Source organism: Lethenteron reissneri, chromosome 71 (assembly GCF_015708825.2).
Source record: "Lethenteron reissneri isolate LAM-NWPU_2019-01 chromosome 71, ASM1570882v1, whole genome shotgun sequence".
Lineage (NCBI taxonomy): Eukaryota > Metazoa > Chordata > Hyperoartia > Petromyzontiformes > Petromyzontidae > Lethenteron > Lethenteron reissneri.
The window spans coordinates 1379804-1523982 of NC_083849.1; the positions used below are offsets into that span (position 1 = coordinate 1379804).

The 144179-nt window shown below is 52.4% G+C and overlaps 1 protein-coding gene and 1 long non-coding RNA gene across 3 annotated transcripts; both read right to left on the reverse strand.

Moving 5' to 3' along the window:
* Positions 1–8349: 8349 nt before the first annotated feature.
* Positions 8350–117868, reverse strand: LOC133361110 (serine/threonine-protein kinase N2-like). Of its 2 annotated transcripts, none has more exons than XM_061579944.1 (23): positions 117825–117868; positions 50092–50217; positions 48038–48212; positions 45923–46077; positions 44096–44225; positions 39535–39686; positions 38336–38561; positions 37366–37569; positions 36566–36675; positions 34490–34633; positions 32976–33051; positions 31227–31440; positions 29858–29984; positions 28961–29118; positions 26946–27012; positions 24445–24536; positions 20839–21015; positions 18803–18865; positions 18508–18584; positions 16618–16760; positions 12548–12655; positions 11444–11524; positions 8350–8557 (listed from the first exon to the last, which is right to left on the reverse strand). In XM_061579944.1, the coding sequence occupies exons 1-23, from the start codon at positions 117843–117845 to the stop codon at positions 8354–8356; spliced, it is 3030 nt and encodes a 1009-aa protein (XP_061435928.1). In that variant the 5' UTR covers positions 117846–117868; the 3' UTR covers positions 8350–8353. The 2 variants fall into 2 exon arrangements, with proteins under 2 accessions (XP_061435928.1, XP_061435926.1); XM_061579942.1 differs by having other exon boundaries at positions 36566–36678.
* Positions 117869–124278: 6410 nt separating this feature from the next.
* Positions 124279–126777, reverse strand: LOC133361148 (uncharacterized). The gene is made up of 2 exons (XR_009757331.1): positions 126165–126777; positions 124279–126047 (listed from the first exon to the last, which is right to left on the reverse strand). It is a non-coding gene; the product is annotated as an uncharacterized LOC133361148 (long non-coding RNA).
* Positions 126778–144179: the final 17402 nt, after the last annotated feature.

The following is a 144179-nucleotide window of genomic DNA, read 5'->3' on the forward strand; positions in this document are numbered from 1 at the left end:
CACGGTGTAGAAGGGAGTGAGATGGAACAGATGGAGATTAGTCCACACACGGGGGTAGAAGGGAGTGAGATGGAGCAGATGGAGATTAGTCCATACACGCGGTGTAGAAGGGAGTGAGATGGAACAGATGGAGATTAGTCCACCCACGTGGTAGAAGGGAGTGAGATGGAACAGATGGAGATTAGTCCACACACGGGTAGAAGGGAGTGAGATGGAACAGATGGTGATTAGTCCGCACACACGGGTAGAAGGGAGTGAGATGGAACAGATGGAGATTAGTCCACACACGGGGGTAGAAGGGAGTGAGATGGAACAGATGGAGATTAGTCCACACACGGGGGTAGAAGGGAGTGAGATGGAACAGATGGAGATTAGTCCACACACGGGGTAGAAGGGAGTGAGATGGAACAGATGGAGATTAGTCCACACACGGGGGTAGAAGGAAGTGAGATGGAACAGATGGAGATTAGTCCACACACGGTGTAGAAGGGAGTGAGATGGAACAGATGGAGATTAGTCCACACACGGGGTAGAAGGGAGTGAGATGGAACAGATGGAGATTAGTCCACACACGGTGTAGATGGAAGTGAGATGGAACAGATGGAGATTAGTCCATACACGGTGTAGAAGGGAGTGAGATGGAACAGATGGAGATTAGTCCACACACGGTGTAGAAGGGAGTGAGATGGAACAGATGGAGATTAGTCCACACACGGTGTAGAAGGGAGTGAGATGGAACAGATGGAGATTAGTCCACACACGGTGTAGAAGGGAGTGAGATGGAACAGATGGAGATTAGTCCACACACACGGTGTAGAAGAGAGTGAGATGGAACAGATGGAGATTAGTCCACACATGGTGTAGAAGGGAGTGAGATGGTACAGACGGATGATTGACAAATTCGCTTCGTTATAACTGCTTGTTCTTGTGTGTAGTTTGTTGTTGTGTAGTTGTCCTTCCCTCCCCGCACCTCCGATTAACCACGGGTGGTTAGTACGGTGTGAAGGAAGTTCAACACACATGCATATGAGTCTGTGGGTCTCTGTGGGTCTGAGTCTCTGGATCTCTGTGGGTCTATGAGTCTCTGAATCTCTGTGGGTCTCTGTGGGTCTGAGTCTCTGGATCTCTGTGGGTCTGAGTCTCTGGATCTCTGTGGGTCTATGAGTCTCTGGATCTCTGAGTCTCTGGATCTCTGTGGGTCTATGAGTCTCTGGATCTCTGAGTCTCTGGATCTCTGTGGGTCTCTGTGGGTCTGAGTCTCTGGATCTCTGTGGGTCTATGAGTCTCTGGATCTCTGAGTCTCTGGATCTCTGTGGGTCTCTGTGGGTCTGAGTCTCTGGATCTCTGTGGGTCTATGAGTCTCTGTAGGTCTCTGTGGGTCTGAGTCTCTGTGGGTCTCTATTATGAGTCTCTGGGTCTCTGTGGGTCTGAGTCGCTGGATCTCTGTGGGTCTCTGTGGGTCTCTATGGGTCTCTATGGGTCTGAGTCTCTGTGGGTCTCTGTGGTTGTGAGTCTCTGGATCTCTGTAGTTCTCTATGGGTCTGAGTCTGGTTCTGTGGGTCTCTGTGGGTCTCTGAGTCTCTATGAATCTCTGGATCGCTGTGGGTCTCTATGAGTCTCTGAATCTGTGGGTCTCTATGGGTCTGAGTCTCTGTGGTTCTCTATGGGTCTCTGTGGGTCTGAGTCTCTGGATCTGTGGGTCTCTGTGGGTCTGGGTCTCTGTGGGTCTGAGTCTCTGTGGGTCTCTATTATGAGTCTCTGGGTCTCTGTGGGTCTGAGGCGCTGGATCTCTGTGGGTCTCTGTGGGTCTGAGTCTCTGGTTCTGTGGGTCTCTATGGGTCTATGAGTCTCTGTGGGTCTCTGTGGTTGTGAGTCTCTGGATCTCTGTAGGTCTCTATGGGTCTGAGTCTGGTTCTTTGGGTCTCTGAGTCTCTATGAATCTCTGGATCGCTGTGGGTCTCTATGAGTCTCTGAATCTGTGGGTCTCTATGGGTCTGAGTCTCTGTGGTTCTCTATGGGTCTCTGTGGGTCTGAGTCTCTGGATCTGTGGGTCTCTGTGGGTCTGGGTCTCTGTGGGTCTCTATGGGTCTCTGGATCTCTGTGGGTCTGAGTCTGGTTCTATGGGTCTCTGAGTCTCTGGATCTCTGTGGGTCTCTATGGGTCTCTGTGGGTCTGAGTCTCTGGATCTGGGTCTCTATGGGTCTCTGTCTCCGTGGATCTCTGTGGGTCTCTGTGGGTCTGAGTCTCTGGATCTGTGGGTCTCTGTGGGTCTGGGTCTCTGTGGGTCTCTATGGGTCTCTGGATCTCTGGATCTCTCTGGGTCTGAGTCTGGGTCTCTATGGGTCTGAGTCTGGGTCTCTATGGGTCTCTGAATCTGTGGGTCTGAGTCTCTGTGGTTCTCTATGGGTCTCTGTGGGTCTGAGTCTCTGTAGGTCTCTATGGTTCTGTGAGTCTCTGTGGGTCTCTATGGTTCTGTGAGTTTCTGGATCTCTGTGGGTCTCTGTGGGTCTGAGTCTCTGTGGGTCTCTGTGGGTCTGAGTCTCTGGATCTCTGTGGGTCTGAGTCTGGTTCTATGGGTCTCTGTGGGTCTATGAGTCTCTGGATATCTATGAGTCTATGGGTCTATGAGTCTCTGTGGGTCTGAGTCTGGTTCTGTGGGTCTCTGTCTCTATGGGTCTCTGTCTCTGTGGGTCTCCGTGGATCTCTGTGGGTCTCTGTGGGTCTGAGTCTCTGGATCTCTGTGGGTCTGAGTCTGGATCTCTATGGGTCTCTTCCTTCCGATATTAAGAAGCCACTGGGGGAGCGGCACGCACTTTTAAATCATCGGTAGGCTACGTACGGTGCGAAGGAAGTTCAACACACACACAGACACACGAATACACACACTCAGAGACACACACGCACACACTCACAGAGACAGACAACCCCATTCTTCATCGCAAACGCCCTAAAGCGCAGCCACCGCCGCTACAAAAATCGAGATAAGATGATGACGCCGATGATGTTGAAGATGTCGATGAAGACGATGGTGAGGATGAAGATGTCGATGTTGAAGATGTTGATCAAGACGATGATGATGAAGACGACAATGATGATGATGAAGACGACAATGATGATGATGAAGATGTCAATGTTGATGAAGACGACGACGACGACGATGTTGATGACTTAGAAAACTACGAAGATGGGGGGGGAGGGAAACAACGCACCACTGGAACACGCTCCGTTTGAGCACACGGGAAGTGTTTATTGCTTTGATATACATTAAAATGTCGTTCCTTTTCACGAGGGGGGGGGGGAGCGAGGTCACTAGTGGGGGTGGTTGGGGAGGGCTCGAACACCGGTACACCCACCCCCCCCACACACACACACCCACAACCCCCCCACATTATTTACAAGACTCACCGCTCACGGCAGCCACAACAACAACAACCTAATTACAGCAGCAGTGAACCACCCCCCTCCGCCCCCCACAATCTCCTCAATTAAAAAATAGCAACGCGTTCACAACAACAAACAGAAGCGCGTCCGAGCGTCACAGATATTTTTTTTTGTTAAAAACGTTTCAGAATATATCACGGGGGGAGGAGGTTTTTCATCTCATTTTTTTTGCTATTTTTGCATCGTCCGTACGACAACCCTTTAAACATCCACCCCCCCACCCGACCCACCTGCCCACCCACTAATACCAACCCCCACCCACCACCCACCCCGACCCTACCCACCCACTAAAACCAACCCTGCCCACCCACCACCCTTACCCCTCCACTATCACAAATCCTAAAATGACATCGTTACAAAAATCGACAAGCCCGCCCACCCCCTCCACCAATTCACCCCGACCCAGAGACACACACCAATTTGATGGCATTTTGCTGCTGCTGATGGTGGTGGTGGTGGTGTTGTTGTTGTCTTGCAGCAGCAGCAACAACAGCAGCAGAACTTCGTGTGGTGAGATCACCCAAATCATCTCTGGGATTAAACCTCCACCACCACCACCGCCCACCACCAAACTGATTTGTCCCCCACCCCCCGCATCTGGGCGAGTGGTTGTTCGGATTTCTCTTGCGTGGTTTTTAAGCGTCAAGTTTTAAAAAGTTCAAGTTTTTGAACTTAAAGTCTAAACTTGAAGTCTAAAGTCTAAACTTGAAGTCTAAAGTCTAAACTTGAAGTCTAAAGTCGAAACTTGAAGTCTAAACTTGAAGTCTAAAGTCTAAACTTGAAGTCTAAAGTCTAAACTTGAAGTCTCAAGTCTAAACTTGAAGTCTCAAGTCTAAACTTGAAGTTTCAAGTCTAATCTTGAAGTCTAAAGTCTAAACTTGAAGTCTAAACTTGAAGTCTAAAGTCTAAACTTGAAGTCTAAAGTTTAAACTTGAAGTTTTAAGTTTAAACTTGAAGTCTAAAGTTTAAACTTGAAGTTTAAACTTGAAGTTTAAAGTTTAAACTTGAAGTTTAAAGTTTAAACTTGAAGTCTAAACTTGGAAGTCTCAAGTCTAAACCTGAAGCTTAAAGTTTAATCTTTTTAAAGTTTTAAAACCTCGCGAGCAGTGATCGGTTTCTGACGGAGATGTTCGTTGCGCGACAGCCACCACCACCACCCCCCCCACCACCCCCACCACCACCACCACCCCCACCACCCCCACCAACCCCCGGGGGGTTTGCATCACAGCAGCAGCAGCATCATCATCATCACGGAGTTCGCGAGCGACACGTACAAAGTTACTGGCTCGTCCAGAGAGGGTGGCGAGCGCGAGGCGACGGGGGGAAGGGGGGTGGATAATCGATAACACTGGTCAACAACAAAAAAAACCATGTTTTTCTGGCCTGGACTTTTGCGGCTGTTCTAGACTAATTTCAGGGTGCCGATTCCAAAACTGATCTCAGATTTGCTCCATCACATCTCATTTTTATGCTATCGGCATACCCCATTTTCATTGATTTTACCCGAAATTAACTCCGTCACTTATGATTGCAAGTTGTTGCGAGTCGGTGACTGCTTTAGTGTTAAAATACGGTGCTGTATTTTTAGGATAGTGTGTTTATAATATCATTTCATGTAGATATCCACATTTATTTAAGATTTTTCTTCCGCAGTTTTTATTGAAAATGCAATATTTGATATCTCAAAAAACCTGATGTGATAGACAAAAACTGATTTGGAATCGGCACCCCAAAATTACCTTAAAACCGTTGGAATACCTTATGCCAGAAAAAAAAAGTGTGTTGACCAGTGTTAGTCTCCATGTTTGTTTGTGACAGGACGCAAAGCGACGTTTGAATCCTCGCACGACACGAAACCTCGCCACTCACCCACCCACCTCGTTCACCTCACCACCTCGTTCAACCTCCCACCTCGTTCACCTCACACTCACCACCACCGCACCACACGAAGCCTCGCCACCCACCCACCTCGTTCACCCTCACCTCACCACTCTCCACCACTCACCTCACCACTCTCCACCACTCACCTCACCACACTCCACCACTCACCACACCACACTCCACCACTCACCTCACCACTCTCCACCACTCACCTCACCACTCTCCACCACTCACCTCACCACTCTCCACCACTCACCACACCACACTCCACCACTCACCTCACTACTCTCCACCACTCACTCCACCACTCACCTCACCACTCTCCACCACTCACCTCACCACACTCCACCACTCACCTCACCACTCTCCACCACTCACCACACCACACTCCACCACTCACCTCACCACTCTCCTCACCACTCTCGTCCACAACCTCACCACTCTCCACCACTCACCTCACCTCTCCACCACTCACCTCACCACTCTCCACCTCACCACTCTCCACCACTCACCTCACCTCTCCACCACTCTCCACCACTCACCTCTCCACCACTCACCTCATCACTCTCCACCACTCACCTCACCTCTCTCCACCTCACCACTCTCCACCACTCACCTCACCTCACCACTCACCTCTCCACCACTCTCCACCACTCACCTCTCCACCACTCACCTCACCACTCTCCACCACTCACCTCACCTCTCTCCACCTCACCACTCTCCACCACTCACCTCACCTCATCACTCACCTCTCCACCACTCACCTCACCACTCTCCACCACTCACCTCACCACTCTCCACCTCACCACTCTCCACCACTCACCTCACCACTCACCTCTCCACCACTCACCTCTCCACCACTCACCTCACCACTCTCCACCACTCACCGCGCGACTCAACGAACGAGCGCCGTGCTAGGTAACTCCGTGACGACACCAAAGGGGGTCCCCCCCCCCACTCCCTTCCCCCCTTCCTCCCCCCCCTCTCCCTCTCTCTCCCATAGTAAGGCAACTTGTGGGGGGCTGGGGAGGGGGGGCACGTCCGCTAAGTGCCGCAGGTCGACGCGGCCGGTCTGGGGGGGCCTCGGCGGGGCGGCGGTCTCTTCGTCGGCTCCTCCTTGTTGGTTGTTGTGGTTGTTGCGGTTGTTGGTTGTGGCGGTTGTTGTTGTTGTTGCTTCTGCTGGCTCTCCCGTGGTCTTGGAGGAGGCGGAGTGGACGCGCGTTTGTGAACCCCCCGCCCCCCACACACCGCTCGGTGGAAATCCTCGAGGGGAACGCCACGAGGTCAAGGCTGAGGGTGGTGGACAGTGAGGGTGGTGAGGGTGGTGGTGGTGAGGGTGGTGGTGGTGGGTGTTGGTGGTGGTGAGTGTGGTGGTGAGGGTGGTGGTGGTAGTGAGGGTGGTGGTGGTAATGAGGGTGGTGGTGGTGGTGAGGGTGGTGGTGGGTGGTAGTGAGGGTAGTGGTGGTGGTAGTGGTGGTGGTAGTGAGGGTGGTGCGAGGTGGTGGTGGGTGAACACCCACAACCCCCACCTACCACCACCACCCACACCACCACCCTCACCACCACCACCCTCACCACCACCACCACCCACACCACCACCACCCACACCACCACCCACACCACCACCCACGCCACCACCACCCTCACCACCACCCACACCACCACCCTCACCACCACCACCCCGCGTTGCACCCAGGAGATGGTCTCCCTATTTGCTTCACTGCCCCCGCTGCCCGCCACCTTCCGCTCTTCGCAACAAAAAAACTGAAATGTCGGGGAGGGGGGCAACTCGCTGCACGCCGATCTCCACATGATCCACCAATCCCCTTGACCACGGTCCTAGTGGTTGCCACCATCCACCGCCACCGCTACCATCATCGCCAGCGTCATCATCGTAGTTTCCATCGCCGCCACCATCATCACCATCGTCGTCATTGTTACCACCACGCGCCGCCATCATCACCATCATCGCTACCACCATCATCGCTACATCATCGCCACCATCACCATCACCGCCACCATCATCATCATTGCTACCATCATCATCGCCACCATCACCATCATCGCTACCATCATCATCGCCAGCGTCGTCATCGCCGCCGCCACCATCATCACCATCGTCGTCATTGTTACCACCACGCGCCGCCACCATCACCATCATCGCTACCATCATCATCACTACCATCATCACGCTACCATCATCATCACTACCATCATCGCCAGCGTCGTCATCATCGTAGTTGCCACCGCCACCATCATCATCACCACCGTCGTCGTCATTGTTTGCACCATCCACTGCCACCACCACCATCACCAGCGTCACCACCATCATCACCGTCGTCGCCACCATCACCAGCGTCGCCACCATCACCATCATCACCATCGTCGCCACCATCATCGCCATCGTCGGGGGCGGTGGAGAACGTCACTCTCCTCGCCCCCCTCTCGCTCTCTTCTTGTCACGTAACTCAGTTGGGGGGGGGAGTGGGATAGGTTCAGTCACAGCCGGGCGGTCGGCTTGAGGAGTTTCTCAGTTGCTGCAGAAATGTGTGGTGCCACCCTCTCTGGCTCCTCACCACCGCTGTGGCTTCACCATCGCTGGCTCACCATCGCTGTGGCTCACCACCGCTGTGGCCTCACCATCGCTGTGGCCTCACCATCGCTGTGGCTTCACCATCGCTGTGGCTTCACCATCGCTGTGGCTTCACCATCGCTGGCTCACCATCGCTGTGGCTCACCACCGCTGTGGTTCACCATCGCTGTGGTTCACCATCGCTGTGGTCTCACCATCGCTGTGGCTCACCACCACTGTGGCTCACCACGGCTGTGGCTCACCACCGTTGGCCTCACCATCGCTGGCTCACCATCGCTGTGGCTCTCACCACCGCTGGCCTCACCTAGTGGTGACCATTAACACCCACCCGGTTCACTCGCCCACCCGCTAACTCGCCCGCCGTTTCGCCCAGCGGCCCACCCGCCGTTTCGCCCAGCGGCCCACCCACCCGCCCGCCCGCCCGCCGGCCCGCCCGGCTCAGCACCAGTCGGCGATGTAGTCGAACTCGGTGAAGAGCGCCTGCTCGTCGCGCGCCAGCACCCGGGGCTCGCGCGGCGGCGTCAGCACGGGCTCTTCGGAGGTGAACTCCTCGTCGAAGTTGCTCACGTCCTCCGGGGCGTGCACCACCGGCACGAAGGGCGGCCGCACCTTCTTGGAGAGGAGCGCCGACCAGTCCATCGTCTGTGCTCGCGCCGCGTCGTTGTTGTTGTCGTTGAGCGTGGTGTTGTTGTGTGATGAGCGTTGTGTGTTGTGTGTGTGTTGTGCGTGTGTTGTGCGTGTGTTGTGCGTGTGTTGTGTGTGTGTGTTGAGCGTGTGTTGTGCGTGTGTTGTGTGTGCGTTGTGCGTGCGTTGTGCGTGCGTTGTGCGTGCGTTGTGCGTGCGTTGTGCGTGTGTTGTGCGTGCGTTGTGCGTGCGTTGTGCGTGTGTTGTGCGTGTGTTGTGTGTGTGTTGTGTGTGCGTGTGTTGTGTGTGGGAGCACAAGGAACAGAGCGTCAGTGCAGTGGTTAGCGCACTACGCTACACACACGCACACACACGCACGCACGTACGCACGCACACGCACGTACGCACGCACTCACGCACGCACACGTACACACGCACGCGCACACGTATGCACACGCACACAAAGACAAAGCTCCCCCGTACAGCCTCAACACAGCCTGCCGGGGCAAAGTGCAATTATTGAGCAGCACTTACCACACACACACACACAAGACAAAGATCCCCCATACATCCTGCCGGGGCAAGTGCTGTTAGCGAGCACCTATGAAGGCCGGCACGGCACACGAGGCGGTGGACGGCCAACACCAACCCCACCACCACCCAGATCCCCCGTGTACCCTTAACAGACTGTAGGGGCAAGTGCTGTTAGCGAGCACCTATGAAGGCCGGCACGGCGCACAGAGGGGGTGGGCAGCCAACACCACGCCCGGCCGCCTTTGTCTCCCTAGCGGCGATGTCTACTACACACAGCACCAGGTAACTCATTTGAGGCCGAATCGACCACCACACACACACCCACACGCGCAGACTGGTAACGGTGGGGGCTGTGGGTCGGGGGTTCAGCCAAAAGAGACCGCGATTTTCCCCTCGGTGCCAGTCAGGATGTAACACCGTGAGGAGGGAGAGAGGAGGTGGAGGAGGAGGCCTTTGAGGAGACGGAGAGAGAGAGAAGAGAAGAGGCAAGAGGTGGCTGCGCTGAGTGGTACTCGGACGGGTTCAATATTTCACGAGTTTGGCTTTGTTCAAGTGCCAAGGGGGGGGGGGGGTGGGTTTGCCGCTGATGCCGCTGATGCCGCTGATGCACGAGAAGGAGGGAGAGGAGTGAGCGACGTGAATTATTCACGACCAGTGACAGAGCTAAGGGGGTCCCCCCGGGGGTAGGGCCGTGGGGCGCGGGGGGGGGGAGATACAAAGGCAGGGCACGTCTTGAGCTCGGTGCATTAGCAAGGGGAGTCTGGTCGAATTATCATAAGGGGGGCGTGCGTGTGTGTGCGCGTGTGTGTGTGTGTGCATGTGTGTGTGGGAGGGTGTGTGTGTGTGTGGGAGGGTGCGTGCGTGTGTGCGTGTGTGGGAGGGTGCGTGCGTGTGTGCGTGTGTGTGTGGGGGGTGTGTGTGCGTGCGTGTGTGCGTATATGCGTGTGTGTGTGCGTATATGCGTGTGTGTGTGCGTGTGTGTGTGTGTGGGGAGCAGTAGTGTAGCGGTTCGCGCTACGCTGCACTACAAACTTGGCGACCCGGGTTAGATTCCCGCTCACAACCAACACCAGTGACGATAATCTAAACCGGTCCTGGGCCTCCCCTAGGTCGACTCGGCCTCAAATTAGTACCTGGTGCTGTGTGTAGTAAACATCGCCGCTAGGGAGACAAAGGCGGTCGGGCGTGGTGCTGGCCACCCACCCCCCTCGTGTACCGTTCCGGCCTTCATAGGTGCTCGCTAACAGCACTTGCCCCTACAGTCTGTTAAGGCTATACTACAGAGGAGCCTTCGACACTTCACGTGGCCTCAAAGTGCGTGCGTGTGTGCGCGTGTGTGTGTGCGCGTATGTGTGTGCGTGTGTGCGCGTGTGCGTATGTGTGTGTGTGTATGCGTGTGTGTGTGCGCTTGTGTGTGTGCGTGTGGAGCTACTAGAGTGAGGGAGAGTGGATTTTTCGCGTCGAGAATGGACAGTGCGTGACGGGTCTGCGGGCAGCGTTTGACCGCTGGTGGGAAAACGTCGACGCGGCGGGTAACGGCGGCAGTCTGGCGACTGGGAGCCACTTGGTTGAGCGAGCATTTGTGACGGCTAAGTGGGGGGCCATCTACCCCCCCCCCCCCCACATGCAATTAGATAGATTAGTTTTAGTTTAGCGTGGGGAGGGGGGTGGGCAGGGTGGGGATGGGCAGGGAGGGGGGTGGGCAGGGTGGGAGGGGGATATCTTACAAGGCATTGGTAGGAAGATTGGGGGGGGGGGTGAAACTGCTACTGCTGCTACTGCTGCTACTACTGCTGCTGCTACTACTGCTGCTATTACTGCTGCTACTACTGCTGTTGCTGCTGCTACTACTGCTGCTACTACTGCTGCTACTGCTGCTGCTGCTGCTGCTACTACTGCTGTTGCTGCTACTACTACTGCTGCTACTGCTGCTGCTACTACTGCTGCTGCTGCTGCTGCTACTACTGCTGCTACTGCTGCTGCTACTACTACTACTGCTGCTACTACTGCTGCTGCTGCTACTACTACTCCTGCTACTGCTGCTACTACTACTGCTGCTGCTGATGATGCTGCTGCTACTGCTGCTACTACTACTGCTGATGCTGCTACTGCTGCTGCTGCTACTCCTGCTACTGCTGCTACTGCTGCTGCTGCTAGCTACTGCTGCTGCTACTACTACTGCTGCTGCTACTACTGCTACTGCTGCTACTGCTGCTGCTACTACTACTGCTGCTACTACTGCTGCTGCTGCTACTGCTGCTGCTACTACTGCTGCTGCTACTACTACTGCTGTTACTACTGCTGCTACTGTTGTAGTAGTAGCAGGAGGATTAGGACGATGTGGAGGGGGTGAGGAGGTGCGTTGCGTACCCTGAAGAACGCCTGCTTCTTCACCTCGTCGGCGTCGCGGTCACTCGAGCCCAGCCGCCTCTCTGGACTCTTCCTCAGCAACTGTGACCCACAGACACACACACACACACAGACACACACACAGACACACACACACACAGAGACACACACACAGACACAGACACACACACAGACACAGACACACACAGACACACACACACAGACACACACACACAGACACACACACACACAGACACACACACAGAGACACAGACGCACGCAGATGAAGATGTCATCAAGGCCACAGAGCTGGTGATGCCCAGCGCACACTGCAGTGCCCAAAGCTCCCCCCTTCCCTTCTGCCAGATGCCCGCCTGTTGCCTCACAGGGGGGGTCTCACACACACACAGACACACACAGACACACACACACAGACACATACACACACACACTCAGGTGTGGCCAGCACCACGCACGCACGGCCGCCTTTGTCTCCCCCTGCTGCTACTCGCAAACAAACAGCACTTGCCCCGACAGCCTGTTAGAGGCTACACGGGGGATCTTTGTCTCATAGCTGCTACTCGCAAACTAACAGCACTTGCCCCGACAGCCTGTTAGAGGCTACACGGGGGATCTGTGTCTGTGTTTCACAGCTGCTACTTGCCAACTAACAGCACTTGCCCCTACAGCCTGTTACAGGCTACACGGGGGATCTTTGTCTTTGTGTAATAGCTGCTACTCGCTAACAGCACTTGCCCCGACAGCCTGTCAGAGGCTACACGGGGGATCTTTGTCTCATAGCTGCTACTCGCAAACTAACAGCACTTGCCCCTACAGCCTCTTACAGGCTACACGGGGGATCTTTGTCTTTGTGTAATAGCTGCTACTCGCTAACAGCACTTGCCCCGACAGCCTGTTAGAGGCTACACGGGGGATCTTTGTCTTTCTGTCAGAGCTGCTACTCGCTAACAGCACTTGCCCCGACAGCCTCTTACAGGCTACACGGGGGATCTTTGTTAGTCTCTCACAGCTGCTACTAACAGCACTTGCCCCGACAGCCTGTCAGAGGCTACCCTGCGCGTTGGGAGGTGTAGCAGCTTTGTCTTTGCGTGGAACTCCACTCACCCTGCGCATAATGGCAATAGATTCGGTGGAGAGGAAGCGTGGGTAGCGGACCTCGTCGTTGACGATGCTGTCAAACACCTCCTCCTCGTCATCACCGGGGAAGGGCGACTGCGGGAAACAGGGGGGGAGGAAGTAATACAGTGATACCTCGGTTCACGAACGCTTCTGCTCACGAACAACTCGGTTCACGAACAGAAAAGTTCATTAAAAAATATGCTCCGGTTTACGAACTCCGCTTCTGTTCACGAACAACTCGGTTCACGAACAGAAAAGTTCATAAAAATATGCTCCGGTTCACCAACTCCGCTTCGGTTCACGAACAGGAGCCGCGGGCATTTTAATGCTGTTTCCAGGCTGTCACGTGGTCGTGACTTCCTGTAGGAAGATCGCGGAGAGAAGAAGAGACACGGAAAGAAGTACTGTGAGTCCTGTGAGCGTGTGCAGCAGTTTGTCGCTTGCGCACAATCGCTTCCACGCCGTCGCCCACCCTTTTAGCCCCGCCCACCTCCCTCCCGATACGTTCCATTCATTGGCTACCACATTCTGATGAGCTCCCCCCTCTCCTCCCCCCTCAACTCGCTTTTAAGGGATTACATCTTGAATCATTGCCTCACTTGATGCAGCTAATCTGGCTGTGACGGTCCCACCTGATGACGGAGACTTGTGTTGCCTCCGAAACGTCGTGATTTTTATTTTATTTTTTATTAATTTTGATGTTTTACCTACGTGACTTTACCGAAAAAACCTAAGAATATGAATCATTGCAGTCACGAAAGCTTCAAATCTAGAAGTACTGTGAGTACTGTGAAGACACTTTCAGTGACTCTTTGCTTTTTGGTGTGCTTTTTAGCACATACAGTACTGTACTGTACAATACTGTACTTACTGTATTGTACAGTTCACCCGTTTGAGTGCTAACTGAAGTCATCTCAAGCAAGGTTAGTGTTCTCTCTTTATACATTACTATACTGCACAGTACTAATGTGTATTGTCATTTGTTTCAAATTTTTGTGCTTCAAAAACCAAAAAAAAAGGTCAGAACGGATTAACCGGATTTACATTGAACCCTGTGGGAAATGTGCCTCGGCTCACGACCAATTCGGTTCGCGACCAGAGTCAGTTCACGAATTAAGCTCGTGAACCGAGGTATCACTGTACATCTATGTACAGGTAGTCCTCTACTTGACGATGGAGATACGTTACGATGACCCCATCGTCGTAAGTCGAAAATATCGTGGCCCAGCCTACCCCAGGAGTTCACATCTTCTTGGTTCTTTCGGTAAAGTCACCACGTAGAAGGGAAATAATAAAATAATAAAAATAAAACATAATAAAATAATTCTCACGACGTTTCGGCCACAACGCAAGCAGCCGTCCTCAGGTGAAGAAGTGTGTGTGTCTGTTCGAAATGTTTAGCGTACTTCCCGACATGCAATAAACTTGAAAATTGGCATGTGGGTAGTTTCCAGATTGTACCAATACCTCACCCTCACCCCGTCACTCACCCTCACCTCGTCCCTCACCCTCACCTCGTCCCTCACCCTCACCTCGTCACTCACCCTCCTCACCCTCACCTCGTCCCTCACCCTCACCCCGTCCCTCACCCTCACCCCGTCCCTCACCCTCACCCCGTCCCTCACCCCGTCCCTCACCCTCACCCCGTCCCTCACCCTCACCCCGTCACTCACCCTCACCCCGTCACTCACCCTCACCCTCACCCCGTCCCTCACCCTCACCCCGTCCCTCACCCTCACCCCGTCACTCACCCTCACCCCGTCACTCACCCTCACCACGTCCCTCACCCTCACCTCGTCACTCACCCTCACCTCGTCACTCACCCTCACCTCGTCCCTCACCCTCCTCACCCTCACCTCGTCCCTCACCCTCACCTCGTCCCTCACCCTCACCCCGTCCCTCACCCTCACCACGCCCCTCACCCTCACCTCGTCCCTCACCCTCACCACGTCCCTCACCCTCACCTCGTCCCTCACCCTCCTCACCCTCCCCTCGTCCCTCACCCTCCCCTCGTCCCTCACCCTCCTCACCCTCACCTCGTCCCTCACCCTCACCTCGTCCCTCACCCTCACCTCGTCCCTCACCTCGTCACTCACCCTCACCTCGTCCCTCACCCTCACCTCGTCCCTCACATCGTCCCTCACCCTCACCACGTCACTCACCCTCACCTCGTGTGTCTCACTCACCCTCACCCTCCCCCCGTCCCTCACCCTCACCCCGTCCCTCACCCTCACCCCGTCACTCACCCTCACCCCGTGTGTCTCACTCACCCTCACCACGTCCCTCACCCTCACCTCGTCACTCACCCTCACCTCGTCACTCACCCTCACCTCGTCCCTCACCCTCCTCACCCTCACCTCGTCCCTCACCCTCACCTCGTCCCTCACCCTCACCCCGTCCCTCACCCTCACCACGCCCCTCACCCTCACCTCGTCCCTCACCCTCACCACGTCCCTCACCCTCACCTCGTCCCTCACCCTCCTCACCCTCACCTCGTCCCTCACCCTCACCTCGTCCCTCACCCTCCTCACCCTCACCTCGTCCCTCACCCTCACCTCGTCCCTCACCCTCACCTCGTCCCTCACCTCGTCACTCACCCTCACATCGTCCCTCACCCTCACCTCGTCCCTCACATCGTCCCTCACCCTCACCACGTCACTCACCCTCACCTCGTCCCTCACCCTCACCTCGTCCCTCACCCTCACCTCGTCCCTCACCCTCACCTCGTCCCTCACCCTCACCTCGTCCCTCACCCCGTCCCTCACCCTCACCACGCCCCTCACCCTCACCACGCCCCTCACCCTCACCTCGTCCCTCACCCTCACCTCGCCCCTCACCCTCACCGCGTCCCTCACCCTCACCGCGTCCCTCACCCTCACCGCGTCCCTCACCCTCACCTCGCCCCTCACCCTCACCGCGTCCCTCACCCTCACCGCGTCCCTCACCCTCACCTCGCCCCTCACCCTCACCTCGCCCCTCACCCTCACCACGTCCCTCACCCTCACCATGTCCCTCACCTCACCTCGTCCCTCACCACGTCCCTCACCCTCACCACGTCCCTCACCCTCACCGCGTCCCTCACCCTCACCGCGTCCCTCACCCTCACCTCGCCCCTCACCCTCACCTCGCCCCTCACCCTCACCACGTCCCTCACCCTCACCATGTCCCTCACCCTCACCTCGTCCCTCACCCTCACCGCACCCCGCACCCTCGCCTCCCCGCGCCCCGCACCCTCGCCTCCCTCACCCTCCTCACCCTCACCGCGCCCCGCACCCTCGCCTCCCTCACCCTGCCTCACCTGAGTAATAAACTATTTTACTGTAGCCAGGTAATGGCCCACTGAGCTCTTCATCACAAGCGACCTGAACATCACTAATGAGAGCGGCTCAACAAAGCGGCTTGCCTCGTGGACAATCGCAGCAGCAGCCAGACGCTCTGAACGCGTGGCCACGGCGATGCTGAATGTGGTGCAGGGGAAAAACCGGAGGAGCCGGAGAAAAATCCACGCGACCACGGGGAGAGAGACACCGCAAACTCCAAATATACAGCAGCAGGCGTCAGGGTCGGGGTCGAACACGCGACCTCCTGTAGACCAGGTGAGGTAGTTAACATCTCCTAGCCACCGTGATGATGATGAGAGAGACACACAAACTCCAAATATACAGCAGCAGCAGGCGTCGTCAGGGCAAAAATCGAACCCACGACCTCCTGCACACCAGGCGAGGTAGTTAACATCTCTTAGCCACCGTGATGATGATGAGAGAGACGCACACAAACTCCAAATATACAGCAGCAGGCGTCAGGGTTGGGATCGAACCCACGACCTCCTGTATACCAGGCGAGGTAGTTAACATCTAGCCACCGTGATGATGATGAGAGAGAGACACGCAAACTCCAAATACACAGCAGAAGTCGGGGTTGGGATGGAACCCACGACCTCCTGCACACCAGGCGAGGTAGTCAACACCTCTGAGCCACTGCGGCCCCCCATAATCCCGGCCCCCCCGGTAAACCCCCCACTGCCCCCCCCCTACCCCAGCCCCCCCCCATCTCACCTCCCCGACGAGCATCTCGTAGACGAGCACCCCGAGGCCCCACCAGTCGACGGCACGCGTGTACGCCGTCTCCGTCAGCACCTCGGGCGCCAGGAACTCCGGCGTGCCGCAGAAGGTGCCGGTACGGTCGCCAAAACCCATCCCTGGGGCGGGGGGGGAGTGGTGGGAGAGGTGGTGGAGTGAGTGAGTGGTGGGAGTGGTGGTGGAGGGAGTGAGTGAGTGAGTGAGTGGAGGGAGTGTGGTGGTGGGAGTGAGTGGTGGGAGTGGTGGTGGAGTGAGTGAGTGAGTGGTGGTGGAGTGAGTGAGTGGTGGGAGTGAGTGGTGGGAGTGAGTGGTGGGAGTGGTGGTGGAATGAGTAAGTAGTGGGAGTGGTGGAGGGAGTGAGTGGTGTGAGTGGTGGTGGTGGGAATGGTGGTGGAATGAGTGAGTGGTGGGAGTGGTGGAGTGAGTGAGTGTTGGGAGTGGTGGGGAGTGGTGAGAGTGAGTGAGTGGTGGTGGAGGGAGTGAGTGAGTGGAGGGAGTGGTGGTGGAGTGAGTGGAGTGAGTGAGTGGAGTGAGTGGAGGGAGTGGTGGTGGAGTGAGTGGAGTGAGTGAGTGGAGGGAGTGGTGGTGGAGTGAGTGGAGTGAGTGGTGGGAGTGAGTGAGTGGTGGTGGAGTGAGTGAGTGGTGGGAGTGGTGGTGTGAGTGAGTGGTGGGAGTGAGTGAGTGGTGGTGGAGTGAGTGAGTGGAGTGAGTGAGTGGTGTGAGGGAGTGAGTGGAGTGAGTGAGTGGAGTGAGTGAGTGGAGGGAGTGGTGGTGGAGTGAGTGAGTGTTGCATTTACTCTCCAACACACCGGCTAGTGCTGTGCAATTGGCACGTTCTGTTTGCGTGGTGGTGGACATTACAAGTTGTCTGTGTGTGGGTGGTGGTGGACATTACAAGTTGTCTGTGTGTGGGTGGTGGTGGCGGGTCTAACGACACATTCTATATTCACTAGAGGCCCTTGACGACCGTCATTTGTTCCATGGAACCGCTCGTTAAAGCGAGTGTCGGTAACACGCGTTTAAAGGCTTAATCCGTTCGAAAAGTTACCCCGTTTTCACACAAAAAAACGTTCTTGGTGATATTTAAACGATGGATATTAACGCGTAAAGATGCCAACAGCATTGTAAACGCATGATATTAAAATAAACACGGGTTAAGCGATGCGTTGAATTCCTACAACAGCCCCGTCGTGAACAGGGGAATGGTCGGTAAGCGATGAGTCGTTTAGCAGGCGTGGTCATTAAGAGGGGTTCTACTATACACTATACACTACATTCTATACACTACACTATACACTACACTATACACTATACTATACACTACATTATACACTACATTATTATACACTACACTATACACTACACTATATACTACACTATATACTACACTATACCACTACACTATATACTACACTATACACTACATTATTATACACTACACTATACACTACTATAAAATACACACTACACTACTATACAATACACATTGGGCTCCAATGTGTATTGTATATATGTATCTAAACCAACAAAAACCCCTCTCATAGACCCTATCACCTCCTCACCACAACTCCTCACCACAACTCCTCACCACAACTCCTCACCGCAACTCCTCACCGCAACTCCTCACCGCAACTCTCACCGCAACTCCTCACCGCAACCTCCTCACCACAACTCCTCACCAGCAACTCCTCACCGCAACTCCTCACCACAACTCCTCACCACAACTCCTCACCACAACTCCTCACCGCAACTCCTCACCGCAACTCCTCACCGCAACTCCTCACCACAACTCCTCACCACAACTCCTCACCACAACTCCTCACCGCAACTCCTCACACCCACGGATTCCCCGTTGGGACTGCTCACCTTCCTTGCAGAGGCCAAAATCTGCGATCTTCAAGTAGCCCTCCGTGTCCAGCAGCAGGTTGTCCAGCTTCAGGTCTCTGCAGCAGCAGACGGAGGATGGAAGGGGGGTACGGGGGGGGGGGAGGCATGAGGGATGTGATAGGGAACCAGTCTCTGTGTGAGTCTACGGGTCTCTGTGTGAGTGTGCGAGTCTACGGGTCTCTGTGTGAGTCTGTGGGTCTCTGTGTGAGTCTGTGGGTCTCTGTGTGAGTCTATGACCCCCATCACCCCCCCCCCCCCCCAGGCGTCTCCTCACCTGTACACGATCTTGTTCTCGTGCAGGAACTGCAGGCCCAGCACCACACACGCCGCGTAGAACCTGCAACGGCATTCCCCGAAAACCACTCCGGTCAAACCTCCGATACGACCCTCTGGTTCTGCCGCGTGGAAGCCTGCCCGGGATGTGCCGTGTCACGGCGTACGTAGCGCCGGGCCGTGCCACGTCACGGCATACGTAGGTACCAACGTCACGAACATCATCACCAACATCACCAGAATCACCAACGTCGTCACCAACAACATCGTCAGCAACATCGTCAACAACATCGTCATCATCATCATCATCACAGATTAGCGCGGTTTGGCTACGAATTGTTCGGAAGAATTCTAGATTTGAAGCTTTCGTGACTGCAAGTATTCATATTCTTAGGTTTTTTCGGTAAAGTCACGTACGTAAAAAATTAAAATTAATAAAATATAATTGTTATTTTTTACCTACGTGACTTTACCGAAAAAACCTAAGAATATGTTCGGAAGAAGTTCAACATACGTACATCCAACATCGTCGCCAATATCACGAACATCGTCAACATCATCATCACCTCCGATTAGTGCGGTTGGCTACGTGTACGATGTGTACACACCCACACCACCAGCAGCAAGCAACCACGACCACAGCCAACACCGCCACCATCACGTAACTAGACTGAAAACTCGTTTCAATATTGAAAACTCGTTTCTGCAGTGCTGCGTGTTGTTGTTGTGTTTAGTCTGTTGTCCTTACCCCCCTGCAGAAACGAGTTTTCAATCTTCAAATGGGTTTTCAGTTTAGTACATGATGGTGGTGATGTTGGTGGTGATGTTGGTGGTGATGTTGGTGGTGATGTTGGTGGTGATGTTGGTGGTGATGTTGGTGGTGATGTTGGTGGTGATGTTGGTGGTGATGTTGGTGGTGATGTTGGTGGTGATGATGGTGGTGATGATGGTGATGTTGGTGGTGATGTTGATGGTGATGTTGGTGGTGATGTTGGTGGTGATGTTGGTAGTGACGTTGTTGACGATGTTGGTGATGTTGGTGGTGATGTTGGTGGTGATGTTGGTGGTGATGTTGGTGATGATGTTGGTGATGTTGGTAGTGATGTTGGTGATGATGTTGTTGCCGATGTTCGTGACGTTGGTAGTGATGTTGGTGATGATGTTGGTGGTGATGTTGGTGGTGATGTTGGTGGTGATGTTGTTGACGTTGGTGGTGATGTTGGTGGTGATGTTGATGTTGGTGGTGATGTTGGTAGTGACGTTGGTAGTGACGTTGGTGGTGATGTTGGTGGTGGTGATGTTGGTGGTGGTGATGTTGGTGGTGGTGATGTTGGTGGTGATGGTGGTGGTGACGTTGGTGGTGACGTTGGTAGTGATGTTGGTGGTGGTGATGTTGGTGGTGATGTTGGTGATGATGTTGGTGATGATGTTGTTGGTGATGTTGGTGGTGATGTTGGTAGTGATGTTGGTGGTGGTGATGTTGGTGATGTTGGTGGTGATGTTGGTGGTGATGTTGTTGACGATGTTGGTGATGTTGGTGGTGATGTTGGTGATGATGTTGGTGGTGATGTTGGTGGTGATGTTGATGATGATGTTGGTGATGATGTTGGTGGTGATGTTGGTGGTGATGTTGATGATGATGTTGGTGGTGATGTTGGTGGTGATGTTGTTGACGATGTTGGTGATGTTGGTGGTGATGTTGGTGGTGATGTTGGTGGTGGTGATGTTGGTGGTGGTGATGTTGGTGGTGGTGATGTTGGTGGTGGTGATGTTGGTGGTGGTGATGTTGGTGGTGGTGATGTTGGTGGTGATGTTGGTGGTGATGTTGTTGACGATGTTCGTGACGTTGGTGGTGATGTTGGTGGTGATGTTGTTGACAACGCAGCCAAACCACGATAATCGGAGGCAGCGTAAGCCCCGCACGCCTCTCTCCTCGCTCATGCCGGTTCCCCTCTCAGCGTCAGACCCCCCACCACCCACCTCTCCCCCCACCTCCCCCCACCTCCCCCCCACCTTCCCCCCACCACAGCAACGTACACGGTGCGCGGCTCCGAGAAGACGTCGGCGTGGATGTGCATCATCAGGTCCCCGCCGGGGGCGTACTCCATGACAAAGCAGACGTGGTCGCGCGTCTGAAAGCAGGCGAAGAGGTTCACCAGGAAGGGGTGGCGCACGCTGTTCACCGTCTCAAAGATCCGCTTCTCGCACATGAGGCTGCGTCGGGGGTTACACGCACGGGCGCATTGTCATCATCGGCAGCAGTAGCGTCATCATCGGCAGCATCATCGTCATCATCATTAGCATGATCGTCATCATCATCAGCATCATCGTCATCATCGGCAGCAGCATCATCGTCATCATCATCATCAGCAGGAGCATCATCGTCATCATCATCAGCAGCAGTAGCTTCTCGCACATGAGGCTGCGTCGGGGTTTACACGCACGGGCGCGCGGGCGCATCATCATCATCGGCAGCAGCGTCATCATCAGCATCATCGTCACAGCATCATCGTCGTCATCGCAGCATAGCAGTTCGTCATCATCATCAGCATCATCGTCGTCATCATCAGCAATCATCGTCATCATCATTAGCATCATTGACAGCAGTAGCAGCGTCGTCATCATCATCAGCACCGTCGTCGTCGTCATCATCATCAGCATCGTCATCATCGGCAGCAGTAGCATCGTCGTCATCTTCATCAGCAGCAGCGTCATCATCGTCATCATCATCATCAGCAGCAGCAGTAGCAGCGTCATCATCATCAGCAGCATCGGCATCATTGGCAGCAGCAGCATCGGGCATCATCATCAGCAGCATTGGCATCATCGGCAGCAGCATCGGCATCATCACTAGCATCGTCATCATCATCAGCAGCAGCATCGTCATCATCGGCAGCAGCAGCATCGTCATCATCGGCAGCAGCAGCATCGGCATCATCAGCAGCAGCATCGGCATCATCGCCAGCAGCGTTGTCGTCATCATCAGCAACATCGTCATCAGCAGCAGCATCGTCATCATCCACAGCAGCTGTAGCATCGTCATCGTTATTATCGACATCATCGTCATCATCAGCATCATCATCGTCATCATCATCATCAGCATCATCATCGACATCATCGTCATCATCAGCATCATCATCAGCATCATCATCATCAGCAGCCTCTTGATGTTATCACCGCGACCGCCCCAACGCTGTTCACCGTCTCGTAGATCCGCTGCTCACACCTCAGGCTGCGTCGGGGCAAACACAAAGACAAAGACCCCCCGTATAGCCTCAACAGACTGTAGGGGCAAGTGCTGTTAGCGAGTAGCAGCAGCACCTACGAAGGCTGCCGGCGCTGTGGCACACGAGGGGGTGGGTGGCCATACAAAGACAAAGACCCCCCGTACAGCCTCAACAGACTGTAGGGGCAAGTGCTGTTAGTGAGTAGCAGCACCTACGAAGGCTGCCGGCGCTGTGGCACACGAGGGGAGGGGGGGGGTGGCCAGCCCGGTCACCTTTGTCTCCCCCCAGTGGCGATGTTTACACACCAAACAGACCTAGGGGAGGCCCAGGACTGGTTCAATGTAGTATAGCGGTGTAGTGTATAGGGTAGTTTATAGTAGTGTATAGTAGTGTATAGTGTAGTGTATAGTAGTGTAGTGTATAGTAGTGTAGTGTATAGGGTAGTTTATAGTAGTATATAGTGTATAGTAGTGTATAGTGTAGTGTATAGTAGTGTAGTGTATAGTAGTGTATAGTAGTGTAGTGTATAGTGTAGTGTACAGTGTAGGGTATAGTAGTGTAGTGCATAGTGTAGTGTATAGTGTAGGGTATAGTGTAGGGTATAGTGGTATAGTGTAGGCTATAGTGTAGTTTAAAGTGGTGCAGTGTATAGTAGTGTAGTGTATAGTGTAGGGTATAGTGTAGGGTATAGTGTGTAGTGATGTAGTGTATAGTGTAGTGTATAGTAGTGCAGTGTATAGTGTAGTTTAAAGTGGTGTAGTGTATAGTGGTGCAGTGTATAGTGTCGTGTGCAGTGTATAGTAGTGTATAGTAGTGTAGAATATAGTGTAGTGTATAGTGTACTAGAAAGTGACACTCCCCCCGCTTCCCCAACAATAAACCACCACCACCTCCACCACCACCACCTCCACCACCACCACCTCCACCACCTCCACCACCACCACCACCTCCACCACCACCACCTCCACCACCACCACCACCACCAACCAACCAAATAGACAGCACAACAACAACAACAACCGCTGCCACCGCAGACAATCGCCGCTTGACAAACGTCACGGGCAGCGGCCGTAAATCGCCAGTCGGTAAGCACCCGCACCGGCACACGGCACCCGGCACCCGGCACACGGCACCCGGCACCCGGCACACGGCACACGGCGCCGCTGCCGCCGCGTTTCCTCGCAACGTAAACAAGCCGCTCCAAACAAGGGCCGGCCACGCGGCGCTGGGAGAGTGGTGGGAGGGAGGAGGGGTGAGGAGGAGGGGTGAGGAGGGGTGAGGAGGTGGGGAGGGTGAGGAGGGGGGTGAGGAGTGAGGAGGAGGGGTGAGGAGGGGGGGTGAGGAGGAGGAGGTGGGGAGGGTGAGGAGGGGTGAGGAGGAGGGGTGAGGAGGTGGGGAGGGTGAGGAGGTGGGGAGGGTGAGGAGGAGGGGTGAGGAGGGGGGGTGAGGATGGTGGGGAGGATGAAGAGGGGTGAGGAGGATAGTGAGGGTGAGGAGGAGGGGTGAGGAGGAGGGGTGAGGAGGAGGAGGTGGGGAGGATGAGGAGGCGTGGAGGGTGGCGAGGGTGAGGAGGGGGAGGTGGTTGGGTAAAGAGAGCGATTTGTGTCCATATTGGGATGTAGGGACAGCAACAAACAGTGAGTGGGTGAATGAACGAGTGGGCGAGTGAGCGTATGTGTGAGTGAGTGTATGAGTGGGTGATTGTATGAGCGAGTGAGCGTATGAGTGGGTGGGTGTATGAGTGAGTGAGTGTATGAGTGAGTGATTGTATGAGTGAGTGATTGTACAAGTGAGTGTATAAGTAAGTGAATGTATGAGTGAGTGTATGAGTGAGTGAATGAGTGAGTGAATGAGTGAGTGTATGAGTAAGTGAATGTATGAGTGAGTGTTCCAGTGAGCGTATGAGTAAGTGTGTGAGTGAGTGAGTGTATGAGTGAGTGAGTGTATGAGTGAGTGAGTGTACGAGTGGGTGTATTAGTGAGTGAGTGTATGAGTGAGTGAGTGAATGTATGAGTGAGTGTATGAGTGAGTGTATGAGTGAGTGAGTGTATGAGTGAGTGTGAGTGGATGTATGAGTGGGTGAGTGTATGAGTGAGTGTATGAGTGAGTGAGTGTATGAGTGAGTGTATGAGTGAGTGTATGAGTGAGTGTATGAGTGGGTGGGTGTATGAGTGAGTGGGTGAGTGGGCGAGGGAGTGGGTGAAGGAGTGGGTGAGTGAGTGGGCGAGGGAGTGGGTGAAGGAGTGGGTGGGTGAGTGGGTGAATGGGTGGGTGGGTGAGTGGGCGAGGGAGCGAGTTCAAGTTGATGTTGTGTGACCAGGGTAGAAATTCGAGAGACCGGGGTACAGGCATCTCATTCACAAGAGTGACCCGGATGTCGATGACGATGATGTTGTTGTTGTTGTTCCATCGTTACCTTTCCACCTCATCGCGAGCGACGATGTCGCCTTTCTTCAACGCCTTGATGGCGAACATCTCCCCAGTGTGGCGGTATTCGGCTAGGAGCACCTGGGCACACGCACAGACGCACACACACAGATGCACGCAGACGCACCCACACAGACGCACGCACAGATGCACACACAGAGACGCACGCAAATGCACATGCACAGAGACGCACGCAAATGCACATGCACAGACGCACATGCACAGACGCACACGCACAGACACACACGCAGATGCACGCACACAGACGCACCCACACAGACGCACGCATAGATGCACGCGCACAGACGCACACGCACAGACACACGCACAGATACGCACATGCACGCACACAAACGCACACGTACAGAGACGCGCACAGACGCACGCACACAAACGCACGCACACAGACGCACGCACAGAGAGGCACACGCACAGAAGCACGCACAGAGACGCACACACACAGACGCACACACACGCACACAGATGCACGCACAGAGACGCACACACACAGAAGCACGCACAGAGGCACACGCACAGAGAGGCACACGCACAGAGACGCACACGCACAAAGACGCACACGCACAGACGCACACGCAGACGCACACGCACAGACGCATGCAGACGCACACACACACACGCACACACACAGACAGAGACAGACTTGAACAAACGGTCGGAGTTAACCCCGCGCGTGGCCTTTAAAAGCCTTTGCCATTCCGATGACTCAACTAAACTAGGAAACTATTTTTTATTTTACCAGGTAAGGTCAGGACCCACTCTTTTTTTCAGAAGCGATGTGGCTATCACAAATGATAGCCCAAACAAGTGTGGCGTATCACGTGGTAAAGTAGAGCATCCAAACACTCTATAAACGCGTGGTGGTGATGCTGATTCTAAATGTGGAGGGAATAAAGCGGAGGTCGGGATCGAACCCACGACCTCCTGTACACCAGGCGAGGTAGTTAACATCTCATAGCCACCGTGATGATGATGATGATGATAGAGACACGCAAACCCCAAATATACAGCAGCAGGCATCGTCAGGGTCGGGATTGAACCGACGACCTCCTGCATTCCAGGCGAGGTAGTTAACATCTCCTAGCCACCGTGATGATGATGATGAGAGAGACACAGACTCCAAATATACAGCAGCAGGCATCGTCAGGGTCGGGATCGAACCCACGACCTCCTGCACACCAGGCGAGGTAGTTAACATCTCCTAGCCACCGTGATGATGATGATAGAGACATGCAAACTCCAAATATACAGCAGCAGCAGGCGTCGTCAGGGTCGGGATCGAACCCACGACCGCATGCGTACCAGGTGAGGTAGTTAACATCTCCTAGCCACCGTGATGATGATGATGAGAGAGACACAGACTCCAAATATACAGCAGCAGCAGGCATCGTCAGGGTCGGGATTGAACCGACGACCTCCTGCATTCCAGGCGAGGTAGTTAACATCTCCTAGCCACCGTGATGATGATGATGATGATAGAGACACGCAAACCCCAAATATACAGCAGCAGGCATCGTCAGGGTCAGGATCGAACCCATTAACCTCCTGCATACCAGGCGAGGTAGTTAACATCTCCTAGCTACCTTGATGATGATGATGAGAGAGACACAGACTCCAAATATACAGCAGCAGGCGTCGTCAGGGTCTGGATTGAACCCACGACCTCCTGTAGACCTGGCGAGGTTGTTAACATGTCCTAGCCACCGTGATGATGATGATAGAGACATGCAAACTCCAAATATACAGCAGCAGCAGGCATCGTCAGGGTCGGGATCGAATCCACGACCTCCTGCGTACCAGGCGAGGTAGTCAACATCTCATAGCCACCGTGATGATGATGATGAGAGAGACACAGACTCCAAATATACAGCAGCAGGCATCGTCAGGGTCGGGATCGAACCCACGACCTCCTGCACACCAGGCGAGGTAGTTAACATCTCCTAGCCACCGTGATGATGATGATAGAGACATGCAAACTCCAAATATACAGCAGCAGCAGGCGTCGTCAGGGTCGGGATCGAACCCACGACCGCATGCGTACCAGGTGAGGTAGTTAACATCTCCTAGCCACCGTGATGATGATGATGATGATGAGAGAGACACGCAGACTCCAAATATACAGCAGCAGCAGGCGTCGTCAGGGTCTGGATCGAACCCACGGCCTCCTGTATACCAGGCGAGGTAGTTAACATCTCATAGCCACTGTGATGATGATGATGATAGAGACATGCAAACTCCAAATCTACAGCAGCAGCAGCAGGCGTCGTCAGGGTCGGGATCGAACCCACAACCTCCTGTAGACCAGGCGAGGTAGTTAACATCTCCTAGCCACCGTGATGATGATGATAGAGACACGCAGACTCCAAATATACAGCAGCAGCAGGCGTCGTCAGGGTCTGGATCGAACCCACGACCTCCCCTGCATACCAGGGAGGGAGGGGGGTGAGTGGGTGGGGGGGGGGGGTTCCTCACCTTGCCAAAGTGGCCCCGACCCAGCACAGAAGTACACCTGAAGTTCTCCATGCTCAAACTCGGATGGCTGGGGGGAGGGGGGGCGGGGGGGGAGGGGGGGAGCAGAGGTGGGGGGGGGAGACGCGGGTGTGGAGAAGTGGGCGGGTGAGGCGAGCTGTTAAGAAGTTTGAATAATAATATTAATAGGGGGTTTTTCCCATTTTTTCTGTCAACAAAACTGATTTTTTTACGAGGATTCACGTCACTGCATTAACCAGAATACTTGCAGTCAAAATGCAAACAAAAACATATTTTCAAATATTATATTTTGGTACTGGCAAACGAGTGAGTGGAGTGCGTGAGCGAGTGAGTGGGTGAGCAAGTGGGTGAGTGAGTGAGTGGGTGAGCGAGCGAGTGGGAGAGTGTGTGGGTGAGTGCTTGAGTGCGTAGGCGAGTGGGCAAGTGGGTGAGTGGGAGTTGAGTTGGGTGAGTGTGTGGGCGAGTAGTTGAGTGGGTGATTGAGTGGGTGAGTGTGTGGGCGAGTAGTTGAGTGGGTGAGTGGTTGAGTGGATGAGTGAATGCGCAGGTGGGCGAGTGGTTGAGTGAGCGAGTGGGAGTGTAGGTGAGTGGCTGAGTGTGTGTTTGAGTGAGTAGTTGAGTGGGCGAGTGGTTGAGTGGGCGAGTGGTTGAGTGGGTCTTTGAGTGCGCAGGTGAGTGGGCGAGTGGTTGAGTGGATGAGTGAGTGCGCAGGTGAGTGGGCGAGTGGTTGAGTGAGCGAGCGAGTGGGAGTGTAGGTGAGTGGTTGAGTGGGCGAGTGGGCGAGTGGTTGAGTGGGTGAGTGAGTGCGCAGGTGAGTGGACGAGTGGTTGAGTCAGCGAGTGGGAGTCTAGGTGAGTGGTTCAGTGGGTGTTTGAGTGAGTAGTTGAGTGGGCGAGTGGGCGAGTGGTTGAGTGGGCGAGCGAGTGTGTGTGGGTGTAATTAGCTCAACGGGAGAATTGATCTTGATTCCGCTCCTTCCAAGGTCCACTATGGCTGTGTAATGGGCTGGTTGAGTGGGTGTTTGAGTGAGTAGTTGAGTGGGCGAGTGGTTGAGTGGATGAGTGAGTGCGCAGGTGAGTGGGCGAGTGGTTGAGTGGGCGAGCGAGTGTGTGTGGGTGTAATTAGCTCAACGGGAGAATTGATCTTGATTCCGCTTCTTACAAGGCCCGCGCTGGCTGTGTAATGGGCTGGTTGAGTGGGTGTTTGAGTGAGTAGTTGAGTGGGCGAGTGGGCGAGTGGTTAAGTGGGTGAGTGGGAGTGTAGGTGAGTGGGTGAGTGGTTGAGTGAGCGAGCGAGTGGGAGTGTAGGTGAGTGGTTGAGTGGGCGAGTAGTTGAGTGAGCGAGTGGGAGTCTAGGTGAGTGGCTGAGTGGGTGTTTGAGTGAGTAGTTGAGTGGGTGAGTAGTTGAGTGGTTGAGTGGGTGTTTGAGCTGAGTAGTTGAGTAGGCGAGTGGTTGAGTGGATGAGTGAGTGCGCAGGTGAGTGGGCGAGTGGTTGAGTTGTTGAGCGAGTGTGTGTGGGTGTAGTTAGCTCAACGGGAGAATTGATCTTGATTCCGCTTCTTACAAGGCCCGCGCTGGCTGTGTAATGGGCTGGTTGAGTGGGTGTTTGAGTGAGTAGTTGAGTGGGCGAGTGGGCGAGTGGTTAAGTGGGTGAGTGGGAGTGTAGGTGAGTGGGTGAGTGGTTGAGTGAGCGAGCGAGTGGGAGTGTAGGTGAGTGGTTGAGTGGGCGAGTAGTTGAGTGAGCGAGTGGGAGTCTAGGTGAGTGGCTGAGTGGGTGTTTGAGTGAGTAGTTGAGTGGGTGAGTAGTTGAGTGGTTGAGTGGGTGTTTGAGCTGAGTAGTTGAGTAGGCGAGTGGTTGAGTGGATGAGTGAGTGCGCAGGTGAGTGGGCGAGTGGTTGAGTTGTTGAGCGAGTGTGTGTGGGTGTAGTTAGCTCAACGGGAGAATTGATCTTGATTACGCTTCTTACAAGGCCCGCGCTGGCTGTGTCGCCGCTCACCTGGCTACGGGGGGCAGCGTCGGCTGCTGGGGTGCCGGTAGGGCCGGCCGCGGCTGTGCCGTGGCCGGCGGTGTGGCCGGAACGAGGGTGGTGGCCGACGGGAGAGAGATGAGGACGCTCTGCCTGTCGTTGAGGAAGTCGAAGGACGAGATGGCTTCCTGCGCGATGAGCCAGGATGTGCGGGGGGGGGGGGGTAAGGAGGGAGGGAGGAGAGGGAGGACAGGGAGGGAGGAGAGGGAGGAGAGGGAGGACAGGGAGAGAGGCGAGAGGGAGGGAGGCAGACAGTGGGTACACCCACAGTGAGTCAATCGGCCGGCCATGTTGCGGACAGAGGCGGGAGGGGTGGGATAAAGGCGCCCACCTCTTTCATCCAACAGACCTCTGGCCTAACCAACGCAGGCATCGACTGTGAAGGAGTAGAAACATAACGCTGCCAAAGCCTGTTCCTTCCCCACGCGTCCTGCCACCCACACCCTGCCCAAAGCCCCCCCCCCCCCCCCCACCAACGCCCATCCCTGCCCCCCACCAACGCACACCCCTGCCCCCCACCAACACCCACCCCCTGCCCCCCCACCCTTTATAAACCCACGTGGACGGCAATGGTGGCAGCACCCGCCATGTTTCTTGCTATCGTTGTCATTCCACCCACGCGCAACCTCCGATCGGCACCGTCTGGCTACGTACGGCGCCAAAGAAGTTGGACGTACACACGTACACACACGTACACACACGCGCACACACACACACACACGTACACACGCACACATACACACACACACACACAGTGACACACACACGCGCACACACACACGCACACACCTACACACACACCTACACACACACGCGCACACACACGTACACACACACACACGTATACACACACGATCCAACCCTTACCTGGACATCTGGGGTCATGTTGTTGTTGTTGGGTCCGGGGGTCACCGGCCCCTCGCCAAGGGCCATCTCCTGGTCGGCTCCTGAGGCAGAGTCCCCCTCAAAGTTCAGCTTCTGCACCGAGCGATCCCTGCAGGAAGCCGACCACCAGCCATGTGAAGAAGCAGCAGCGTTAGCAGACACAGAGATCTCCACCCCCCCACCACCACCACCACCGTGTAGTCTCAGAGTGTTGGGGCAAGTGCTCGCTCGCTCGCTCACTCACTCACGCACTCGCTCACTCACTCACGCACTCGCTCACTCACTCACTCAGGCACTCAGGCACTCACTCACGCACTCAGGCACTCACTCGCGCACGCACTCACTCGCTCACACACGCACTCGCTCACGCGCTCACGCACTCAGGCACTCACTCACTCACGCACTCACGCACTCACTCACTCACGCACTCACTCACGCACTCACTCACTCACGCACTCACGCACGCACTCACTCACTCACGCACGCACTCGCTCACGCACTCACTCACTCGCTCACACACTCACTCACGCACTCACTCACTCACGCACTCGCTCACTTGCTCACTCACTCACATACTCACTCACGCACGTGCAGAGATCACCCGTGTAACCTTAACAGAGTGTTGGGGCAAGTGCTGTTAGTAGCGAGTAGCAGCGCCTATGAAGGCCGGCACGGCACACAAGGGGCTGAGTGGCCAATACACCAATATCACTATCATCGCCACCACCACCACCATCGCAGTTACTCACCACCACTACCACGACTACCGCTATCATCACCACCACCGCCGTCGCCGCTACCGCCCATCACCACTCCCATCCATCACCGCCACCAACGCCCCCCACCACCCACCACCACCACCACCACCGCCACCATCCATCACCACCACCAACGCCACCCACCACCACCACCCACCACCACCACCCACCACCACCACCCACCACCACCATCCATCACCACCACCACCCATCACCACCACCACCCATCACCACCACCACCCATCACCACCACCAACGCCACCAACGCCACCCACCACCACCACCACCCATCACCACCACCTGCCATCACCACCACCACCCATCACCACCACCAACACCACCAACGCCACCCACCACCACCACCACCACCACCACCGCCACCACCACCGCCACCACCACCACCACCACCATCCATCACCACCGCCACCCATCACCACCGCCACCCATCACCACCACCATCCATCCCATCACCACCACCCACCACCACCACCCATCACCACCACCAACGCCACCCACCACCACCACCCACCGCCCATCATCGCCACCCACCGCCACCCATCACCACCGCCACCACCACCCACACGCCGCCTCACCCGGTGAGCGGCGACTGCGGCCCGGCCGTCTTGGTGTGCTCCCGCGTCCCGGCGGGCGTGGGGGAGCTGGGGGGCAGGGGCCCCCCCCCTCCGCCCGACGGCGGGGGGCTGAAGGACGAGGGGGTGTTGCAGGGAGGCACCGAGCGCTTCATGAGGCGGCTCCAAGTGGGGATGTTGATGTTCATCTGGGGGGCTCTCAGGAACGTCTTGCCCACTATCACACGGCGGTGGGGGGGGCGGTGGTGGGTGGAGGGGGTGGTGGGGGGGTGGTGGGTGGGGGGGTGGTGGGTGGGGTGGGTGGGTGGGGCGGGTGGGTGGGGGGGGTGGTGGGTGGGGTGGTGGGTGGGGTGGTGGGTGGGGGGGTGGTGGGTGGAGGGGGGATGGTGGGTGGGGCGGTGGTGGGTGGTATGGTGGTGGGTGGGGGGGTGGTGGGTGGGTGGTGGGTGGGGGGGGCGGTGGGTGGGGGGGTGGTGGGTGGGGGGGTGGTGGGTGGGGGGGTGGTGGGTGGGTGGGGCGGTGGGTGGGGGGGTGGTGGGTGGGGTGGGCGGTGGGGATGGTGGGTGGGTGGGGCGGCGGTGGGTGGGGGGGGGGTGGTGTGTGGGTGGGGCGATGGTGGGGTGGGGGTACGGGAGCAGTGTAAGTCACGGGGGCCATGGACAAGTGAAGAGACGTGAGTGGCTGGCGTCAACCTTTCTTGCCTGCTGGTGCTTACTCAGCCACCTTGTTGAATTGTGTTTCAAGCGAGTCACCACATTTTACTGTTGCAATACAGTATTGTAATTAATGAATACACACGGTATATAGTTTATACAGTACGCTACTGCCAATCGCTCCGATTTGCTAAATTATCACCATTCTTCAAGACTCCTGGGTAGGCTGGGCCATGTTCGACTTACGATATTGTCGACTTAAGATGGGGTCGTCTTAACGCATCTCCATCATAAGTAGAGGACTACCTGTATTATAATTATCACCAGAGCATGTTTGTTTGCATGCTTGCTTTGCCACAAGCACTACGTGTGGTTACAATGCAGACTTGAGATGATGCCTTGCACAAAAAGGTATCGCACATTTGGGCGTTTGAACATCCTGACACAATTTTGATTTAAAGCTTCTTTCGTGACTGCAGGGATTCATCTTCTTGGTTCTTTCGGTAAAGTCACGTAGAAGGGGAATAATAAAATAATAAAAATAAAACATAATAAAATATAATAAAAAATAAATAACCATTTATAATAAAATAATAAAAATAAAACATTATAAAAAATATAAATAACCATTTATTTCCCTTCTACGTGACTTTACCGAAAGAACCAAGAATATCTGAACATATCTTAACATCTTAACAAAAGCTTAACATCTGAACATCTTAAAACACGATTTAAAGCTTTCGTGACTGCAGGGATTCATCTTCTTGGTTCTTTTGGTAAAGTCACGTAGAAGGGAAATAATAAAATAATAAAAATAAAACATAATAAAATACAATTCTCACGACGTTTTGGCCACAACGCAAGCAGCCGTCCTCAGGTGAGAATTATTTTATTATGTTTTATTTTTATTATTTTATTATTTCCCTTCTACGTGACTTTACCGAAAAAACCAAGAAGATGAATCCTGACACAACTCATGTTATATTGCCAAAAAGGGGATTGACCTCAGGCATGAACACGTAATTGTTACACCCCACACCACCCACCCCAACTCCCATCCGGTGAGACTCACCGCTCACCGCTCACCCTGTAGACTCACCTTGCTGCTTGAGGAAGATCCGTCTCTGTCGCTGGAGCTTGGGTTTCCTCTCGATGACCGGGTTAAAGAAGGTCACCTGCAGACAGCATGCACGCGGTGAGTGGGTCTTACAGGTGGCACACACACACAGAGCAAGCAGTGTGAGTGGGTCTTACAGGCAGCACACACACACACAGCGCACACATAGCGCACACACACAGCAGACACACACAGCGCACAGCACACACAGCGCACACTGTGTGAGTGGGTCTTACAGGTGGCACACACACACACAGAGCACACGCGGTGTGAGTGGGTCTTACAGGCAGCGCACACACACACAGAGCACGCGGTGTGAGTGGGTCTTACAGGCAGCACACACACACACAGAGCACGCGGTGTGAGTGGGTCTTACAGGCAGCACACACACACAGAGCACATGGTGTGAGTGGGTCTTACAGGTGGCACACACACACACAGAGCAAGCAGTGTGAGTGGGTCTTACAGGTGGCACACACACACAGAGCAAGCAGTGTAAGTGGGTCTTACAGGCAGCACACACACACAGAGCACATGGTGTGAGTGGGTGTTACAGGTGGCACACACACACACAGAGCAAGCAGTGTGAGTGGGTCTTACAGGTGGCACACACACACACAGAGCAAGCAGTGTGAGTGGGTCTTACAGGCAGCACACACACACAGAGCACATGGTGTGAGTGGGTCTTACAGGTGGCACACACACACACAGAGCAAGCAGTGTGAGTGCGTCTTACAGGTGGCACACACACACACACAGAGCAAGCAGTGTGAGTGGGTCTTACAGGCAGCACACACACACACAGAGCACGCGGTGTGAGTGGGTCTTACAGGCAGCGCACACACACACAGAGCACGCGGTGTGAGTGGGTCTTACAGGTGGCACACACACACACAGCACACACACACACAGCACACACACACAGAGCACGCGGTGTGAGTGGGTCTTACAGACTGCACACACATACACACACAGCGCACACTGTGAGTGAGTAATACAGGCAGCACACACACACAGCACACACACGGTGTGAGTGGGTCTTACAGACAGCACACACACACACACAGCACACACACACGGTGTGAGTGGGTCTTACAGGCAGTACACACACACAGCACATACACACACACAGCACATACACACACAGCACACACACACACAGCACACACACACCACACACACAGCACACACACAGCACACACACACACAGCGCACCTCTGCAAACAGCACACACAGCACACACAGCACACCGCACACACAGCATACACACACAGCGCACCTCTTCAAACAGCACACACACACAGCGTACCTCTGCAAACAGCACACACACACCACACACACAGCACACACACACACACACACAACACACCTCTGCAAACAGCACACACACACACAGTACACAACACACACAGCGCACCTCTGCAAACAGCACACACACACACAGCGCACCTCTGCAAACAGCACACACACACACAGCACACACACACACAGCGCACCTCTGCAAACAGCATGCCCTGCGGCTCCAGGTAGAGGCACATGCCGTGCCGCTGGTTGTCCAGGAAGTCCTCCAGCCGCAGGAACTTGACGGCGCAGAGGGAGCGCCAGTCGCGCCAGTACACCGAGATCTCCAGCTCACGCGACTACAATGGTGTAGGTGGTGGTGGTGTAGGTGGGTGGTGGTGGTGGTGGTAGTGGTGGTGGTGATGGTGTGGTGGTAGTGGTGGTGGTGGTGATGATGGTGTGGTGGTAGTGGTGGTGGTGACGGTGTGGTGGTAGTGGTGATGGTGTGGTGGTAGTGGTGATGGTGTGGTGGTAGTGGTGGTGGTGTAGGTGGGTGGTGGTGGTGTAGGTGGGTGGTGGTGGTGTAGGTGGGTGGTGGTGGTGTGTGGTGGTGATGGTGTAGGTGGGTGGTGATGGTGGTGTAGGTGGTAGTGGTGGTGATGTAGGTGGGTGGTGGTGGTGGGTGGTGGTGGTGTAGGTGGTAGTGGTGGTGGTGTAGGTGGGTGGTGGTGGTGATGGTGGTGGTGTAGGTGGGTGGTGGTGTCGGTGGTAGTGGTGATAGTGTAGGTGGGTGGTGGGTGGTGGTGTAGGTGGTAATGGTGTAAGTGGGTGGTGGTGGTGGCAATGGTGTGGGTGGGTGGTGGTGATGGTGTAGGTGGGTGGTGGTGATGGTGTAGGTGGGTGGTGGCGATGGTGTAGGTGGGTGGTGGTGATGGTGTAGGTGGGTGGTGGCGATGGTGTAGGTGGGTGGTCGTGATAATAGTGTAGGTGGGTGGGGGTGGTGGTGATTGTGTAGGTGGTAGTGGTGGCGGTAGGATATGGTGGTGATGGTGGTGAAGGTTACAACATGAGGTGCGGTGTCGGTGATGGTGGTATCGGTGCGGTGGTGGCGATGGTGGTGGCGATGGTGGTGGCGATGGTGGTGGCGACGGTGGTTGTTTGAGATGTGCGGGTGGTGGAGGTTGACGATGCAGGGTGGGAGGAGAGGTCAGAGGAGGGATGGACGCAGGTTCACGGTTAGCGCACCGTGGAAGACGGGAGCGCGTCATCACGATTGACTCACGTATTTAACCCCTTGGGGCTCTCACGTCATCTAAGGCATCCTTAAATTTCGATTTAAACCTTTCGTGACTGCAGCGATTCATCTTCTTGGTTCTTTCGGTAAAGTCATCACGTAGAAGGGAAGTAATAAAATAATAAAAATAAAACACAATAAAATAATTCTCACGACGTTTCGGCCACAACGCAAGCAGCCGTCCTCAGGTGGAGAACAGGGCTGTCAAGTAGACAGAGTCTGTCTACCTGTTCTCCACCTGAAGACGGCTGTCTACTTGACAGACCTGTTCTCCACCTGAAGACGGCTGTCTACTTGACAGACCTGTTCTCCACCTGAAGACGGCTGTCTACTTGACAGACATTTTCTCCACCTGAAGACGGCTGCTTGCGTTGTGGCCGAAACGTCGTGAGAATTATTGTATTATGTTTTATTTTTATTATTTTATTATTTCCCTTCTACGTGATTTTACCAAAAGAACCAAGAAGATAAGGTATCCTTTTCGGGGGGGGGGGGGAGTGGTGGTGCAGCGGTTAGCGCTACGCCGCGCTGCGAACCGGACGACCCGAGTTCGATTCCCGCTTACGGCCACCACCGCCAGTGACGATTATCTCAACCGGTCCTGGGCCTCCCCTAGGTCGACTCAGCCTCAAGCGAGTACCCGGTGCGGTGTGTAGTCAACATTGCCACTGGGGAGACAAAGTCATTCTAGATTTGAAGCTTTCGTGACTGCAAGGATTCATATTCTTAGTTCTTTCGGTAAAGTCACGTAGGTAAAAAATTTTATTAAAATTATTGAAAATAAAATAAAAATCACGACAAAGTCGGGCTGGCGAGCGTGGTGCTGGCCACCCACCCCCTCTTTGTGTGCCACAGTGCCGGTAGCCTTCATAGGTGCTGCTCGCTAACAGCACTTGCCCCTACAGCCTACACGGGGGAGCTTTGTCTGTGGTGGTGGAGGTGGTGGTGGTGGTGGCGGTGGCGGTGGCGGTGGCGGTGCCGAGTCCCCTCCCCGTACCCTGTCCAGCTCGATGGTGAACTTGAGGTCCCAGCACTGGTTGCCGATGGGTTTCCACGTCGTCTGTCCCACCACGGAGTTGTCCAGCTTCAGCACGGCCAGGATCTCGTCTGCTGGGACGTGGGTCGGGGGGGTTGGGGGGTGGAGTTGGGGTGGGGGGGGGCAGAGTGAGTTCATTTCAATCGGTCTTCTATTTGCGCAAGACGAATGTTACAAGTGCCACCGTCACATTCACCGCTCGATGTAAGGGCGTGAGTGAGTGCGCGTGCGTGCGTGAGTGAGTGAATGCGTGAGTGAGTGTGTGAGTGAGTGCGTGAGTGAGCGAGTCTGTGAGTGAGTGTGTCTGTGAGTGAGTGAGTGCGCGAGTGAGTGTGTGAGTGAGTGAGTGCGTGAGCGAGTGCGTGACTGCGTGAGTGCGTGAGTGCGTGAGTGAGCGAGTGCGTGCGTGAGTACGCGCGTGCGTGCCTGCGTGCGTGCCTGCGTGCGTGCCTGCGTGAGCGAGAGAGTGCGTGAGTGAATGAGTGTGCGAGTGCGTGCGTGCGAGCGAGCGCGTGCGTGCGTGCGAGCGCGTGCGTGCGTGTGTGCGTGCGCGAGCGAGTGCGTGAGTGCGTGAGCGAGTGCGTGTGAGCGAGTGCGTGCGTGAGTGCGTGAGTGCGTGTGAGCGAGTGCGTGTGAGCGAGTGCGTGAGTGCGTGAGCGAGTGCGTGTGAGCGAGTGAGTGCGTGCGAGCGCGCGTGAGTGGGTGAGTGAGCGAGTGAGTGGGTGAGTGAGCGAGCGTGCGTGCGCGCGAGAGAGACGCACTGGCGACGTCGTCGGGCTTGATGGTGGCGGTGGAGCGCACGGACACGGAGCGCCCGTACACGCTCTTGTTGCTGCGGCTGATGAAGGAGCCCGTCTTGTTGTCGCCGGGGCTACCGGCGGGCAGCGTGGCCGCCGTCGCCTTCGAGCGGTTGGGGACGCTCTCCAGCAGGTCCTGGCAGCCCATGAGGCGCACTTCCAGCGTGCCTGGAGCGGGGCGGGGGCGGGGTGGAGGCAGATGCCGTTGTGCAGTAGTCCGTTGGGAAAATGTAACCCTAGGATGTGTGTGTGGGGTCTTTGCGTGGTGCTGCTGGTGGTGGTGATGGCCGCTTACCCCGCCCCCCAGCGGAGGAGGACGGTGGTGGTGACGATGGTGATGGTGGTGGTGACGGTGGTGATAGTGGTGGTGACAGTGGTGATGGTGGTGACGGTGGTGGTGACGGTGGTGGTGGTGACGGCGGTGACGTTGGTGGTGGAGGTGGTGCTGACGGTGACGGTGGTGACGGTGGCCGCGCGGTGAGAGAGAGAGAGAGCGGTGTGGTTGTTGGTGACGGTGGTGGTGTACTGGCGGTGGTGATGGTGGTGACGGTGGTGACGGTGAGAGAGCGAGCGAGAAGACAGCTCTGCTGACCCGTGAGCGCGGCAGGCTTGGTGATGGTGGTGTACTGGCGGTGGTGGTGACGGTGATGGTGGTGTACTGGCGGTGGTGGTGACGGTGATGGTGGTGTACTGGCGGTGGTGGTGATGGTGGTGGTGATGGTGGTGACGGTGAGAGAGCGAGCGAGAAGACAGCTCTGCTGACCCGTGAGCGCGGCAGGCTTGGTGATGGTGGTGTACTGGCGGTGGTGGTGACGGTGATGGTGGTGTACTGGCGGTGGTGGTGACGGTGATGGTGGTGTACTGGCGGTGGTGGTGATGGTGGTGGTGATGGTGGTGACGGTGAGAGAGTGAGCGAGAAGACAGCTCTGCTGACCCGTGAGCGCGGCAGGCTTGGTGATGGTGGTGTACTGGCTGGCCTGGTAGGCGGGCCCCAAGCCCGACTGATTGCGTGGCGTGTGGTGCGGCGAGGCGACGGTGAGCAGCTCCTCCTTGATCAGAGCCCTCTTGGGGTGTCCCGGCGGGAGCTCCTCCACGCGGCGTTCCAGGGACAACCGCAGGAGGTCCATCTTCTGGCTCGACTCCTGCAGCTCAACCTGAGCCTGTCGGCAACAACCACGAAGATCGTCACGCCGTGACACGCGAGGGGGTTTGGGTTTGGGCAGAGACACGCGCGCGACCCGGCCGCCTTTGTCTCCCCAGTGGCGATGTTTACAAACCACGTCCAGAGTTCGTTTCAACCTGCATGGACCTACCTAGCAGAGGGGCCCAGGACCGGTTGAGATGATCGTCAGCGATGTTTGCCGCGAGCGGGAATCGAACTCGGGCCGCCGGGATTGGAGCGCGGCGTGATAACCGCGACGCGGCCGCTCGCACGCACAGGCACTCACACACTCTCACACACACTCACACTCACTCACACACTCACCCACTCGCACGCACACACGCTCACACGCACACGCACTCACCCACTCGCGCACACACACACTCACCCTATCGCACGCACACTCACGCTCACCTCCTCGCACACACTCACTCGCACACACACACACACTCACCCCCTTGCACGCACGCTCACACTCTCGCACACACACACACTCACCCTATCGCACGCACACTCTCGCACACACACTCACCCTCTCACTCGCACACCCTCTCACTCGCACGCTCACCCTCTCACTCGCACGCTCACCCTCTCGCACACACACACTCTCGCACGCACACACACACTCACCCCCTCGCACACACTCACTCGCACGCACACACACTCACCCCCTCGCACACACTCACTCGCACGCACACACACACTCACCCCGTTGCACACACTCACTCGCACGCACACACACACTCACCCCGTCGCACACACTCACTCGCACGCACACACACACTCACCCCCTCGCACACACTCACTCACATGCACTCGCACACACGCTCACCCTCTCGCACGCACACTCACCCTCATGAATGCACTCGCACTCTCACCCTCTCGCACGCACACTCGCGCGCACACTCACCACCACCACCACAAGCAGCCTATCCCCCCCCCTCACCCCCCACCCCCCGCCCCCCCCCCACCTCAGACAGCGCCTTCTTGTTGTCCTTGGCGCGAGCCCCCAACTGGCGCACGACGTTCTTGGCCCCCTCGGCCACGGCCGACTCGATGCGCAGGTGGTGCCGCAGCTCCTCCATGCGAAGCTCCAGCGGGCTGAACGACGCCTCCGTCTTGGCTGGGGGGGGAGGGGGTGGAGGGGTGGGGAGGGGGGGGGAGGTTAGAACAAGCGGTGGAACCATCACCGTCATCATCATCGTCGTCGTCATCACCATCATCATCGCCGTGGAAACAAGAGGAGGAAGCATCACCACCACCATCATCACCATCATCATCACCATCATCGCCGTGGGAACAAGAGGAGGAAGCATCACCACCACCATCATCATCACCATCATCATCATCACCATCGTCGCCGTGGGAACAAGCGGAGGAAGCATCACCACCATCATCATCATCACCATCATCATCACCATCGTCGCCGTGGGAACAAGCGGAGGAAGCATCACCATCATCATCACCATCACCACAATCATCACCATCATCATCACCATCACCACCATCATCACCATCACCACCATCATCATCATCACTATCATTGCCGTGGGAACAAGCGGAGGAAGCATCACCATCATCATCACCATCACCACCATCATCACCATCATCATCATCACCATCATCATCACCATCACCACCATCACCACCATTATCACCACCATCACCATCGTCGCCGTGGGAACTAGCGGCGGCACCTCCCGTGTAACAGGCGAGGGAGATAACATCTCATAGCCACCGTGGCGTCACCGTCGCCCACAACTTCCTTCAGGCGGGCAAACCGCGGGGTGACGCGACAAGCCACCACCAACAGAGGGAACTTCGCACGCTGCCAGTGAAAGTAAACTTGAGTCCGTGTGTGAAAAACGACGGCGATGAGATGTTAACTTCCTCGCCTGGTCTACAGGAGGTCGTGGGTTCGATCCCGATCTTGACGCCTGCTGCTGCTGTATATTAAGAGTTTGCGTCTCTCTGTCTCTCATCATCATCACGGTGGCTAGGAGATGTTTACTACCTCGCCTGGTATACAGGAGGTCGTGGGTTCGATCGCGACCCTGACGCCTGCTGCTGTATATTTGGAGTTTGCGTGTCTCTCTCTCATCATCATCATCATGGTGGCTAGGAGATGTTAACTTCCTCACCTAGTATACAGGAGGATGTGGGTTCGATCCCGACCCTGCTGTATATTTGGAGTCTGCGTCTCTCTCATCATCATCATCATCATGGTGGCTAGATGTTAACTACCTCGCCTGGTATACAGGAGGTCGTGGGTTCGATCCCGACCCTGACGATGCCTGCTGCTGCTGTAGATTTGGATTTGTTATTAGATTTAGATAAGCCCCTCCACCCTCCCCTGAACCAGTATATAAGATCTTGTCTCTTGGATTTCCCTTCACTTGATACAATCAATTTGGCTGTGACGGTCCCACCTGAAGACGGAGACTTGTGTTGCCTCCGAAACGTCGTGATTTAATTGAGTTATTTTCATTTACTATTATTTTATTAATATTATTTTTTACCTACGTGACTTTACCGAAAAGATTATAAATCCTTGCCAGTCACGAAAACTTCAAATCTAGAAATAGTTTAGTTTTTATTTGTATATTTGTTTCAAGTGATGCCTTTACCTTGACTGTACTTGGCACTCCAATCCTGTTGTTTTTTTTATCTCGTCTTCGCCGTTGCAACGTTACGTTCTGACCCTGTGCCCCTATCGGTTTAGAGCATTTTGCTGCGATGAATATCCACGTGATGACGATGACGACGATGATGTTTGATAAGCAAACTTTATTGTTGAGCTGCCATCGTTCGCGATAACCACGTCGCTTCTGAATAAGAGTTGACACGGCAGCCCAGTGGGGCCTTACTAGCTAAAGTAAAACATTATTGAGTTCGGTACAAACCACCCACCCCACCCGCTGGAGCTAAGCACTTTTAAATCTCGATTTAAAGCTTTCGTGACTGCAGGGATTCATCTTCTTGGTTCTTTCGGTAAAGTCACGTAGAAGGGAAATAATAAAAATAATAAAAATAAAACATAATAGAATAATTCTCACGACGTTTCGGCCACAACGCAAGCAGCCGTCTTCTACGTGACTTTACCGAAAGAACCAAGAAGATGAACCAAGAAGACACTTAAATCATCATCTCTATTGACAAACTCATTCTGTTTATAACTGCTTGTTGTCCTAATGCTAATAGGGGGTTTCCCCCTTTTTTTCTGGCAACAAAACCGAAACCTTTTTACAAGGATTCACGTTACTGCATTGACCACAATACTTGCAGTCAAAATGCAAACAAAAAACACACTTTTTGGTTCTTTCGGTAAAGTCACGTAGAATGGAAATAATAAAATAATAAAAATAAGACATAATAAAATAATTCTCACGACGTTTCGGCCACAACGCAAGCAGCCGTCCTCAGGTGGAGAACAGGGCTGTCGAGAAGTCTGAGATTCAGACTCTGTCGTCTCCATTGACAAACTAATTTCTGAAGAACTTCTGTTTGTTCGTACCTCCCGATGACGATTCAGCACGCTTGGCTACGTACGGCCGCGCTAGAAGTTCGACAAACACACACGCACGTACGTACGTACCCACACCTCCGCACACCGCCGCCCATCGCCGTGAGAGATTTCCCCGCACGCGAAGATTTGGAAAGCGCCATGAGGCGGTGGGTGGGTGGCTGGGTGAAGTGAAACTTGCCGTCGGTTCGTGTCGTTACGAGGAAGTTGGGGGGGGGGGGGGGCGGCACAACAATTTGCGGTCGTCACGCCACGCAGGTGAGCACGCAACGCCCAGGTGCGCCCGCCCGCCCGCCAGCGTGAGTGAGATGTTAACTACCTCGCCCGGTACGCAGGAGGTCGTGGATTCGATCATGAACCCTGATGCCTGCTGCTGCATATTTGGAGGTTGTGTCTCTCATCATCATCACAGTGGCTATGAGATGTTAACTACCTCGCCCGGTATGCAGGAGGTCGTGGGTTCAATCACGACCCTGACGCCTGCTGCTGTAGATTTGGAGTTTGTGTCTCTCTCATCATCATCATCATGACGGTGGATAAAAGATGTTGACTACCTCGCTTGGTACACAGGAGGTCGTGGGTTCGATCTCGAACTTGACGATGCCTGCTCCTGTGTATTTGGAGTTTGCGTGTCTCTCCTTCTATCATCATCACCATCACGGTGGCTAGGAGATGTTGACTACCTCGCCTGGTATACAGGAGGTCGTGGGTTCGATCACGACCCTGACGCCTGCTGCTGCTGTATATTTGGAGTTTGCGTCTCTCTCTCATCATCATCACGGTGGCTATGAGATGTTAACTACCTCGCCTGGTATGCAGGAGGTCGTGGGTTCGATCACGACCCTGACGCCTGCTGCTGTATATTTGGAGTTTGCGTGTCTCTCCCTCTCTCATCATCATCATCATCACGGTGGCTCGGAGATGTTAACTATCTCGCCTGGTATGCAGGAGGTCGTGGGTTCGATCACGACCCTGACGCCTGCTGCTGTATATTTGGAGTTTGCGTGTCTCTCTCATCATCATCACTTTGGCTATGAGATGTTAACTACTTCGCCAGGCATACAGGAGGTCGTGGGTTAGATCCCGACCCTGACGCCTGCTGCTGCTGTATATTGGCAGTTTTCGGTGTCTCCCTCTCCGCGTTTGCGTGGATTTTTCCATGGGTCCTCCGGCATTTCCCCGCACGTTCAGAATCAACGTCACCACGCGTTCACAGTATTTGTCCGCTGCTGTAAATTTCCACGCGGTGACGACGCCGACGACGACAAGCCACTATCGTTCGCGACGGCCAGGGTCTGAAAAATCCACGCAGCAGCTCAAGCGGAGCCTTGCACGAAATAAAAACGTAGTTCAATAATGTAGGGGTGTTACGGGAGGGCAAACAAACACACCAGGTTATGCCCGCACGCGGAAGGATGCTTACATCCACGTCCGCATCGTTTAGCCTGGGGGGCTGAAACGGCGCTGTGATCCCCCACGGCCCCACCCCTCGGGGGGGGGGGGGAGTTGCTATATAAGGCGGTGAGCCGGTGGGCTCGGGGTTCAGTGTTTAGCTTAACCCAGCGAAGAGAGAAGACCAGCTAGATAGGCCTTGGGACTCTCCCCTGGATCGCTGTCCTTCTAGGGACTGACCAGGGCAAGCCAGTGGCGTGGCCCCGAGAGCCCAGAGCCGATGCTCTCGCAAGAGCCGGTCTGGTGACTCAGGGTGCCGTGATCCCAACTTGGCCAGAGCTGGATCAGCTAGCCTCCCCTAGCTCCGTAATGGAGGACCTGGGAGTAGGCTAGCCGGTTAGAGTCACTGGGGTCTCCCTGGTAGACGGGTGAAGGTGCCGTTACCCCTTCGAGTGTCGTATACCTTGGCCTGTGCCGAGTGTGAAGTTATCATAAATAAGGGTGCCTCCGACAACGTCGTCCACGTCTCATTGAAACTACTACAATAGTACAGAGGGGGAGGCGGGGGGGGGGCAAGTAGGGGGAGGGGGGGGGTGGCAGCGTGCGGCAGGCCTCACCGATGCGTTCCCTGGCGTCCAGAGTGAGCTCGCTGGCCTGCGTCGACTTGAGGATCTGCATGCGGATGATTTCGATCTTGGTTTTACTGTCCTGCAGCATTTGCTGTGCTGTGGCCAACATCTTGCGGTCCTGTGGAAAGGGCGAGGTGGGGGGTGGGTGGGTTATCATATTCGTAATCGTTGCCGTTGTGATTGTTACGTCGAACTCAGGGTTTTTTTTTTTTAGGGTCGCGGCTGCTGATGTGGGGGGAGAGGTGGGGGGAGAGGTGGGGGGCGAGGTGGGGGGCGAGGGTGGGGGTCGAGGTGGGGGGCAAGGTGGGGGCAAGGTGGGGGGCGAGGTGGGGGGAGAGGTGGGGGGAGGGGTGAGCGGGCGAGGTGGGGGGAGAGGTGAGGAAAGAGGTGGGGGGAGAGGTGGGGGTCGAGGTGGGGGGTCAAGGTGGGGGGAGAGGTGGGGGTGAGATGGGGGGCGAGGTGGGGGTCTAGGTGGGGGTCAAGGTGGGGGTCAAGGTGGGCGGGAGAGGTGGGGGGAGAGTTGGGGGGCGAGGTGGGGGGCGAGGTGGGGGGGGGAGCTGCTGCTCTCCCAGTTGGGGCTCACCATCAGACCCCCTGTACACCAGGCGAGGTAGTTAACATCTCCTAGCCACCCTGGCACCCCAAAGCCAATGCAATTGATTTGCATTTCCTTTGCGCCGATGGGCTTTTGGCGTCGTTCTCTGGGTGTGACTAGGCCACAGAGGAGGCTGTGGTAGCAGCTCTGGTGGGAGGCCAATCAGGACAACGCAAGCACAAGAGAATGGAGGGCAGCACAAGTACGTACGTTAAACTTTGTCCGCGCACCGTACCTTGGGCGACCGGACCGTGCGCTTAATCGGCGACGCGGCGCAACTGTGGCCCGTCCGCAAAGACCCGACGCTTCGTGCGGAGCGACGGGGCCAGGGGCAGTGGTCGCAACTGGGTACCCGATACCCGTACCCTACCCGATACCCGGCTACCCGTACCCGGCTACCTGTTTGCGACCCTGGTGCGGCCGGGTACGGGTAGGGGTAGGCCGTGAGTCACTGGTGAGTCACCGTTTGTCACTCATTTCCCAACGTCTTGTCTCTTCTCACAATTCAAGTTCCTAGAATCAACCCACCCGTGCCTGCAACATGGCTTCATCCCAGAGGTCGCAATCAGGTACCCGATACCCGTACACTACCTGTATCCGGCCGGGTACGGGTAGGGTACGGGTAGGGTACGGGTATCAGGTAGGGTACGGGTATCAGGTAGGGTACGGGTATCAGGTAGGGTACGGGTATCAGGTAGGGTACGGGTACGGGTAGGGTACGGGTAGGGTACGGGTACGGGTAGGGTACGGGTAGGGTACGGGTAGGGTACGGGTAGGGTAGGGTAGGGTACCCGTTTGCGACCCTGGTTCTCTAACCCCCTCCCTCTCTCGCCCCCGCCCCCTCTCTCTATTTAAGGCCTCATCACTGAGACGTTCTCTCTCTGTGTGCCTATGTGTTGCTCTCTCTCTGTGTATCTTGGTGATATCTGTCTGCTTATATGTATGTCTATAGTTTTCTGGTTAGATTTTTGTTGCTATTTCATTTATACCTGATGACGATTGCTTGTGTTGCAATCGAAACGTCGTAATATGCTATTATTTAATTTATTATTTTATCTTTATACGTGACTTTACCGAAAGAACCAAAGATGAATTCCCGCAGTCATGAAAGCTCCAAAATTAAGATTGAATCAAAACCCGTTTGCGACCTCTGAACAGGGGGTAGCGTCCACACAGCTACACTGTGGGGGGGGGGGGGTCAGGGGTGGGGGGGGACCCACCTTGGAGGGCCCGTTGGAGTACATCTGGATCATGTTCTCAGCACCTTGCTTGACCTTCAGCTCGATGTTGAGCTGCTTTTCGAGAGCTCCGATGCGAGTGTTGGGAGCGCTGGGCCCGGCCTCGCGACGCCCCGCGTCCGGGGACATCGGCTCGTCTGCGGAGGGGCAGAGACGACACGCGACGGTGACGATGATGACGACGATGAGGACGATGACGAAGACGACGACGAAGATGACGATGATGACGATGACGACGATGACGAAGATGACGATGACGACGATGACGACGACGAAGACGACGATGATGACGAAGACGACGAAGATGACGACGATGACGACGATGACGAAGACGACGATGATGATGATGACGACGAAGATGACGATGACGACGATGACGACGACGATGACGAAGATGACGATGACGACGAAGACGACGATGACGACGAAGATGACGATGACGACGATGACGACGACGATGACGAAGATGACGAAGACGACGATGACGACGAAGATGACGATGATGATGAAGATGACGATGACGAAGATGACGAAGATGACGATGACGACGATGATGATGACGAAGATGACGATGACGACGATGACGACGACGATGACGACGAAGATGACGATGACGACGATGACGACGAAGATGACGATGACGACGATGACGACGATGATGACGAAGATGACGATGACGACGAAGATGACGATGACGACGAAGATGACGATGACGAAGATGACGAAGATGACGACGAAGATGACGATGACGACGAAGATGACGATGACGACGATGACGACGACGATGACGAAGATGACGACGAAGATGACGATGACGACGAAGATGACGATGACGACGACGACGACGACGAAGATGACGATGACGACGAAGATGACGATGACGACGAAGATGACGATGACGACGACGATGACGAAGATGACGATGAAGATGACGATGACGACGAAGACGACGATGACGACGAAGATGACGATGATGACGAAGATGACGATGACGAAGATGACGAAGATGACGATGACGACGATGACGACGAAGATGACGATGACGATGAAGATGACGATGACGATGACGACGATGACGACGATGACGACGAAGATGACGATGATGATGAAGATGACGATGACGAAGATGACGAAGATGATGACGACGATGACGACGAAGATGACGATGACGACGACGATGACGAAGATGACGATGAAGATGACGATGACGACGAAGACGACGATGACGACGAAGATGACGATGACGACGAAGATGACGATGACGACGATGACGACGACGATGACGAAGATGACGATGAAGATGACGATGACGACGAAGACGACGATGACGACGAAGATGACGATGATGATGAAGATGACGATGACGAAGATGACGAAGATGACGATGACGACGATGACGACGACGATGACGACGAAGATGACGATGACGACGATGACGACGATGACGACGAAGATGACGATGACGACGATGACGACGACGATGACGACGAAGATGACAATTAAGATGACGACGACGATAATTACGACGATGATGATAATGACGACGACAACGATGACAATGATGATGATGAAGATCACAATGACAACAAAGATGACGATGATGACCACCACCACCCCTGCTGGACGCCCATCAACCGGAGCTCCGCAGCTCATCGCATTCCCTCCAGCGCCGGCTCCCACCACCACTCCACCACTCACTCCCTCCACCACCACCACTCCACCACCACCACTCCACCACTCACTCCACCACCACCTCCACCACCACCACTCCACCACCACCACTCACTCCCACCACCACCACCACTCACTCACTCCCTCCACCACCACCACTCCACCACCACCACTCCACCACTCACTCCACCATCACCACCACTCACTCCCACCACCACCACCACTCACTCACTCCCTCCACCACCACCACTCCACCACCACCTCCACCACCACTCACTCCCACCACCACCACCACTCACTCACTCCCTCCACCACCACCACTCCACCACCACCACCACTCACTCACTCACTCCCTCCACCACCACCACTCACTCACTCCCTCCACCACCACCACTCCACCACCACCACTCCACCACTCACTCCCACCTGTGACGTCGTCGGGGTCTTTGACGACGATGTGCGCGTCGAGGTCCTGCAGCTCCTGGTGGAGCTGCTCGATCTTCTTGCTGGACACCTTGAGGAGGTTCTCCACGTTGGCCAGGTGCTTCTTGTCGGTCGTCACCTTCCTCAAGTTCTCGCCTCCCTCCTTGATCTTCAGCTCCTAGATACACATGGAGACGGAGAGAGAGCGGGGGGGGGGGGCGAGGGAGGGGTGGTAAATGTGGATGATGATTCTAGATTTGAAGCTTTCGTGACTGCAAGGATTCATATTCTTAGGTTTTTTCGGTAAAGTCACGTAGGTAAAAAATGTAAATTAATAAAAGTAAAATAAAATAAAATAAAAATCACGACGTTTCGGAGGCAACACAAGCTTCCGTCTTCAGGTGGAACCGTAATTTTCTCATTCACTTGATACAGCTGTCGTGGCTGTGACGGTTCCACCTGAAGACGGAAGCTTGTGTTGCCTCCGAAACGTCGTGATTTTTATTTTATTTTACTTTTATTAATTTAAATTTTAATTTTTTACCTACGTGACTTTACCGAAAAAACCTAAGAATGTGGATGATGATGATGATGGTGGCGGTGATGTCGCTGTTGATGTCGCTGTGAGCACAATTCAAGGTACGAGAGAAAGAGGGAGGGCGATGATGACGACGATGGTGGCGTCGTTGCCATCACCGAGCACAGATCATGGTACTAAGAGAGAGAGAGAGAGAGAAAGGGGGGGTAGTGCATTTCGATGTTGATTTTAATGTCGGTGATGTCGCTGTTGATGTCGCTGTGAGCACAATTCAAGGTACGAGAGAAAGAGGGAGGGCGATGATGACGACGATGGTGGCGTCGTTGCCATCACCGAGCACAGATCGTGGTACTAAGAGAGAGAGAGACAGGAACATATTGAAGCGTCAACACGAATAGAAACGTGGAAAAAACGGTGAATAAATCAGCGCAATAACGCAACAAATAAAATACGAATTCTAACCCTACAGCAAAAAAAGATGACTTCGCTTAAGGGGCGGGTCCCCGATTGGAAGAGGTCTGTATGGATATGTAATGTGAGGATATGTCCGGGTTGCTGATGGATGACACCTCGTTACGATGATTGGCTCTGCCGGTCCTGGTCACATAGCCAATGGGGAGAGGTCTAGGGGCGTGGCCCTGACGTCATGGGAAGGTGACAGCTGTAAGTAGTGAGGATTGGTTCTGCTGGCTTTAGCCACAGCCAATGGGGGGACGAGTCAGGGGCGTGGTCCTGGGAGCCTACGATGGAGTCTAGAAGATTCCATAGAGGGTAACTAGGATTGGTGGAAAGGTACCACGTGACCCGGGTATTAAAAGGGGTGGAGACGGACAACACGTGGTCAGATCTGGAACGAATGGAGGGTGAGGCCACGCTGGAGCGGAGTCCAGGTTGCCACGTGGTCCAGGCTGCCACGTGGTCCAGGCTGCCACGTGGTCCAGGCTGCCACGTGGTCCAGGCTGCCACGTGGTCCAGGCTGCCACGTGGTCTATGGCTGCCACGTGGTCCAGGCTGCCACGTGGTCCAGGCTGCCACGTGGTCCAGGCTGCCACGTGGTCTAGGGCTGCCACGTGGTCTAGGGCTGCCACGTGGTCCAGGCTGCCACGTGGTCCAGGCTGCCACGTGGTCCAGGCTGCCACGTGGTCTAGGGCTGCCACGTGGTCTAGGGCTGCCACGTGGTCCAGGCTGCCACGTGGTCCAGGCTGCCACGTGGTCTAGGGCTGCCACGTGGTCCAGGCTGCCACGTGGTCTAGGGCTGCCACGTGGTCCAGGGCTGCCACGTGGTCCAGGCTGCCACGTGGTCTAGGGCTGCCACGTGGCCCAGGCTGCCACGTGGCCGAGCGTGTCTTTCTCTCTCTCACGCTGTCTGTCAGCAGCGTGAAGGAATAGTAAGATGGGAGTGTTGTGAACGAAAGACAAATAAAGACCGGATTCCAGACGTCGCTTCCACGACCTTTATTACAGATATATAGCGATCTGTAGGGTTCTTTATAGGGTAGGGATCTGTAGGGGAACCCACCTTGTGTATCTCCTTCTGGATCTGGTCCTTGAGCTCCTGGAGTTTCTGCTGGACGCTGGTGTCCGACAGATCCATGCTCTGACTGAGGCCCAGCCGCTGGGTGACCATGAGGCTGGTGGGGTCTCCCTGCACGCAGCACACGTGTAGTGACATAGGTTCGAATTAGGTGCGCACACACACACACAGCTTGGAGGCAACACTATTTATTAAACGGTAAGTAATATAACACCGTACACGAGGTGGTGACCACCTTCCTCAACTCACTAACACTCTGGAACACGACACGGAGTGGACCAGGCAGGCGACGGGCTGCCTGGCCCAGGACGACGACCCGGGACTTGAGGACCGATGATGTCGTGCTCACTTCGGATGTTCAACACACGCACCGACGTTCAACCACCCCTCTACGATTAGCGCGTCCGGCTAAGCTGCGGTGCGAAAGAAGTTCAACGTACGTACATGCGTACACGCAAAACAAACTATTTAGGAAGATTTGCCGCGTAGCCTTTAACGCAGGGGTGGGAAACGTCCGTGTCAGGCCCACAAAATCATTTGGTGTGGCCCTGGCAAGGCAACCGCAGACGGGACTCGAAATTCAATAAATCTCGGAGCAAACCTGGAAAAGCAGTTGCGAGTAGCAGCATCATCATCATCAACACCAGCAGCTCACATCATCACACGCCTCGCCAAAGAGAAGCAGTTCCAGCCCATCGCGTTAGGGGCGAGTTAATTAAATGTTTGACCAAATATAACAAGGGGCTGATTTTTAAGTTCATAGTTTCGTACGGCCCGCGAATGATGTTATATAAATATCCAAGTGGCCCTTGGCAGAAAAGAGTTTCCCCACCTCCGCTTTAACGGGACCGCGGGGCCCAAAGTGCCTTTAGCAAGCAGCGCTTATGAAGGCCGGCACGGCGCATGAGAAGGTGCCATGGGTTGGCTGACCGAGATGACCGGTAGATGCACCACCAGCTGTACCCCCCTGCTGTGCCAGGCTAGGTGCAGGAGGTCTCGGGACAGACCCTGCAGGTGCCATGGGTTGGCTGACTGAGATGACCGGTAGATGCACCACCAGCTATACCCCCTGCTGTGCCAGGCTAGGTGCAGGAGGTCTCGGGACAGACCCAGCAGGTGCCATGGGTTGGCTGACTGAGATGACCGGTAGATGTACCACCAGCTGTACCCCCCTGCTGTGCCAGGCTAGGTGCAGGAGGTCTCGGGACAGACCCAGCAGATACCATGGGTTGGCTGACTGAGATGACCGGTAGATGCACCACCAGCTGTACCCCCTGCTGTGCCAGGCTAGGTGCAGGAGGTCTCGGGACAGACCCAGCAGGTGCCATGGGTTGGCTGACTGAGATGACCGGTAGATGCACCACCAGCTGTACCCCCCTGCTGTGCCAGGCTAGGTGCAGGAGGACTCAGGACAGACCCAGCAGGTGCCATGGGTTGGCTGACCGAGATGACCGGTAGATGCACCACCAGCTGTACCCCCCTACTGTGCCAGGCTAGGTGCAGGAGGTCTCGGGACAGACCGAGCAGGTGCCATGGGTTGGTTGACCGAGATGACTGGTAGATGCACCACCAGCTGTACCCCCCTACTGTGCCAGGCTAGGTGCATGAGGTCTCGGGACAGACCCAGCAGATACCATAGGTTGGCTGACTGAGATGACCGGTAGATGCACCACCAGCTGTACCCCCTGCTGCGCCAGGCTAGGTGCAGGAGGTCTCGGGACAGACCCAGCAGGTGCCATGGGTTGGCTGACTGAGATGACCGGTATATACACCACCAGCTGTACCCCCTGCTGTGCCAGGCTAGGTGCAGGAGGTCTCGGGACAGACCCAGCAGGTGCCATGGGTTGGCTGACTGAGATGACCGGTAGATGCACCACCAGCTATACCCCCTGCTGTGCCAGGCTAGGTGCAGGAGGTCTCGGGACAGACCCAGCAGATACCATGGGGTGGCTGACTGAGATGACCGGTAGATGCACCACCAGCTGTACTCTCTACTGTGCCAGGCTAGGTGCAGGAGGTCTCGGGACAGACCCAGCAGGTGCCATGGGTTGGCTGACTGAGATGACCGGTAGATGCACCACCAGCTGTACCCCCCTGCTGTGCCAGGCTAGGTGCAGGAGGTCTCGGGACAGACCCAGCAGATACCATGGGGTGGCCGACTGAGATGACCGGTAGATGCACCACCAGCTGTACCCCCTGCTGTGCCAGGCTAGGTGCAGGAGGTCTCGGGACAGACCCAGCAGGTGCCATGGGTTGGCTGACCGAGATGACCGGTAGATGCACCACCAGCTGTACCCCCTACTGTACCAGGCTAGGTGCAGGAGGTCTCGGGACAGACCCAGCAGGTGCCATTGGTTGGCTGACTGAGATGACCGGTAGATGCACCACCAGCTGTAACCCCTACTGTGCCAGGCTAGGTGCAGGAGGTCTCGGGACAGACCCAGCAGGTGCCATTGGTTGGCTGACTGAGATGACCGGTAGATGCACCACCAGCTGTACCCCCTACTGTACCAGGCTAGGTGCAGGAGGTCTCGGGACAGACCCAGCAGGTGCCATTGGTTGGCTGACTGAGATGACCGGTAGATGCACCACCAGCTGTACCCCCTGCTGTGCCAGGCTAGGTGCAGGAGGTCTCGGGACAGACCCAGCAGGTGCCATGGGTTGGCTGATTGAGATGACCGGTAGATGCACCACCAGCTGTACTCTCTACTGTGCCAACTTGCTGCATTTTCGCCGCCTGGCGCAACACTCGTTGCTATGAGCTCCCGACTACACACAAAAAAAGACAAAGATCCCCCGTGTAGCCTCTACAGACTGTAGGGGCAAGTGCTGTTAGCGAGCACCTATGAAGGCACACGAGGGGGTGGGTGGCCAGCTACACGCCCGGCTGCCTTTGTCTCCCTAGTGGTCATGTATACTACACACACCGCACCGGATACTCATTTGAGGCCGAGTCTACCTAGGGCAGGCCCAGCACTGGCTCAGATAATCGTCAGCGGTTCATTTGCGCAGCGCCCTACTAACTGCTACACTACCACACACACAAAGATCCCCCATATAGCCTTAACAGACTGTAGGGGCAAGTGCTATCAGTGAGCACCACACGTGTACACACACGTGTACACACGTGTGTGTACACGTGTGTGTACACGTGTACACACACGTGTACACACACACGTGTACACACACACACGTGTACACACACACACGTGTACACACACACACGTGTACACACACACGTGTACACACACACACACACACGTGTACACACACGCGTGTACACACACACACACACACACGTACACACACAAACCCGTGTAACCACACACACAAACCCGTGTACACACACACACAAACCCGTGTACACACAGACACACAAACCCGTGTACACACAGACACACAAACCCGTGAACACACAGACACACACGTGTACACACACACACACGTGTACACACACACACACGCAAGCGGACTCGTACGCACGCCCGCGAGGTGTGTTGCCAGGCAATCCTCGCGGTGCTCACGGCGTTCCGTTAAAGCCTCCTCGGTAACCCAACACCGCCCGCAACTCCCCCCCCCCCCCCGCGTCATTTCGTTGCCCCCCGATCCGGTTGCAGCAGAATTCAGAGCGAGAGTTTCCCGGCTGAGCCGCGGGACGGAAAAATTAACCCGTAAAAAAATAACCCGTAAAAACAAAGTTTTTCACTATAAATCCTTTATATGCGTGGCATCGGGGCGGCTAGAGTCCTCTCGTCCTCTGGCTTTAGATGGCTGCCACCTATGGGTCAGATGATTGTGTGCCAACATTAACCAATTGGTAAATAAATATTTTTTAAAAATTCCCTAAACAGTGTAAAATTTTTGAAAAAATTTTCACGAAAATTCATTGTCACGCACGACGAGTCTGTGTGCAAAATGTCAGCTCGATTGGATCACGGGAAGTGGGTTAAAAAACGACTGAAAGACTTGCAGAGTCCTAAGCAAGCAAGCGAAGTTAATATAAAGGATTTAAAAACTAAATGTTTCACTATAAATCCTTTATATGCGTGGCATCGGTTTTATTTTATTATTCATTTCTGTTTTTCTTGAGTAAGAGTTTCATTTTTATCACGTTGGTATTTTAAATAAATTATGAAAAATGTTTTTTCATAAAAAGTGGAAAATTTAGGAAAATTTTTTTTCACGAAAATTAATTGTCACGCACGACGAGTCTGTGTGCAAAATGTCAGCTCGATTGGATCACGGAAAGTGGGTTAAAAAACGACCGAAAGATTTGCACGGTCGTAAGCGCGCAAGCAAGCAAGTGAACTTAATATAAAGGATTTAAAAACCAAAAGCTTTATATTGTGACCAGGTAAGGGCCCACCGAGCGATGTACAGGTGACCCCGGCTGTCACGTAGAAATGTACAGCTGCCAAAGAGTCTAAAAAGGCACGTTTCTACATGCGGAGGGGGAAAAAAATATCAGAAAACCGGAAGAAAAATCCACGCGACCATGGGGAGAGAGACATGCAAACTTCAATATACAGCAGGCGTCGTCAGGGTAGGGATCAAACTCTTTATCCTCCTGTATACCAGGCGAGGGAGTTAACATCTCCTAGCCATCGTGATGATAATGAGAGACACGCAAACTCCAAATATACAGCAGCAGGCATCGTCAAGTTCGAACCCACGACCTCCTGTACACCAGGCGGGGTAGTTAACATCTCCTAGCCACCGTGATGAGAGAGAGAGAGACACGCAGACTCCAAATATACAACAGCAGGCATCGTCAGGTTTGAGATCGAACCCACGACCTCCTGTCCACCAGGCGGGGTAGTTAACATCTCCTAGCCACCGTGATGAGAGAGAGAGAGACACGCAAACTCCAAATATACAGCAGCAGGCATCGTCAAGTTCGAACCCACGACCTCCTGTACACCAGGCGGGGTAGTTAACATCTCCTAGCCACCGTGATGAGAGAGAGAGAGACACGCAGACTCCAAATATACAACAGCAGGCATCGTCAGGTTTGAGATCGAACCCACGACCTCCTGTCCACCAGGCGGGGTAGTTAACATCTCCTAGCCACCGTGATGAGAGAGAGAGAGACACGCAAACTCCAAATATACAGCAGCAGGCATCGTCAAGTTCGAACCCACGACCTCCTGTACACCAGGCGGGGTAGTTAACATCTCCTAGCCACCGTGATGATGAGAGAGAGAGACACGCAAACTCCAAATATACAACAGCAGACATCGTCAGGTTCGAGATCGAACCCACGACCTCCTGTCCACCAGGCGGGGTAGTTAACATCTCCTAGCCACCGTGATGAGAGAGAGAGAGAGACACGCAAACTCCAAATATACAACAGCAGACATCGTCAGGTTCGAGATCGAACCCACGACCTCCTGTACACAAGGCGAGGTAGTCAACATCTCCTAGCCACCGTGATGATGATGATGAGATAGAGAGACGCAAACTCCAAATATACAGCAGCAGGCATCGTCAGGTTCGAGATCGAACCCACGACCTCCTGTACACCAGGCGAGGGAGTTAACATCTCCTAGCCACCGTGATGATGATGAGAGAGACACGCAAACTCCCAATATACAGAAGCAGGCATCGTCAGGGTCGAGATCGAACCCACGACCTCCTGTCCACCAGGCGGGGTAGTTAACATCTCCTAGCCACCGTGATGATGAGAGAGAGAGAGAGACACGCAAACTCCAAATATACAGCAGCAGACATCGTCAGGTTCGAGATCGAACCCACGACCTCCTGTCCACCAGGCGGGGTAGTTAACATCTCCTAGCCACCGTGATGATGATGAGATAGAGACACGCAAACTCCAAATATACAGCAGCAGGCATCGTCAGGTTCGAGATCGAACCCACGACCTCCTGTACACAAGGCGAGGTAGTCAACATCTCCTAGCCACCGTGATGATGATGATGAGAGACACGCAAACTCCAAATATACAGCAGCAGCAGGCATCATCAGGGTCGAGATCGAACCCACGACCTCCTGTCCACCAGGCGGGGTAGGGGAGGCGGGATACAGGGCAGGGAGCCACATGGAGTGTCAGCTTTCCTGTAGCTATGTTGGTGGAAAACTGGGGCGTCTCCACGACAACCAAACTTTGTCTCCACCGGCACATCCAGCTGAGCCAAGTGCCGCAGTGGCAAGGAGATGTTATCCGCCTCGCCTGGTCTACAATAGGTCGTGGGTTTTATTCCGACCCCGACGCCTACTGCTGCTGTATATTTGGAGTCTGCGTGTCTCTCTTAGCATCATCACAGTGGCTAGGAGATGTTAACCGCCTCGCCTGGTCTACAGGAGGTCATGGGTTCGATTCCGACTCCGACGCCTGCTGCTGCTGCTGTATATTTGGAGTCTGCGTGTCTCTCTTAGCATCATCACAGTGGCTCGGAGATGTTAACTACCTCGCCTGATCTACAGGAGGTCGTGGGTTTTATTCCGACCCCGACGTCTGCTGCTGTATATTTGGAGTCTGCGTCTCTCTCTCTCTCTCTCATCATCATGATGATGATGAAAGAGAGAGAGAATGACCAGGGTCAACGGCGGCGTGGTGTATTCCGCAAATATACCCGACTGTGAGGGTGGGCACAAGCCGGCGTGAGTAGGTGAAATGTTGAGTTTTATAAGGGCACCACGTGGTGACCAGCCCCTCCCCACCCCACCCAACCCCACCCTCCCCACCCAGCCCCTCCCCACCCTCCCCACCCAGCCCCTCCCCACTCTCCACCCAGCCCCACCCCTCCCATTTTTGGATGCACGACGGACGGACGGACACAATAATCCCCTGTGGGCTGGTGGAACCAGGTGGTTCCTACCAGTATAATTGGATACAGCTTTGGCGACAGCCAACACGAGGTGGTGGATGGGTGGGTGGTTGAATGGGGATGATCGGTGGGGGTGTAGGGGTGAGGCCGCAGTAAATAGGTCGGTCTATTTATATATCTAGAAAAATAAGAAACCCACGAACACGCTCCGGCCGCGAGGAATGTGGACCTGACAAGATTCGGAGACGCCGCTCGGCTGCGCGCCGATATCAACACGGCCGCCATTCGCCGCGACGTCACCACCACGGCGCCCGTGCCAGGCCAGGTGCACATTGAGGCCATCACCCGAGGCTTGCCGTAACGTAAAGGACCGTGGCCAATTACAGCCAACGTCAGTTGACCGTGGACAATTAGACCCAAGCCGAAACATAACATGTAAAAAAAGAATGTTGACATTTTTTTTCAATGATAGAATATAGTATTGTCATCAGTATGACATAAGCATACCAAGTTTGCAATCGATACCACATTGGGAAGTGGGTTAACCCATTTCAGTTTAACACGTAGCAGGCTTTCACGACCAATATCATCCACAATGCAGGTGTTTTTTTGGGTCAGGTCGCGTTCATATATTAAAGTGTCGTTAACCCCGCCACCACCTGGCACAGCCAGCTAGTAAGGTTTGTCACGTAAACGGAACGTGCCCAGCTCAGTTTGTAAATGTTGTGGCTTGGCTCTCCAACACACCGGTTAGTGCTGTACTAGTAACGAATTGGTCACATTCTGTTTACGTGACAAACCTTCACTGATTGGCAGTGCCGAGTGGTGGCGGGTTTAACGAAACTTGCGCGACCTAACCCAAGAAGATAAACATTATGGATAACCCATTTCACTTTCACTTTCCAGCTGTGACAGCTTTTCAGCATTCCCCGTGTGATGGCTTCAAAGTGCACCTGGCCTGGCACAGCGGAGAGCGCACAGATGGCACATCTGCCAGTCATCTCGGTCGGTTAACCTATACCACCTGGGTTTGTGCCCGTGACCTCCTCCTGCCAGCAGTGAAAACCTTTCCACACTTCCCGTGTGATGCCCTCAAAGTGCACCTGGCCTGGGACAGCGGAGAGCGCACAGGTGGTGCATCTGCCAGTCATCTCGGTCGGTTAACCTATACCACCTGGGTCTGTGCCCGTGACCTCTTCCTGCTAGCAGCAAGAGCCTTTCCTCACTTTCCGTGTGATGCCCTCAAAGTGCACCTGGGTCGCTACGCCACCTCTCATTGCAAATTCTCTAAGCACCAGAGGTCGCAAACGGGTTTTGATTCCTTACCCGTACCCGTACCCGGCCGCACCAGGGTCGCAAACGGGTAGCCGCACCCGGCCGGGTACGGATACCCGTTCCCTACCCGTACCCTACCCGTATCCTACCCGAAATGAGTGACCAACGGTTACTCACCAGTGACTCACGGCCTACCCGTACCCGGCCGCACCAGGGTCGCGAACGGGTACGGGTATCGGGTACCCGATTGCGACCTCTGGGATGAAGCCATGTTGCAGGCGTGGGTGGGTTGATTCAAGGAACTTGAATTGTGAGAAGAGACAAGACGTTGGAAATGAGTGACAAACGGTGACTCACCAGTGACTCACGGCCTACCCGTACCCGTACCCAGCCGCACCAGGGTCGCAAACAGCTACCCGTACCCGGCTGGGTACGGGTAGGGTACGGGTATCGGGTACCCGGTTGCGACCTCTGCTAAGCACGCACCTCTCCCCCCCCCCCCCGGTCTCGCTCTCCCTTCACAGCGCCTTCCCTTTGCTGCTCACTTCCTTCCCGGTTTTTTGTCGTTGTTCCGTTTTTCTCCTTTTGGCGTCGCCGTTCGGCGTCGCGCCCCGAAACTCACAGGGGGCGGAAAAATCAAAAGGCTGATTTGGGAACGTCTCGGGTTGCTGATGGTGCCGAATTCCCACCGGCCAAGTCTCACCAGGGGGTGTTCGACAGCGGAGTGCAGCGGTGCCTCGGTTAACGGTGTCAATTGGTTTCGGCGAAAATCCTCGTAGATTGAAGTTGCCGTTGATCGAGTGTAGGAAACGCACGTCAGGGGGCTCAATTGGTTCCAATGCGATGGGGAAGTTGACCTTTTTAAAATCCTTTATATTAAATTCGCTTGCGTGCTTGCTTCGGACCGTGCAAATATTTCGGTCGTTTTTTAACCCACTTCCCGTGATCCAATCGAGCTGACATTTTGCACACAGACTCGTTGTGCTTGACAATTAATTTTCGTGAAAATTTTTCCAAAATGTTACACTGTTTAGGGAATTTTTAAAAAATATTTAATTACCAATTGCTTAATGGTGGCAGACAATCATCTGACCCATAGGTGGCAGCCATCTCAAGCCAGAGGACGAGAGGACTCTAGCCGCCATGCATATAAAGGATTTAGAGTGAAAAACTTTGTTTTTACGGGTTAATTTTTTACACGCTTTTAATTCACTCACTCTGTCTGTTGTTGTATCCTGAAATCTTGTAACTCAATTTTAAACGACTGAGAGGCAGAGGTCGCAACCGGGTACCCGATACCCGTACCCTACCCGATACCCGGCCGGGTACGGGTACGGGTACCCGTTTGCGACCCTTGTGAGGCCGGGTATGGGTACGGGTAGGCCGTGAGTCACTGGTGAGTAACCGCTTGTCACTCATTTCCCAACGTCTTGTCTCTTCTCACAATTCAAGTTCCTAGAATCAACCCACCCGCGCCTGCAACATGGCTTCATCCCAGAGGTCGCAATCAGGTACCCGATACCCGTACCCTACCCAATACCCGCCGGGTACGGGTAGCCGGGTATTGGGTAGGATACGGGTACCCGTTTTCGACCCTGGTGTGGCCGGGTATGGGTAAGGAATCAAAACCCGTTTGCGACCTCTGCTGAGATGACTGGCAGATGCACCACCTGTGCTCCCCCACCTGTGCCAGACTAGGTGCAGCAGGTCACAGGGCAAACCCAGGTGTGCCATGGGTTAACCGACTGAGACGACTGGCAGATGAATCACCTGTACCCCCCCCCAACCCCCATTGTACCACCTCACTGTTTGTTTTCGCTTGCACACACAGTACATGCACAACAACCACACCACCCGCCATTCACCACCAAGTGGCAGTGACGTCCCCAAGGTGCCTGTGCCAGGCCAGGTGCACTTTGAGGGCACGTGAAGTGTCGAAGGCTCGCTGGCAGGAGGTCACGGGACAGACCCAGGTGCCACGGGTCGACCGACTCAGATGACCGACAGATGCATCAGCTGTGCACCCCCTACTGTGGCAACTCGCTGCATTTTAGCCGCCCGGCGCTCCGCTCCTCATTGTGAGCATCACTCCTCTGTTGGAGGGCAATTGGCTTCAACTGACCAGTAGCATCCTTCACGAGCCTCCTCTGCAGTACAAAGATCCCCCGTATAGCCTTAACAGACTGTAGGGGCAAGTGATGTTAGCGAGCAACAATGAAGGCCGGAACGGTACACGAGGGGGGTGGGTGGCCAGCACCACGCCCGACCGCCTTTGTCTCCCCAATGGCGATGTTTACACACCGCACCAGGTACTCATTTGAGGTTGAATCTACTTAGGGGAGACCCAGGACCGGTTCAAATAATCGTGAGCGGGAATTTAACTCTGGTCGCTGGTTCATAGCGCAGCGCACTAACCGCTACACTACCACGCACACACGTGCACACACACGCACACACGCACACACGTGCACGCACACGTGGGCACACACACGCCAACTCCACCGCAGTCCACTGCCCTTAACGTCACTCGCCCCTTCACAAGCGGAGCAAACGATCTCACGGCAGGGTTCAAAGAGAAGCAACCTGCCTCCAATTTAACGTCTTAATTGAAACCGAGAACGTCTACTGCCCGTGGAGTACATTTAAGGTGAAGGGTGAAAGGGGTGGCAGGAGCTGGGAACAATATACAAGGACAAAGATCCCCCGTGTAGCCTCTACAGACCGTCGGGGCAAGTGCTGTTAGCGAGTAGCGGCACCTGGGAAGGCCGGCACTGTGGCACACGAGGGGGCGGGTGGGTGGCCAGCACCACGCCTGATCACCTTTGTCCCACCCAGCGGCGATGTTTAGACACCACTGCTCATTTGAGGCTGAGTCGACCTAGGGGAGGAGGCCCAGGACCGGTTCAGATAATCGTTAACACTGGTGTTGGTGGCCGTGAGCGGGAATCTAACTTGGGTTGCCGGGTTCGTAGCGCAGCACGCTAAGCGCTGCACTACCGCTCCCCACACACACACACGTGTACGTACGTACACACACACACACACACGTGTACATACACACACACACACGTGTACGTACATACACACGTGTACACACACACACGTGTACATATACACACACACAACAGAGATAGATAAAAACAAGGCATGGAACGCACAGCGAGGCCTTAAATTCCAGAGGCCCGGTGGGTTCAATAATCACGGCATCTGGATCAAGGTGGTGCTCAGAGATGGAAGGACAGACAGACGGGCAAGCTGGACAGTTGCACGGACAAATGAACGGGCATGCAGATGTATGAACTTATAGACAGATGCACAACCGGATGGGCAAAACATTAACATGCGGGCAGACAGAAGGACAGAGACACCAATGGATGGACGGAGAAATGGATCAGTGGATGTAAAGACAGATGCCAGATTGATGGGACGACTTGACAGTGTCTCACAATGTCCCTAATGACAACACAACTCATCTTCTTGGTTCTTTCGGTAAAGTCACGTAGAAGGGAAGTAATAACATAATAAAAATAAAACATAATAAAATAATTCTCCCCGACAGACCTGGTCTTCACCTGAGGACGGCTGCTTGCGTTGTGGCCGAAACGTCGTGAGAATTGTATGTTATTATGTTTTATTTTTATTATTTTATTACTTCCCTTCTACGTGACTTTACCGAAAGAACCAAGAAGATGAATCCCTGCAGTCACGAAAGCTTTAAATCGAGACAAAACAACTCTTAAGATGTGTTCATAACGAATCACCTTTAGAAGAAATATTGAAGGACGGATTTTTTTTTAAAAGGCAATGTCCGGCATCTACCGCTCCCGTTGGCAAGATACATCGCTTCCCAACTGACCCAACGCTTGTATCAAAGCCGCACAGAGGGATACAAATTTATGAAAATAATGTACAGGGATAATGCACTTACAAACATTCGACTCACGAACTTTCAGAGATATGAACAAACCCCTTTAAACTCCTTCAACAGATTCGAGCAGCGACTCTCTGTCTCTCTCTCCGTGTCCACCTCTAAACCCACCTGCAGTTTTGCCGCACTGCTAAAAGCGCCTCTCGCACGCAACAACTCGATCACACTTCCTGGAGAATTGTCGCCCCGAGCCAAAACAGCGCCCCCCCCCCTCCCTTCACGCTACCTGCCTGCCCCCCACTCTCACACCTCCCTGCCCCCCACTCTCACACCTCCCCACTCCCCCCCCCCACACACAGCATCGTCAGTGCCTCCACGCAGTGTACAGTGCATCATCGTCATCATCATTCTTCTTCTAAATAAAGGCAGGCGCCTCGTTACGTAATACACATGGGGAGGCGGGTGGGGAGGGATGATTTTGGGGGGAGGTTTAGAGGTGGGAGGGAGAGAGAGAGGGGGAGGGTGGAAGGGGGTTAGAGGGAGGGATGGAGGGAGGGGGAGAGGAGGGGGGAGAGGAGGGGGGGAAGGAGGGAGGGATGGAGAAAGAGAGGAGAGGAGGGGGGCGGGAAGGAGGGAGCGAGGGAGGGGGAGAAGGAAGGGGTGGGGAGGGAGGGGAGGAGAGGGAGGGGTGGGGAGGGTGGGAAGGGAGGAGAGGGGTGGGCAGGGGAGGGAGGGGTGGGGAGGGAGGGGTGGGTGGGGAGGGAGGGGAGAGGTGGGGAGGGAGGGGAGGGGAGGGAGGGAGGGGAGGGGTGGGGAGGGAGGGAGGGAGGGAGGGGAGGGGTGGGGAGGGAGGGAGGGGTGGGGAGGTGAGGGAGGGGAGGGGAGGGAGGAGAGGGGTGGGAGGGGAGGGGTGGGGAGGGAGGGAGGGAGCGGTGGGGAGGGAGGAGAGGGGTAGGGAGGAGAGGGGTGGGGATGGAGGGAGGGGAGGGGAGGGAGGAGAGGGGTGGGGAGGGAGGGGTGGGGATGGAGGGAGGGAGCGGGGGGGAGGGATGGAGGGAGGGGTGGGAAGGGTCTCCCCCCACGCTTGTCGGGTGGTTATTTTTGGCAACGCTTCGTCAGCAGACTCCCCCCTCCCGCCCCCGAACGACCAAACACGTCACGGGCGATTCGACAATTCAGCCATCCTCATCATCGCCGTCATCCTCATCATCATCATCGTCGCCGTCATCGTCGTCGTCATCGTCATCCCCCACGATTGACCGACCGCGATGTCGATCGCCGTCAAAAAAAGTGTGTGGGGGGGGGGGTGACCACTTTGTGAATTGCATGCAATTGGCCGCAGGCCTCGAGCAGCGCCAATAACTTCACTACAGATGCTGGCAGTGGACTAAAGTGGCCTTGTGAGAGACACCCACACCCAGAGACTCAACACAGAACCTCACAGATGCTGACAGAGTGGTATAGTGGCCTTCTGAGAGACACCCAGACCCAGAGATTCAACAGAGCATCTCACATATGCTGGTAGGGTGCTGTAGTGGCCTTCTGAGAGACACACAGACCCAGAGATTCAACACAGAACCTCACAGATGCTGACAGAGTGATGTAGTGGCCTTCTGAGAGACCCAGAGATTCAACACAGAACCTCACAGATGCTGACAGAGTGATGTAGTGGCCTTCTGAGAGACACGCAGACCCAGAGACTCAACACAGAACCTCACAGATACTGGTAGGGTACTGTAGCACCTTATGAGAGACATCCAGACCCAGGGATTGAACACAGAACCTCACAGATGCTGACAGAGTGATGTAGTGGCCTTCTGAGAGACACACAGACCCAGAGACTCAACAGAGTATCTCATAGATGATGGGTAGAGGACTGTAGTAGCCTTCTGAGAGACACGCAGACCCAGGGATTCAACACAGCATCTCACAGATGCTGTCAGAACGCTGTAGTAGCCATAGTTGCCTTCTGAGAGACACGCAGAGCCAGGAGATCCAACACAGAACCTCACAGATGCTGGTAGAGGACTGTAGTGGCCTTCTGAGAGACACAGACCCAGAGACTCAACACAGCATCTCACAGATGCTGTCAAGCGCTGTAGTAGCCATAGTTGCCTTCTGAGAGACACCCAGACCCAGGAGATCCAACACAGAACCTCACAGACGCTGGTAGAGGACTGTAGCACCTTATGAGAGACACCCAGACCCAAGGATTGAACACAGAACCTCCCAGACGCTGGTAGCGTACTGTAGCACTTTATGAGAGACACACAGACCCAGGGATTGAACACAGAACCCTCCATGACGCTGGCTTGCAGAGCGCGCGGTGTAAATGATTACCATTGGGCAATTCAACAAATCAGTGGCTCGCCTCGTCTCGTGTCTATTAATAGTTCCCCAGATTCCGCACACGCCAATTTTGGATCCAAAGCATTTAATGTAGCTGCCCCAAAGCGTTTGGAGCCTCCTAATAAGTTTAAGTCTCTTGGCATTTAACTATTTCGCCCCTGACGCCTGCTGCTGTATATTTGGAGTCTGCGTGTCTCTCTTAGCATCATCGCGGTGGCTAGGAGATGTTAACTACCTCGCCTGGTCTACAGGAGGGCATGGGTTCGATCCCAACCCTGATGCCTGCTGTATATTTTGAGTTTGCGTGTCTCTCTTAGCATCATCACGGTGGCTACGAGATGTTAACTACCTCACCTGGTATACAGGAGGTTGTGGGTTCGATCCCGACCCTGACTTCTGCTGTATATTTGGTGTTTGTGTGTCTCTCTCATCATTATCACGGTGGCTAGGAGATGTTAACTACCTCACCTGGTATACAGGAGGTTGTGGGTTCGATCCCGACCCTGACTTCTGCTGTATATTTGGTGTTTGCGTGTCTCTCTCTACATCATCACGGTGGCTAGGATATGTTAACTACCTCACCTGGTATACAGGAGGTTGTGGGTTCGATGCCGACCCTGACTTCTGCTGTATATTTGGTGTTTGTGTGTCTCTCTCATCATCATCACGGTGGCTAGGAGATGTTAACTACCTCACCTGGTATACAGGAGGTTGTGGGTTCGATCCCGACCCTGACTTCTGCTGTACATTTGGTGTTTGCGTGTCTCTCTCTACATCATCACGGTGGCTAGAAGATGTTAACTACCTCGGTTGGCATACAGCAGGTTCATGGGTTCGATCCCAACCCTGACGCCTGCTGCTGTATATTTGGAGTTTGCGTCTCTCTCTCATCATCATCACAGTGGCTAGGAGATGTTACACTGCTTGCTGTTGCTGTTCTGTTTAGTTTGTTATCATTCCCCACCACCACCCCCGCACCTTCGATTCAACACGGTTGGCTACGTGCGGCGAGGAAGAGGTTCTGCAAGATACAAAAATAAAGGACAAACACTCAAATAGAAAGCTTGGACAACGTAGAAAAACAGTGACTTCCGGCAAAGATTCTACTACAATCTTGATTTGAAGCTTTCGTGACTTGCAGGAAACCGTAACTCTTTGGTTCTTCGGGTAAAGTCACGTAGGTAGAACAATAACAGATCACGACGTTTCGATCGCAACACAAGCAATCGTCATCAGGTGGGACAGCCACAGCAAGAAAACAAACTGCTACAAACCCGTGCTCAACTGAACTCGGCTTAATCTATTTTCATTTCAGCAGGTGTAAAGTCCCCACTGAGCTGCTTTTTCAGAAGCTACCAACCGGGCAATCGCAAATGATAGCTCAAGGAAGCGGCTTATCATCACCATCGTTGTGTGGAAGTTTACAGAAGCAGCCACATGCTCGAAAACGCGTCACGTTGGTTGTAAATATGGAGGGGGAAAAACCGGAGGACCCGGAGAAAAATATCCACGCGACCACGAGGAGAGAGACACACAGACGCCAGATATACAGCGGGCATTGTCAGGTTCGGGATCGCACCCACGACCTACTGCATACCAGGCGAGGTAGTCAACATCTCATAGCCATCGTGATGATGATGATGAGAGACACGCAAACTCCAAATATACAGCAAGCGTCGTCAGGGTCGGGATCGAACCCACGATCTCCTGCATACCAGGCGAGGTAGTCAACATCTCATAGCCACCGTGATGATGATGATGAGAGACACGCAAACTCCAAATATACAGCAGCAGGCGTCATGGTCGTGATCGAACCCACGACCTCCTGTATACCAGGCGAGGTAGTTAACATCTCCTAGCCACCGTGATGATGATGAGAGAGACACGCAAACTCCAAATATACAGCAGCAGGCATCGTCAGGGTCGGGATCGAACCCACGATCTCCTGCACACCAGGCGAGGTAGTCAACATCTCATAGCCACTGCTGGCACCTCAACAATCGCAGTCAACTCCCAACAATGACACCCCTTCCAATGGTGCTGTTTGTCGCTGGCCAGCTTAACTATTTGGCCCCGTGCTCAGCAGCATGTAAATAAATAAATGAAAGTGCGTGCCCGCTTCAGATGGTACAGCAGCATCCCCTAAGGGGGGGGTATTGCAAGCTCGAACAGAGAACTACAATGTGTAATATATTTATTTTTATAAACCACAGCCTGAATCATCTGTACTTGACCCAGCTGGTTTGGCAAGCTGTTCCAAGTGTAAATATTTTCTTTCTTTAAGATAAAGGTGCAGCCCTGCAATTATTTGTTCACGCCACCGCGAACGGAAAGGGATCTCCCCACCCCACCCCACCCAACCCCAACACCAGAGACAGCGCTGGAGAGAGAAAGAGAGATCCCCCGTCTGGTGGACAGGGTAGCTTGGCCTACTCTTCCACACTGCCCATCGGCTTTATAATTCTTCTTTCGTACGCCGGCTCCTGATGTAGTGGATGCAGAGCAGAGGTCGCAAACGGGTTTTGATTCATCTTCTTGGTTCTTTCGGTAAAGTCACGGAGAAGGGAAGTAATAAAATAATAAAAATAAAACATAATAAAATAACTCTGTCTTATCGACAGACATGTTCTTCACCTGAGGACGGCTGCTTGCGTTGTGGCCGAAACGTCGTGAGAATTATTTTAATATGTTTTATTTTTATTATTTTACTACTTCCCTTCTACGTGACTTTACCGAAAGAACCAAGAAGATGAATCCCTGCAGTCACGAAAGCTTTAAATCGGGTTTTGATTCCTTACCCGTACCCGTCGCACCAGGGTCGCAAATGGGTACCCGGCCGGGTACGGGTACCCGTTCCCTACCCGTACCCGTACCCTACCCGAAATGAGTGACAAACGGTTACTCAACAGTGACTCATGGCCTACACGTACCCGTACCCGGCCGCACCAGGGTCGCAAACGGCTACCCGTACCCGGCTGGGTACCCGTACCCGGCTGGGTACGGGTAGCCGGGGTATCGGGTAGGGTACGGGTATCGGGTAGGGTACGGGTATCGGGTACCCGGTTGCGACCTCTGATGCAGAGAAACGACTACAAAGTCACATAGCGGTAGTCAAGACCGGACAGCCTGCGTCAGGAGCAGTAGCGAAGTAGTGGTGCATCATCATCATCAGCGCTGTGATGTCTCCCTCTCCGACCAACACCACCTAGCCAGTGAACTGGTACACGTACACCAGGCCCTCAAGATGAATTGGTACTCGGACCGCATTATTCGCAAAGCTCTTTCTCCAACCATGGAGAAACAATCTCCTGAAAAGCCAATCAAAACCATCACTGGACCATACATAGCAGACGTTACCAAAAAGATTTCCAAAAATGTTAAACGAACACAAGATCCAGGTCCGATTCAATACAGCACACAAAACGAGTAACTCATTGGCGCGTTGTTAACGTGACAAACATTGCTGGCCGTGTCGGGTGGTGGAGGGTTACGACACGACATTTATACTTACAGTGATCCAACCCCCAAAAAAATCTTTATTAATGACAAACAACGTCTTAAAAAAAACAACTGCGATTGCTACTGGGACTACGCCTCTCCCCAAATAAACTTAACGCTTCCGATTTAAAGCTTTCGTGACTGCAGGGATTCATCTTCTTGATTCTTTCGGTAAAGTCACGTAGAAGGGAAATAATAAAATAATAAAAATAGAACATAATAAAACAATTCTCACGTCGTGAGAATTATCATAATAAAATAATTCTCACGACGTAATAATTCTCACGACGTGAGAATTATTTTATGTTCTATTTTTATTATTTTATTATTTTCCTTCTACGTGACTTTACCGAAAGAATCAAGAAGAAATAAACTGAACGCTGTGCACCGCTCTGCCCCTCTCTCTCGCGAGCCCGTTCCCTTGATTCGAACGTGGAAGGGGGGAAACACGCCGCACGCCCACCAACGTGCACACGTCAGCGGACACGGGGAAGCGATGGGGGGTGGGGTGGGTGGTCACGGGACAATATCACGCCGGCCGTGGGCTCCCCTCAATTATAGGGAATACATTTGGTGACAAACAACCAACAACAGCAACGCAGGGGAGGGGGAGGGAGAGAGGGAGGGAGGGAGGGTGCGAGGGAGGGGAAGGAGGGAGAGAGGGAGGGGAGGGAGAGAGAAGAGGGGAGGGAGGGAGAGAGGGAGGGGAGAAGAGGGGAGGGAGGGAGGGAGGGTGGGAGGGAGGGGAGGGAGGGGTACACCTAAGTCTCCTCAGAGGTGTGAATTGGATCAACGGGAGAGAGATTTTGCTGACGGGGAAAAAAACCCGCCTCACTCCTCAAGGCCTCACATCCCCCACCACCACCCAAAGACAAAGATCCCCCGTGTAGCCTTAACATACCGCTGGGGGCAAGTGCTGTGAGCGAGTAGCAGCACCTATGAAGGCCGGCACGGCACACGAAGGGTTGGGTGGCCGGCACCACGCCCGGCCGCCTTTGTCTCCCCAGCTGAGATGTTTACTACACACACAGCACCAGGTTACTCATTTGAGGCTGAGTTGACCGAGGGGAGAAGGCCCAGGACCGGTTTAGAGAATCGTCACTGATGGTGTTTGGTGGCCGTGAACGAGAATCGAACTCGGTTGGCAGCCGGGTTCGTAGCGCAGCGCCGCGCTGCTAACCGTTGCACCCACACAGCCACCCACCGACCCACTCAGTCACCCACCCACCGACCCACTCAGCCACCCACCCACCGACCCACTCAGTCACCCACCCACCGACCCACTCAGCCACCCACCCACCGACCCACTCAGCCACCCACCCACCGACCCACTCAGTCACCCACCCACCGACCCACTCAGTCACCCACCCACCGACCCATTCAGCCACCCACCCACTCAGAAACCCACCCACCGACCCATTCAGCCACCCACCCACCGACCCATTCAGCCACCCACCCACCGACCCACTCAGCCACCCACCCACCGACCCACTCAGCCACCCACCCACCGACCCATTCAGCCACCCACCCACCGACCCACTCAGTCACCCACCCACCGACCCACTCAGCCACTCACCCACCCACCGACCCGCTCAGCCACCCACCCACCCGCTCAGCCACCCACCCACCGACCCACTCAGCCACCCACCGACCCACTCAGCCACCCACCCACCGACCCGCTCAGTCACCCACCCACCGACCCACTCAGTCACCCACCGACCCACTCAGCCACCCACCGACCCACTCAGCCACCCACCCACCGACCCGCTCAGCCACCCACCCACCGACCCACTCAGCCACCCACCGACCCACTCAGCCACCCACCCACCGACCCGCTCAGTCACCCACCCACCAACCCACTCAGTCACCCACCCACCGACCCATTCAGCCACCCACCGACCCACTCAGTCACCCACCCACCAACCCACTCAGTCACCCACCCACCGACCCACTCAGCCACCCACCCACCGACCCATTCAGCCACCCACCCACCAACCCACCCACCCACCCACCAACCCACTCAGCCACCCACCGACCCACTCAGCCACCCACCCACCAACCCACTCAGCCACCCACCCACCAACCCACTCACTCACCCACCGACCCACTCAGCCACTCAGCCACCCACCGACCCACTCAGTCACCCACCCACCGACCCACTCAGTCACCCACCCACCGACCCACTCAGTCACCCACCCACCGACCCACTCGGTCACCCACCCACCGACCCACTCAGCCACCCACCGACTCATTCAGCCACCCACCCACTCGGCCACCCACACACCCACCGACCGACTCACCCACCACCTCACCCACCCACCCACCACCTCACCCACCCACCACCTCCTCCCCCACCTGTGGATTAACAAGACGAAGGGCACAATAGCCACGATTGTGGTGGCACCCAAAGCCGGCACCACGCGTGGTGGAGGAGGTGGTGGAGGTGGTGGAGGTGGTGGAGGTGGTGGAGGTGGTGGTGGTTGGGGTGGGGGTTTGGTGGCAGTGTCGAGGTATGACCAGGCTGGGCAGCGAATACCAATCCCGAACTCAAGATGCTGATGAATATGTAAACAAGGTGATTAAAATAAACACAGGGTATCGTCTCATCTTCCTGCCATCTCTGTCACGTGTCTTCCTCTCTCTCTCTCACCTCCACGACCTCTCTCTCACCTCCACTACATCTCTGCTTCTTGTCTGCATCTCTCTCTCATCTCCACTGCGTCTCTATAGCTTGCCTGCATCTCTCTCTCATCTCCACTGCGTCTGTAAAACCTCATGTCTACACCTCGTCTGCTGTCGACTTACCAGGAGCCCATGCATCGAAAAGAGTTTGGGAGGGGGTCCCTAAACCCGACTTCTGCCTGGGCTCCCCAATGGACCCGCACCACCACCACCGCAACGACTGAATGTTCGTAACTTAAACTTCTTTCGCACCGTACGTAACCCACCGTGCTAAACGGAGGTGCGGGGTAGATGTAGGGTATGGAGAGGGGGTAGTGAGGGGGGGGGCAGCTGATGGAGGGGGGCGTTTGTCCCCCACGACGGGACGTGAGGTCTCACGCGCCCAGCTGAAACCGGGATTACATTTTGTAGAGTGGAAAAGCAGCTTAAGTGTGGATTAGTGCTGATCGCAAAGGTCCAGTGTGGGGGGGGGGGGGGTATACCCCTCCAATCCCACCGATTCGCAGCCGCGAGAACCATCTCCTGTTGTTACATCGTTTTCATAGCTTCATTTTGGCGATTTGGAAAACATGCGTAAGCCGTGTTTCTTGCGGAAGCGCGGAGTTGGCCTGATAACTTGAATCTAAATTGTCTTAAATTTCGATTTAAAGCTTTCGTGACTGCAGGGATTCATCTTCTTGGTTCTTTCGTTAAAGTCACGGAGAAGGGAAATAATAAAATGATAAAAATAAAACATAATAAAATAATTCTCACGTTTCGGCCACAACGCAAGCAGCCGTCCTCAGGTGAAGAACAGGTCTGTCGAGAAGACAGAGTCTGAATGACACACCCCAGACTTGGAGCGTCTATTTAAGCTGGGATGGAGGGGGAAGAGCGCCATGACAAAATAATTTGCATATCAAGAGGAATTTAGCATATTTATGGGAAATGCAGATATGCGATGGTTGTTATTGTTTGACTTGCATCACACTGGGATTTTTGCACACAGCCTTGTAATACGGTGGGTTTTTTCTGGAAGATTTGCTGGTTTATCCCAGGATGTTTCTGTTGCGTGTAGTCGCTATAAGATGTTCTCTGTTCATGTTTTTGTTTGTTGCGGTTGCACCCGACTCAAGAGCCGAATGGCTCACAGGGCTATCTTCATATATATATAAAATATATATATAAAAGTTGTGAATGTGTGTGTCTGTTCAAAATGTTTAGCGTACTTCCCGACATGCAAAAAACTTGAAATTTTCCATGTGGGTACTTTCCAGACTGTACACCATGCACAAATTATGAAAATGCACTTTAGTTTTTTTAGGGGGGGGGCTCAATAATGCATATATTATTTGCACGGCAAGTGAGCTGTGACGTCACATCTGTCACGTGACCCGCGCATGTGGAAGCGTCACGCATTGTAGTGTAGCGGGTAGCGTGCCGCGCTACGAACCCGGCGACCTGAGTTCGATTCCCGCTCACGGCCACCACCAGTGACGATTATTTCAACCGGTCCTGGGCCTCCACTAGGTCGACTCAGCCTCAAACGAGTAACTGCTGTAGTGTGTGAACATCGCCACTGGGGAAATCCCGGCCGAAGCCGGGGTAGTACAGCGAGTAGCTAATAAATTAAACTTGCATCTCCTAGCCACACCGGCTCGCCGCTAGTCGAACCTTACACCAAACAAGCCTCCCCACCACCCCCCGACTCCCCAAGGACTCATCCCAGCTTTCACCGCAGTCGCCCAGCTCACCGCCAAGCAGAGGTCGCAACCGGGTACCCCCCGATACCCGTACCCTACCCGTACCCGGCTACCCGTACCCACCACACAGAGACCCACAGACTCACCACACAGAGATCCATAGAGTCACCACACAGAGACCCATAGACTCACCACACAGAGACCCACAGACTCGCCACACAGAGACCTACAGACTCGCCACACAGAGACCCACAGACTCACCACACAAAGACCCACAGACTCACCACACAGAGACCCACGGACTCGCCACACAGAGACCCACAGACTCGCCACACAGAGACCCACAGACTCGCCACACAGAGACCCACAGACTCGCCACACAGAGACCCACAGACTCGCCACACAGAGACCCACAGACTCGCCACACAGACCCACAGACTCACCACACAGAGACCCACAGACTCGCTACACAGAGACCCACAGACTCACCACACAGAGACCCACAGACTCGCCACACAGAGACCCACAGACTCGCCACACAGAGACCCATAGACTCACCACACAGAGACCCAGAGACTCATCACACCCCGTTTGCGACCCTGGTGCGGCCGGGTACGGGTAGGCCGTGAGTCACTGATGAGTCACCGTTTGTCACTCATTTCCCAACGTTTTGTCTCTTCTCACAATTCAAGTTCCTAGAATCAACCCACCCGCGCCTGCAACATGGCTTACCCGATACCCGTACCCTACCCGATACCCGGCCGGGTACGGGTAGCCGGGTATCGGGTAGGGTACGGGTACCCGTTTTCGACCCTGGTGCGGCCGGGTACGGGTAAGGAATCAAAACCCGTTTGCGACCTCTGCCACCAAGTCAGTCACCATCCGTGCCGCCGTTCGATTCGATGTAACGCTTCTGACGCTAACCACGGCGGGTTAAACGTCGGTGAGCGTGCCCCCCCCCCCCCCCCCCGGGGTTAATCTCGCTCGTCGATTCATCCTGCGATGTCGAAGGCTCCATTGTGAAAGAAGGTCCCCGTCCCCACCCCCCCTTCTGACTCTGTCCGTCTCATCCGGCAACGCACCGTGTCCAACCATCACGCTGCCATTAACCCATTAAGCTCACCACTCACCAACTCACTCACCCACTGGTACAATTACCCGACTCACCACTCACCAACTCACTCACCCACTGGTTCAATTACCCGACTAACCTCACCACTCACCAACTCACTGGTCCAATCACCCAACTAGACACTCACGAAATCACTCACCCACTGGGCTCCAATCACCCAACTAAGCTCACCACTCACCGACACTAAAAGTTGAACCACCTCACCGTCGCTAGGAGGCGGGCACTCCTACGGGGCAATTGCAGGGTTGCACCTCTACCCTGGTCACCTTTGCTGCAAGCCGCTTCACTGCCCATCAATTGGCGTCTCTTTCTCTCTCTCTGGCCACTCTTTTCCTCTTCAACGGCCGTAGAACAAACAACGCGTTGAGTGTGCGGCGCGCAGAAATGTATTTTTTTTCTCGCAAACTCTCTCGGTCTTTCACTCTCTCTCGATGGATACATCTGTGCTCTCCCGCTCTCTCTCTCTTTTTTGTTACGATCAGAGGAAACAAGAAGATGCTCGGTGTAGTCGGCACTTTGCTTTGTTCATCAATTCGTTTTTTTTTGTTTGTTTTTAATCTTTGCTTCATGTACCCCCCCCCCTCTCTCTGCCCCCCCCCTCTCTCTCTACCCCCTCTTGCTCTCTCTCTCTGTATATCTCTCGCTAGCACGGTTGGCTACGTACGGTGCTAAGTTCAACATATATCATACATCTCTCTCTATAGCTCTCTCTCTAGCACGGTGCGAACTTTCGATTTAAAGCTTTCGTGACTGCAGGGATTCATCTTCTTGGTTCTTTCGGTAAAGTCATAATTATGTTTTATTTGTATTATTTTATTACTTCCCTTCTACGTGACTTTACCGAAAGAACCAAGAACACAGTGCGAACGTCAACAAACATTCTAGATTTGAAGCTTTCGTGACTGCAAGGATTCACACTCAGTTTTTTTTCGGTAAAGTCACGTAGGTAAATTTTTTTTATAAAACAAATGAAATAATTTAGTTGTTTTCATTTATGTAATTTTTTACCTACGTGACTTTACCGAAAAAAACCAAGGAGTGTATAAACAAACACCATACATATATCTCGCTCTCTACCCCTCTCTCTCTCTAGCACGGTCAGCTACGTACATTACTAAGCTCAACAAACATCATACATCTCTCTCGCTAGTGCTCTCTCTGTCCATCTCTCGCTCTCCCTCCCTCTCAACACTGCAATAACCAGGCTTTAAAGATCACGTCCGGGAGTGAAATTATACGGCTGGCCGACAAACCCTAACGCAGGCACAACGGATCCATCGCCCCTCGGTCATGGCGGGCGGACGTGCAAACACCGCCGATTAACAGGAAGGCAACACCTACACGCAACTGTGCCATCATCACGATGATCATTGTGTGATGATGGGCATCGTTATTATCATGCAGTCCCCCCTTCCCAAATGACCATAACCTCCCTCTCGTGGGGAGTCGGTATTCCTTGGGCATCCTATCCTGCGAGTTTGCTTGTGACATAGCAAGAACGGGCGTTTGAATGACACACAGCGGAGATCTCACACACACGGTGTAACAAGCGTACGCTGTGTGTGAAACACAACGAGTGTGCGAGGTCTACATTTCACACAGCGTCACCACCATGACCACCATCATCATCATCATCACAGCAGAGATCACACACACAATGTAACACGTGTACGCTGTGTGTGTAACACATCAAGTGTGTGCAGTCTAAGTTTCAGTGTCACCATCATCATCATCACAGCAGAAATCACACACACAGTGTAACACGTGTACGCTGTGTGTGTAACACATCAGGTGTGTGCGGTCTAAGTTTCAATGTCATCATCATCATCACAGTAGAGATCACACAGACAACGTAACACGTATACGCTGTGTGTGTAACACATCAAGTGTGTGCGGTCTAAGTTTCAATGTCATCATCATCATCACAGCAGAGATCACACAGACAACGTAACACGTATACGCTGTGTGTGTAACACATCAAGTGTGTGCGGTCTAAGTTTCAGCGTCACCACCATCATCATCATCATCACAGCAGAGATCACACAGACAACGTAACACGTATACGAGGTTGGTGGGTGGCCAGCACCCCCATGCCGCACTTCTTTCGCACCGTACGTAGTCAACCGTGCAAATCGGCGGTGCCACTTTGTCACCCCGAGCGGTGACACGTTTGCCGCACGCCGCCACCGGGGAACTCATTTGAGGCCGGGTCGACCTAGGGGGGGGCCCAGGACCGGTTCAGATAACCGTCACCGGTGGTGTTGGTGGCCGTGAACGGGAATCGGGTGGCACCGGGTTCGTAGCGCAGCACCACGCTGCTAACCGTTGCACCCACTCAGCCACCCGAATCGATACTCTGAGCGCAGCGGCGCGCTAACCGCTCCCGCCACCGCTCCCCACACTGTGCAGATAACAGCGCGCACGCGTAAGGGCACGCGCATGAACACACACTTCAGGGTCTAGGATCGTTGAACTCCGACCTGGTTAACCGCGAGCGGTTTCCACCACTCTCCCCCCACCCCCGTAATCGGTTACAGATTTTAGGAAAAGGTCGCGAACCGGTAGACTACGGCTAGCGGCGGCGGTGACGCCAGCGACGGACACGAAACCGAAGGGGCGGCCGCACGGCCAACGTACAAACCGCACGGCGGTCTAAAGTCACCACACGGTACACCACCACCACCACCCACCCCACCACCACCACCACCACCACCCACCCCACCACCACCACCACCACCACCCACCCCACCACCACCACCACCACCCACCACCACCACCCACCCCACCCCACCACCACCACCCACCCCACCACCACCACCACCACCCACCCCACCACCACCACCACCCACCCCACCACGACCCATCCCCCCCCCACCCGCCCCGCCAATCTTGGTTAGAAAAGATGAAATCATATTTAAAAAAACAAAAAAACACGCTTTAATGAAATGTACCGTACTAGTAATGGCAGAACTCCACGACTCCAGGAATTACAGCCAATGTCAGTTGAGCGTGGACAATTAGACCCAAGCCGAAACATAACATCTAAAAAAGAATGTTAAAAAATATAGATTTTTATTTTTTATGATAGAATATAGTGTTGTCATCAGTATGACATAAGTATACCAAGTTTGCAGTCGATACCACATTGGGAAGTGGGTTAGAATTGAGTTACAAGATTTGAGAATACAACAACAACGACAACAACAACAACGGCAACAACAGACAGAGTGAGTTAAAAGAAAGCGTGGGAGAAAAACAGAGAACCCGTAGGAAAACCGACGCCGATCGCGGTTGGAGAGAACAAACCAACCCCACGCAGAAAGGGCGGCAGAGTCGGGAATCAAACCCCGGGGGGCAGAGGTCGCAACGGGTTTTGATTCCTTACCCGTACCCGGCCGCACCAGGGTCGTAAACGGGTACCCGTACCCGGCCGGGTACGGATACCCGTTCCCTACCCGTACCCTACCCAAAATGAGTGACCAACGGTTACTCACCAGTGACTCACGGCCTACCCGTACCCGTACCCGGCCGCACCAGGGTCGCAAACGGCTACCCGTACCTGGCCGGGTACGGGTAGCCGGGTATCCGGTTGCGACCTCTGCCGTAGGGCGTCCGTACTTCCTGCGAGGCCACAGAGTGTTATGACTGCGCCACCCCGCCACCATACTAAATAAGGGTGTGCTTCTGTGCGTACGCTGTGTGTACGCGCGCTGTATATACACGCACACACACAGACCCGCAGGGGTGAGTGTGTGTGTGTGTGTGCGGCTGTCACCGGCCATCGGCAGCTGGGAGAGCTTCAACGCAGAGGTCGCAAACGGGTTTTGATTCCTTACCCGTACCCGGCCGCACCAGGGTCGCAATCAGGTACCCGTACCCTACCCGATACCCGGCTACCCGATACCCGGCCGGATATCGGGTAGGGTACGGGTACCCGATTGCGACCTCCACCATCATCATCACTACCGTCCACCGACACCTATCGTGGTCACCACCACCACCACCACCATTACACTTCAACCACTATCACCACTATCACCACCACCACAACCACGACAGGATGCACTCAACTCGCCGCAACGCAGCGGATTTCAAAGCGAGCGGGCCTCAACATGCAGCAAGCGGCCGCCCCCCCCCCCCCCCCCCCCGAGCTTCGGTTCGAGATGAAACGGCGGAGACCCGACGGTTACGCAACGCGTCACGCATTCACAACTCTGCAACTCGCGCAAAGGGAGCGTTTTGCAACAGCGTGGTTGCATGCGGCCCTGCCGCTCGCAGTCGGCGATGGACCCCCCCCCACCGCCACCGCGTCGGTGATCTTTCCAGACGGGCTGCTTCTTGCGGCCGTCTGGAACGCTCTTCCTGTTAGGAAGCCAATGCACAGCTGTGCACTTTAAAATCATCGTCTAGATTCACAAACGAATTGCTTTAGGAGAAGTTTTTTGCGTTTAGTTTGTAGTGCTTCCCCCACGCCGCACCTCCGATTAGTTCCGATGGCTAAGTATGGTGCGAAAGAAGTTCAACATACATATATACATACGTATGTGTATGGGTCTCTGTGGTTCTATCAGAGTCTCTGGATCTCTGTGGGTCTCTGTGGGTCTCTGTGGTTCTATGAGAGTCTCTGGATCTCCGTGTGTCTCTGTGGTTCTATGAGAGTCTCTGGATCTCCGTGGGTCTCTGTGGGTCTCTATGGTTCTATGAGTCTCTGGATCTCCGTGGGTCTCTGTGGTTCTATGAGAGTCTCTGGATCTCCGTGGGTCTCTGTGGGTCTCTATGGTTCTATGAGTCTCTGGATCTCCGTGGGTCTCTGTGGTTCTATGAGAGTCTCTGGATCTCCGTGGGTCTCTGTGGGTCTCTATGGTTCTATGAGTCTCTGGATCTCCGTGGGTCTCTGTGGGTCTCTATGGTTCTATGAGTCTCTGGATCTCCGTGGGTCTCTGTGGGTCTCTATGGTTCTATGAGAGTCTCTGGATCTCCGTGGGTCTCTGTGGGTCTCTATGGTTCTATGAGAGTCTCTGGATCTCTGTGGGTCTCTATGGTTCTATGAGAATCTCTGGATCTCCGTGGGTCTCTGTGGTTCTATGAGTCTCTGGATCTCCGTGTGTCTCTGTGGGTCTCTATGGTTCTATGAGAGTCTCTGGATCTCCGTGGGTCTCTGTGGGTCTCTATGGTTCTATGAGAGTCTCTGGATCTCCGTGTGTCTTTGTGGGTCTCTATGGTTCTATGAGAGTCTCTGGATCTCCGTGCGTCTCTGTGGGTCTCTATGGTTCTATGAGTCTCTGGATCTCCGTGTGTCTCTGTGGGTCTCTATGGTTCTATGAGAGTCTCTGGATCTCCGTGGGTCTCTGTGGGTCTCTATGGTTCTATGAGTCTCTGGATCTCCGTGGGTCTCTGTGGGTCTCTATGGTTCTATGAGAGTCTCTGGATCTCCGTGTGTCTCTGTGGGTCTCTATGGTTCTATGAGTCTCTGGATCTCCGTGGGTCTCTGTGGGTCTCTATGGTTCTATGAGAGTCTCTGGATCTCCGTGTGTCTCTGTGGGTCTCTATGGTTCTATGAGAGTCTCTGGATCTCCGTGTGTCTCTGTGGGTCTCTATGGTTCTAGGAGTCTCTGGATCTCCGTGGGTCTCTGTGGGTCTCTATGGTTCTATGAGAGTCTCTGGATCTCCGTGTGTCTCTGTGGGTCTCTATGGTTCTATGAGAGTCTCTGGATCTCCGTGTGTCTCTGTGGGTCTCTATGGTTCTATGAGTCTCTGGATCTCTGTGGGTCTCTATGGCTTCTTCCTTGCTGTACTTTTAAACCATCATCTAGATCAGTGGTGGGGAACCTTCTATCTGCCAAGGGCCACTTGGATATTTGTAAAAACATCATTCGCGGGCCGTACAAAATTATCAACTTAAAAATTAGCCCGTTGTTATATTTGGTCAAACATTTCATTAACTATTATGGATATTGCAAACATGATGCCTTGAATAAAGGTGTCAGTTTTGTACCAGTTTAAAAGGGTAAAAACCTACTACTATATTTTGCCACTGGTAAAAGAGATCTCATAGTGTAAATGCTTACCCCGAGCTTTCAATACTCTGATAGTGCGCTGTCTTTGAGTTGTACGCCTTCTGGTGTCATCTGGTCCAACACCAATGGAGACTAGGCTCTAAAGAAAGCCGGCTCGGCTGTGGACCAATCAACTTCAAGGACAGTGCATATCATTATCATCATCAGAGTTGTTTATTTTTGTTTGCTTTTTTGACTACTTGTGTTGTGGTTATTGCAAACATGATGCCTTGAATAAAGGTGTCAGTTTTGTACCAGTTTAAAAGGGTAAAAACCTATCACTATATTACGGACAGGAGAGGTCCTACGGGATGCCGTTATAGGATTAATATCAGCGTTGCGTTCGTGACCGTTGCCAATTACGTAACGTAATCAGATGACAATGGGGGGGGGGGCGTAGCGTTTGCTACGGGTTTTTCTTTTTTGACAATCGCTAGTTGAGCGTTAACCGCACTGCATACAACCGGCATCGCAACTTTCTCATTCCGTCTCGCACGCGAACGTAAGCCGCGATCGGATTCCGCAAGCCCTTTTTCTCACGGCCCACTTCAAAACCGTACACATCCCGAAGCGGAAGATCGGCGCTGGATACCAAGTCACATTTGTAAATTAGATCCCGACACCACCCGGCTATCGGTAGTACCTATTTTTATTGAGGCGCTGCTGTGCGGTGGCTTGGTGTTGTTGTTGTTGTTGTTGTTTTGCTGCCTTGCCCAAGCTTGCATTTAGTAGCAATGTATGTACTTATACAATTTGCACGAGAATAATTTACGCCACGGTGATTAGGAGATGTTAACTACCTCGCCTGGTATACAGGAGGTCCAGGGTTCAATCCCGACCCTGACGCCGATTGTATATTTTGAGTTTGCGTGTCTCTCTCTCATCATCATCACGGTGGCTATGAGATGTTAACTACCTCGCCTGGTATACAGGAGGTCCAGGGTTCAATCTCAACCCTGACGCCGATTGTATATTTTGAGTTTGTGTGTGTCGCTCTCTCTCATCATCATCACGGTGGCTATGAGATGTTGACTACCTCGCCTGGTATACAGGAGGTCGTGGGTTCAATCCCGACACTGATGCCTGCTGCTGCTGTATATTTGGAGTCTGCGTGTCTCTCTCATCATCATCATCACGGTGGCTGGGAGATGTTAACTACCTCGCCTGGTCTATAGGAGGTCGTGAGTTCAATCCCGACACTGACGCCTGCTGCTGTATATTTGAAGTCTGCGTGTCTCTCTCATCATCATCATCACGGTGGCTGGGAGATGTTAACTACCTCGCCTGGTATACAGGAGGTCATAGGTTCTAACTCGACCCTGATGTCTACATATTTGAAGTTTTCGTGTCTCTCTCCCCATGGTCGCGTGGATTTTTCTCCGGATCCTCCAGTATTTTCGCTCCACATTTAGAATCAACATCGCCATGCGTTTAGAGTGTTCGGCTGCTGCCAGCGGAGTGTCTTCCCAGAGCGGTTCACGGCCTTGCGCCCATTGACGGCGGGAAATTTTCACCGACAAATCGGTTAAAATAAAAAAAACGACCGCTTCTATTGATTAAAAATGACAAGCAAACTCAATGTTCGCTCTCTCCCACACACGGCGCTGACAGCTGACAGGGCACAGCAAAGAGATGGGCGCGGTAACAAAGGGTGATCGCTACATCTCATCATATTCACCATCACCAACAAGGCTGTCATCGTCGAAATATCACCATTGTGGATGTCATCATCATCAGAATAATCACCCATCATCGTCGTCACGTTTCACCGTCACCAACATCATTATTGCCACGGCCAAAACATAATCACGTCACTTCTCACAATGTCATCATCATCATTATCAACGTCATCACAATAAACATCTTCGCCATCGTCATCATTATCATCGTTAGGATCTAGATCGATAGCGTCTTCATCATCATCATAATCATCGTGACCGCCACAATCATTCGTTGGGCATGCAACTTCTCTGACCACACATCTACCAACGATCCCCCGTAGACCCTGAACAGGCTGTCGGGCAGAGGTCGCAAACGGGTTTTGATTCCATACCCGTACCCGGCCGCACCAGGGTTCCCTACCCGTACCCTACCCGAAATGAGTGACAAACGGTGACTCACCAGTGACTCACGGCCTACCCGTACCCGGCCGGGTACGGGTAGCCGGGTATCGGGTAGGGTACGGGTATCGGGTACCCGGTTGCGACCTCTGCTGTCGGAGCAAGTGCTGTTGGTGTGGCTGGAAGCACGCCTTTGTCTCGCCAGTAGAAATGTTTACACATTCAACAAAGTACTCGTTTAAGGCTGAGCCAACCTACGGGAGGTCCTGTAACGGTCAGTGAATCTTTCGCTCAAATTGGCGGCGAGTAGAAACTGAACTTGGGCGCGTATCGCGGTGTGCTAACCACTGCGCCACCGCTCCCTGCCACCACCACCACAATCACCACCACAACCAAAGATAAAGATCCCCCATATAGCCTTAAAATACTGTTGGGGCAAGAGCTGTTAACGAGTAGCACCTATGAAGGCCGGCACAGTGACACACGAAGGGGTGGGTGGCCAGCACCACACCCGGCCGCCTTTATCTCCCCAGTGGCGATGTTTACTACACACACCGCACCAGGCAACTCATTTGAGGCCGAGTCGACCTAGGCGAGGCCCAGGACCGGTTCAGATAATCGTCACCGGTGTTGGCCGAACTCGGGTCGCCGGGTTCACAAGCGCAGTGCGCCCACCGCTGCACCACCGCTCCCCACAACCACCACAACCGCCACAACCGCCACAACCCCCACAACCGCCACAACCGCCACAACCGCCACAACCCCCACAACCGCCACAACCGCCACAACCCCCACAACCGCCACAACCCCACAACCGCCACGACCCCCACAATCGCCACAACCGCCACAACCGCCACAACCCCCACAACCGCCACAACCTCCACAACCCCCACAACCGCCACAACCGCCACAACCCCACAACCGCCACAACCCCCACAACCGCCACAACCGCCACAACCCCCACAACCGCCACAACCCCCACAACCGCCACAACCCCCACAATCACCACAACCGCCACAACCGCAGTCGTCGGTGAAGACGACTCAGTCCGCGTGTCTGTCCACTCACCTCACCAAGCTCCACCTTAAACCATCCCCTCTTCCGTCTCAGCATCGCAAGCACCAACCTCCAAGACTCCACTCATTGACGAGCATGAGGTTACAGGAGGATCACCACCACCACCAACCACCGGCTACCACCACCGCAGCTACATGAGAATGAAACTAACAACCGGGCTAACACGAAGAGAGGTGACACCGGTCTGAACACGTGAGTCCCAGGCCAATAATAACACCCCTGTCACCCCTACCACCCACCCACACTAATGGTGAGAACCTGTGATTGCGTGGGCAGAGACGTTTATTGGCTTGAGGGGTGGAGAAGCGTGGGGGGGGGGGGTGGCGGATGAAGGAGGGAGGGACAGAGGGAGACTGAGAGATGCAAAGGAGTTTGCTTGAATTGAACCGACGCTGCACAAAAGATGCACTTTGCAGGAATCTGCGTGGCCGATTGGATGTGCAATTCTATTAAAAAATAATCATTATTTTTAGGTCAAATAAAAGTTAGATCGAGTTCCGTCTACGTACTTACAGCACGGCAGAGCTAGTGAGCGGCGGTCATTCCACATTCCTATGGCGGGGCGAGTCGTTTCACAGGAACAACAACAACAACTACAGCTGTCCACATCTCCTACAAACAAGGTGGTCGTCACTTTATCGACCCACGGGGCTTGAAAGAATGATGGGTCAACCAACACTCGAGCAAGATTCGAACGGAGAGAGATTGCCAGCTGCCACCAACTCTACTCCTGTTGACACGGAGAGACAACGACATGGGGGGGAAGGAGGCAGCATCGTTGCTTCCAGTTAGGGAGGTACAGCTCAAGCTAAAACTCTAAAACTGTTTGTATTTTACAAGGTAAGATCAATTCAGCTGCTACGTAGTTATTTTGACACGATTTATTTCAACTCACTCTGTCTGTTGTTGTTGTCGTTGTTGTTGTATCCTCAAATCTTATAACTCAATTACAACCCACTTCCCAATGTGGTATCGACTGCAAACTTACTAATAGGGTTTTTCCCCTTTTTTTGGCAACAAAACTGACACCTTTTGCAAGGAATCATGCTTACATTAACCACAATACTTGCAGTCAAATGCAAACAATACTCTGATAATTTATGCATTGTCTTTGAAACTGAAAATAAAAATTACGACGTTTCGGAATTGCCTCCGAAACGTCGTGATTTTTATTTTATTTTTATTTTACTTTTATTAATTTGAATTTTTTACCTACGTGACTTTACCGCAAACACCTAAGAATATAACGTTAAACTGAGCAGCTTCGTGACTATTTTTCATAAGCGGCCTCCTCACAAATGAGAGCTCTACGAAGCCGGCTTATTATCACGTGGAAATTTATAGCTGCCAGCCAAACACTCTAAACGTGTGGTGATGGCGATTCGAAATGTGGAGGCCGAACAACCGAAGGACCCGAAGAAAATCCACGCGACCACGCGGGAGAGGGAACACCGCAAACTCCAAATATACAACAGCAGGTGTCACAGAGGTCGCAAACGGGTTTTGATTCCTTACCCGTACCCGTACCCGGCCGCACCAGGGTCGCAAACGGGTACCCGTACCCTACCCGATACCCGGCTACCCGTACCCGGCCGGGTATCGGGTAGGGTACGGGTACAGGTACCCGATTGCGACCTCTGGGATGAAACCATGTTGCAGGCGCGGGTGGGTTGATTCTAGGAACTTGAATTGTGAGAAGAGACAAGACGTTGGGAAATGAGTGACAAACGGTGACTCACCAGTGACTCACGGCCTACCCGTACCCGGCCGGGTACGGGTAGCCAGGTATCGGGTAGGGTACGGGTATCGGGTACCCGGTTGCGACCTCTGAGGTGTCATCAGGGTCGGGATCGAAACCACGACCTCCTGTATACCAGGCGTGGTAGTTGACATCTCACCGCTGCGGCCCCTACCAGGTATGGCCAGGTTAAGGCCCACTGAACACCGTAGCTCCCTCTGATGAGCACGGTTGACTACGTACGGCGCGAAAGAAGTTCAGCATACATACACACGTGCACAAACGGTAGCTCAACCAAGTGGCCTAATGCGTGGAAATTTATAACAGCAAAACACTCTTAAGCCCCAAATCACAGCACAAACTAAAAGCTATACAACTATTTGTATTTGACCGGGTAAGGCCCACACTTGCACCCTAATAACTTTTTTTCAGAAGCAACCTCGCCGCAAATTATCGCTCAACAAAGTGGCTCATCGTCACGTGGTCGATTTACAGCAGCCAAATACTCTTAAAGCACCTTGCACGTTCAGAGCAGTTTGACAGGTTAGGTTAAGTCGGGGCGGCTGGGCTGAACAGCCGAGACGATGGCTAACCTCGAGAGAATGTTGTTAGCGAGCGCCTATTAAACTCGGGTGTCGCACCCACTCACGCGCGTGTGACGGAGAGAGGGTGGAGTGGGGTGTGGTGTGGCAGGGACAAGCAGGCACGCCCCGGCTGCCTTTGTCTCTCCCGGTGTCAACGCTCGTGGTTTTCGACAACGCACGCCACACGTCGTCATCGTCGTCATCATCACCACCACCGGCCATGACCAATCCACAGCTGGATGAAGAAACTCCCCCACCCCCCCCCCACCAAAAGCCTCCACCACAACAGCGTGGACACACGGTGCAACCGGCACGGCAATCCGTCCCGGTTCCTCTGCACGGGACGATTCCGTCGCTCCACCACAGAGGTCGCAAACGGGTTTTGATTCCTTACCCGTACCCGGCCGCACCAGGGTCGCAAATGGGTACCCGTACCCTACCCGATACCCGGCTACCCGTACCCGGCCGGGTACGGGTAGGGTACGGGTATCGGGTACCCGATTGTGACCTCTGGGATGAAGCCATGTTGCAGGCGCGGGTGGGTTGATTCTAGGAACTTGAATTGTGAGAAGAGACAAGACGTTGGGAAATGAGTGACAAACGGTGACTCACCAGTGACTCACGGCCTACCCGGGTTACGGGTAGCCGGGTATCGGGTAGGGTACGGGTATCGGGTACCCGGTTGCGACTTCTGCTCCACATCAGCGGCGGACGCCCTTCTTGAGGCAACTCCCCCCCTCCCGGCCGTCACGCCGACGTTAGTCTACGGGCCTCGGTGTAAGTCCAGAATCAGAATATTTGCACTGCAGGAGGAATCCGATGAGCTGTGAAGCTCTTCGTCACAGATGCCCAGTAAGGGGCACGGGGCAAGGACGGTTACAGTTTACGAAAACACGATCGGAGTGCAGAGTACAAGACTGGGGTAAAAACAACTCACGCAGACGCATCCAAATACAACACTCAACCTTCTTGGTTCTTTCAGTAAAGTCACGTAGAAGGGAAGTAATAAAATAATAAAAATAAAACATAATAAAATAATTCTCACGACGTTTCGGCCACAACGCAAGCAGCCGGCCTCAGGTGAAGAACAGGTCTGTCGGAAAGACATTGTTTAAAAATATATATTTTTAATTTTCAATGATAGAATATAGTATTATCATCAGTATGACATAGCTATACGAAGTTTGCAGTCGATACGACATTGGGAATACGGTTGAAATTGAGTTACAAGATTTTTGGATACAACACACACAGCAAGTTAAATAAAAGCGTGTAAAAAGTTTAAAAATATGTTTTGGATTTTTTTTATGATAGAATATCGTGTTGTCATCAGTATGACATAGCCATACGAAGTTTGCAGTCGATAGCACATTGGTGAGTGTGTAAAAATTGAGTTACAAGATTTCTTTTTTGAGGCTACAACAGACGAAGAGAGTTCAATAAAAGGTGTGTAAAAAATTAACCCGTAAAAACAAAGTTTTTCACTATAAATCCTTTATATGCGTGGCAGATAGAGTCCTCTCGTCCTCTGGCTTGAGATGACTGCCACCTATGGGTCAGATGATTGTCTGCCAACATTAAGCAATTGGTAATTAAAAATTTTTTCCTAAACAGTGTAAAATTTTGGAAAAAAATTTTCACGAAAATTAATTGTCACGCACAACGAGTCTGTGTGGAAAATGTCAGCTCGATTGGATCACGGGAAGTGGGTTAAAAAACGACCGAAAGATTTGCGCGGTCGTAAGCAAGCAAGCAAGCACGCAAGCAAGCGAACTTAATATAAAGGATTTAAAAAGAACGGATAATACAGTAATCCCTCACCACTTCGTGGTTCAAGTTTCGCGGCCTCAGTGCATCGCGGATTTTTCGAACTGATTTAAAGGCCTCATTATGCCTGTGCAGTAACACCATCATCATCATCATTCATCATCACATTCATCGAACTGCACAGGTCTGTCATCGTCGTCATTGTCATCGTCATCGTCGTCGTCGTCATTACTGGAGTCAAGTCTCAAGATACTACTGTCATTGGTGAGTGTAGAACACCATAATACGTATCGTATGAGAGAGAGAAAATGTATAATATTAAGGTTTAATAATTAAATAGATTTAAGTAAAATATATATATATAAAGTATAAATATACATATTTTAAACATTCTGGTACCCACACACACATATACGGAAATTCCTAGGGGGGCCAATCCTACTTCGCGGATTTTCACCTATCGCGAGGGGTTCCGGTCCCCATTAACCGCGATCACTGTACACCGTAACATGATAACAAATGTGATGTTAATAGCTTCAAAAAGGCAAAGAGTCTCCACTTGTTCGCCATCATTGTCCACACGTGCCTGGAATCTTCTCCAGGTGGTCTCCAGAGACTGGAGGGACATTTCTTGTGGTTCTAGATTGGAAGCTTTCGTGACTGCAAGGATTCATAATCTTAGGGTTTTTTCGGTAATGTCACGTAGGTAAAACATTAAAATTAATAAAAGTAAAATAAAAAATAAAAATCACGACGTTTCGGAGGCAACACAAGCTTCCGTCTTCAGGTGGAACCGTCACAGCCACGACAGCTGCATCAAGTAAATGAGAGATTACAAGAGCTACCACTCCGTTTATATAATGGTTGGAGAGGGGGGAAGGGCCAAGTACGGCACACTTTTTATTAATTATTAATATTAATAAATATTAATATGGTAAGCCTCACCTTACCATATTAATAAAAAGTGTGCTGTACTTGGCCCTTCCCCCCTCTCCAACCATTATATAAACGGAGTGGTAGCTCTTGTAATCTCTCATTTACTTGATACAGCTGTCGTGGCTGTGACGGTTCCACCTGAAGACGGAAGCTTGTGTTGCCTCCGAAACGTCGTGATTTTTATTTTATTTTACTTTTATTAATTTAAATTTTTTACCTACATGGTGACTTTACCGAAAAAAACCTAAGAATATTACTTGAGGTATTGTTGCAAATTCTCGGAAGTGTTCACATTTTTTTGAAGCACCACCCTGTGTGGGTAGGCATCTCAACCAGGCGTCGTTCGCCCACTAGGGGCGTTGGAGCAGCTGGAGATGAGAAATTATTTTTCTAATAAAAATACTTTCACGTAAATTCTTTTGTTGTATCTTGATTGGAAGCTTTCGTGACTGCAGGAATCCATACTCTTTGGCTCTTTCGGTAAAGTCACGTAGGTAGAAAATAAAATAACTCACGACGTGGCTGTCATTGTACAGGATGCCGTGTCTTGGTTGCATCGGCTAATTGGCTGAGTCGTGTCGGCCGATTTTGAATTGTTCTTTAGGCTTTTGGCGGTGTCAGAGGGGGTTGTGTGGTGTGGACTTGAAGGTCACCGGGACAGCATTTGAGTGCCTTGTTGTTTTGTTTTTATGACCACTGTTTCATTGCTTTTATGGCTTTATTTTGGTGATTTTCGATACGTTTTTTGGTTTGGCCATGTTTGTTTGTTGAGTACAGAGTTAGACTGATGGCCTTAATCTAAGTTGTCTTGTGGTTGTTGATGTTGTTTGACTTGCATCCCACTGGTATTCTTGCACATTTTTGTGTATGGTGCTTTTTCTGCAATATTTTACTGTCTTTTCTTGGATTTTCTGTTTACACTTAGTCACATAGTCACGTTAAGATGTTTTTTGTTCATGTTTTTGTTTTTTGTTTGTTGCGGTTGCACCCGATCCAAGAGCCGACTGGCTCACAGGGGTATACCTAATACATGAACTTGAACTTGATGTCGTATCGTTGATGAACGCCTATCGTTGGTAGATAAGACGGTGATGTCGCTTTCACGGGGAAGGCCAATAACAACGACGACTTTTTAAAATCCTTTATATTAAGTTCGCTTGCTTGCTTGCTTACGACCGTGCAAATCTTTCGGTCGTTTTTTAACCCACTTCCCGTGATCCAATCGAGCTGACATTTTTGCACACAGACTCGTTGTGCGTGACAATTTATTTTCGTGAAAATTTTTTTCCATAACTTTACACTTTTTAGGACATTTTTTAAAAATATTTAATTACCAATTGCTTAATGGTGGCAGGCAATCATCTGACCCATAGGTGGAAGCCATCTCAAGCCAGAGGACGAGAGGACTCTAGCCGCCACGCATATAAAGGATTTATAGTGAAAAACTTTGTTTTTACTGGTTATTCAGTTTGCCCGATGATGCTGGATGCAATTACCAGCGAAACGTCGCACTCAAATTGTAAATGTTGTGGCTTCAACACACCGGTGGGCTAAAGCAGTGAACTATTTGTCTTTGTCAACGTGACACATTTTTACTGATTGGCCATGTCGGGTGGTGGAGGGTTATGACACATTTATAAATAACGCGATCTAAACCCAAAAACGTTGATTATGAATTTACGGGTTATACTTGTTCTGAATTAGAACACCAGATTTTCAAAGGTCACTCACAACAGCCCCACCTAGTGTACATGTCACGAGCCGCCACCAGATCTCAATGTGTTCACACGATTTTAAATACAAGCCCACGGCACTCAACGTTAGCCTACGGGTCTCCAAGTTAAAGTCTATGCGTCTCCAGGCCTATGGTTCTGTATTTAAGTGCTGTACATGGACTTCTATTGACACCTGTGGGTATCTATATAGGCATATTGGTTCCTGTGTTAAGTCTCAGAATATCTATAAAGTCGATGCGTCTCGACATAAACCAATCGCCTTCTTGATTCTTTCGGTAAAGTCACGTAGAAGGGAAGTAATAAAATAATAAAAATAAAACATAATAAAATTATTCTCACGACGTTTCGGCCACAACGCAAGCAACCGTCCTCAGGTGAAGAACAGGTCTGTGGGAAATTCAGACACTTTCTTTCACGTAGAAGGGAAGTAATAAAATAATAAAAATAAAACATAATAAAATTATTCTCACGACGTTTCGGCCACAACGCAAGCAGCCGTCCCTCAGGTGAGGACGGCTGCTTGCGTTGTTATTTTATTATTTCCCTTCTACGTGACTTTACCGAAAGAACCAAGAAGATGAATCCCTGCAGTCACGAAACCTTTAAATCGAAAAATAAACCAATCGGTTTCTATAATTCTAGATTTGAAGCTTTCGTGACTGCAAGGATTCATATTCTTAGGTTTTTTTCGGTAAAGTCACGTAGGTAAAACATAAAAATTAATAAAATAAAAATCACGACGTTTCGGAGGCAATACAAGCTTCCGTCTTCAGGTGGAACCGTCACAGCCACGACAGCTGTATCAAGTAAATGAGACATTGCAAGAGCTACCACTCCGTATATATAATGGTTGGAGAGGGGGAAGGGCCAAGTCCGGCACACTTTTTATTAATATGGTAAGGTGAGGCTTAAGAGGCTGAGCCTTTGTTATGGAGAGGTACGGTTTGTATAACTATATGGCCTTCCGTAAGTGTATGGGTCCTCGATGCGAACCAGTGATTGGGTCTATTAGTACGCCGATGATGCGTCCCCCCTCTGTAGTATGTGTTGTATTGCTGTGCTTACTTTAACCCAGCCCTCCTTGAAAATCAATAAATATATTGACCGAGGATCATAAGTAGACATATCATGTTTTGCGCATGGAAGCAAAGCAAACGCAGAACCCCCGGGTTACAGAACAAATAAGCGGACAATAGGGCTCATTTCGATTTAAAGCTTCTTTCGTGACTGCAGGGATTCATCTTCTTGGTTCTTTCGGTAAAGTCACGTAGAAGGGAAATAATAAAATAATAAAAATAAAACATAATAAAATCATTCTCACGACGTTTCGGCCACAACGCAAGCAGCCGTCCTCAGGTGAAAAACATGTCTGTCGGAAAGACAGCGTCTGAATGAACAAAGAGTAGGTCTGAATTCAGACGCTGTCTTCCCGACAGACCTGTTCTTCACCTGAGGACGGCTGCTTGCGTTGTGGCCGAAACGTCGTGAGAATTATTTTATCATGTTTTGTTTTTATTATTTTATTACTTCCCTTCTACGTGATGACTTTACCGAAAGAACCAAGAAAATAGGGCTCATGTCCGTCTCTCATACACACACACACATCCCATCAGCGATGCACGGGACCCTTTCTGAGGGAGCGTAGCGTCGGCACCGTTATTTCAACACAGGTCAACTCTGGCCTTGTTTCGGTGCTCAAACAAAGCAGGTGAAGAACTCCATGCGCATTAAGCCCAAGGAGCATTTTTTTTTTATTAGACGTGGGTTCAAGTTCGACACGAAACTATACGATGCACAGCACAAAACCACACACGGCACGACGCTAGTCAGGCGCTTGAAACACAGTGCCGCTCTCAAACGACATTGCCACTCGCCCCACCACCTTCCTTCATCGCCACCATCGCCACACAAATATCACCGTCACCACCACCGGCAACACCACCATCACCCCCCCGCGAAACACCACCACAAGTAGCAACAACCGCCATCAACATTAACAAGACAAAGATCCCACGTAAAACAGACTGTAGGGGCAAGTGCTGTTAGCAAGCACCTATAAAGGCCAGCACGGCACACGAGGGGGTGGGTGGCCAACACCACGCCCGGCCGCCTTTGTCTCCCCAGTGGCGATGATTACACATCGCACCAGGTACTCATTTGAGGCCGAGTCGACCTAGGGGAGGCTCAGGACCGGTTCAAATAATCGCCACCGATGGGTGTTGGCCGTGAGCGGGAATCGAACCCGGGTTGCCAGGTTCGTAGCGTAGCGCTGACCGCTACACTACCGCTCCCCGCCATCACCACACCAACATCATCACCAGCAGCAACATCGCCAGTCAAGCGTATCACCAGCCCCACTGCCTCCCTCCCTCCCTCCACCCTTCCCCGCCATCAACCCCCGACCTCTTGAAAGTGCCCCATCATCATCACCGCCACCACCACCACCACAACTGTCCGCGCTCCCATTAACGTGTCAGCAAACTTACGTCCGATAATAAAGCCACGGCGAAGTTGGAAACTGCAAGGGCGACCGTTTAAGAGGGCGCCGATAAAAAGTTGAGCTATCGCCGCTGCCAGACCGACACCGCAGGGGCAACGCGCGCGTTGCAGCGCCGCACTTTGACGTGCCGCGTGATACCCACTGCCAGAGGTCGCAACCGGGTACCCGATACCCGTACCCTACCCGATACCCGGCTACCCGTACCCGGCCGGATACGGGTAGGCCGTGAGTCACTGGTGAGTCACCGTTTGTCACTCATTTCCCAACGTCTTGTCTCTTTTCACAATTCAAGTTCCTAGAATCAACCCACCCGCGCCTGCAACATGGCTTCATCCCAGAGGTCGCAATCGGGTACCCGATACCCGTACCCTACCCGTACTACACTACTATACACTACACTATACACTACACTATACACTACACTACACACTACTATACACTACACTATCCACTACACTATACACTACTATACAACACACTATATACTACACTATACTATACACTGCACATTGGGCTCGTTAACAGAGGAGGTCGTTAAGAGGGTTTCTACTCTACACTACTATACCCTACACTATACACTACACTGTATAGTGTATAGTGTAGTATATAGTGTAGTCACTACACTATATACTACACTATACTACACTACTATACCCTACACTAAACACTACATTATACACTACACTACTATACCCTACACTATACACTACACTACTATACACTACAAGACACACCACTACACATGGGCTATGTGGAGCCCCGTCGTAAAGCGGCTCCCCAGTTATAACAATTCCCCTTAATAAGATTATTCTGTACAGTACATATTCTCCCCTGAACAAGATGGATTCCACACTCAAGACATTTCCACCTTACTAAGATGGCTACCCACAGTGATGACAGCTCCCTTGAGCAAGATGGCTTCCCCGTACAACATACCCCTCAGTAAGATGGCTTCCCCAGACTCATACAAGACAAAGATGCCCCGTGTAGCCTTCACGGACTGTGGGGGCAAGTGCTGCACGGGACACACTACGCCTGGTCGCCTTTATCTCCCCGGCGGCCATATTTACAGACTGCACCAGGTCATCTTAAGGCCGAGTCGACCTAGGGGAGGCCCAGAAACCGGTTCAGATAATCGTCACCTCAGGGCACCCGTGGAGTCTCTAACACCACGCTCTGGGTGATTGGCACGAATCCAGCGTCAAGCAAACCGCTTGAAAGGCAAAGATCCCGCGTGTAGCCTTAACAGACTGTAGGGGCAAGTGCTGTTTGCGAGCACCTATGAAGGCTGGAACAGCACACGAGGGGGTGGGTGGCCAGCACCACGCCCGACCGCCTTTGTCTCCCCACTGGCAATGTTTACACATTGCACCGGGTACTCATTTGAGGCTGCGTCGACCTAGGGGAGACCCAGGACCTGTTCAGATAATTGTCACCGGTGGTGTTGGCCGTGAGCGGGAATCGAACTCGGTCCGCCGGGTTCGTAGCGCAGCGTAGCGCTAACCGCTGCACCACCACTCCCAACCAAGGCACACGCACAACGTCTTAAGATATACGAATACATTTTTAAATCCTTTATATTAAGTTCACTTGCTTGCGCGCTTAGGACCGTGCAAATCTTTCGGTCGTTTTTAACCCACTTCCCGTGATCCGATCGAGCTGACATTTGCACACAGACTCGTTGTGCGTGACAATTTATTTTCGTGAACATTTTTGTTCCTAAATTTTAAACATTTTAGGAATTTTTTTTTATATTTAATTACCAATTGCTTAATGGTGGCAGGCAATCATCTGACCCATAGGTGGCAGCCATCTCAAGCCAGAGGACGAGAGGACTCCAGCCGCCACGCATATAAAGGATTTATAGTGAAAAACTTTGTTTTTACGGGTTCATTTTTTTTTATCAAAGCAGATATAAATAAAACAACCCCCCCCCCCCCGCTATTTGGGAGGAAAGGGAGGAGAGTGTGGAGAGGGGGGGGGGCCATTTGAGGAATGCCAAAAAACCCAGCGGCTTCGCTCACTCGCTCGCCTCGCTCGCCCACCAACAGAACAACATTTTTCTGTTGTTTTTGAAGATTTAATGAATTAATGAAACTGGGGGAGGCCGGGTAACTCAGAGGTCACAGACGAGGGGTCGGTAACCGCTGAGATCTTTGGATTCCAGGCCGGGTTTTCGGACGCACAAACCGCTGTGGTTAAACTCAAACGAATTTTTGTATTTCTTTTAAAACAAACTGAAAAAAAATTATAATTCTAGATTTGAAGTTTTTCGTGACTGCAAGAATTCATACTCTTGGGTTTTTTCTGTAAAGTCACGTAGGTAAAAAATAAATAATAATAATAAAAATAAATATAGAAAAAATAATAGAAATAAAATAATAAAATTTTATTATTTCTTTTTTACCTACGTGACTTTACCGAAAAAACCTAAGAGTATAAAAAAACATAAACTCTTTCTTATTACATTACACACTTTTATTTAACTCACTCTGTCTGTTGGTGTATCCTCAAATCTTGTAACTCAATTTTTACCCACTTCCCAATGTGGTATCGACTGCAAACTTGCTATACTTATGTCATACTGATGACAATACTATATTCCATCATAAAATATATATATAAGCTTCGGGGCCACTTCCTGGAGTTCTTCCCTTACTAGTACGGTACATTTAATTAAAGCGTGTTTAAAAAAAAGTTTTTTTTATATATTCTTATTTTACCAGGTAAGTCCCACCGAGAAACGACAGCTGTATCAAGTAAGAAAAATTCCAAGAAAACAGTCCTTGTATATATACTGGTTGAGGGTGGGAGGAGCCAAGGTAGACCCCTGGATATTATTATTGTGAGGTTCGGTGCGGCTGAAGCACGCTGCTAGGAATGAGCCTTTGTTGTGTAGACTGGTTACTTGATACAGCTATCGTGCTGTATCTTACTTGATACAGCTATCGTGCTGTGACGGTTCCACCTGAAGACGGAAGCTTGTGTTGCCTCCGAAACTTCGTGATTTTTTTTATTTTACTTTTATTAATTTAAATGTTTTACCTACGTGACTTTACCGAAAAAACCCAAGAATATGAACCCCCCCCATCATCATCATCACCAACGTGCGGCGGTCCTCACACTGACGGTGTCTTATCGGCCAAAGTGGAGCCCTCCTCGCCCCCCCTCCTCTGAAAATCAGTGAAGAACACCGCCTCAAAGCGCTCGAATTCTAAATGTGGAGGGGAAAAAAACTGGAGAGGACCTGCGAAAACATCCCCGCGGGGGTAGAGACACGAGTAGAGACACGCAAAACGCCGCATCTACGGGCGTCACGGGTCGGGCAGCAAAACCCACAAACTCCTGCGTACCATACTCGTGGTTCTTTCGGTAAAGTCACGTAGGTATCACATAAAATAAATCACGACGTTTCGGGCGCAACACAAGCGTCCATCATCAAGTGAGAAAGCGTGGCCTGCTGCCAAGACAGACTGTTGCATACCACCATTGGAACCTCCTTTGGCAGTAGCAAAATATGATAATTGTTTTTTTTACCCTTTTATCTGGCAACAAAACTGGCACCTTTTTTTTACGAGGAGTCATGTTTGCATTGACCACAATACCTGCTGTCGGAATGCAAACAAAAAAACACACAACTCTGATAATGTATGCACTGTCCTTGAAATTGATTGGTCCACACCCGAGACAACTTTTCTTAGAGCCTAGTCTCACATGGTGTTGGACCAGATGACGCCAAAAGGCGCACAACTCAAAGACAATGCACCATCAGAGTATGAGAGCTTGGGGTAAGCATTTAAACCATTGGAACCTTCTTTGCCAGTAGCAAAATCTGATAATTGTTTTTTCTACCCTTTTATCTGGCAAACAAAACGGACACCTTTTTTTTTACAAGAAGTCATGTTTGCATTGACCACAATACCTGCGGTTGGAACGCAAACAAAAAACACACAACTCTGACAATGTGTGCACTGTCCTTGAAGTTGATTGGTCCACACCCGAGACAGCTAGAATTTGGGTTACAATTCCGAAGTGTACAACTTCACCAATATCCTCATCATCATCAGCCGTGGTCTACCCACTGCTGAATGGAGGCCTCCCCAAGACTAAATCATCATCATCATCAGCAGGCATGGTCAATCCACTGCCGAATCAACACATCCCCAATCCAAAATCATCATCAGCAGGCATGGTCAATCCACTGCCAAATCAACGCATCCCCAATCCAAAATCATCATCATCAGCAGGCATGGTCAATCCACTGCCGAATCAACACATCCCCAATCCAAAATCATCATCATCAGCAGGCATGGTCAATCCACTGCCAAATCAAAGCATCCCCAATCCAAAATCATCATTATCGTCATCATCAGCAGGCATGGTCAATCCATTGCCGAATCAACGCATCCCCAATCCAATTTATCATCATCATCAGCACGCATTGTCAATCCACTGCCGAATCAACGTATCTCCAATCCAAAATCATCATCATCAGCAGACATGGTCAATCCACTGCCGAATCAACGCATCCCCAATCCAAAATCATCATCAGCAGGCCAGCAGGCATTGTCAATCCACTGCCGAATCAACGCTTCCCCAATCCAATTTATCATCATCAGCGGTGGTCAATCCACTGCTGGATGAAGGCCTCCCCCAGCCATCCACTTGATCGTCAACCTGGCTCCAGCCCACGAGCCGATTTAGAACGCTCCATCTCCGGCGATGGACGCGCTCTCCGACAGATTCTCTCTCCGCACGGTGGCCTCTTAAGTGTCGCCAAGGTCCCGACTTATCTTTTTGGTTCTTTCGGTAAAGTCACGTAGAAGGGAAGTAATAAAATAATAAAAATAAAACATAATAAAATAATTCTCACGACGTTTCGGCCACAACGCAAGCAGCCGTCCTCAGGTGAAGACCAGGTCTGTCGGGGAGACAGCGTCTAAATGAAACACCAACACGCTTGGAGCGTAGATTTAAGCTGGGTTGGAAGGGGGGAAGGGCGCCATGACAAAATAATTTGCATATCAAGAGGAATTTAGCATATTTATGAAAATGTAGGTATGTGATTAGTACTACTTGTGAAATGCGTAGGAGGTGGGCGGGGGGTTTTATTTTATTATTTTATTACTTCCCTTCTACGTGATGACTTTACCGAAAGAACCAAGAAGATGAATCCCTGCAGTCACGAAAGCTTTCAATCGAAATTTAAGGTCCCGACTCTTGACGCGTCCAGCCCACGCCCCGCTGGCTGTCCCGACTGACATTACATCTCGCCCGGATTGATGCGTGGCGCCTCATTCCGAGGCGCTTTGCAACGGTTAGACGATTGGACATGAGGTGAGAGAGTGGCTGATACGATAACCAGGAGCGGGGTTGTTGCTGTTGTTATTGAAAGTGGTGGTGGTGGTGCAGTTATGGTGACAGTGAGGAGAACAGGTGGGAGTGGTTAAGGTGGGGTGGTAGGGGTGATGATAGGGGTTGTGAGAGTGGTTGTGGTAGTGATAGGAGTTGGGGTAGTGATAGGTGTAGGCCTAGTGACAGGGGTTGGGTTAGTGATTGGGTTGGGGTAGTGATAGGGGTAGTGATTGGGTTGGGGGTAGTGATAGTGATTGGGTTCAGGGTAGTGATAGTGATAGGGGTAGTGATAAGGTTGGGGGTAGTGATAGTGATAGGGGTAGTGATTGGGTTGGGGGTAGTGATAGTGATTGGGTTGGGGGTAGTGATAGTGATTGGGTTAGGGGTAGTGATAGTGATTGGGTTAGGGGTAGTGATTGGGTTAGGGGTAGTGATAGGGGTAGTGATAGGGTTGGGGGTAGTGATAGTGATTGGGTTAGGGGTAATGATTGGGTTAGGGATAGTGATTGTGATAGGGGGCTCGTATTGGCCGGTTTAGCCATCTGCGCACTCATCAAAACCCAACAAAATGACAATCGTGCCATGGTCATCATCAACTATGATGGATGAACAAGAGAGAGAGTGAAGAGTGATCTAACCGATAACCGGTAGAGGAATCGATACAGATCATTGGAAGAGTGAACCAACCGATTATAATCGGTAAGCGATTAGTTTAATAAATCGGAAAGACCGTCTCTAAATCGTACTGCACTGTAACGGTGATATTGCCACAGCCCTATCTGCGTGGCGAGGAGGCCAAGGAGGGAACGCGGGGGGGGGGGGGGGTCAGAGAGGCGAGTGTGTTAGTACACGTCCCAACTCCCCAGGCATCCCTGTTCGTGGTCGCGTTGGCGCTGATTGAAATGCGGCGAGTGTCATACGCCCGTAGGCCGTGCAACGTCTGTGTGTGTGTGGGCGCGAGTCTGTGCGACTGTCTGCGTGTGTGTGAGAGGCAGAGTCTGTACGAGTGTCTGTGTGTGTGAGAGAGTGTGAGTGAGACTTGCCGATGACTGGTACCAGCGGTGTCATGATCGGCCTCTGTGGAGGAGGCTCGTGAAGGACGCTACTGGGCAGTTGGAGGCAGTCGCCCTCTAACAACAACGGAGGGCGGAGGAGCGACGCTGACAACAACGAGCGGAGCGCCGGGTGGCTAAAGCACAGCAAGTTGGCACAGTAGGGGGCACAGGTGGTGCATCAGCCAGTCATCTCAGTCAGTCGACCCGTGGCACCTGGGTCTGACCTGTGACCTCCTGCCAGCGGGCGTTCGACACTTCAGGTGGCCTCAAGGTGCACATGGCCTGGCACAAGCGTCGTGGTGACGTCACCGCCACTTAGTGGCGAATGGCGGTTGTTGTTGTTTACGTGACAGTGAGCTAGTGTAGTGGTTGGCGCACTCGCTACGAACCCGGCAGCCCAGGTTCGAATCCCACTCACGGCCAAGATCGGTGACAAATATGAACTGTCGTTCTGACAGACCTGTTCTTCACCTGAGGACGGCTGCTTGAGTTGTGGCCGAAACGTCGTGAGAATTATATTTTATTATGTTTTATTTTTATTATTTTATTATTTCCATTCTACGCGACTTTACCGAAAGAACCAAGAAGATGGTCATGGGGACTTCCCTAAGTTGACTCAGAATAAATACCCGGTGCAGTGTGTAAACATCAGCACTGAGGAGATAAAGCGGATCAGGTATGGGGCGCTGATCACACCACCTCTGCGTGTACAATGCTAACATTAACAATAACAGAACTTGCCCTAACATCCTGTTAAAGGCTTCAACACGGGGGATCTTTTGTCTTTTATTTACCCCACCGTAGGCCTCGCCAAGTCTCACCACTGCCAAGAAGTCACCCGGCGTTGGCGTGTATATCATCAATAATTAAAATGCAGAGATCATACGCACGTTAGAGACATCATAAAAGTGGAAAAGCAAGCAGGCTTGGCCACACCACGACACTATCGGGGCTTTAACTCGCGATGGAGGAATCATCAGGCGCGTGTCATGGACAAATAATATACGTTTCGATGTAAAGCTTTCGCGACTGCAGGGATTCATCTTCTTGGTTCTTTCGGTAAAGTCACGTAGAAGGGAAGTAATAAAATAATAAAAATAAAACATAATAAAATCATTCTCACGACGTTTCGGCCACAACGCAAGCAGCCGTCCTCAGGTGAAGAACAGGTCTGTCGGGAAGTCATTCAGACGCTGTCTTCTCGACAGACCTGTTCTTCACCTGAAGACGGCTGCTTGCGTTGTGGCCGAAACGTCGTGAGAATTGTATTTTATTATGTTTTATTTTTATTATTTTATTATTTTCCTTCTACGTGACTTTACCGAAAGAACCAAGAAAATAATATACGGTCAGCGAAAGTGGATTTAAGAACAAAATGACAGGACCCGTGTGGAAAAACCTTACGACGGCTGGATTACACGCGCACCTTATATCGTGCCGGAGGAGTTGAAGCCTAATTTTAACGCGTGTGTCGTCGGGAGACCCACGACGCCATCGGCTGCTTGCCCGCGTCACGACGGAAAATATCTGACCAAGTGTCTCCTACTGTATGCATCTCCCCTACTGGCACAGTAGGGGGGAGGGGTTACAGCTGGCACAACTGCCAATCATCTAAGTCGGTCAACCCATGGCATCTGCTGGGTCTGTCCCGTGACCTCCTCCTGCACCTAGCCTGGCACAGCAGTCAGCCCATGACATCTGCTGGATCTGTCCCGTGACCTCCTCCTGCACCTAGCCTGGCACAGCAGTCAGCTCATGGCACCTGCAGGGTCTGTCCCGTGACTTCCTCCTGCACCTAGCCTGGCACAGTAGTCAACTCATGGCACCTGCTGGGTCTGTCCCATGACCTCCTCCTGCACCGAGCCTGGCACAGCAGTCAACTCATGGCACCTGCTAGGTCTGTCCTGTGACCTCCTCCTGCACCTAGCCTAGCACAGCAGTCAGCCCATGGCACCTGCAGGGTCTGTCCTGTGACCTCCTCCTGCACTTAGCCTGGCACAGTTTTGCGCACAGGTAGTGCATCGGCCAGTCATCTAAGTCGGTCAACCCATGGCATCTGCTGGGTCTGTCCCGTGACCTCCTCCTGCACCTAGCCTGGCACAGCAGTCAGCCCATGGCATCTGCTAGGTGTGTCCCATGACCTCCTCCTGCACCTAGCCTGGCACAGCAGTCAGCCCATGGCATCTGCTGGGTCTGTCCCGTGACCTCCTCCTGCACCTAGCCTGGCACAGCAGTCAACCCATGGCATCTGCTACGTCTGTCCCGTGACCTCCTGTACCTAGCGGCTAGCACCCTGCGCTATGAAACCCGGCCATGAACCGAGTTTAATTCCCGCTCACCGCCACCAACACCAGTGGCGATTATCTGAAACGGCCCTGGATCTCCTCCCCAAGGTCCACACCGCCTCAAAATGAGTACCTGGCACGGTGTGTAATAAACATCGCCACTGGGGAGACAAAGGTGGTCGCACGTGGTGCTGGCCACCCACCCCCTCGTGTACCGTGCCGGCCTTCATAGGTGCTCAGAGTTTGAGTGGAGGGTGATGGGGGATGGAGTGGAGGGTGATGGAGGGGAGGGTGATGGGAGGATGGAGGGGAGGGTGATGGGGGATGGAGGGGAGGGTGATGGGGGATGAGGGGAGGGTGATGGAGGGGAGGGTGATGGGAGGATGGAGGGGAGGGTGATGGGGGATGGAGGGGAGGGTGATGGGGGATGAGGGGAGGGTGATGGGGGATGAGGGGAGGGTGATGGGGGATGAGGGGAGGGTGATGGGGGATGAGGGGAGGGTGATAAGGGATGGAGGGGAGGGTGATGGGGGTGACGTGTAACAGCACTTGCCCCAACAGTCTCTTAAGGCTGTACAGAGGGAGGCTAGCAACACGCCCGACCGCCTTCGTCTCCCTCGTAGCGATGTTTACACACCACACGAGGTACTCATTTGCGGCCGAGCCATCCTAGGGGGAGACCCAGGACCAGATTCCTGAGCGGGAATCGAACCCGGACCGCCAGGTTCGTAGCACAGCGAGCCACCGTAGCACAGCGAGCCACCGTAAATACATCACGCGCTCGTGCGCGCATTATATAGCTCTGTCTGTAATAACAGACATTGCGACATCACCACACACAGAAGCCACAGTGCTGACCCTGGGGTGAAGTCTAGTCCATAACAATACGTCAGGAGGAATACTGCCCCGGTGAACTAAAACCGTCACCCTTCCACACCCTTGCTCAGCAAATCAAACGGGCAAACTGCAAAACCTCACGTCATAATCGTAACAACGATTGAGAGTTTATATTTCCTGGTTATTTCGGTAAAGTCGCGTAGAAGGGAAAAGATAAAATAATATAAATATATAACAATACAATTCTCACGACGTTTCGACCGCAACACAAGCAACCATCGTCAGGTGTGAAATCCACACCAAGAAAATGTTCTTGCTGTGAGAATTTTATTGTTTTATATTTTTTTTATTATGATTTTTTCCCTTCTACGTGACTTTACCGAAAGAACCAAGAATATGAAACCCTGCAGTCACGAAAGCTTTAAATAAAAAATTAAGAGTTTCTTTACAATGGGTATTCGTGCAATTCTTATCGCCCAAGGCCACCACCACTCCGGTGATTTGCTTCACGGACATAGTCTGCAGGAGATCCCAACGACCCAAACGTGTGACGCTAATGATTGTGTTGCAGGGACGTATTATGTATGCGTGTGTATGTTGAACTTCTTTCGCAGCGTACGTAGCCGACCGCGCTGATCGGAGGAGCGGGCGAGGGGGAAGGACAACAAACTAAACAGACAGCAGTTCGAAAGAAAAGTGTTTGTCAATCTAGATGATGATTTCAAAGTGCATAGCTCCAGTGGCTTCCGAATATATATCGGAAGAGACCCATAGAGACCCATAAAGACCCACACTCATAGGTATGTATGTACAACTTCTTACTGGTAGGAACCTCCTGGTTATACCAGCCCACAGGGGATTATTGTGTCCGTCCGGGAGGGTGGGGAGGGGCTGGGTGGGGAGGGTGGGGCTGGGTGGGGGCTGGGTGGGGAGGGGCTGGTAACCCCTTGGTGCCCTTGTAAAACTCAACGTTTAACCTACTCACGCCGGCTTGTGCCCGCCCTCACAGTCGGCCATATTTGCAGAATACACCACGCCGCCATTGACCCTGGCCATTGACCGAGCAACCCAACGTTCCTACCAGCTCCCTCCACAGAGACCCACAGAGACCCACAGAGACCCAAAGAGACCCACAGAGACACACAGAGACCCACAGAGACACACAGAGACACACAGAGACACACAGAGACCCACAGAGACCAACAGAGACCCACAGAGGCCCACAGAGACCCACAAAGAATCAACAGAGACCAACAGAAACCCACAGAGACCAACAGAGACCAACAGAGACCCACAGAGACCAACAGAGACCCACAGAGACCCACAGAGACCAACAGAGACCCACAGAGACCCACAGAGACCCACAAAGAACCAGCAGAGACCCACAGAAACCCAGAGAGACCCACAGAGATCCACAGAAACCAACAGAGACCCACAGAGACCCACAGAGACCCACACTCATGTGTATGTTGAACTTCTTCCACACCGTACAGAGCTAACCGTGTTGATCGGAGGTGCGGGGGCAAGGGGAGGGGAGGTAGTAAGTGCTACAAACTAAACATAACAAAAAGCATAAATTTCGATTTAAGACGCTGTCGCCTTGACAGACCTGATTTTCACCTGATGACGGCTGCTTGCGTTGTGGCCGAAACGTCGTGAGAATTATTTTGTTATGTTTTATTTTTATTATTTTATTACTTCCCTTCTACGTGACTTTACCGAAAGAACCAAAGAAGAAGAACAGAAAGCAATTCAGAAGAAAGTTAGTAATCAATCACCTGGCCATCATCACCTTTAAAAATCCCCGCAGCACTAATCTTAATTCCAATAAATACCGCTGTGGCACACGAGGACGGGTGGGTTGGGGGGCACGGCCACAACCACGACCCCCCCCCCCCCACGCCGCTCCTCCCGATAACCCGGACACGACAGCAGCGAGACAAAAGGGTGGACGGGACGACACCGTCTCCCCAACATGGACTCGATCCAAGCTGCCGGAGTCTTGACCATTCATTAAACAACAAAAAATCTGCTGAACTGGGGCCGAAGCCTGGGTACAGGGCCAAGCCCAGACAATCAATCGGTGCCTTTGTGCATTAGTCTCCACCAGTTGGGAGGGCCCGTCACACACACACGCAGAGTCACAGAGCTTCTTTCACAACAGCGGAGAGCTCTCGCTCGCTGCAGCAATGCTGACTGAACCATATTTCACACCCCCCCCCCCCCCCCATTTCCAACCTCCACAAGTCCCCAACCTCGCATAACCCTTCCCATTGAAACAGCGCGGTAATAAACGTGTGGTTAAATTTCGATTTAAAGCTTTTGTGACTGCAGGGATTCATCTTCTTGGTTCTTTCGGTAAAGTCACGTAGAAGGGAAATAATAAAAATAAAACATAATAAAATACAATTCTCACGACGTTTCGGCCACAACGCAAGCAGCCGTCCTCAGGTGAAGAACAGGTCTGTCGGAAAGACAGCGTCTGAATGACAGCCCTGTTCTTCAGCTGAGGACGGCTGCTTGCGTTGTGGCCGAAACGTCGTGAGAATTATTTTATTATGTTTGATTTTTATTACTTTATTATTTCCCTTCTACGTGACTTTACCGAAAGAACCAAGAAGATAAACGTCTGGTTGGTTAGTCGAAGTCTTCAGTCTGGTCGACAACGACCCGGTAAGACTTTAATTGCCTACGACTGCTACACTTTGTATTTTGCCAGGTAAGGCCCACTGAGCTCTGAAGCCACGAACGACAGGCCAACGAAGTGGCTTATCGTCACGTGGGACTTTGTAGCGTGCGTTTCCAAATGTGGAGGGGAAAGAAATCGGAGGGCTCGGTGAAAAATCCACGCGGACGCGGGGAGAGAGACACGCAAACACCAAATATACAGCAGACGTCAGGGCCGGGATGGAACCCACAACCTCCTGTATACCAGGCGAGGTAGTTAACATCTCCTAGCCACCGTGATGATGATGATGAGAGAGACACCGCAAACTCCAAATATACAGCAGCAGGCGTCAGGTCGGGATTGAACCCACAACCTCCTGTATACCAGGCGAGGTAGTTAACATCTCATAGCCACCAAGATGACGATGAGAGAGACACGCAAACTCCAAATATACAGCAGAAGTCAGGGTCGGGATCGAACCCACGACCTCCTGTATACCAGGCGAGGTTGTTAACATCCCCTAGCCACCGTGATGATGATGATGAGAGAGAGACACCGCAAACTCCAAATATACAGCAGCAGGCGTCAGGTCGGGATTGAACCCACAACCTCCTGTATACCAGGCGAGGTAGTTAACATCTCATAGCCACCAAGATGACGATGAGAGAGACACGCAAACTCCAAATATACAGCAGAAGTCAGGGTCGGGATCGAACCCACGACCTCCTGTATACCAGGCGAGGTTGTTAACATCCCCTAGCCACCGTGATGATGATGATGAGAGAGAGACACCGCAAACTCCAAATATACAGCAGGCGTCAGGTCGGGATTGAACCCACAACCTCCTGTATACCAGACGAGGTAGTTAACATCTCAGCCACCGTGATGATGATAAGAGAGACACGCAAACACCAATTATACAGCAGAAGTCAGGGTCGGGATCGAACCCACGACCTCCTGTATACCAGGCGAGGTAGTTAACATCTCATAGCTACTGTGATGATGATGAGAGAGAGATGCAAACTCCAAATATACAGCAGACGTCAGGGTCGGGATCGAACCCACAACCTCCTGTATACCAGGCGAGGTTGTTAACATCTCACCAGTCTCGGTCTGTGGGGTGCGCGTTCAGTCGTCGTGTCGTCGACTGGCCACTGGGATCTTGCGAAATACGGACGATATGATTCCAGCGGAGCTCAAGGTATTACGATGCGTTACCGTATCGCGGCAACCCTCATGGCTGTGAAATAATCTCCTACCAGAGGCTCGAAACACAACGCAGTCGGCAACAGTCATCGATTTCACACGTTCCGTCAAATTGAGCAAAGTTGTCGGAACATGGGAAAAGAGACGGACCACGGGAGGTGGAATTCCAAAGTGGAGCGGTGTGCGTCAAGATGCAGACAGAGAAGTGTTGTGACCTACGGTGTTGGTGAGCGGGTGAGCGGTTGAGCGATTGCGTGAGTGAGCGGTGCTATTTTTAAATCCTTTATATTAAGTTCGCTTGCTTGCATGCTTGCTTACGACCGTGCAAACCTTTCGGTCGTTTTTTAACCCACTTCCCGTGATCCAATCGAGCTGACATTTTGCACACAGACTCGTTGTGCGTGACAATTAATGTTTGTGAAAAAAAATTCCTAAATTTTACACTGTTTAGGGAAAACAAATTAAATATTTAATTACCAATTGCTTAATACTGGCAGACAATCATCTGACCCATAGGTGGCAGCCATCTCAAGCCAGAGGACGAGAGGACTCTAGCCGCCACGCATATAAAGGATTTAGAGTGAAAAACTTTGTTTTTACGGGTTATACTTATTGTTTTACCCGTGTCCGAGTTCAATTCCCAAGCGAGGCTAACGCCGGTGGCATCGCGCGTTTCAGATGCGCTACCGCGGCCGTCTGTGTTATAACTTTGAGCAACTACCCTGGCAGAGGGCGCCAGCGGTGGCTAGGAGATGTTAACTACCTCGCCTGGTATGCAGGAGTTTGTGGGTTCGATCCCGACCGTGATGCCTGTTGTAGTATATTTGGAGTTTGTGTGTTCTCCGCGTGGTTGCGTGGATATTTCTCCGGGTCCTCAAGGTGTTTCCCCTCCACATTGTAAAATCAACACACCGGTGTGCTGTACTAGTAACGAATTGGCACGTTCTGTTAACGTGGCAAACCTTACTAATTGGCTGTGACGGGTGGTGGCGGGTTTAACGACACATTTAGATATTTCGATTTAAAGCTTTCGTGACTGCAGGGATTCATCTTCTTGGTTTTATCAGTAAAGTCACGTAGAATGGAAATAATAAAATAAAATAAAACATAATAAAATCATTCTCTAATTTATAATGTTTTATTTTTATTATTTTAATATTTCCATTCTACGTGACTTTACCGAAAGAACCAAGAAGACATTTAGATATTTAAACGCGATCTAACCCGTTTGGAATATTCGGCTGCTACTCTAAATTTTCACGTGATAAGCCACTTGTTCTTTCAGCTATCATCCGTGGCCGGGTCGCTTCTGAAAAGGATGTACTCTATAGCTCAGTGGGTAAAATAAAAAATAGTTTTAGTAGCTTAAACGAATAGCCAAGAGTAATTGGGTGGGGCGAGTGTGCGAGTGCTGTTGTGATCTGCAGTCTGGTGGTGAAGCAGTGTGGATGAGACGAAACCGGCAGCCTTCTAAGTCCAAGACGTGAACACTGCGGGAAGAGGAAATCAACGGGTGAAGTTCACGCGAACACCAACCGTGGTGGTGGTGGTGGTAGTAGCAGCGATAGAAGAGTGATAGGTAGGCAAATGACTGCACCATTAGGGGCCGTCCATAATGACGTCACGCGATTTTGGACGATTTTTGACTCCCCCCCTTTCGTCACACGACGTCACAAAAAGTCAGACCCCCCTCAAATATGACGTCACAAAGCTCTGCCCCCCTCCCCAAAACATAAAACATGCTTCAAATCGCTATAAACTGTTGTCATTGTAGTGTGTATTTAATGTGGCGCTACACTCTTGATGTTGCAGGGGAAAACATTTATTAAAACGTCAATTTAATTAAGTAGAACGTGTTGTCTATATTTATTTAAAGTTGCGCATTTTGATGCGACGCACCATTTCTCAAACCCCAACCCCCCCCCCCTCGTCACACATCGTCACAAATGTCTGACCCCCCCCCCCCCCAGGTGCGTGACGTCATTTATGGACGGCCCCTAAAACAATCATTTTCACTAACCTGCGTCAGTTCCTCCCTTCAAACAACTCCCATCTCCTCGACAATAACCCACCACGCTACTGCTACTCACTCTGCTCTCACCCGCCCATTATACCATGCCTACCCCAAACCTATCGCTACCCCTATTACTACCCTATTCCTATCAGTACCACTACCCCTATCACTACCACTATTACTACCCTATTCCTATCACTACCCCAACCCTATCACTACCCCAACACTATCACTACCCCAACACAATCACTACCACTATTACTACCCTATTCCTATCAGTGCCACAAACCAATCGCTACCCCTATTACTAGCCTATTCCTATCAGTACCACAACCCCTATCAATACCCCTATCACTAACCCTATCACTACCCCTATCACTATCACTACCCCTATCACTATCACTACCCCAACCCAATCACTACCACTATTAATACCCAATTCCTATCAGTACCCCAACCCCTATCAATACCCCTATCACTACCCCTATCACTAACCATACCCCTATCACTACCCCTATCACTATCACTAACCCTATCCCTATCACTACCCCAACCCAATCACTACCACTATTAATACCCTATTCCTATCAGTACCACAACCCCTATCACTACCACTATCACTACCCTATTCCTATCAGTACCACAACCCCTATCACTACCCCTATCATGACCCCTATCACTACCCCTATCACTAACCATACCCCTATCACTAACCCTACCCCTATCACTACCCCAACCCAATCACTACCACTATTAATACCCTATGCCTATCACTACCCCAACCCTATCACTACCCCAACCCAATCACTACCACTATTAATACCCTATGCCTATCACTACCCCAACCCTATCACTACCCCAACCCAATCACTACCACTATTAATACCGTATTCCTATCAGTACCACAACCCTTTTCACTAACCCTACCCCTATCACTACCCCAACCACTATCACTACCCCTATTACTACCCCCATCACTATCCCTATCACTACCCCTACCTTTATCACTACCCCTATTCCTATCACTACCCCTATTCCTATCAGTACCCCTACCCCTCCTTAGCCTCTCCCACCTGTACTCCTAACCTACTACACCACCACCAGCACTTGTAGTAATAAAAACAAACCCAAATAACTTATAACACCTCAACCCACCACTATCGATCTTACTTACATTTCTTCTTTACAATTGTTGTGAAGCAACCCGGAATGAGACGTTCTATATATACACACACACACATCTCTGTATCAGATAAGAAGACGAGAATGGGAGTGAAGCTGTCGAGTGCTGGATCCGATATCAACGGAAACGTTGGCCTCGGAAGATAAACTTGACGATTGCCCTCATGCCTTCCACTGTCTCCCCACACTCTGGCTCCGTCCATGGCATCCCACTCTGGTTAACTGAACTGGCCTTAAGACCCCCTTTGCCGCTACCCCCCCCCCACCTCGCCCCGCCGTGCTTAGCAACTGCAAGACAAAAAAGAACACGCGCACAGAGCCACGTGGCCGTCACGATTAATTTTTTTAATGCGGGATTTGTGCCACTGTGAGCCAGAGGTCGCAACCGGGGACCCGATACCCGTACCCTACCCGATACCCGTTTGCGACCCTGGTGCGGCCGGGTACGGGTAGGCCGTGAGTCACTGGTGAGTAACCGTTTGTCACTCATTTCGGGTAGGGTACGGGTAGCGTACGGGTACCCGTACCCAGCCGGGTACGGTTACCCGTTTGCGACCCTGGTGCGGCCGGGTACGGGTACGGGTAGGCCGTGAGTCACCGGTGAGTAACTGTTTGTCACTCATTTCGGGTAGGGTACGGGAAGCGTACAGGTACCCGTACCCGGCCGGGTAAGGGTACGGGTACCTGTTTGCGACCCTGGTGCGGCCGGGTACGGGTACGGGTAGGCAGTGAGTCACCGGTGAGTAACCGTTTGTCACTCATTTCGGGTAGGGTACGGGTACTCGTACCCGGCCGGGTACGGGTACCCGTTAACGACCCTGGTGCGGCCGGGTACGGGTAAGGAATCAAAACCCGTTTGCGACCTCTGCTGTGAGCCTTCCTCCCCCCCACCAAGAAGCAGGTCGCGTGAAGCCCCCGGCCTGCATCAGCCACCAACACCACCATCACCACCTCCTCCGTTGTCATCTCACTGCAATGGGGAACAACGCCACTTCAGGCCTGCAAGGACCAACCCCCACCCCCCCACCACCTACTCTCAGGTTTTTTCGGTAAAGTCACGTAGGTAAAAATAAATAATAGAAATAATCATAGAAAAAAAAATCATGACGTTTCGGAGGCAACACAAGTCTCCAGTCATCAGGTGGGACCGTCACAGCTAAATTTACTGTATCACTCACTTCCACAGCTGCACACACGGCCGAGGCCCAGTGGTTTTACTGTATTCCGTTTTAAAAAAACAAACACAAGCGATAACAAGTCTTCGTCAAGGAAGTGTTTTTTATATTAAGTTTCTTTTATTTTATTTCAGCCGACGGTGGCTACGAGCGGACGGAACATCACCAAGGCGCGATGATGACTACTAACTACCAGAGGTCGCAAACGGGTTTTGATTCCTTACCCGTACCCGGCCACACCAGGGTCGAAATCGGGTACCCGTACCCTACCCGATACCCGGCTAGGGTACGGGTATCGGGTACCCGATTGCGACATCTGGGATGAAGCCATGTTGCAGGCGCGGGTGGGTTGATTCTAGGAACTTGAATCGTGAGAAGAGACAAGACGTTGGGAAATGAGTGACAAACGGTGACTCACCAGTAACTCACGGCCCACCCGTACCCGTACCCGGCCTCACCAGGGTCGCAAACGGCTACCCGTACCCGGCTGGGTACGGGTAGCCGGGTATCGGGTAGGGTACGGGTATCGGGTACCCGGTTGCAACCTCTGCTAACTACTGGACATCTGTGGATGAAGCGCTTGATAGCTCACTGGATTCCTGCAGCGCAAAAAAGAATTCCGATTCTGACTAGGAGCCTACCGGGGACCAAGACGTGAGTGACTGTGACGAGATTAAACAGATCGAATGAAGCCGCAGACCGAGGTGGTGCATTGTCTTTGAGTTGTGCGCCTTTTGGCCGTCATCTGGTCCAACACCATGTGAGACTAGGCTCTAAGAAAAGCTGTCTCGGGTGTGGACCAATCAATTTCAAGGACAGTGCACATACATTACCAGAGTTGTGGTGTTTGTTTGCATTCCGACCGCAGGTATTGTGTTCAATGCAAACGTGACTCCTTGTAAAAAAAAAAGGTGTCAGTTTTGTTTGCCAGATAAAAGGGTAAAAAAACAATTATCATATTTTTTACTGGCAAATGAGGTTCCAATGGTGTAAACCACAACCATCTTCAAAACCAAGACAATTCACGACACAAGCTTTTGCTACTCCCAACACCACCGCCTGCAATCAAAGACCAAGGTAATTCAGTAACCTTATTGCAGACTGCGGTGTACATAGGAAGATCAAAAATAGTTGGTGGGTATGAATGAACAACACAAATGGCTGACCTGATAATATTGTTGGGGAGAGGAAACCGAACAAAGGCAGTCACCGGCATCGCGCGGCGCTTTCACGTGGCGCTTCCGCGGACGTCTGGAACGCTATCCACTTTCAAATCATCGAGCTTGACACTCATTTCTTCAGAACTGCTTGTTGGTTTAAAGCTTGCGTGACTGCAGGGATTCATCTTCTTGGTTCTTTCGGTAAAGTCACGTAGAAAGGAATTAATAAAATAATAAAAATAAAACATAATAAAATAATTCTCACGACGTTTCGGCCACAACGCAAGCAGCCGTCTTCAGCTTCACCTGAAGACGTTTCGGCCACAACGCAAGCAGCCGTCTTCAGCTTCACCTGAAGACGTTTCGGCCACAACGCAAGCAGCCGTCTTCAGCTTCACCTGAAAATGGCTGCTTGCGTTGTGGCCGAAACGTCGTGAGAATTATTTTATTAGGTTTTATTTTTATTATTTTATTACGGCCACAACGCAAGCAGCCGTCTTCAGCTTCACCTGAAGACGGCTAGCAGTATATTGATCGTCACATCGTAAAGATGAAAGTACTGTAGTAATGGAAGAACTCCATGACCCCAGGAAGTGGTCCCGAAGCTTGCCGTAACGTAAGGGACCGTGGGCAATTACAGCCAACGTCAGTTGAACGTAGACAATTAGACCCAAGCCGAAACATAATATAAAAAAATTATGTTTAAAAAAATCTATTTTTTATTTTGTATGATAGAATATAGTATTGTCATCAGTATGACATAAGTATACCAAGTTTGCAGTCGATACCACATTGGGAAGTGGGTTAAAATTGAGTTACGAGATTTGAGGATACAACAACAACGACAACAACAACAGACAGAGTGAGTTCAATAAAAGCGTGTAAAAAAAAACCAACAATTCTGATAGAAATTAAAACCACTGGATCAAACTTGAAGGTGCTACCATTCTCACAGTCCAAGCGAGCATGATAGCAGGTGGGCGACACGTTGAAGTGAAATTTACTCAACTATTATAAACACTACAAACTTGTATTTTACCAGGTAAGTAAGGCCCACTGCTCTATTATACAGCTCGTTTTCAGAAGCGACCTGGCTCTCGCAAATAATAGCTCAACGAAGTGGCTCATCATCATCACCACGTGTGAATTTATACCTGGCGAATACTCTTAAACGCGTGACGTTGATGATAAAATGTGGAGGGGAAAAAATAGGAGGATTGGGAGAAAAGTTCGCACGACCACAAGGAGAGGGACATTCAAACTCAAAACATACAACAGGAGTCAGGGTCGACATCGAACCCACAACTTCCTGTATACAAGACGAGGTGGTTAACATCTCATAGCCACCGCGTGACCTTTGCCAGGGTAGTTGCTAAAAAAAAGTCGCTCAAAGTCATAACGCAGCCTGCCACTTCAACCACACTCGAAATAAGTGCTCGGCAGGCCATCTCTTATCTATTGGTGGGAATAGAAATTCCACATTCCTACGGCAGGGCCCAGAATTTACGTAGCCAACCGTGGTAATCGGAGGCGCGGTGGGGAGGAAGTATAAACAAACGAAACACTAAAAGCTGTTTGAAAGAAATTAGTTTTACACCTTGATTTAAAAGTGCACAGCTCCGAGTAGCTTCCTAACATCGGAAAGAGACCCATAAAGTCCAAAAAGATCCAGAGACCCACAGAAACCCATACTCTTATGTACGCACGTATTATGTAGAACTTATTTCGCACCACACGTATCCAACCGTGCTAATCGGAAGGCGAGGGTGAAGGACAACTAACTAAACACAACTACAAGCAGTTCTAAAACAATGAGTTTTCAATCTAGATTATGTAAAAGTATATAGCTCCAGTGGCTTCCTAATATCAGAAGGAAGAGCGTTCCAGACGGATGCAGTAGTGCATCTGATAAAGGCACGATGCCACTGATGCTAGCCTTGATTGGGAATTCAACTTAGACAGTTAAAACAAATATTCGTTTCAAAAAAACCCACAACATTTACACATCCTGAAGAAGACCAAAATCGGTTCCTGAAGAAGCTCCCAGCACGTGGAGCAAAAACGTCGGACAAGGCGCCGAACGACACGCGGGGGGCGCAACCGGCAGACGCGCCGAGAGAGCCGTACAATAATCGGAGGTTAAAAAAACCCAGCAAATCGTACCAAAGGTCACGTGAAAAGTGCATAGTAAAGCGATTAAGCAAAAACAGTACTCTATTGTGCAATTCAACAAAGTGGCCTACGATCAAATTGTAATGGGCATCTGTGGGAGAGAAAGAAAAGCGAGCTTTGTGAGCTTATCGGATTCTTCCCATAGACAATAAAGTATTATCTCGTACTCAAATTGAGCAGGGCTGAAGCTGGTTGTTGCCCGGTTTGCTTTGTGGACGGCAGACTGGTTGGTGTCGTAGGCTCGGCCTCCTAACGTGGCCAGGAGATGAAGTCGTGAATTCTAGAATCCATCTGTGTGGACACTTTTGAGTGTCATAAACCTCACCCCCAACCCCACCCCCAACCCCACATCCTCTCACACGAAGCCAAACTCAGTTTTTTGGAATTCGCAACGAAGCCTACAAATGTAGGTATAGTCGCAGCACACCCACAAATAGATTACATTGAATGAAAAAACAATAGGTTTTACTTTTTTCTGCCAATACAAGAGGTGTTAGGATTAACACGTAGTAAGCTTTCGCGACCAATATCATCCATAATATAGATTTTTTTGGGTTAGATCGCATCAATATAAACGTGTCGTTATACATTGAACCTACATTATGGAGGTATTATAAGACGTTCAAACACCAAATAGGAAACTTTTTGCAAGGAATTCAATTGTTTTTCATAACTTTGAACACTAACAAAAAGGACCCATTTAGATTACGCTGATGTTCATAACTGCATCGTTAGACAAAAGCCTATGGGCCAAATCACTCCGAATGCGCCTGATCTCATCAAATCTCTGGGAGTAAAAAAAAAAGCTAAGCAGGGCATTTTTGTTGGAGCCTGGACTGTGCATGGGATGGATGTCCCAACAAGCACAACAGGTAGGCATTTAGGCTGCTGTGGGGCGCTACGCTGTTAGTGGAAGACAATAAGACTGCCACGAATTTATAACCACGATACAGGTTTTGTTGGGTTAAATCGCGTGAATATATAAATGTGTCGTTAAACCCGCCACCACACGACAAAGCCAATTAGTAAAGTTTAGTGTCATGTAAACATATTGTGTAGAGTAGTGTATTGTGTATAGCGTAGTATATAGTGTAGTGTATAGTGTAGTATACTAGTACAGCACACCGGTGTGTTGGAACCAAGAGCCACAACATTTACAATCGGAGTACGACGTTTCGCCAGTAATTACAACCAGCTTCATCAGGCGACAGGCAGATTTGTGGCTCTCCAACACACCGGCGTACTGTACTAGTATACTACACTACTATACACACTACACTACACACTAGTGCTGTACTAGTATACTACACTACTATACACACTACACTACACACGAGTGCTGTACTAGTATACTACACTACTATACACACTACACTACACACTAGTGCTGTACTAGTATACTACACTACTATACACAATACCCTACACACTAGTGCTGTACTAGTATACTACACTACTATACACACTACACTACACACTAGTGCTGTACTAGTATACTACACTACTATACACAATACACTACACACTAGTGCTGTACAAGTATACTACACTACTATACACACTACACTACACACTAGTGCTGTACTAGTATACTACACTACTATACACTACACACTAGTGCTGTACTAGTATACTACACTACTATACACAATACACTACACACTAGTGCTGTACTAGTATACTACACTACTATACACACTACACTACACACTAGTGCTGTACTAGTATACTACACTACTATACACACTACACACTAGTGCTGTACTAGTATACTACACTACTATACACAATACACTACACACTAGTGCTGTGCTAGTATACTACACTACTATACACAATACACTACACACGAGTGCTGTACTAGTATACTACACTACTATACACAATACACTACACACTAGTGCTGTACTAGTATACTACACTACTATACACAATACACTACACACTAGTGCTGTACTAGTATACTACACTACTATACACACTACACTACACACTAGTGCTGTACTAGTATACTACACTACTATACACACTACACTACACACGAGTGCTGTACTAGTATACTACACTACTATACACAATACACTACACACTAGTGCTGTACTAGTATACTACACTACTGTACACACTACACTACACACTAGTGCTGTACTAGTATACTACACTACTATACACAATACACTACACACTAGTGCTGTACTAGTATACTACACTACTATACACACCACACTACACACTAGTGCTGTACTAGTATACTACACTACTATACACAATACACTACACACTAGTGCTGTACTAGTATACTACACTACTGTACACACTACACTACACACTAGTGCTGTACTAGTATACTACACTACTATACACAATACACTACACACTAGTGCTATACTAGTATACTACACTACTATACACACTACACTACACACTAGTGCTGTACTAGTATACTACACTACTATACACAATACACTACACACTAGTGCTGTACTAGTATACTACACTACTATACACAATACACTACACACTAGTGCTGTACTAGTATACTACACTACTATACACAATACACTACACACTAGTGCTGTACTAGTATACTACACTACTATACACAATACACTACACACTAGTGCTGTACTAGTATACTACACTACTATACACAATACACTACACACTAGTGCTGTACTAGTATACTACACTACTATACACAATACACTACACACTAGTGCTGTACTAGTATACTACACTACTATACACAATACACTACACACTAGTGCTGTACTAGTATACTATACTATACACACTACACACTAGTGCTGTACTAGTATACTATACTATACACACTACACACTAGTGCTGTACTAGTATACTACACTACTATACACAATACACTACACACTAGTGCTGTACTAGTATACTACACTACTATACACAATACACTACACACTAGTGCTGTACTAGTATACTACAATACTATACACACTACACTACACACTAGTGCTGTACTAGTATACTACACTACTATACACAATACACTACACACTAGTGCTGTACTAGTATACTATACTATACACACTACACACTAGTGCTGTACTAGTATACTACACTACTATACACAATACACTACACACGAGTGCTGTACTAGTATACTACACTACTATACACACTACACTACACACTAGTGCTGTACTAGTATACTACACTACTATACACAATACACTACACACTAGTGCTGTACTAGTATACTACACTACTATACACAATACACTACACACTAGTGATGTACTAGTATACTACACTACTATACACACTACACTACACACTAGTGCTGTACTAGTATACTACACTACTATACACAATACACTACACACTAGTGCTGTACTAGTATACTACACTACTATACACAATACACTACACACTAGTGCTGTACTAGTATACTACACTACTATACACAATACACTACACACTAGTGCTGTGCTAGTATACTACACTACTATACACAATACACTACACACGAGTGCTGTACTAGTATACTACACTACTATACACACTACACTACACACTAGTGATGTACATTGTTGTACTGGACTTGTGCATACGCTTGCCCACGTCACATCGCCTTTTTTATCATCCTAAAGTGGGTTTGATGAAAAACGCATCTCGTTTGGATAATTCTCGTTGTTGCGTTTCGAAAGAGCGTTGTTGTTGTTGCAAGCCCCACTCCACCACTGAAACGAATGGGATTTCAACAGTAACATTGCGTACCTTGAAGACCGCTAACAAACACGACTGAACGCAGGCCATAATACAACACGTCACTATTCTATTGCATTCTTTTTTTTGCACGAATAGTGCTATAGAAATAGAGTTTGATTGAGTTGACTTCGAATGTTAAGATGAAGGGCTTACCCCCCCCCATCTCCCGGTTTAACATTAATTCCGATGACTTTTCCCATCAAAAAGTTATCAGTTTGTGAGGGTGCACAATAACTCCATCAAACTTAAAACTGAACGCGTCTATTATACAATACGCACATCAAATGGAACCCTAGCACGAACACTATTTACTTAATAGCAGTAACGATTAATAATAATCATGTCTGGGAGAGAGGGGAGGGGGGGCTATTCAACCATACTTCACCACGCTGGTGAGTGCCGGTGCGATGAAGGGTGGGCAGCATAGGAGGTACAGCACAACAATTGATTTGTGCCCCGCAGTAGCCGCTGAGAATTGGTCATACTTCACCATTTTTGGTCGGAGTGGATGACCGGGCCACACAACTCAACTGGGCGTTTGAAACGACGACATCAACATCGACTAAACAAAGCGTCAAATAACTCAACTGCTTATCGATGATAATTGGTTTCGAATGTTTCTCAAAAAGTACGCATCCCACGGGAGAACGGAGGAGGAAGAGTGGAGTGAGGTGGGGTGGTGTTGGTGGTGGTGGTGGGGCGTTGCGGCCTACAGATCCCTACCCACCGCGACGCACCTCACCCGGTAGAGGCGACTAGGCGAGACCGTCAAATCCCTCCGTGTTCGCTCGGCAAAGATAATCGATTTCCCTCGACAGCAAAACAGAATAAGCCGAACAAAAAAGAAATGCACGAGGGCGGCGTTCGACGAAGGAGGCGAAAGACGCAGTTTAAAACTTTCTTTAGAGCGAGTTACCGTTGTTAAATAAACTCAAAATGTGTGGGGAACGGGGGGGGGGTTAGACACACACACACCCGAAGTTTCGTGAGGTAAAATATTTTTTTTAATTCGTTTAAATTAGTACCACTTCTATCGTATCCACCCTCTTGTCGTTAACTCCGAGCGTGGGGGGGGGTTTAGTTTATTTTTATAAAGCTGTTAGGCGGTAACTATTCGCTGTTTTGAGGGTTCCTCACCTGAACCGACTCGGCCGCCATCTTCGCCGCGGGTTCTCTCTCTGTGTGTGGCGCGAGTTTATTATTTATTTTTGGTGTTTTAACAAGCGCAATAATTGTATTTATTCGTTGTTTTATTTTAATGTTTATAAAGTTTTTTTTAATTTATCCTCGTTGATTTTCACTTAGTCTAAACGGGACACTTTTTTCTGTCGAGGTATATGTACGTGAAATGTGTTTTATAAAATAAACAAAAATGTCCAACTTTTGGCGTTGTCGGTTTCATTTATTTATTTCACGCGTTTAAAATATTTAAAACAATTATTTAGATGTAACATTATTTTGAGTGTTATTTTTTATTACCTTGTAGATATTTACTTCCCCTACTTATTGATATTTGAACTGATTATTTAGGAGTAAGAATCGTATGTTAAATTATGTAATACTTTTCTCGTGTTATCTTTTTTAATTCTAAAAAAAGTATTTACATTCATCTGTTAAAAGTATACAACATTAAGAATATATATTAAAGTTTGACTCATTTTCGAGATATCTTTTTTATCAGATACAAATCAACTTCCCCTATCGGATATATTATTTGTTTAATTGATTAAATTTATTTTTATATCTCTAATTATTTTATGTAAATATCATAGTACATGTTTCACGTCGCTTTCACACTTGATTTACCCATTTACTTAATATATATTTTATAATCTGTTCTTCAATGTTTCACAAAGTTATTGTTTATTATCCGATAGCTTATAACTTCTCCAATGGCGTAATTTTTATCGGGTTGGTCAAAGTTTAAGCAATTATTTTCATTATTTTACACAGTTCCTCGTTTTTGTGTTAAGATATTATCACAATAAATGATCGGCCATTAATTTTGTTTAAATATACATATATAAAAACTTAATTTGACATTTTTTTAGGCTTGGATTATTTTTTCATCTGGTGCCTTATGATTTCCCCTACCCGCAAAAAAAAATATTTTTCTTTTACAACATCTACTTTAATGTTATACAGTACTGTATTAAATTGGTTGAAATTTATTTATTTTATTTTATGAATTTCACATATTTTCGCCGGTTATTTTTATTATCCGGTAGAATTTCACTTCCCCCATAAGAACATTTTGTTACTTTTGCCAAAACTCATAAATAAATGACAGTTTACATTTCTAATTTTGCCTCGGTTATGATCAATGCTAATTTATATAAAAGTTAACTGCGGCCCCACCCCATTCAGTCACCCCCTTCAGCCCCGCCCCTCAGGCTCCTAAATCCTCATAGCCTAACTGCACTACGTTTTAAAATGAACATTTCGAAAAGCTATTGAATTTCGTAACACAGATAAATAACCCCTCCATCACCCTATGACGTAGTCGCTTCATATCCGATTCAACGAGAGCTGGTCACGTGCTCATCAACAGCCAATCCCGACGCTCGGATGAGGAACTTGTTGAAGAATCTTGGATCTCCTTTGGGAGAGTCCAATTGCTCAGTAGGACGGGGGGGGGGGTATAATAAACTATTATTTAAAAAAAAAATCAATCAATAAGATTTGAAACGCCTAATCATCAAGTGCGGAATTAATTAATTCTCTCACAAATCTATAAATTCAACTGCGTAATACGTCCCTATCTATCGAACAATCGGTACAAAATACGAGATGAGTTCAACGACACCCACCTCGACCGTAAATTGCGATGATGGTTCAGTCCAAAATCGAAAGGCACGTGACCCACCCCCTCGGCAAACCGCGTGTCCGTTGTGACGTCACGACGCAACGTTACGTCACGGCGCTGCTATGCAAATTAGCCTCATTAATCATATTCTTAGGTGTTCTCGGTAAAGTCACGTAGGTAAAACATCAAAATTAATAAAATAAATAAAATAAAATAAAGATCACGACGTTTCGGAGGCAACACAAGTCTCCGTCATCAGGTGGGATCTTTATTTTATTTTATTATTTTATTTATTTTGATGTTTTACCTACGTGACTTTACCGAAAACACCTAAGAATATGATTCCTTGCAGTCACGAAAGCTTCACATCTAGAATTAGCCTCATTAACATAACGACCCCGGCCTATCCACTGCTGGATGATGACGTCACGCAATTTTGGGCGATTTTTGACCCCCCCCTTCGTCACACGACGTCACAAAAAGTCAGACCCCCCCCCCTCAAATATGACGTCACAAAGCTCTGCCCCCCCCCCAAAAAAAAATATATAAAACATGCTTCAAATCGCTTTAAACTATTGTTATTGTAGTGCGTATTTATTGTGGCGCTGTACTCTGATGTTGTAGGAGCAAACATTTATTAAATAGTCAATTAAATTAAGTAGAACGTGTTGTCTATATTTATTTAAAGTTGCAGCATTTTGATGTGACGTCACATTTCTCTACCCCCCCCCCCCCCGTCACACATCGTCACCAATGTCTGGCCCCCCCCCCCCCCCATAGGTGCGTGACGTCATTTATGGCCGGCCCCTTAACGATGGCAGCCCAGCTAATCACCACTTTTGCAGGGTGATCTTCAGCATCCTGCAAAATGATGGCGTTAATCTAAGTTGTCTTGTGGTTCATGTTGTTGTTTATTTACACTATGAGACCTCCTTTACCAGTGGCAAAATATAGTAATAGGTTTTTATCCTTTCAACTGGTACAAAAACTGACACCTTCATACAAGGCATCATGTTTGCAATAACCACAACACAAGCAGTCAAAATGCAAACAAAAATAAACAACTCTGATGATAATATGTCATTGAAGTTGATCAACTGCATATCATTATCATCATCAGAGTTGTTTCTTTTTGTTTGCATTTTGACTGCTTGTGTTGTGTTTATTGCAAACATGATGCCTCGTATAAAGGTGTCAGTTTTTGTACCAGTTGAAAGGGGAAACACCTACTACTATGGTGTTGTTGTTGTTGTTGACTTGCATCCCACTGCGATTTTTGCACAGAGCGTTGGTGGTTTTTTTTCTGGAAGACTTTGAAGTTTTTCCTGGATTTTTCTGTTTGTGCATAGTCACTTTAAGATGTTTTTTTGTTCATGTTGTTGTTTTTTTTTATGCGGTTGCACCCGATTCAAGAGCCGAATGGCTCACAGGGCTCTGCCTAATAATTGGAACTGAAAAATTGGAAAAAGGTCGCAAGCTTGGGTCAACACTGCCCTCTAGTGGCCGAATCAACACATTCGACAATAACTAAATTAAATTTCGATTTAAAGCTTTCGTGACTGCAGGGATTCATCTACTTGGTTCTTTCGGTAAAGTCACGTAGAAGGGAAATAATAAAATAATAAAAATAAACTATAAAATAATTCTCACGACGTTTCGGCCACAACGCAAGCAGCCGTCCTCAGGTGAAGACCAGGTCTGTCGGAAAGACAGCTGTCTTGCCAGGTCTGTCGGAAAGACCTGTTCTTCACCTGAGGACGGCTGCTTGCGTTGTGGCCGAAACGTCGTGAGAATAATTTTATTGTTTTATTTTTATTATTTTATTATTTCCATTCTACGTGACTTTACCGAAAGAACCAAGAAGATGAATCCCTGCAGTCACGAAAGCTTTAAATCGAAAGATGATGATGATGATGTTGATAAGCCACTTCGTTCAGCTATCATTCGTGATAGCCGGATTGCTTCTGAATACTTGCTACAGCGGGGCCTTACACGCCGGTGATCAGCTCCTGGTTCCTCCCCTAGGTCGACTCAGCCTCAAACCAGTAACCTGGTGCGGTGTGTATACTAAACATCGCCACTGGGAGAGACAAAGGCGGCCGGGCGTGGTGTTAGCCACACCCACCCCCTCGTGTGCCACAGTGCCGGTAGCCTTCACAGGTGCTGCTCGCTAACAGCACTTGCCCCTACAGTCTGTTACAGGTTCATATTCTTAGGTTTTTTCGGTAAAGTCACGTAGGTAAAACATTAAAAAGTAAAATAAAATCAAAATAAAAAATCACGACAGCTGTATCAAGTGCAGCTGTCGTGGCTGTGACGGTTCCACCTGAAGACGGAAGCTTGTGTTGCCTCCGAAACGTCGTGATTTTTATTTTATTTTACTTTTATTAATTTTAATGTTTTACCTACGTGACTTTACCGAAAAAACCTAAGAATATGAATCCTTGCAGTCACGAAAGCTTCAAATCTAGAAAGTCTGTTACAGGCTACACGGGGGATCTGTGTCTTTGTGTACGCGTGTGTGTGTGTTTGTTTATACAGTTTTTTTAAAATATACAAACACACGCGTCGTTTCGTGGACAATTAAGCACGTAAAAACATCGCAACGTTCTTCCATTTAATAACGAAAAATAACCACATTCATAGCTTAACAGAGCGTTGATATATTTCTTATTCTCTCTCTCTCCCTCTGTGGGTTAGTTCGCGTCCATATTTGGTGGTAAATATTTACGCGACCTGACCAAATAAACAAAACCTCTATTATGGATAATATTTGGTCGCGAAAGCCTCCTCCTCCTTCCACCACCACCACCACCACGTGAGAAATTGACAATCATAGGCAAGCAACCGGCTCATAGGCGCCACGGTGGCTAGGAGATGTTGACTACCTCGCCTGGTACGCAGGAGGTCGTGGGTTCGATCCCGACCCTAACGATGCCTGCTGCTGCTGTAGATTTGAAGTTTGCATGTCTCTCTCATCATCATCACGGTGGCTAGGAGATTTTAACCACCTCGCCTGGTCTGCAGGAGGTCGTGGGTTCGATCCCGACCCTGACGATGCCTGCTGCTGTATATTTGGAGTTTGCGGTGTCTCTCATCATCATCATAGTGGCTAGGAGATGTTAACCACCTCGCCTGGTCTACAGGAGGTCGTGGGTTCGATCCCGACCCTGACTATGCCTGCTGCTGCTGTAGATTTTGAGTTTCCGTGTCTCTCTCAGCATCATCACAGTGGCTATGAGATGTTTACTACCTCGCTTGGTCTGCAGGAGGTCATGGGCTCGATCCCGACCCTGACGATGCCTGCTGCTGCTGTATATTCGGAGTCTGCGTCTCTCTCTCATCATCATCACGGCGGCTAGGATATGTTAACCACCTCGCCTGGTCTGCAAGAGGTCATGGGCTCGATCCCGACCCTGACGATGCCTGCTGCTGCTGCTGTAGATTTGGAGTTTGCGGTGTTTCTCTCTCTCTCTGTCTCTCCCCGTGGTCGCGTGGATATCTCATTTCCTCCCCTCCACCTCAAGAAAGGCGCCTTTCAGAGAGTTTCGCTGCTGCGGCTATGCATCTCCCCGCAGGTGACGGCGCTGACGAACATCGCCCCACTTTGTTCGGATGCTGTCACGTGCCGAATGAAGCTTAGTGCGAGGCCTGTAGCATTTGTTATTATAAAGGGGACCCTACATTAAAGTTAAAAAAGAAACACACAAATATTAAAGCGCACAAAAAAATCTTAACTTGCAAAGTAAAGTAATTGTAATTTTTTTCATTTGCTATCCAGCCAGATTATACGACTAATCGCTAACCTTAAACAGCCGGTCGTTCGTAAAAGTCGAAGGCGGTGTAGTACTATAGCGATAGAGCAAGTGCAGAATCACCGAACCGGAATTGATAGCTTGAAAGCGTTTAGCGTGGGGCTCTTGAATTTGCGTGTCTCCGTAGCTTCTACACGTGTAGCTACTACACGTGTAGCTACTACACGTGCAGCTACTACACGTGTAGCTACTACACGTGTAGCTTCTACATGTGTAGCTTCTACACGTGTAGCTACTACACGTGTAGCTACTACACGTGTAGCTACTACACGTGTAGCTACTACACGTGTAGCTACTACACGTGTAGCTACTACACGTGTAGTAGCTACTACATGTGTAGTAGCTACTACATGTGTAGTAGCTACACGTGTAGTAGCTACTACACATGTAGCTACTACACGTGTAGCTACTACACGTGTAGTAGCTACTACATGTGTAGTAGCTACTACATGTGTAGTAGCTACACGTGTAGTAGCTACTACACGTGTAGCTACTACACGTGTAGCTACTACACGTGTAGTAGCTACTACACGTGTAGTAGCTACTACATGTGTAGTAGCTACACGTGTAGTAGCTACTACACGTGTAGCTACTACACGTGTAGCTACTACACGTGTAGTAGCTACTACACGTGTAGTAGCTACTACATGTGTAGTAGCTACACGTGTAGTAGCTACTACACGTGTAGCTACTACACGTGTAGCTACTACATGTGTAGTAGCTACTACATGTGTAGTAGCTACTACATGTGTAGCTACTACACGTGTAGCTACTACACGTGTAGCTACTACACGTGTAGCTACTACATGTGTAGCTACTACACGCGCAGCTACATGTAGTATAAAATAAAATAAATTAAATAATTATTTTATTATGTTAAATGTATTTTATTTTATTATTGTTATATATTTTTTTTATTTTTTTATTTCCCTTCTACGTGACTTTACATTATTTTAGTTTTTTTATAATAATAATAATAGGGGTTTTCCCCCTTTTTTCTGGCGACAAAACTTGAAACCTTTTTACGAGGATTCATGTCTGCGTTAACCACAATACTTGCGGTCAAAATGCAAACAAAAAACACACTGATAACATGATGTATTGTCCTTGAAACTGATTGGTCCACACAAGAGACAGCTTTCTTAAAAAAAACACACATTCTGATAATATTTGCATTGTCCTTGAAACTGATTGGTCCGTACCAAATATTGTGGTGAATGCAATAACACGAATCCTCGTAAAAAAAAGTTGAAGTTTTGTTGCCAGAAAGAAATCGGGGGAAAAAAACCCCTATTATTATATTTTGGTACTGGCAAAGAAGGTCGAATGATATTATTTTATCTTCTTGGTTCTTTCGGTAAAGTCACGTAGATAATTTATTTTTATTTTATTATATTATTTTATTATGTTTATTATTTATAATTTTATTATTTAAGAAAAATAAAACATAGCTTTATTATATTATTTTATTATTTTTCTTTTTATTATTTTATTATTTCCCTTCTAAGTGACTTTACCGAAAGAACCAAGAAGATGAATCCCTGCAGTCACGAAAGCTTTAAATCGAGATAGTATTTTAGTTTTTGTTGTGACGGTTCCACCTGAAGACGGATGCTTGTGTTGCCTCTGAAACGTCGTGATTTTTAATTTATTTTTATTTTATTTTAATTTTTTACCGAAATGACTTTACCTAAAAAACAAAGAGTATGGACTCTTGAAGTCACGAAAACTTCAAATCTAGAATTAGTTTCGTTGTTCTTGTTGCTGCTTCCCGCTATCAAACGTCTGCATGGCCCATGCACCTCAAAACTCAATTTCCTTGCAAAGGAATACGGGGAAAGCCGTGCGAGTTAACAGCGATACAAAGATCCCCCGTGTAGCCTCTAACATACTGTGGGGGCAAGTGCTGTTGGTAGCGAGTAGCGAGTAGCAGCAACATATACAAAGACAAAGATCCCCCGTGTAGCCTCTAACATACTGTGGGGCAAGTGCTTGTTGGTAGCGAGTAGCAGCAACATACACAAAGACAAAGGTCCCCCGTGTAGCCTCTAACAGACTGTGGGGGCAAGTGCTGTTGGTAGCAAGTATCAGCAACATACACAAAGACAAAGATCCCCCGTGTAGCCTCCAACAGACTGTAGGGGCAAGTGCTGTTGGTAGCGAGAAGCAGCAACATACACAAAGACAAAGATCCCCCGTGTAGCCTCTAACAGGCTGTGGGGCAAGTGCTGTTGGTAGCCACACACAAAGACAAAGATCCCCCGTGTAGCCTCTAACAGGCTGTAGAGGCAAGTGCTGTTGGTAGCGAGTAGCAGCAACATACACAAAGACAAAGATCCCCCGTGTAGCCTCTAACAGGCTGTGGGGCAAGTGCTGTGGGTAGCGAGTAGCAACACGAGGGGGTGGGTGGCCAGCAACCAAGCCCCGGCCGCCTTTGTCTCTCCGAGTGGCGATATTTGCACGCAGTACCGGGTACTCATTTTGAGGCTGAGTCGACCTAGGGGAGGCCCACGACCGGCTCAGGTAAATCGTCACTGGCGGTGTTGGCCGCGATTAGGGATCGCTAACCACTGCGCCACCAGTCCACATAAAACATGCACGGTGGCTCGGAGATGTTGACTACCTCGCCTGGTATACAGGAGGTCGTGGGTTCAATCCCAACACTGACGCCTGCTGTATATTTGGAGTTTGCGTGTCTCTCTCTCATCACCATCACGGTGGCTATGAGATGTTGACTAACTCGCCTGGTATACAGGAGGTCGTGGGTTCGATCCCGACCCTGACACCTGCTGCTGTATATTTGGAGTTTGCGTGTCTCTCTCATCATCATCACGGTGGCTAGGAGATGTTGACTACCTCGCCTGGTATACAGGAGGTCGTGGGTTCGATCCCGACACTGACGATGCCTGCTGCTGTATATTTGGAGTCTGCGTGTCTCTCTCTCATCACCATCGCTTCTGAAAAAGAGCGACGGAGTTTAGTGGGACCTTACCTGGTGAAAATAAAAAAATAGAATTAGTTTAGAATGTACACACACACACAACTACTACTACTACTACATACGAGATACATTCAATGCAACACTTGCAGTCCTCTACGCAGACACATCTGCCATTTGAAATGCGGTGGTGGTGGTGCTAAGGGGTTGGTGGGTCAGGTGCAGATTCGCGTCGCGCTTTTCAAACTCCCCGGGCTACCGGGTCGCCACCGTGACGGAGGGGGGATCATGAACCCGTCTGTGCGATACGGCGCTGCAGGTCGCGACAACGCTCGCTCGCCCACCCGCTCGCCCACTCGCTCGCCCACTCGCTCACTCGCCCGCCCACTCGCTTAACCACCCACCCGCCCACTCGCTTAACCACCCGCTCGCCCACTCGCTCGCCACTCGCTCACCCACCCACTCACCCACCCACACTCACCCGCTCGCTCACCCACCCACTCGCCCACCCACGCTCACCCGCTCGCTCACCCACCCACTCGCCCACTCGCCCGCCCACTCGCCCGCCCACTCGCTCACTCGCCCAACCGTTCGCTAACCCACCCACCCACTTGCTCACCCACCTCCTCACCCACCCATCCACTTGCACGCTCACCCACCTGCTCACTCACCCAGTCACCCACCCACCCACCCACCTGCACACCCACGCACCCACCCACTCACATAGACTCACACAATGGTCCGCAAGCTCAGAGAACTACATATCTGCAGAGACTCATCGACTCGCATGGAGGCCCACGGACTCACCATCACCGCCGCCACCGCCAACGCCACCACCACAACCAACACCGCCACCACCGCCACAACCACCGGTCACCACCACCACCACCGCCGCCACCACCGCCGCCATCACTACCGCCACCACCGCCGCCACCACCGCCGCATGGACCAAACTGCCGCAGGGCAAAACGCCTCTTCACATCGATACCCAATGACAATTACATTCAAATCCCGAACAATCACAGCCCGCAAACTCTGTGTGTGTGTGTCGTTCAAACGCCTGTCTCCGTTAGTCCCCCTGCGTCGTCCCCCGTGTCTCCGTTAGTCCCCCCACGTCATCTCCCGTGTCTCCGTTAGTCCCCGTGGCGTCTCCGTTAGTCCCCGTGGTGTCTCCCGTGTCTCCGTTAGTCCCCGTGACGTCTCCCGTGTCTCCGTTAGTCCCCGTGGCGTCTCCGTTAGTCCCCGTGGCGTCTCCCGTGTCTCCGTTAGTCCCCGTGGCGTCTCCGTTAGTCCCCGTGACGTCTCCCGTGTCTCCGTTAGTCCCCGTGGCGTCTCCGTTAGTCCCCGTGACGTCTCCCGTGTCTCCGTTAGTCCCCGTGACGTCTCCCGTGTCTCCGTTAGTCCCCGTGGCGTCTCCGTTAGTGCCCATGGCGTCCCCCGTGTCTCCGTTAGTCCCCCGTGGTCTCTTCGTTAGTCCCCGTGGCGTCTCCGTTAGTCCCCGTGGCGTCTCCCGTGTCTCCGTTAGTCCCCGTGACGTCTCCCGTGTCTCCGTTAGTCCCCGTGGCGTCTCCGTTAGTGCCCATGGCGTCCCCCGTGTCTCCGTTAGTCCCCCGTGGTCTCTCCGTTAGTCCCCGTGGCGTCTCCTCCGCTTGGCGACCGTGTCCTGGAAGGCGTGCGGCCTCAGCTTCATCTCCACGAAGCTCAGAGACCCCTCGTGGCCACGCCACGCCACCCAGTTCACCCCCTACACACACAGCGTTCACACACACACAGCGTTCACACAGACACACACAGCGTTCACACACAGACACACACAGCGTTCACACACAGACACACACAGCGTTCACACACACAGTGTTCACACACGGCGTTCACACACAGACACACACAGCGTTCACACACAGACACACACAGCGTTCAGACACACACAGCGTTCACACACAGACACACACAGCGTTCACACACACAGCGTTCACACACGGCGTTCACACACAGTGTTCACTCACAGCACAGACCATGTGGTGTGATGTGGTGTGTGTGCTATGAGTGCACACGTGCGTAGTATGGGGTGTGTGCGGTGTGTGCGGTGTGATGCGTGCGGTATGATGTGTGCGGTATGACGCGTGCGGTATGACGTGTGCGGTATGATGCGTGCGGTATGATGCGTGCGGTATGATGCGTGCGGTGTGATGCGTGCGGTGTGATGCGTGCGGTGTGATGCGTGCGGTATGATGCGTGCGGTATGATGCGTGCGGTATGATGCGTGCGGTATGATGCGTGCGGTATGACGCGTGTGGTATGATGCGTGCGGTATGATGCGCGCTGCTCGTCGAGGACTAACCCTGCTGTGGCTGGTGTCCCCGTAGCGCCCGTTCAGGTTGGCCTTGTGGCAGTTGCGGTACCACCAGCCGCCCCGGTAGGCCTCAGCACAGTGCGGGGCTGCCCCGTCGTGGTCGCGGTCCGGCGTAGAGAACGCCCGGCCGTGGTGGTACGACAGGGAGTCACCTGCAGACACACGCAGCGCCGTGGTGGTGGGGTGGTGGTGGTGGTGGGGGTGGTGGTGTGGTGCTGGTGGGGTGTGGTGGTGGGGTGGTGGTGTGGTGGTAGTGGGGTGGTGGGGTGGTGGTAGTGGGGTGGTGGGGTGGTGGTGGTGTGGTGGTAGTGGGGGTGGTGGTGGGGGTTGGGGGGTTGGTGGTGGTGGGGTGGTGGTGGTGGGGGTGGTGGTGGGGTGGTGGTGGTGTGGTGGGGGTGGTGGTGGTAGTGGGGTGGTGGTGGTGGTGTGGTGGTGGTGTCGTGATGCCGTGGTGTGGTGGTGGTGGGGTGGTGGTGGTGGGGGGATGGTGGTGGTGGGGTGGTGGTGGTGGTGGTGGGGTGGTGGTGGTGGTATGGTGGTGGTGGTGGTGGTGGAACCACGTAGGGTGTGACATACAAGAGGGTGTGTCTCCGTGTGTATCTGTGTGAGCACCGGTTTATGTTTAATTCGTAGTTTCGTGGTAATTCATTGAAGGTGGAGGGGTTACCAGCCCCTCGTACCCATCCAGAGCCCCCGTTTAGCCACTGTGGTGGTCACAGACACCATGAGGGGAGAGGCCAATGGGCATTGGTCCTCCCCCCATAGCACTGTCTACGACAGTGTTGCCCGTCCGGCACCGCGAGGAGGGCGGAGGAGCGACGCTCACAACAACGAGCGGAGCGCCGGGTGGCTAAAGCACAGCAAGTTGATACAGTAGGGGGCACAGGTGGTGCATCAGCCAGTCATCTCGGTCATCTCGGTCAGTCGACCCGTGGCACCTGCTGGGTCTGCCCCGTGACCTCCTGCCAGCGGGCGTTCGACACTTCACGTGGCCTCAAGGTGCACATGGCCTGGCACAAGCGTCGTGGTGACGTCACCGCCACTTAGTGGCGAATGGCGGTTGTTGTTGTCTGTGTGTGTGTCTGTGTGTGTGTCTGTGTGTGTGTACCTGTGTGTATCTGTGTATCTGTGTGTGTGTACCTGTGTGTGTGTGTACCTGTGTCTGTGTGTGTCTGTGTGTGTCTGTGTGTGTGTGTCTGTGTGTGTGTATCTACGTGTGTATCTGTGTGTATGTGTACCTGTGTGTGTGTGTGTACCTGTACCTGTGTGTGTGTCTGTGTGTGTGTCTGTGTGTGTGTGTACCTGTGTGTGTATCTGTGTGTACCTGTGAGTGTGTCTGTGTGTGTGTCTGTGTGTGTGTGTACCTGTGTGTGTGTGTGTATCTGTGTGTATATCTGTGTATCTGTGTGTGTACCTGTGTGTGTGTGTGTACCTGTGTGTGTGTGTACCTGTACCTGTGTGTCTGTGTGTGTGTACCTGTGTGTACTTGTGTGTGTCTGTGTGTGTGTACCTGCGTTCCCGCTGTACTCTCCGATGCGCACGCGGTACAGCGAGGCGGCGTCCCCCACGTCTCTGTGTGTGTGTGTCTGTGTGTACCTGTGTGTGTCTGTCTGTGTGTGTGTGTGTACCTGTGAGTGTCTGTCTGTGTGTGTGTGTGTACCTGTGTGTGTGTGTCTGTGTGTGTGTGTGTCTGTGTGTGTGTGTCTGTGTGTGTGTGTGTACCTGTGTGTACCTGTGTGTGTGTCTGTGTGTGTACCTGTGTGTGTACCTGTGTGTGTGTCTGTGTGTGTGTCTGTGTGTGTGTACCTGTGTGTGTACCTGTGTGTGTGTCTGTGTGTGTGTACCTGCGTCCCCGCTGTACTCTCCGATGCGCACGCGGTACAGCGAGGCGGCGTCCCCCACGGTGAAGCGGTCGTACTGGGCGAAGGCCGAGGCCTCCCCGTCGCCTAGCTCCACACGCAGCTCGTAGCGCGCCTGGGACGACAGCTCGTGCAGCGCACGCAGGCCTGGGGGGCGTCACACCACGTCATCACACCACGTGACGTCACACCACGTCATCACACCACGTGACGCCACGTGACACCACACTACGTGACACCACACCACGTCACACCACGTCATCACACCACGTCATCACACCACGTGACACCACACCACGTGACACCACACCACGTGACACCACACCACGTGACACCACACCACGTCACACCACGTCATCACACCACGTGACGTCACACCACGCCACACCACGTCATCACACCACGTCACACCACGTGACACCACACCACGTGACACCATGTCACACCACGTCACGTGACATCACACGACACCACGTCACGTGACGTCACACTACACCACGTCACGTGACGTCACACCACACCACGTGACACCACACCACGTGACACCACACCACGTCATCACACCACGTGACACCACACCACGTGACACCACACCACGTGACACCACTCCACGTCACAACACACCACGTCACACCATGTCACACTACACCGTGTCACACCACACTACGTGGAAGGTCAGGGTCAGGTTGAAGGTCGGGACAAAGGTCGGGGGGGGGGGTCAGCTGAGGGTCATGGTGGAGGTCGGGGAGGGTCAGGTTGAAGGTCGGGGCAAAGGTCAGGGGTCAGGGGTCAGGGGACCCACCCATCCAGAATTCTCGCGAGGGCTCCCCGAATCCGTCCTCGTACTCTTGCCAGCCTCGCTCGAAGTTCGTGTGCCCACTCTGCCTGCGCTGGAACACCTGGGGGGGGGGGGGGGGGCGACAGTGGGAACATCGTCATCATCAGCATCATCAGCATCATCATCATCAGCATCATCATCATCAGCATCATCATCATCATCAGCTGCAGCAGCAGCAGTAGTAGCATCATCAGTAGTAGCCGCAGCATCATCAGTAGCATCATCAGCATCATCATCAGCAGCATCATCAGTAGTAGCAGCATCATCAGCAGCATCAGCAGCAGTAGTAGTAGGAGCAGCAGTAGCAGCAGGAGTAGCAGCAGCAGTAGTAGTAGGAGCAGCAGCAGTAGCAGCAGTAGCAATAGCAGCAGCAGCAGTAGTAGTAGCAGCAGTAGCAGCAGTAGTAGCAGCAGCAGTAGCAGTAGTAGCAGTAGCAGCAGTAGTAGCAGCAGCAGTAGTAGTAGTAGCAGCAGTAGTAGTAGCAGCAGTAGCAGCAGTAGTAGCAGTAGTAGTAGCAGTAGCAGCAGCAGTAGCAGTAGTAGTAGGAGCAGCAGTAGCAGCAGTAGTAGTAGTAGAAGATGGATCAGGAGAAGCATCATTCACCATCACGACCATCATGGGGTCATCTTCACGAGTGTTACATCTAGGAGGCTACACGGAGGATCTTGGCGTGTGTGTGTCTGTGTGTATATGTCTCTGTGTGTGTGTGTCTGTGTGTGTATGTCCGTGTGTGTGTCTGTGTGTGTGTCCGTGTGTGTGTCTGTGTGTATATGTCTGTGTGTGTGTCTGTGTGTGTGTCTGTGTGTGTGTATGTCCGTGTGTGTGTGTCTGTGTGTGTGTGTGTCTCTGTCTGTGTGTCTGTGTGTGTGTCTGTGTGTGTGTCTGTGTGTGTGTCTGTGTCAGTGGGGAGCGGTAGTGTAGCGGTTAGCGCGCTGCGCTATGAACCCGGCGACACGGGTTCGATTCCCGCTCACTGCCAACATCAGTGACAATTATCTGAACCGGTCCCGGGCCTCCCCGAGGTCGACTCAGCCTCAAATGAGTACCTGGTGCGCTGTGTAAACATTGCCACTAGGGAGACAAAGGCGGTCGGGCGTGGTGCTGGCCACCCACCCCCTCGTGTACCGTTCCGGCCTTCATAGGTGCTCGCTAACAGCACTTGCCCCTACAGTCTGTTCAGGCTATACGGGGGATCTTTGTCTTTGTCTTTGTGTGTGTGTGTGTCTGTGTGTGTCTGTCTGTGTGTGTGTGTCCGTGTGTGTCTGTCTGTGTGTGTGTGCGTGTGTGCGCGCGGGGTACCGTCCATCCTCCTCCGTCGGTGTGCATGTCACAGGTCACGTGCAGAGGCTTGGCAGGGTCACCCCGCAGGTAAACCACCACCTGCTCCCTCCTCGCTGCTGCCCCCTGCCCCCCCGCTGCCCCCGCTGCTGCTGCCCCCTCTGGCCCCCCCTTCTCGGGGTCGTTGAGCAGCACCTGGGAACAGTCACGTGGGAAGGGGAAGGGCAGCTGGGCTGCAAAGGGGCACAGAGACAAAGGTTCACCCACACCGCAGCGTAGCCTACACGGACCAGTCGGGGCAAGTGCTGTTGGTGAGCGAGTAGCAGCTGTGAGATATACAGACAAAGATCCCCCATGTAGCCTGTAACAGGCTGTCGGGGAAAGTGCTGTTAGTTAGCGAGTAGCAGCTATAAGATACAGACAAAGATCCCCCGTGTAGCCTTAACAGGCTGTCGGGGCAAGTGCTGTTAGTTAGCGAGTAGCAGCTATGAGAGACAGACAAAGATCCCCCGTGTAGCCTGCCCCAGGCTGTCGGGGCAAGTGCAGTTAGTTAGCGATTAGCAGCAGCAACACTGCAGGGTCTGTCCAATGACCTCCTCGTGCACCTAGCCTGGTACAGCAGTCAACCCATGGCACCTGCAGGGTCTGTCCCGTGACCTCCTCCTGCACCTAGCCTGGCACAGCAGCCAACCCACGGCACCTGCAGGGTCTGTCCTGTGACCTCCTCCTGCACCTAGCCTGGCACAGCAGTCAACCCATGGCACCTCAGTCTGCCCGATGACCTGCACCTAGCCTGGCACAGCAGTCAACTCATGCCACCTCAGTCTGTCCCATGACCTGCACCTAGCCTGGCACAGCAGTCAACCACGGCACCTGCAGGGTCTGCCCCGTGACCTCCTCCTCCTGCACCTAGCCTGGCACAGCAGTCAACCCATGCCACCTCAGTCTGCCCCATGACCTGCACCTAGCCTGGCACGGCAGTCAACCCATGCCACCTGAGTCTGTCCCATGACCTGCACCTAGCCTGGCACAGCAGTCAACCCACGGCACCTGCAGGGTCTGCCCCGTGACCTCCTCCTCCTGCACCTAGCCTGGCACAGCAGTCAACCCATGCCACCTCAGTCTGCCCCATGACCTGCACCTAGCCTGGCACGGCAGTCAACTCATGCCGCATGAGTCTGTCCCATGACCTGCACCTAGCCTGGCACAGCAGTCAACCACGGCACCTGAGTCTGTCCCATGACCTGCACCTAGCCTGGCACGGCAGTCAACCCATGCCACCTGAGTCTGCCCCATGACCTGCACCTAGCCTGGCACGGCACTCAACCCACGGCACCTGCAGGGTCTGCCCCGTGACCTCTTCCTGCACCTAGCCTGGCACAGCAGTCAACCCACGGCACCTGAGTCTGTCCCATGACCTGCACCTAGCCTGGCACAGCAGTCAACCCATGCCACCTGAGTCTGTCCCGTGACCTCCTCCTGCACCTAGCCTGGCACAGCAGTCAACCCATGCCACCTGAGTCTGTCCCGTGACCTCCTCCTGCACCTAGCCTGGCACAGCAGTCAACCCATGCCACCTGAGTCTGTCCCGTGACCTCCTCCTGCACCTAGCCTGGCACAGCAGTCAACCCATGCCACATGAGTCTGTCCCATGACCTGCACCTAGCCTGGCACAGCAGTCAACCCATGCCACCTGAGTCTGTCCCATGACCTGCACCTAGCCTGGCACAGCAGTCAACCCACGGCACCTGCAGGGTCTGCCCCGTGACCTCTTCCTGCACCTAGCCTGGCACAGCAGTCAACCCATGCCACATGAGTCTGTCCCATGACCTGCACCTAGCCTGGCACAGCAGTCAACCCATGCCACCTGAGTCTGTCCCATGACCTGCACCTAGCCTGGCACAGCAGTCAACCCACGGCACCTGCAGGGTCTGCCCCGTGACCTCTTCCTGCACCTAGCCTGGCACAGCAGTCAACCCATGCCACCTGAGTCTGTCCCATGACCTGCACCTAGCCTGGCACGGCAGTCAACGCGTGGTGAGCGTGCCGAGGTGAGCGAGCAGCAGGAGGAGGAGTGGGGGGTGAGCGAGGAGGAGGAGTGGGGGGTGAGCGAGGTGAGCGAGCAGCAGCAGGAGGAGGAGTGGGGGGTGAGCGTGCCGAGGTGAGCGAGCAGCAGGAGGAGTAGTGGGGGGTGAGCGAGGAGGAGGAGGAGGAGTGGGGGGTGAGCGAGGAGGAGGAGGAGGAGTGGGGGGTGAGCGAGGAGGAGGAGGAGGAGTGGGGGGTGAGCGAGGAGGAGGAGTGGGGGGTGAGCGAGGTGAGCGAGCAGCAGGAGGAGGAGTGGGGGGTGAGCGAGGTGAGCGAGCAGCAGGAGGAGTGAGTGGGGGGTGAGCGAGCAGCAGGAGGAGGAGGAGTGAGTGGGAGGTGAGCGAGGTGAGCGAGCAGCAGGAGGAGGAGTGAGTGGGGGGTGAGCGAGCAGCAGGAGGAGGAGGAGTGAGTGGGAGGTGAGCGAGGTGAGCGAGCAGCAGGAGGAGTGAGTGGGAGGTGAGCGAGGTGAGCGAGCAGCAGGAGGAGGAGGAGTGAGTGGGAGGTGAGCGAGGTGAGCGAGCAGCAGGAGGAGTGAGTGGGGGGTGAGCGAGGTGAGCGAGCAGCAGGAGGAGGAGGAGTGAGTGGGAGGTGAGCGAGGTGAGCGAGCAGCAGGAGGAGTGAGTGGGGGGTGAGCGAGCAGCAGCAGGAGGAGGAGGAGTGAGGGGTGAGCGAGCAGCAGGAGGAGAAGTGGGGGGTGAGCGAGCAGCAGCAGGAGGAGAAGTGGGGGGTGAGCGAGCAGCAGGAGGAGGAGGAGTGGGGGGTGAGCGAGCAGCAGCAGGAGGAGGAGGAGTGAGGGGTGAGCGAGCAGCAGCAGGAGGAGAAGTGGGGGGTGAGCGAGCAGCAGGAGGAGGAGGAGTGGGGGGTGAGCGAGCAGCAGCAGGAGGAGGAGGAGTGAGGGGTGAGCGAGGAGGAGGAGTGGGGGGTGAGCGAGCAGCAGCAGGAGGAGGAGGAGTGGGGGGTGAGCGAGCAGCAGCAGGAGGAGGAGGAGTGAGGGGTGAGCGAGCAGCAGCAGGAGGAGGAGGAGTGGGGGGTGAGCGAGCAGCAGCAGGAGGAGGAGGAGTGAGGGGTGAGCGAGGAGGAGGAGTGGGGGGTGAGCGAGCAGCAGCAGGAGGAGGAGGAGTGAGGGGTGAGCGAGGAGGAGAAGTGGGGGGTGAGCGAGCAGCAGGAGGAGCAGGAGTGGGGGGTGAGCGAGCAGCAGGAGGAGGAGTGGGGGGTGAGCGAGCAGCAGGAGGAGGAGTGGGGGGTGAGCGAGCAGCAGGAGGAGGAGGAGTGGGGGGTGAGCGAGCAGCAGCAGGAGGAGGAGAAGTGGGGGGTGAGCGAGCAGCAGGAGGAGGAGAAGTGGGGGGTGAGCGAGCAGCAGGAGGAGGAGGAGTGGGGGGTGAGCGAGCAGCAGCAGGAGGATGAGTGAGTGGGGGGTGAGCGAGCAGCAGCAGGAGGAGAAGTGGGGGGTGAGCGAGCAGCAGGAGGATGAGTGAGTGGGGGGTGAGCGAGCAGCAGCAGGAGGAGAAGTGGGGGGTGAGCGAGCAGCAGCAGGAGGATGAGTGAGTGGGGGGTGAGCGAGCAGCAGGAGGATGAGTGAGTGGGGGGTGAGCGAGCAGCAGGAGGAGCAGGAGTGAGTGGGGGGTGAGCGAGCAGCAGCAGGAGGATGAGTGAGTGATGGGTGAGCGAGCAGCAGCAGGAGGAGGAGTGAGTGGGGGGTGAGCACCTGTGTGCAGGTGGCTGCGTGTGGGTTGGCTGCGCGTGAGGACGCCCTCCAGTGCGGCTCTGGCCGTGACGAGGAGGCTGTAGTGGGTGTCGGGACGCAGCCCCGTCAGCTTCACCCACGGGGTGGACGCCGGGATTGTCAACTCCTGCGACTCCTGGGGGAGGGGGCACGGGGGGGGGGGGGCACGGGGGGGATGGGGAGGGGCCAGGGGGGGCATGAGGGAGGGGCCACAGGGGGGCACGGGGGGCATTTAGTGGTGGTTGTGGTGATAGTTGTGGTGGTGGTTGTGGTTGTGGTGGTTGTGGTGCTTGTGGTGGTAGTGGTTGTGGTGATTGTGTTAGTGGTGGTTGTGGTTGTGGTGGTTGTAGTGGTGGTGGTGTTAGTGGTGTTAGTGGTGATGGTGGTAGTGGTGGTTGTGGTTGTGGTGGTTGTGGTGGTGGCACCTCGTGCGTGTCGTTGTGGTTGTGGTAGTGGTGGTGGTGGTAGTTGTGGTGGTGGTTGTGGTGGTGGCACCTCGTGCGTGTCGTTGTGGTAGTGGTGGTGGTGGTAGTTGTGGTGGTGGTTGTGGTGGTGGCACCTCGTGCGTGTCGTTGTGGTAGTGGTGGTGGTGGTAGTTGTGGTGGTGGTGGTGGTGGTGGCACCTCGTGCGTGTCGTTGCCGGCCTCGTAGTTGACGCTGAACCCCCCCGTGGCGTTCCCCAGCGGCGGCTTCCAGCTGACACGGGCAGCCCACGGGGTCACCCCACTCACTCGCACTGCGCGGGGGGGGTCCAGGCCTGGGGGGGGGTGGAGGGGGTGGGGGGGGGAGTGGGGGGGGAGTGGGGGGGGGAGTGGGGGGAGTGGGGGGGCGGTGAGGGTGAAGAGAGGGGAGTGGGGAGATGGGCGAGTGAGGGAGTGGGGGGGGGAGTGGGGGGGCGAGTGGGGGGAGTGGGGGGGTGGGGTGGAAGGGAGTGGGGGGGGCGAGTGGGGGGGGGCGGTGAGGGTGAAGAGAGGGGGGGAGTGGGGGGAGTGGGGGGGCGGTGATGGTGAAGAGAGTGGGGGAGTGGGCGAGTGGGGGGGGGAGTGGGCGAGTGGGGGGGGGGAGTGGGGGGAGGGTGGGTGGGCGAGTGGGGGGGCGGTGAGGGTGAAGAGAGGGGGGGAGTGGGGGGAGTGGGGGGGCGGTGATGGTGAAGAGAGTGGGGGAGTGGGCGAGTGGGGGGGGGGAGTGGGCGAGTGGGGGGGGGAGTGGGGGGAGGGTGGGTGGGCGAGTGGGGGGGCGGTGAGGGTGAAGAGAGGGGGGGAGTGGGGGGGCGGTGATGGTGAAGAGAGTGGGGAGTGGGCGATGTGGGGGGGGGGAGTGGGCGAGTGGGGGGGGGGGAGTGGGGGGAGGGGGGGTGGGCGAGTGGGGGGGCGGTGAGGGTGAAGAGAGGGGGGGAGTGGGGGGAGTGGGGGGGCGGTGATGGTGAAGAGAGTGGGGGGAGTGGGCGAGTGGGGGGGGAGTGGGGGGAGGGTGGGTGGGCGAGTGGGGGGGCGGTGAGGGTGAAGAGAGGGGGGGAGTGGGGGGAGTGGGGGGAGGGTGGGTGGGCGAGTGGGGGGGCGGTGAGGGTGAAGAGAGGGGGGGAGTGGGGGGGCGGTGATGGTGAAGGGAGTGGGGGGAGGTGGGCGAGTGAGGGGAGAGGAGTGAGAGGAGTGGAGTGGGGGGAGTGGGGGGAAGGGGGCGAGTGGGGGGGGAGGTGGGCGAGTGGGTGGAGGGGGGGGCAAGTGAGGGGAGTAGGGGGAGGGGGGCGAGTGGGGGGCACAGCAGTACAACCCATAACAGACGGCACCTAACGGCTCCAGCTCCCACATATGGTGCGAAAGAGTTCAAGAAACAAATACACTGTACACTACACTACAATACACTATACACTACAATACTATACACTACATTACAATACACTACATTACAATACACTATACACTACATTACAATACACTATACACTACATTATACACCATGCTGCACTACGATACACTATACACTGCACACTAACAACAGGAGCACCTGCCCCCATTTGCCCCACAGCGAATTGGCTCATCTTTGACCATGAGGCCTGTGGACCCCATGAGGCCGGTGGGCCCCGCACGGCGTACCGGTGGTGAAGGCGGCCAGGCTGGGGGCGCTGCGAGCGGGGCCCCGCACCGCCGTGGCCGTCACCTCGTAGCGGGTGAGCGGCGACAGGTGGGTGACGGTGAACCACGTGGAGCGGCCTCCCAGCAGGGCGCTGCGGGCGGCCCCGGCGCGGCCTGCAGCATCAGCAGCATCGTCGTCGGGAGTGATATCATCATAATCATGATTAGTAGTGGCATCATCGTCAGTAGTAGTATCATCATCAGTGGTGGCAGCATCATCGTCATCGGGAGTAATATCATCATCGTCAGCATCGTCAGTAGTAGTATCATCATCAGCAGCATCATCATCAGTAGTAGCATCATCATCATCAGTAGTGATATCATCATCGTCAGCATCATCATTAGTAGCATCATCAGCAGCAGCATCATCATCAGTAGTAGCATCATCATCATCAGTAGTCGCATCATCATCATCATCAGTAGTAGCATCATCATCATGATCAGTAGTAGCATCATCATCATCAGCATCGTCATCATCATCAGTAGTAGCATCATCATCATCAGCATCGTCATCATCATCAGCATCGTCATCATCAGTAGTAGCATCTTCATCAGTAGTAGCATCATCAGCATCATCATCAGCATCGTCATCCTGGGTTTAACCTGCAGGCTGGATTGTGTGAAGAGCTCACAAATCCTTGAAAGATCCGGGCAAAGTCCCATCGGTGAGCTCCTCCGGCAGGCAAGGCTGCGTTGGCTGGGTCATGTAGCCCGCATGCCCAGCCACCGCATGCCTAAACAGCTTTTGTTTGGCCGGATCGAGGGGGCTAAACGGGCGCGGCACGGGCTGGAGAAGAGATGGAGTGATGTGGTACAGGAGGACGTGGAGCTGAGTGGACTTGCCGATGACTGGTACCAGCGGTGTCAAGATCGGCCTCTGTGGAGGAGGCTCGTGAAGGACGCTTCTGGGCAGTTGGAGGCAGTCGCCCTCCAACAACAACGGAGGGCGGAGGAGCGACGCTCACAACAACGAGCGGAGCGCCGGGTGGCTAAAGCACAGCAAGTTGGTACAGTAGGGGGCACAGGTGGTGCATCAGCCAGTCATCTCGGTCATCTCAGTCAGTCGACCCGTGGCACCTGCTGGGTCTGCCCCGTGACCTCCTGCCAGCGGACGTTCGACACTTCACGTGGCCTCAAGGTGCACTTGGCCTGGCACAAGCGTCGTGGTGACGTCACCGCCACTTAGTGGCGAATGGCGGTTGTTGTTGTTGTAGGTGTGTGTGTGTAGGTGTGTGTGTGTGGCTGTGTATGTGTAGGTTTGTGTGTGTGTAGGCGTGTGTGTGTGTGTGGCTGTGTGTGTGGCTGTGTGTGTGTAGGTGTAGGTGTGTGTGTGTAGGTGTGTGTGTAGGTGTGTGTGTGTAGGTGTATGTGTGTAGTTGTCTTTGTGGGGAGCGGTAGTGTAGCGGTTAGCGCGCTGCGCTATGAACCTGGCGACCCGGGTTCGATTCCCGCTCACGGCTAACACCAGTGACGATTATCTGAACCGGTCCTGGGCCTCCCCTAGGTCGACTCAGCCTTAAATGAGTACCTGGTGCGGTGTGTAAACATCGCCACTAGGGAGACAAAGGCGGTCGGGCGTGGTGCTGGCCACCCACCCCCTCGTGTACCGTTCCGGCCTTCATAGGTGCTCGCTAACAGCACTTGCCCCTACAGTCTGTTCAGGCTATACGGGGGATCTTTGTCTTTGTCTTGTGTAGGTGCGTGTGTGTGTAGGCGTGTGTGTGTAGGTGTGTGTGTGTAGGTGTGTGTGTAGGTGTGTGTGTAGGTGTGTGTGTGTAGGTGTGTGTGTGTGTAGGCGTGTGTGTGTAGGTGTGTAGGTGTGTGTGTAGGTGCGTGTGTGTGCTCACCTTCCACGTGGGGCGCGTACCACGTGACCCTCACCCCCGTGACCCGTGGACTTGGGGGTGGCCACGTGACCCTGGCAGCCGTGGGGGAGACTTTGGTGACGGTCAGAGCCCCCAGGGGTCGTAGCGCTACCGGGGGGGGGAGCAGTGGAGAGAGCACGCACACAGACAAAGATCACCCGCGTAGCCTCAGCAGACTGTCGGGGCAAGTGCTGTTAGCACCTATGAAGGCTACCGGCACCGCGGCACGCGAGAGGCTGGGTGGCGCACCAGGTAACTTACTTGAGGCTGAGTCGACCTAGGGGTAGACCTAGGGTTTCTAACTCGGGCCTCGGCCGGGTGCGGGGTTCGTAGCGGCGCTAACCACTGCGCCACCGCTCCCCACCACAACCCCCGACAACCAACACAACCACCACCACGACCACAACGACCACCACTACTACCACCACAGCCACCACCACAACCACCACCACGACCACAACCACCACCACAACCACCACCACGACCACCACAACCACCACAACCACCACAACCACCACCACAACCACCACAACCACCACTGCACGTTCATTTCCAAAATCGCCCCCCGCCCCCCCCCCCCCCAGCAAGCATGTACCTAGCCTGGCACCACCACCACCCGGGTGCCCCATCGTTACCTGTGACGAGTCGGAGGGGGGGCGACCTGGGTAGGGCTGGTGGTGGCGGTGGGGGGGGGCTCCCCCCCCCTCTACCCCCTCCTCTCTGCGTGACCCCCAGCAGCAGCACCTCGTAGAGAGCTCCCTCGGTGAGCTCCGTCACGACGGCCGAGCGAGCTCCGGCCGGGGCCCAAAGCTCCCTCCATCCCTCGTCGTCGCCACGGTTACCGTCGCCGCCGCCTCCATCCCCGTTGCCACCGTTACCGTCGCCGCCCTCCTCCCGTTCGCCGCCGTAGGCTCCGCCCACTCCGTGCCTGGCTCCGCCCACTTCGTGCTTGGCCCCGCCCACACTCTCGCCGGCTCCTCCCACTTTGCCGCCCGCCCCGCCCACTTCCTCTCCTGCCACCTCCTGATCCTCGTGGAGGGAGCGGTACCGCACGGTGTACGAGTCGAAGGAGAGCTCCCCGGGGAACCAGGAGACGCGGAACGATGTCGCCGTCACCTCGGACGCCGCAAGGCCGATCTGCACGGTGGCGGGCGCCGGTGCCGACGATGAACCCGGCGCGGGCGAAGGCCCGGTGCTTGCCGGCACGGCGCTGGTGGACGGGGTGGACGGTGGTCGCGGGCGATGGCGCTGGGACTTCTCCGAGGAGGCTTTCGTCACGGTTGTCGAAAGGAGGTGGAGGAGGAGGAGGAGGAGAGGAAGATTCACCGAGACCCATAGACTCGCACATAGACCCACAGACTCATCACACAGAGACCCACAGACTCATCACACAGAGACCCATAGACTCATCACACAGAGACCCATAGACTCACACACACAGAGACCCATAGACTCATCACACAGAGACCCATAGACTCATCACACAGAGACCCATAGACTCACACACACAGAGACCCATAGACTCATCACACAGAGAGACCCACAGACACATCACACAGAGACCCATAGACTCACCACACAGAGAGACCCACAGACACATCACACAGAGACCCACAGACTCACCACACAGAGAGACCCACAGACACATCACACAGAGACCCACAGACTCATCACACAGAGAGACCCACAGACACACCACACAGAGACCTATAGACTCACCACACAGAGAGCCAGAGACTCATCACACAGAGACCCACAGACTCATCACACAGAGACCCACAGACTCACACAGAGACCCACAGACTCATCACACAGAGAGACCCACAGACTCATCACACAGAGACCCAGAGACTCATCACACAGAGACCCATAGACTCACACAGAGACCCAGAGACTCACACAGAGACCCATAGACTCCACAGAGACCAGAGACTCACACAGAGACCCATAGACTCACACAGGACCCATAGACTCATCACACAGAGACCCATAGACTCATCACACAGAGAGCCATAGACTCATCACACAGAGACCCATAGACTCATCACACAGAGACCCATAGACTCACCACACAGAGACCCATAGACTCAGCACACAGAGACTCATAGACTCACCACACAGAGACCCATAGACTCACCACACAGAGACCCATAGACTCACCACACAGAGACCCATAGACTCACCACACAGAGACCCATAGACTCACCACACAGAGAGACCCACAGACACATCACACAGAGACCCACAGACTCACCACACAGAGACCCAGAGACTCACCACACAGAAACCCACAGACTCACCACACAGAGACCCATAGACTCACACAGAGACCCACAGACTCACCACACAGAGACCCACAGACTCACCACACAGAGACCCATAGACTCACACACACAGAGACCCATAGACTCATCACACAGAGAGACCCACAGACACATCACACAGAGACCCATAGACTCACCACACAGAGACCCATAGACTCACACACACAGAGACCCATAGACTCATCACACAGAGAGACCCACAGACACATCACACAGAGACCCATAGACTCACCACACAGAGAGACCCACAGACACATCACACAGAGACCCACAGACTCACCACACAGAGAGACCCACAGACACATCACACAGAGACCCACAGACTCATCACACAGAGAGACCCACAGACACACCACACAGAGACCTATAGACTCACCACACAGAGAGCCAGAGACTCATCACACAGAGACCCACAGACTCATCACACAGAGACCCACAGGACTCACACAGAGACCCACAGACTCATCACACAGAGAGGACCCACAGACTCATCACACAGAGACCCAGAGACTCATCACACAGAGGACCCATAGACTCACACAGAGACCCAGAGACTCACACAGAGACCCATAGACTCACACAGAGACCCAGAAGACTCACACAGAGACCCATAGACTCATCACACAGAGACCCATAGACTCATCACACAGAGAGCCATAGACTCATCACACAGAGACCCATAGACTCACCACACAGAGACCCATAGACTCACCACACAGAGACCCATAGACTCACCACACAGAGACCCATAGACTCACCACACAGAGAGACCCACAGACACATCACACAGAGACCCACAGACTCACCACACAGAGACCCAGAGACTCACCACACAGAAACCCCACAGACTCACCACACAGAGACCCATAGACTCACACAGAGACCCACAGACCTCACCACACAGAGACCCACAGACTCACCACACAGAGACCCAGAGACTCACCACACAGAAACCCACAGACTCACCACACAGAGACCCATAGACTCACACAGAGACCCATAGACTCACCACACAGAGGACCCACAGACTCACCACACAGAAACCCACAATACTCATCACACAGAGACCCCACAGACTCACACAGAGACCCACAGACTCACACAGAGACCCACAGACTCACACAGAGACCCATAGACTCACCACACAGAGACCCACAGACTCACACAGAGACCCACAGACTCACACAGAGACCCACAGACTCACACAGAGACCCATAGACTCACCACAGAGAGACACACAGACTCACCACACAGAGACCCACAGACTCACCACCATACAGAGACCCACAGACTCACCACACAGAGACCCATAGACTCACACAGAGACCCATAGACTCACACAGAGATCCATAGACTCACCACATAGAGACCTATAGACTCACACAGAGACCCATAGACACATCACACAGAGACCCCACAGACTCACACAGAGACCCATAGACACATCACACAGAGACCCATAGACTCACACAGAGA

Bases quoted from the DNA above. Each gene is read 5' to 3' on its own strand.
- LOC133361110 (XM_061579942.1), bottom strand. From the start codon at position 117,845: ATGGCGGCCGAGTCGGTTCAG. The intron at 38,562-39,534 runs GTGGGGGGGGGG...TGTTGCCGACAG, and splicing joins ACAAGAAGGCGCTGTCTGAG to GCTCAGGTTGAGCTGCAGGA. The intron at 33,052-34,489 runs GTGCGCTGTGTG...TGCTGTCTGCAG, and splicing joins AGGGCATGCTGTTTGCAGAG to GTGACCTTCTTTAACCCGGT.